Below are 144,179 nucleotides of genomic sequence, written 5' to 3'. Positions count from 1 at the left end.
TGCACTAATGTCGTTATCAATATTCCAGACACTATCAATATTCCAGAACATTCAACGAAAGTGCATGATCTGAAAAGACTGTGATCTGTTCTGCCACCCTTGAATATTTTCAGACAGGTTTCCTTTCTTACTGCACTGTTGGAAGATTTCTTAGGATTATCCTGGGGAATTTGATTGACAAATATGATTTAATTTGTCTAACCAGGGTGAACACTTTACCATCTGCCATAACTTATTTTCTTGAGAGTTGTCATTTTCACAGACTTTGTAAAATAAATTCTTCCCTCTTTTCCTTAGTTTTGGAATGTCTTTACACAATATGTTGAGAGTAATTAATTTGAGTTTTTGCAACCTCTTCTCATTCCCAGTTCCACTGTGAAAAAGCTACTCCCAGCCTATACTGTGTAAATTTTCTCTCATCTTACGACCTGCTTAAAATAAAAAAAGGCTGGATGGAAATTCAAATGAAAAGAGATGGCTTTGATTTGCCAAAGTACCTTAAATATGCAGAAATACACTTGACCCTAGTGGCTCATCTATAATTCTGCTAACTCTATCAGGATAATTACAAGAATCCTCTAATGAAAATCAAATCATGGCATGCATTTGGACCAGAAGGCAGATTTTTAAATGCAGTTAACAAATTGCCCTAAAAGGCATTTACACGTAAAGCGTTTGCTTTTATGTTTTCTATTTCCTGATCATTCTCCCAGTTATAGGGAGGTAAGTAAAGTCACTCGTTCCAGTGCTTTCTATATAGGTCTTTGCGATACACTCTTCAAGATTAGCGTCACTCTTTCCCAATGGGCTCAGCAAACTGAAGTAATCAACTTGTACAGGCTGATCTGTTCTGTGTTCATGAATGACCTCTTTGGTGTGAGTGGGGATGTGTGTGTAGACTACTTAAAACATATGACCATACATGTGATCATTTATTTCATAGCAGTTGGCTTTTTTCCACGGCACATTTCAGACTTTAAGACAAACACTGGATCTGAGATTAATCACAAATCTTCCAGAATCCAATAATGTGCCAGGTTATTTAAAACAGTTTGCCCAGGGGTGGGGTGTGGTGCCCCTGACTTTTTGCTTCCTGATCACTGCTCCACACTCTGGTTGCAGCTACCACGACCTACATACAGAGAGCAGACGGATCATTTAACCCACACTCGACACATCATGCTCAGAAATAACCCATCTGCCAGGGAAAGGTTAAGCTAAGAAAAATGGGGACAAGAGAACTCAGACATATTTATCACCATCCCAAAGGTGGCGTGAACGTCTGCTCGTCTCATGCCAAAGTTTATGAAGAGCAAACAAACACTTAGCCTGTTGACATTTTCTGAAGCGTCATCCAAATTTGGGAAACCACCCAGCCATTTTTTTCTTGCTCTCTAGAGGAAGTGTCTTACTCAGTGAACAAAAGCAGCAACAAATACACCTCATCTTTTTCTGTCTACAGAGCAGCCTTGAGCCTCCCACATGTGCATGGAGCCCATCACCACCAGGTCACCAGTCAAGAGCACTGACCATTACTACACGGTTTTGCTGCCCAACCATTCAAAAACTCTCACGCTGCTGCAATACCTGGTGCCAGCCTGGCATTCCTGAGGCCTCTTCCTGTCCCCGTTTCCTCCTGAAGCAAGGGACAGGATCAGTGCCAGAATGCCCTGGCTCACATATGCGGGCAAGACATCAAATACCTCCATGAGTTTTAAAACCAGGCCCAGGAGCCTGTCTGCATCCCTCGGGCAAAGTCATTATTTTCTTGGCAGAACATGGGCTTTGTCCCCTCCCCTGCTGTCCCGGTCTGATAGCTGGAGAAGAAAGATCCTGTTAATCACATGATGAAGGCGGGCGGGGGGGGGCGGGGGGGGGTCCCTGCACTAAAGAATTGGGGCCAGGGAAAGTAATGAAGCTGGTTAAATATTTTCTGCTTGGCTTTCAATCATGTCAGCTGCCGACCTTGCCTGGATTATTCGGGTCACTCCACTGGGGAGAAAAGGCTAACAGTGAAGGGGAGTTATTGATAACCATAGCAGGTGAACAGGGGTAACAGGTAAGAACATTGTTTGGTTAGATAAGTCAAAAACACAAACTCACAGCCAATCTTCCAGTGCCATCATTTCTCTTCTTCCTGACAAAGAAAATCACCTCTTGGGAGTTTGGCACTACTTCAGTTGTTGCTCTGGTATTTGTGACTTGAAATTAGTTGAATGAAGATGAACAATCTCAGCACAGCTGTCTAGACCTTTTTCAGAGGGCTCTCATTTAGTTTTTGCCCTTTGTCCTCAATACCAGATGCCTTCAAACAGCTTCTGCTGGACTGTGCTTATGCCATGGAGAAGAAATGTGTTCTTGGCTCCTTTGTATTCCTGCAGTGAAGAAAAATCATTGTGCTGTTAAAGGAGCGAGTTTAATTTCCAATAAGTAATTGGCCTGTTGTGAACAGTGGATGGAACCGGCTCCATGGCTGAGTTATCATACAGATTGCTTTGTGGTTATTAAAGTAAACAGCAAACAAAAGGCAACACCAGGGGCTATTTATTGCCACGGATGGGCTATATTAAGCAGTTTCAACCCCCGGCCCTTTTCATTTCGAGCATCAAGACAGTGGAATAAACAGTCGTTTAGTCTTTTCGTCCTTTGAGAGTTGACCTCAGACGGAGCTGCCCCAGTGCGCTGTATTTATCTTCCTCTCCACGGCTGCCTGAGCACAGCTTAATGCGTAAATTGTGGAAGTAATGAATGTGGCTCCTCGGCCAGGCGCTGGGCAAGCGGCTCCGCACACACAGAGCCTCGCAGCTCCGCTGTGCAGGCTCGCCAGGGCTCTCTCTTCTATGACAACGCAGTGCCACTCCCCTTCAGATGTACCACAAACCCGTAGCAAGGCTGCTTCAGCATGCGCTCCTGCTTGCAGGAATCGCCATGCTCCTGTTCTTGGGAGCGCCTGCCTCTGGCATTAAGACTGTGTTCACTCATTCGAGTTCACTCTTTCTCAGTCGCTCAGTCGCTCTTTGTCAGACTTGGGTATGCATGTGAACAGCATCAACCTTGTTGATGACATTGTTTGGCATCAGCATGTATGTGTCATCAATAGGTTTGAGAACGAGTTGCTCCAAGGCAAAAAACGGTTTACAATTTGATCCTGACCATGCTAGTGCCCCCTGCTCCTCCATAAATGATTATGTGGACCCGTGTTCTAGTAGTGAAGTGAGTGGCAACATGAGCTCTACGTGCATTGTTGTAAGTTAATAAGGTTCAGTTCTGTGCTGTTTTCTGTCTACTGTCAGATTAATGAAATATTTAAAAAAATTGGTTGCAGTGCTGCAAAATGGTCTCAAGCATTAAACGAACTGTACAAAGATGGCCATAAATTGTATCGATTGATTTTTCTCTCCTCCTGCTTACATTCTGGGTGACAGACATTAAAAGAGGAAAGGTAATGGACAGTGGCCATGGTTGAATTCAGCTTCAGTGGTGTTTTGTTTGCACAAATCACTTGAAGGTACAATTATCCCTGCAGTGGGTGCTACCTCACAGTTTGATGGCAACGTCAAATGCTATTCCAAGCTCTGTATTTGAACACACCCTACCTGAGGGAGAAACTTTTTACCTTTGTACTGTATACTTGCAAAATATTTTGAATTGAGTTCTAAGTAGAAAGACCATATGGCTTTGTTTATTTGAACTGTGTCGCCTAATGCATGGATTTTGCTTTCATCTGTGAGTTTTCATACAAGATTTTTTTTAACCTTAAACTAACTGCAGTGAGTGAGCTATATTGTGAAACCACAATTACCTTTGAGAAAGGAAAAGCTATTATGTCCTCTGAAATAAATCCTGAAGAACAGGCCTACACAACCAGTACAGGCAAGAATGAACTGAAATGTTTTTTATAAATGCCCTATTTCATTTTCTCTTTCAAGGAAAAGATGTGACTTGTCGCAAAGTCATCATTATACATCTTTATTATGGGCTGTTATGCTTGCCATAGAAATGATGAAACGGTGGGTAGTGACCATACACAACGTGACAATATCACCTTAAACGATGTCAAGATTATGTCTCTGCAGCCAACCGTATGCCACCTTCACTACTGCAAATGACAGACTAACAATGAACGTAAAGAGTAGCTTTTAAATCTCTCCCTTCTTAATCACTTCTTTACTGTTTGCAGAGAACAATGAATTATAAATATTTGTGCCACTGGAAAAAAGGATGAGCAAAGAGAAGAAGAGGGTGAAGAAGAAGAAGAAGAAGTGATTAAACTAATACGGGAACAGGTTGATTCAAACAGCTTGAGGCGACGATAGCTAATCAAAAGCTCTCCCTGGGGAATGGCGGAGCTAGACTGGGTGATGATATTAATTTTCCTTTTATGAATAATTGAAATCGGAGGGGAGGATGGCACAATAGGAGGGGGGCAGTCGATAATCACACCGTAAGGTAATGCAGGAATATGCAGCGCATTAATGCTGTGCATTTCACGCGTGGGAATGACGTATCCTTCGCCATATTGGTCCTGTCATTTCTACAGCCTCTGCATTTCATCTGAGGCCATCAAGGGACCTCCATTGCTATGGAGAGTAATGTGCCCTGGAATCCGTGTTGACAGTGAGTGACTTTCCCCCCTTTTTCATCTTTTTTTCCCCCCCAACTCCAGCTCCATCATAATCCCTCTCTCTTGGTTCAAGTGTGAGCCATTGGGGAGATAGCTGGGGAGGGGGGCAAATTATACTTTGAAATGGAGGCATGTGAGGGAAACTTTCCAAAGAGCCGAAATACAGGGTGATTGTTCTGCAAAGAAAAGTGCTGTGTAAATGTAAAAGGAGCTAAAGGTCAATCTGCATAAATGTTTTTTGTAACGTCTGCACTTTCCTTTTGTTGTCTGACTCTTGAATGGTATATAATACGCAGATTAATGAATGTACACTAAATTGTTATTAAATTGTAAATAAATAAGACCTTAGATAGACAGCTTAGATTAAACAAAACAATCTGATCTTTTTCCAATATGCTTTTAAGCACAGTTAATGCTGGCTATTGATTACAGTGACACAGGCCAATGCTAATCTTGGAACCAAGTTTTTTTTGGTCTTTAAGTAAAATGCAAAGTGGTTTGTATTATTATGGTGCCTGTGTCAAGTTCAGTTTTCTTCCTCGATTTGGCATCAATGACTTTGCAAACACCCAAAGGTCTAAAGCCTCAAGTTCATGACTGTTGCACACTAAGGTATATACGGGTGGCAGTGTAGCATAGTGGAAAGGAGCAAGACTCGTAACCGAAAGGTTGCCAGTTTACTTTACTGGGGCACTGCTGTTGTACCCTTAGGCAAGGTACTTAACCCAGAATTGCCTCAGTACTACTGACACTAGAGGCACAATGCAGCAAAAATTCCCGCCAAAACATACAGATGACTGTCTTCAAAAGTCATTGTTCACCCCGACTGTAATAAAACAGAGCTTTGAGGATTTAAAACAGCTTTAATCAGCAGATTTCACATGGATAGCCCTTTCCAAATTTAAACAGAGTCTCAGGAGGCAATTAGGGGCTAGTAAAACAGTTTCCGGGACGCATGAATATTTCAGCGCTTGTTCCGCGACTCTCTGAAGGAGACTGAAAATCCTTTTCATCTGCTGCTCGCTGGGCCCCACTCTGCTCCTCGCTGCCACGAGCCTCCCATCACTCCCACCCTTACCTGTGAAAGCGCTAAGAAAACGGCTCTAATTGGAAGGAATCCAACCAGGGGAAAGCCGGTGCTGGAGGTTTTCACATCCAGCTTGCGCGAGTCCGGCACAATTAACACACTCCTGCCCCCATCACCAGGGAAACCGCGGAACCAAACCTTACGAAAACATCAAATATACAATCGGGTTTCCTGCATAAAAATGTAAATGTTGCGACAGATCAAAAACCCTGCCTTGCATAATCAATTACTCACATTACTGTGCCCAGTCTAATTTCTACTCTGGGGTCCAGTAATGAACTGGCTCTTTAGCAAGTGGGTTATGTGGTCCTCCTCCACTCCTTTCAGTGAATGCCTGCTCCATCACTGTCAGCGCAAACAGATTGGGTGCCAGCGCCTTAATAAAGACGAGAAACACAACTGCCTGTCTTGTATATGCAGTACCAACAGCAAACGAAAGCTTTAGATTTGTAAATAAACAAAGATCTCTTTGGGGCATCAAGCAGCCAGTATTTCATGTGGGGAGAGGTCATACTTGGAAATCTCTGCCACTATAACTACATAATAAGAATAAGGTATTTGAAGGGTTAAATATCTCTTGCATTATTCACATTCCAGCTTCCATAAACCGTCCCTAACTCCAGATCTGCTAGCTGAGTCCTCTCAGCTTTCACTGCAGTAATCACTGGATCACTCATGCAGCCTTGTGCCAGGTCCATTATTCACAAGCATTCAAGAAGAGACCTGCCTGATTACTGAACAAATTATACCTTTACTGACATTTCATCTTGATTATGTTGTTATAATTTAATCAACAATAATGTACAGTTTGCTAAACACTGGTGACCTGTCACACTTCAGGACTTTATTTCGGCCCAGCAAATAAACACATGAAATTGTAAGGAACGGCATTGCTGGCCAATACCTTAAGACACAGAATGACACAGACAAAAATGCTAATTTTATCTACTCATATCATCTGTAAAATAATTTAAAATATTAATGTTACAGATAAATAAACAATCAAATAAATGTTAAAATATTTGTCTGGTTACGTAGACAATTTAATGACACACTTGCAGGAATCCCACAAAAGCGGTAAAGTTCAATTTTTACCCTTTCATCCACAACACATATCTCATGTGGAGTTGGGGTTAATGAACGGACAATAGAAAAGTTTCATACTTCACTGATCAGACATTCACACACTAGTTTGCTTCCTCTCTCTACCCTCCTAGAGTCCCCTCTGCTATCCACAACTAGGCGTCGCTTACGCTACAGTGGGACCTTGTTGCTCAGAGATTCTGAGTATGTCGGAGACAGTACGCATGAGTGTTTCATCTGTTGGAATGAATTTTCACCTCAGATTAATCTCACACTTACACTTCTGCCTATGCCTCACAGTAAGACAAGGATGAGGAACTAAAGTGGGTAGAGCTACATTGTTGGAGGAGGCACTGGACACACAGAGAATAACAAAATCAGATCAGTGGCCTGAGACAGACGACACACCGTCGTGCACGACACACGAGAACTATGAGTCTTCTTCTGAAATCTATTTCTGTGCCAACTGAGCACAGCTGTGCAAAGGCTCATGGGAGTTTTTTTTCTGTGCAGCTGTGGAATTTTTTGAAATGCAAGTTTTAACTAATGAAGTGTTAGTATCTGTGTGGCTGGTTTAATGGTGTTCTGCTGAGCAAATGGAATGCAAGTGTTCTTCAGCTTCTAAATGTGCAATGCACTCTCTGCCCAGCAGCAGTAGATGGCAGCTATGTGCTCTGTCTTTTTCAAATTTCACAACGCACACCTTGTATCTGTCTCAAGACAAAGAAGATTTTTTTTTAAATCTCTGCAATGAATGCCTATATATAGAGGTAATTATGGATACTTGAGCTTCACTATTGTTTATTCCATTCCTGGAACAGCTTCTATGAATTTTTGATTATGTATTTATGCAAAGAACAATATATGTATTTAGAAACATTTATTAAGAAACACAGAATGCACAATAATAACTAGCCAACATTGATTTGATCATCTGAAAAACAATATAGCTTATAAGTTATAGGAATAAGGAAAAATTATATGAAACCCATTTCACAGAAATAATTACTGTGAAATGAGGTGTGTGCGCAGTGTGTGTGCAGTATTTTACAAAAGAAAGTGTGATGTTTTGCTCTCTAGCTGAAAATGTGCAACAAAATGTGTTTTATGTCAATATATTTTACACTTGTGCAGATGAGTCAAATTTCTGTAGGGACCTATTGTGTGAACCACCATTGCTGATATCTGGCCTTTCATTCACTTGTAGTTAGCCAAAGGAGATGCTTTTGATGCTTTTATTTTCAGGACTATTATGGGGTGGTAGGGCTGTACTGGCACCATCCTGACATTAATCACAATATTAATCTCTCTAATGTCAGGTGTCTTGGAAAGGGTTGGAATGATTTGGCAACAGGTCTAGTTTTTCAGAAATACAGATCAAAACATGAATATATTAAAAAAAGTTCACCCAAATCACCATGGTGACATTACAAAGAAAAGCTGTACTCATTATTGGAAAGGGTGGAGATTTACAATATGGTTTTTCTTCACTCGTTCTCGGTCTCCAACTGCTCTTGTGGAATTTGAACAGGTTGGCACACAACATGGTTCCTCCCTGCAGACTTTGTCAGGTAGTATTACAAACTCTATTTGAGAAGGGGAAAAGCTCAATAGAATCAACAATACACTGGCAAAATCAACAATACATTTGAACCCATTTCAAATGTGAAGGCTGTTCTCTTCAAGTTTTGTTATAGAAAAACATTTTTGTATTAGCTCCAATCTTTATCCATTTCTTATTCATATCTTAACAGCTCACTGTGGATAAATGAGGTTTCATTATCAACTGACAGAGAGACTCTAAATGAAAGCATTTTTCCCTGCGTTATCTACAATGGCTGGTTCTGCATAATCTCGCATGTGATCTTATCAGGAACGTGAGAGAAATTCAAGAGCATCAACATTTTGAGGTCATAAGCGGTTATTTAGTAAATGAAAGTGGTTGATAACGGTAAAATGAGAATAATAAATGCTCAGCGAGTGAGAGGTTTACTTCAGTTTTGTATTTTTGTCTGCAGCCCGTGCTGGAAACCGCGGCGGTTGTTAATTACTGCATTCACAGGTCATTCACTTCTCCACAGTGTGTGGCGTGGAGGTGCAGCGATGCCAAGCTCAGCCTCCATCTTGGTGAGGAAAGGCAACCTGAGCTCGTTCACAGGGCTGGTTTCACACGCGGAGGCTCATTAGCGCCATACCCGCCCTGGCAGGTGACACGGAGGCTGGGGGAGCCGTGCAGAGCCGCACAGCAGCATGTCGTTCTCGTGCTCTCGGCTGCCTTTCTCATCCCAAAAACATCCTTGGCATCAAAAACAGCAATACGTCACGCCTCTTCTTCCTGTCAAAGTTGTGATGTTTAAAAACATGCCAGGTCCTCATGTGATGCAATGTACTTTTATTCGTTGTTTCTATTCCGTGCGCCGCGATAAATTGCCTTTGCTCGTACGCAATCACTTGGGCTTGGATTGCAGACCTGTCCAATGGATGTGTGTTGTGATGCCAGAAGGGGTGAGGCAGAAGTTCCTGCTTCGGTTTGCCTGGTGTCGGTTTGTTCTGCCGTTTCTCTTACGGCCTGGGAGACTTTCCCACCTGGGACATCAGCTGCCTCGCAGACAGTCACCGACACCGCTGAGGCTGGTTTCTAAGCAGCCCAGGTATTGATTGCTGCCTTCATTGGGCCTGTTACATTAGGCACGTTATATAGTGGAGAGGGGGTGCTGCTGTTGTGTTGTACTGTGCTTTTAATCCCCTCTGATGAACTGCTGTTAAGTAGGACAGACCACTCTCCTGCGAGAGTGTTTTCTTTTGGTTGTTTTTGTTTAATGGTCATATCCGTTCTGCTGTGGACATTGTGTTCTTTCTGCTTTGCCATAGTACATTTCAGCACATAGTGCATATCTGTGCATGTTTCTCTCTACTTCTATAGCAAGTAGTTCTTGGAAACCACCCGTGTTGCCATACACATCCCACAGCGTTCATTTTAAGCCACCCAGCCACGAAAATCAAGCCAAACCATGCCTATGTATGGCTGGTTCATAATGACCAACGTCAAAGACACTTGACTTGACCATAACCTACTTGCATATAGTATTTGATAAGTAGTAGTTTCTTGATTTTGATACAGGATGTATTAGTGTTGGTATAAAACGCCAGTGTCAGTATAAAACAAAGACACTTTGATGCTAAAAGAGAGACAAAGGACACAGGAAATCTGTTCTTAGCACACAAGCAGACTGAACTAGAGCCTCCACTTACCAACCCACAGTTGCTCGACACAGAGGTATGTAAAAGAATAAACAGGATGTTTATATGATGATGGAGCATAAACTGCGCTGGAGCAAAACAAAATGCAGCCAATTATGTATGGAGCTTAATAATTTGTCCTTGTGGGAACTGCAGCTGTAGCTTCCGTGGGAACCAGAGATTTATCTTTAAAAGCATAGGAAAATGACCTGCAGTCTACTGTCTGGTAGCTGTTCTTTTAAAACAATAAAAAAAAACAATTGCCCCTGAGCAACATGTGAACAGGCTGGCAAAATTGGTAATACAAAATAAATAAAACATATTAAAAGTAGTGTGTGTAGTGATCTGTCGATATACTGTATGTTTGTCTTCTTTCATATTCAAATAGATAGCAAAACTTCAAGATCTTCTGGCAACATTTTCTATATATCACTAGGGCAGCATATAGAGTTTATCAACATCTAAACAGTCCTAAAGAGAACAACATGTTTGAACACAATATTACCCTGGGCTCATTCTGGCTCTGCCTAACAGTTTGCACGTGTGCAAATACCTACATTTACACTATGTACATGGAGTGATGTTGAGATCTGGTTTTAAAAACAACAACAGTATGACTGATGTAAGGGCAGTATGTTAAGTATGAGTACATCCACAGTATGAGGTATATTCACCTTTCCCTCAATCATTGTTCATTCACACATGGTAGGCTTTTGTGTAACTGGAACTAGACAGTGTAAGGGGGGGATGAATAGTAACTCTAACTCTAACAGTGGAGAGAGTTAATGTTTAGCCAGTAGACACAGATATTTTTTGTATGCCTGGAGCATCTTGCCTAAAATGATAGTCTAGCCCACAGACTTATAGGATTCTCACCCATTAGCCTACAGGATTTTAAGAAGAAGACAAGGACAAAAAGAAATTTCATAATGTCAGAGTTCATTAGTAACTGTAAGAAACATGGAATTTATTAGTTCATGTATAATATGAAAGAGTAATGTAGCTGCATCTTTCTTTGGAAAGGTACTTAGAGTCTGTTCTTTGAGGTAAAGAGCTAAACTCTATTAATGACACATGCGATGATGCATGCAAGGAGCATGTTTCTGTTCAATGGTTCTGCTAAATTCTGACTATGCATCAGGAGGAATATTGTTCATCTTTCGGTCTTTGCGTTTTTTTTTTTCCCCATTGATGCAATAAATGATTTGTGTTGACAATCAAGTGTACTTCTGTATGTTTTATTGCAGTATTGGCATTTATCAGACACTTTTGTCCAGAGAGACTTACATAGGTTACAATTTTTACATGTTATCCATTTATACAGTGGGATATGTTACTGAAGCAATTCTGGTTTAAGTACCTTGTCCAGGGGTACAGCCACAGTGCCTCAGCAGGGAATTGAACCAGCAACCTTTTAGTTATGAGTCTTGCTGCTTACCACTATGCTACACTGCTGCACCACTGCTGCCCCTTCTATATTAGAATTGTTTGTTGGGTCTACATGTAGCAGAGCTGAAGTGATTAGCTCGTGTGAGTCCTGTGTAAAGCCTTAGGTAGCGAGTAGCAGGTAGCCAAGTGGTTGCATCGGCTACGTCACTCCCCCGAGACCTGGTTAAGTAGCGTTGTTGCCGACAGGCTAAGGGCAATTTGCCTTTAGCTCAACTGGCAAAGACACTGGCTGTAAGGGGTTGGCAGCGAGCAGTAAGAAGCTCTGTTCAAAACTCGCTCGCTCGCTGACCCACGTAACATCAAATTAAACACAACGCAAGATACCACCAAAATGACCCTTTTTGGATTTAGTTAATGCAGTGTGCAGCTTTTTGTTCATTATGAACAGATATATTCCTCCACCCTTTTCTTCCCAGCCTGTTTGCTTTTCAATACAGATGTTAACCTGTGTCATCAGTGGGGAGTTGCACCTGTGATGCAGATTTAAACCGTATGTGGCAAGTTCTGTGGCCTGTCAGGTGCTAAAACAAAAATCTGAAACTGGGAATGGGAATGGGAGAAAGTTATGATGCACATAACCATCACACAACGTTCTCTACACCACACTCAATGAGTCCACAGGATGAGACAACAATAGTCTTTTATACTCACACACCAACGCTGCCTGCAGTCAAGAGGGAGGACTGCTCTTTCATAAAGAGGTTAATGGTATAACTAAGGGATGTTAAGCACCGGGATTCAGTTTCTTCAGGCAATTGAGGCAAGCTAATGGCTTTGATCAGGAAGCACTTATTATCAGATTTAATTCTGTGTCTACTCACTGCACTATCACTGCAAATTGTGGGTTGCGTTTTGTGTGTGTGTGTGTGTGTGTGTGTGTGTGCATGTGTGTGTGTGTGTGTGTGTGTGTGTGTGTGTGTGTGTGCATGTGCGTGTGCATGTGCGTGTATGTGAGAAAGAATGAGAGAGCAAGAGAGAGAGAGAGAGAGAGAGAGAGTGAAAGAAAGATAAAGTGTGTGTATGAAATGGATTTTCAGCAAATTCTCATCCACACTGTACAGGGTATTGACCGGTGTCTCATTGCTGTTCAATCTGGTATCGATCCTAAAGTTACAGGTCTCCATGTGATACCGAGCACTGCTCCCTCAGTCTCTCTTCATCAGCCAGAGACTAACAGCTCAGCAGGGAGCCTGGTCCAACCGCCCTACTCTGCGGACTCTTCCTCAGCCCAACCGCCCCACATCACCTCATTAAGCATCTTTTCAATTCAGCCTGGCCCTCAAATGGGCTGTAGCAGATGACTTTTTGTTTGCTGCTGTCTGTCAAAGAAAACGGCTGACGGTACTAAAATTAACATTTCCTTATCATTGGCCACAATGCATTAACATTTTAACAACATTATATATGTATCTGCAGTACGTGTAGTGAACTGATCTGTGGCCAGTCTTCCGCTGCTTATTACCATTTTCTTCTTACAGCTTTTCTGATGTTCTTGCAAAACGGAAATGACCCCAAACACAGAATCTTCTTTTTTTTTCATAATGGTTGACAATCTCCATTTTAACCATTTTATAAAATCAGCAGCGTATATAGAAGTGTGTGTGTGCCTGTGTGTGTGTTTCCCTGTGTGTGTGTATGTGTTTATGTTTGGTAAGCCCATTTCCGAAGTCAGTGTGAGTGTGCCCTCTTTACACCGTCCTTTGAAATTGTACAGTAAACATCTACAGTGCAAATATCAGCTACTCTCCAAGCAACTCGGAATGGAATCTATTTAGTGAATTCACAAAAGAGGCAATTTCAGAGTTCAGACTGCAAAACAATTCATCTTTTCTTTTGTTTTTCAACAGCGAAAAAGTATTACTACCAGAATAGCAAAAAATAGATGCACTCTGTGCCATGGACACATCAGACTGATGCAATCAAAAAGGGCTGTTGCCCCAGGGTGGCCTCCTGACATTAGTTACCACTGCTACTAGTGAAAAGAAAACTTGCAAATCTGTGTATGCGGGCAGAACATTTACTCAGTGCAGATAACTGTGAACAGTTCCACATAAAAGAACAACTTTAAAAACCCCCTTTTTCCCAGCACAGGCTTTGTTACTAGTCTGCTTTTCATTTGGCCATAACAGCGCAGATGAAGCAGCCGAGAACAGAAGGAGAAGCAGACACAGACAGAGACAGAAAAACATATAGAGAGGGAGAGAGAGGGAGAAAAGAAAAGAGAGTGATGTTCTGCAACTCTCCAGATCTCAGATCATGATTAAGGGTAATAATGCGCCTGCGTTTGCGTCCCTGTAGAGAAGCTATTTGTGGTCCCTACTCTGGCATTTCCGCCAGGGTTACCATCTGTCTCCATTGCTTTGACATGTTGTTCAATGTTAATCAGTTTAATTTACCCCCACAGCAGAAGAGTTCCCTCTGGTTCAATACATTCCCCGTGTTTGCTTTGATTCTCTGATGTAATGGAGGGACATGTAGTAGACTGCAGGCAGCCCCTAATGTGATCTGTCTTCTCCATTACAAATACACAGCCTCAGATCTCATTTTCCTCTCTCATTTTCAACCCTGATAAACATACCTTCATTCTCGTCAAAGGAATTGTTCATAGGAGAAGACATCAGAGGGTCAAATTCATTAACATTTCTTCTTATGACCAATGCAGCGCTTGTACACAGGTTTTTTTTTCTACTGGGGACTACATGGAGTGAAATAATAAATTCTTTCAAAAACCACTGACTCTTCTTGTTGTCACACAATGATGTCATTTTCAGTTTGTCATCCAACAGACATTAAAGTTTAAGAGTGCTGTGTCATTTCACACGGAGTTGGTGTGTACGCTGTTTTGACCAGGGCTAGCAGGGGCTCCCACTTGCCCACGCTGCCACTGGATAGATAGCCTAGTATCAAGGGCAGGGAACATCGAAGGGCAGGCGGGGCACAGTGCCGCATACAATCAATATAGCCAACATCAAGATCAATGAATGGCCAAGAGCAAGCAAGTGTTTGTTTTTTATTTTAGGAATTCCCTAATTGAAATATCTGAAAGAAGACAGCTGTATTTCGCAGGAGAAAAAACCCTCTACTGCAAAATCCTAAATGATTCTGTATAGAACATAAACACGTTCAGAAAAAGGCTTTAAAAAAAAATGATCTGCCCCATTTATTGATTTTTCAGATGCAGCACAGCTGGCTCTTGGCTGTCTCTGGCAGATCATGGCTGTTTGCCTGGCTGTCCTAGGTATATACACAGTGAGGAAGCTGTGTGGTAGCGTGGGTTTGGGGCAAGCTGTGGGTGCACTGACTTAACTGAACCTTTCCAGAGCTGAGGGAGGTGGCCTCCTGGGGTGGACTCCGGTCTACAGGGGGAAACCAGAAGGCAACTTTGTGCTGAGCAGACATCTTCTTCTTTTAAATTAGGTCCGCAGCTGTGTTCTGATCCCCATGACAGACACACAACCGAGGTAAAGCACCGAACCTGCAGATGCCTTATGGGAAAGGCTGCACAAATACACTGATTGGAAAGTGTTTGATCTCTCCCCAAACCTCCCAGTGAGGATCACAGTGTAACTGAGTTTTGCTTTAAAAAAACACGACGATGTTCCCTCATTTCCATTTCAATAACGATCAAGGAGAGCATCGTCTTTTGATTTTGTCGACCACTCAACTTCCCCCCTCTCTAATGTGTTGAGGAAATGAGGTTATCTAAAGACATGCCTTATAAGACCAGTGACTACCTGTGTTGAACCCTTCCTCCAGACAGGTCACCATCCTGGAGGAACAGGAGCCGGGATGGGGCCTCTGCACAGGTATGTCAAGCAGATGCTAATGGGCCTGTCGATGTCAGACATTCCCCCAGACATGCGGTGGCAATACCAGAATTTCTGAGAGGTGACAGATTTGGGACCACAGGTTCAAGTTGGAGCCACGTTGTTCCCTGGAACAGCTGTCTCCTACAGGCACAGTCTCTTTGTCAGCGCCCAGCAGAATGGCTCAGACAGTACCATCACAGAGACTGGGGAAGTTCCACTATCCACCTATCCACCTATGCCTATATACAGTAAGTCTATGAGCATAAATCATACTGCTGACTGCTTCAGTAGTGGCTCCAGTTCAGTCTTGCCACCAACGCATGTATGAATTTCATGTTGGGCTCTAATTTTACGTCTTTCTTATGCTTTCTCCAGTTCTGAAATGATATGCAATGATTGGAACCAATACATTAATGAGAGCTCACAGATCTAGAGCTTGCTATATTCTGATTTGTAAACTTGTTTACTTTGTTTAACTTGCCCTGTTATGCTATGCTGTGTATATATCACAGGGATCATCAATAAAAACATGGTCCACAGGCCCAAAAGGTATTTTCACTTTTTCCATTATCTTCTGTAACCCAGCTGTTTTATGGCTTGCAGACTCCTGCCCAGTGCATCCCTCTGCATTTTATTGTAGAGTGCTTTATATTGACAACAAACTGAAATCTGGGTTCAGCTGTATCAAACACATCAATCAACGATTTCAATATCACTGGTGGGCAACTGAATTTTAACTTCAGCAGTGGTCACGTGCACTCCTCAATTAATTCTCATTCCGACAGTGATTATTATGAGAGTGAAATACATTGGGCATGATCCTGGAGGATTTTAATATGTAAATTGCGGACAGCATTACTGTGATTATGACTATGACTTTCTAATTTTAAAAAGCTGCATTCTGCAGTTGTCCTCGTAGGTCAGCTAATCATCTATGTAACAGACAGATTTTTAATGGAGCCCTGACATGGGGGACCGGGTCTCGTGTCTGTCCGCATCTGCCCCACGCCACATACCTTTCACTAGGTTAATGAATAATGCCCAGAACGCCCAGGGAAGAGACGGTGCACAATCAGTCATTTATAAAGCACTCCACTCCATTTAATTTCCCAGCAGGAAAATCTAATCTTGTAAATTTATTCTACAAGTGTGATAGTGTTTTGGTTTTTAGTATTCTTGAAGCGTACTTCATTTCTCTGCTCTTGAATGTAGATTGTCTCTCTCTATCTCTCTGTTTTTTTTTTCCTTTTTTTCAATGGACAATGTTTTTCCTGCCTGGCAGGGACCAGTCACATCATTCAGGAAGGGTAGGATTCAACAGGTTGTCCTAGGGATGCTGACAGAGTGACTCCTATTTAAAAATAACACAATTTCTTTATAATTTCCATTAACCCTGATACGTAGGTCACACTTGGATATCAGTCACTCCTTTTAGGGTGACAGAACATTCAGGCAAATATCCAATGGGTTTATTCCTTCTTTTCCTTCTACTGTAACTACACTACCTGGCAGCTAGTGTAGTTACAGTAATTGCGCCAATGAAAAAAAAGTCCACTTGTGTTTACCCTCTTCACACTACAGCTATCTATGCCTCATGATGCGCGGCTCAGTGAAGACCCGTGTTTCTGACACACTGAATCTCTGTGGTGGAGCTATATTTACTTGGCACGGCCCCAGCCCTCTGCGTATCTCCTTGGCTGCTGTGCAACTGTCAGTGTTCTAATTAAACCCACTTCCATCAGAAGGAAAGGAGAGAATTAATACAGCAGCACAACATTCTCGCTGCGATGTTAACACAATCAGCATGCCAGTCAGACGCTGCCGCTCCCAAACCCTGAAGGAACACAAACAATCTCCTTATTAATAATAAAAATTCATGTCCTGAAAATGTACTTCTGTGTGTGTGCGCGCGCATGTGTGTGTGTGTGTGTGTATGGGTGAGCCAAAACTTCCCATTTCCAAAGTCAGCGTAGCTGTGCCTTCTTTCTGCCATCCTTTGAACTTGTACTGTAAACAACAAGAGTGCAAATACCAGTTACTCTTCAAGCAACTCTGAATAGAATCTATTTAGTGAATTCACAAAATAGGCAATTTCAGGGTTCAGGCTGTGAGACGAGGCATGCTTTATTTCCTTTCAACAGCAGTAGAAGCATTACTACTCAGATACTACTACTACTACTACTACTAATAATAATAATAATGTTACATAGTACCCTCTTCAACTGACCTGAGTCTCCACTCCTCAGATGGCATTTATTTTTTAATGGAAAAATAATATGTAATCACTCCAGTGAGGAAAGTGTGTTTATTTAATTGCATGTTATGACAGTGCACAAGGCAACTAATTCACCAGATTCTAGCACTGTATCGATTGGTTTTGACAACCGACAGCAAAGTGAATTTTCAGATTTTGCATTCCTCTCTGCAATCTTCTGTTGATAAAGAAAGATAGTTGAATAGATTGCCCTTTATCACTGACTATAATGTCAACAACACACACTGCAACATGGTAAGCACAAAAGATGCATATCTTCAATGACCAATGAGTTTCCACAACGAAGGAAAGGGGGCAAATATAAAGACCAAGACGCCGCACGAAAGCCCATGGGGTCCTATTACAGCTGGGATAATGTAGCAACTTATATATATTTTTCCAATGAAGCCTCACTGTACTATTATAACTTCTTCCGCTGTTGCAAGCAGTATGAAAATTCAGCAGAATCATTTATAATCCTCTGTCCATGTGTCACCTAAACTGGGGCAATTCCGGCAAGATGAATAAGAGAGATTTATTACGAGTAAAAAGACAAAGTGAGCGTGCGGAACGCAGAGCACGCTCCCCGCAGAGCAGACGCGCATCCGTGGCCTTCTGTAGCTCCGCCAAAACGACGGGAGCGAGCCACACGGCACCCGGATAACACGCCGCACGCAGCTGTCACGGAAACCCACGCCGCCGCAACATTTACTCAAGTCTTACCCCCGGTTATTGACGACAGCTCTCGAGCCTTGTCTGCGAGCTTGTCAAGCTTTGGAATAAAGAGGAGAGGATCAGGAGCGAAAGCTCAAGAGCAGTTAGAGCAAAAAGGGGAGAAATGAAATAAGCGTCTTCTCCCGGAATAATCGCTTTCACGCGACGAGCCTCGCAAAGTGGCACGATACAGTTTGCGTGGCGATAAGATAAGATGTGACAAGATAATCCTGTGATAAATCTGGATTTATATGCGTGAGCCGTATGTTGACCGTGAAAATCTGGAGGCACGTAATGTCAGCACGGGATATAGATATCACATTTAGATGTCTCCAGTCTAGAAAAGTATAGATAAGTATTGCTGCTTCCTGGTTCTGAATGGACTTAAAGCTCGAGACACGTCGAGTCAGGCTGATTTGCACATGTCCAGCTGCGTTTTTCAAACGGCTCCTGATAACTCTTGTGTGTGGCAATAGCAGACGACATGGCTTTGATGGGCATGCAAAACCTGAGCATGCTACATGACTCCCTTAACCCTTGTCCAGGAATGCTCTCTCCACCTCTCTGCCTCCTACAGCCTGTGCACTTCATCACTGCAGCTAGTTTAGACTTACAAGTCTTTAACAGCACATCTCGGCTAACATACCTCCCCCAGCCCTCCCCATGCTTGTGTATGTGTGTGTGCATGTGAGTTTTTGAGTGTGGGAAAAACAGGGGGATGTGATAGGCAGATGGCTAAGTAGGTAGGTAGGAGATTTTCACAGGTTTGACCCCACAGCATGTTGCACTAATTGGCCAAGACAACCTGCTGGCACTGGTTGGCACACATGTACCAGAGAGGGCAGGGGTGGTCTGCCCATAGTCCATAAGAGTGATCGGTTTGACAGCTCCAAAAGGAACTCAGTTTAAAATCTATATTTATAGCAGTTCACTATGAAACAGGTTGGTATGATAATTCTTTTAGGCTGAGACCACAGATAGTTGCTGGAGAACTGAAAGTGTAAGCAGGGGGCAAGTAAGCAGGAATATACCGTGGATGCTTGTTGTGAAACCATAAGCCAGCGCTATGCTGGACTGAGCAAACCCACTGTGAAAATCTCTGCCTTGAGAACAGACACTCTCAGATCTTTAATCTAAAGCCATCTTCAAAGTGCGTTGTTTCAGTGATCTTGTGTGAAAGATAACTTGACAAAAATTCACTTCAGTTCTCTTCTATTTTCTTTTTCATTTATTCCACAGCCAAAGGAGCGGTATGGAGTTTTTCATCCTCCTTTCTCTCCCAAACCTCCCAGATCATCTCACTCATTTTCTGTCCTAGCATTCTTCTCCAGACACATCCCCTAAAATCAGCTGCGGTATTGGAAAAAAGTGAATAAACACGGGCCTGAACAACAACAACAAGAGGAACAATGACAAAGACCATCGCCCCCCCCCCCCTCCCCAAAAAAAAATTGACAGACATTCCAAAACTGCAGTATAATCCCTGTTCCTGTCGGCAAACACGGCCTATTACAGCATGCCATATTTTCCTGCCATCTGCATCATATGCTTGTGGCCTCAACATGTACGTCCTTAATATTTAATGTGAGCCATTATGGCAGCACATACATGTGCTGTGCAAACACAAACCTACAGGGACCATCTGTCCCACTCAGGCCGTCATGAAAACGATTCTGAGCCCGGCATCAACAGCCTCGAGCCAGTGAGCACAAGCGCAAACACGCCAATTACTCGCAAAACCCCGCTGCAGTTTTTCTCTGAGGAAACAACGCCCGTCCCTTCTCCGCAGCCCGAGAAGTCAGGGAACGAACCAATTTAATTTCAGATGGTCCACCAATTACTCGAGCAAAATTCAAATTCACGCGTGAGGCAGGGAGCCGGAGAGTCGTGTGGCTCGTGCTGTATTAATCAACAGGCAGGTGCTGAGAGGCGAGCGTGAGAAAGAGGCTTAGCTCTGCGTTATTGCAAATGAATTCGCTCCAAAGCCGGTGGCAGCGCGAGCAGAGGAGGAAAGTGAGAGCTCTGCAGAATGCGGGAAAATGATTAATCTCGCCCAACGCCTCGCCTCCTGTGTCTAAAACAGGGGCGCAGCACACTCCCTCTCCTGCCACACTGAACGCTACCTAATGACCCACAATCACCCGGACGGCAGGGCCGGACAGTGCAGTGAGGCCTCGCCCACACAGTTGAGAGGGGAGTCCCGCGCTCACCTGCTTAACCTCGCATCCACAAAGGAGAGGGATACCTGTGGCTGAACGCATTCACGGCCAGCGCTCAGTACGGTAATCCACACGGGCCCGGAAGCTTCCCTTCCCTTCTGCTTGGGAGCTGTAATTCTCAATGCAACAAACCCCAACGGCAGTTACACAGGGGTATGGTTTTGTGACAGCCGCTCGCAGCTCGGATGAAAAATGATGGGACATTATACAGCTAAAAGTACAGAAGAGGACGCGGTGTGACCTTTCGGAGCAGGCTGTCAGATGGGATTGGATTTCGTGCGGTGGAATGATGGCACATCGTGGTCGGGCGGAGACATTTGCAATTCAGCTGCTCGAGTGGAACATAATGGTTCAAATTTCCTTTTTTATTGTTAGATTGCTTTTTCTTTACCCTGACTGGTCCGCATTATTTAACGCACGGTCTGATAAATAACATGGAGGCTGCTGCATGGGGGACGGGGAGGTGGGGGGGGGGGGCATTCAAACATTTACATTTTGGTTTTGGGTCTTATCCTGTTATCTCCGGGTGGTGACACACTGCAGCTTGTTGAAGAGGAAAAAGGCAGCCACACCTCTGCTCCCCTCTCAGGGAAAGCGCTTTCATCTCACTGCAAATGTCATTGATAAGCGCCTTCGCTTATTCGACTTCAACCACAATTCACTAAATGCCAGCTGCACTACAGCAATAAATCTTTGTCTGCCGCGTTGTCTATGAGCAGCCGAGACAGAGTGGAAAAGAAAAAAATCAAGTCCTGGTGACTGATTCATCAAGCAAAGTTTGGGCTGTTTCTATATCACATTGCACGCCCGCTAAAAACAAAGTCATATCTTGCTTGTAGAGCTTATAAGATAAATCTAGATTTGTGGAGACTTTTACTGCTTTAATGCAATAAGACTTTAATACAGCATTGAAACATCAATGTAATTTTACACTCTGATCACACTGTTTGTTCAGTTTATGAGCACAGAAATTTGTGGATCTCTGTCAATGAAGAAAAAAAGAAATCCCAAGGCATGCAAAATCACCGCTGGCTCTCACAGCAAACACATCTCTCCCTCAGTGCCTCACGACACAGAAGAGGCACCACTGCGGATGGGTCTCTTTGTGTATTGTGCGTCAAATTAGGGGTTACAGATGACACAAGCTGCACTGCTGTGAGCTGCCCTGCTTGTTCCAGGTTGTTAACAAAGAATTCGGTTTGTGCGGCAGTGACAACGCAAAATCAATTCTACAATTGAAAAATGGTTAGAGGACGCTTAATTAGCAAGGAGAAAATGACGTGCAAATCCAGTGGGGCAGGCTGTTCACCATTATAACAGCACTTTCCTGTGTACGAGACACATACGCTTGCTATGAACTGAGGGATGTACTTAAATTAGTTATAAATTGGTATCTCTCTGCCACATTCCTCTTATAAGATAGTTTTCCATGTCAGCTTTTTATGTGAGGGCCTCTGAGAAAATTTTCTTTGCATAGCACTGAGTACCTGTTTCATCTTAGGCAGGCCTACTGGTACCACTGGCAACAGCAAAATTCCAGACCATCAAATGTTAAAACAGGTTGTTGTAATGCAAAATAGCTTGATAACTATATGGCTGGTTTGGTAGATGTGTCCAAATGGGCTTTGGGAAGTTGCAATGTTTAGTTTAGTTCTGAGTCATTTTGCTAATAGTCTCTCTCTGGAATAGCGGAGGAATGTTGCAGGTATCTTTTTTGACATATTGTGCTGATAAAAAACACCTGTGTACAGTATGACACTTTATTCTGTTACAGGCAATTCCTTCAAATTTCAGGTTCATAACATTTGGAGCCTATTTACTTGCAATCATACTCTATCTGACAGACAGCAATTTTGCCTCCTCTTCAAAGCTTCATGCCTCTCGAGCTACTCCATGTTATGGAAGTGTCTCTTTGGCAGGCAGCAGTGTCTTCAGAGCAAGTGTTCTCAGTCATGCAGGGGATCAAAGCCCATTCTCCTGTACAGGTGGGAGTCTGTGGGGATTCGGGTTCTCTACTACCAACAACAACACATACAGTAACACAGCAATTCCCTGTATAATTATCACACAGCTCTGTTTCTGAGCTTCTCATTTTTTTTGAGGAGCTTGCTGGCCCAGCTGAGGGGGTGGCAGTCAAACAGAGGCATTACTTTGAATATCACTCTGACTGACACCGGCTTCTCAGTGCCTCAAATTCATTATCACTGAGGGATTGTGACACCTATACATCGTGAGATGCTCTTCGGGAGCTGCCATTCCACTACTGCAGGGAAAAAAAGCATTTATTCATCTCTTCCAAACTGGGGGGGGGGGGGGGGGGGGCTGCAACCTGAGCTTGTGCGTTTCTTTCCCTTATGAATGGCACAGTACATAGACTGTGCCAACCTTCATAAAAACAGATTTCCAAAGTGACTGCAAAAGTCTAGCGTAACATGTGGTAATGGCATGTGGTTTTGCTGTGCTGTCCTGCTGCAGACCCCCTCACTGATAGAGAGCTCCTGAAGGCCCCGGCACTGCGGCGAGGGGTGCGGCCAGCAGGAGTGTGTCAGAGGAGCTGGGTGGGATGAGTTGCCGGGGCTGGAAGGGCCTCACTCTGAGATGCCTCTGATCCCTGCAGGAGCCATTTCCTCAAATATGGAGGGGGGGTCTTCGGGGCCTCCCCGCACTCGTTTGAGCCCTGCGCCTCCTCATCAGCTGATCATAACGGGCATCTCAGAGCTTGTTAAACTCAGCTGGGACGCAGAAAAATAACTTTCACAAAGCAGAGGGCGTCCACACAAATAAGGGCAGCTTATTACCGCACCACTGCACAGGAGCCCCCGGGGGCCTTCACAAAAATGGCTACAACCTGGATTTAAATAATCCTTTGCTGCATCGGCCACCGCTGCACAGGGGCAATTTATATAGGGGAATTAAATCCCCCCTCTGAGTTCCAGCAAAAGCAGGCTATTTTCCAACGTGATGGGCTGCCAGGTGTTGGGGCCAAAGTCGTTGGGAACATTCATTAGTTCTGCATTATGGGTATGGTAATGCTTTAGCTCTCCCTCTCTCTCTCCGCTCTTGTTCCCTTCCTTTTATATTTTGAACAATAAAGAGAAGTTCAAGGTTGATACAGACATCAACAGTTCAGAAGAATGAATAAAGGAGACACTGGTACATCTATCACCATCAAAAGGCTGCTTCATCTTCTGCAAGCTGCACCACTGCTGTCTCTGAGCTGATCGTTAACAACGGCTGGCTAACGGCATTCTCTAAATCCATTTTTAGACCCTCTGACCGGCTTTGTTAATCCCTTTAAATTATGCTACGGGGGGTGGCTAGGTGTTAAAAAGCCTGCAGTCTCTGGATGATGAGGGTAGCATTAAGACCCAATGGCACTGGAACTGTGCCCAGTCCATGGGTACTGTGGGTGTGACATGAGATGACAGCTGGCTTGCGTCATACACTCATGCTCTCCTCAACTCCGAAAGCCCCCCACCTATCTGCCGGTGGCGTAGTGCCCCCCACCCTCACCCCAAGGATAAAATAACAACAACAAACCTTCAGCCTTCCAACATCTGACCTTCAAAGCAAACTTCAAAGACAGTCCTAGAAGAGGAAATATGCCACCCGTCCATTTTAACATTCTAAAAATGTATGTATGTGTGTACAGTAATAGTGCATTCCACTTAGTTGTTATGTGTTACAGTAGCGGGCAAGTACTGTAAACCTTTGGTGGGCAAAATGAGCGAAATGAGCATTTCTGTTCTTTGATAAACCTGCCTTCACTCCGAGAGGCTTTATTTCTAATTTAATCCGGCCTTCAGAAAGTCAGCTTTGAAGTCTGAGCGTGGAGTTGTGGCAGGCGCCTGCAGACACCCTCTTTGTCTTAGACCTCGAGATTCTTCCTGCAGAGATGCTGAGGCTCTTTGTTACCTGCTGAGCAGAGCAGTACACAGACTGCCTCTTTATTTAATGATGATGAGACGGAAAGAGACAGATTTGCTATCGATTACTTTTTTTCAAAGATGTTCGAAATCCCTGTAAAATGGGCCTTTACACCAACAAAACCTCTTTCAGACTCTTGCTTCTCACAGTATTGTGTGGTGATATGCAATCATCTGGATGAATCATACAGCTATCTATGTATAATAATCTGTCTCAGCTCATCCTCCAATTTATGTTCTGTTCCAGATTCTGTGGGATTGCAACATGCATTTTACAATGCAGTAAAAATGTATTCTTCTTTCACAACTGGTCTAATTCTAAGAAAATACATATATAAAAATGCACATATACAAAAAATATACATATAAAAATATACACACATGCACGCCCCTTTCTAATAAACTTTCAAATAAACAGATAAGCGAACATAGCTGACTTCATGAGGTAAACACTGAGTGATGTAATGAGAAAGGGAGGGAAAAGCTGATTGCATTTTTGATGGGGGACTTGGCTGTGACTGCTTTCAGACAGGTTGACCTGAACTGTGAGTGGTAAAAAGATGCAACACTGCGCTATGCTCAAACAACATGTCATGGCTGTGGAAGCAGCATCTGCAAACCCTTTCAAGTCCCGTCAGCCCCCCCCCCTTCCCCCACCCCCCCGCTCCACTCCCTCTCCCTCACTTTTAATTCAATTACTTTTCATTTTCATCCCAACTGAAGGCAACAAAGAAGGAGAGAAGTTTTTTTTTGGTCTGGCTGTTTGAGATTAGAACCCACACACTACGTAAAGCTGTGGGCCTAAATGCCCTGTCCCAAACACTTCAGAGGATATGAGGAGAAATGATTGGCGAAAAACACCTCTAAAAGCAGAACAATGATCTGAGCAGTACACATTTGCAAAGAAGACTAACATTAGATACTTTACAAAATGTCATTTTTAATAAACATGTATATGTGTATACACACACACACGGCCATCATGGCTATCTATCGGTTTTTAAAAATGACCGGAATTTTTAGCTAGTATTATCTTGTCTATGCGCTTTTTGTATTGAGAATGGCATTTGTGTGCTATTTTAGGAAGTGAATATATGTGGAAGTGTTACAGAAACCAATAAAGTGAATGTCATATGTGTTAAGATGTTGAAAATTTAACCTTGTACCACATACATACCCTGTATGCATATATAACTGTACAGTGGCTGCATGTTGTGATGACTACCTTCGTACAATGGCTAAAACTGGCACGAGGACTGACAGTCCCTGATGAACCCTGTTATCAGACTGTACTCACCATAGCAACCCTCTGTGTCAAAACTCCAGGGACGACCGGGGTTAAATCTATACAGAACAACCCACATGACTTACAGCATTGATTTTTTACTTTAAATAAATTGAGGTCATTAAGAGTGGAGGATGCAAAAAAGGCAGATATTCTTTTGAAGAGGTCAACAACAGTATCTATATCAGCTCTCAGCTCTATCAGTGTTATTTAAGGATAAAAGAGAATTTGATTAGTGTAAACTTACTGTAGCAGCAATAAAATCCATAAATAGCTATAGAAACAAACAAGGGCCAATATTCTGGTTCTTATGTAAACAAGGGCAGCTGGGGAAGACTGAAAATTAGACTCCAGGGAACATGCAAAAAAGGGAAAAAAAAATCAGTTTGCCGAAAAGAACAAAAAGACAAAACAAGTCATTAGGAACCAGAGTGGAGTGAAGTGAGTGTGTGTATAGGTGGGGAGGTAAAATGGAAAGGTATGGTTCACAGCACTCCTCTGGGGGGTGGGGTGAGGTGGGGGGGAACTGGGATTACCATAGCCTTTCTCTCTCAGCCAGGCGCCAGGCAGCTTCAGAACTGACGGACAGAAATCAATAGCATGAAAATCTCATTTCAACAACCCACAGGCTCCATTCACACCATAGTATGCTGACTAGCAGGCAGGCACAGCCCTGGGAACCTGTACTATATTAATTAAAATTAAATCAACATCCTCAGCAATGACAAACAAACAACAAGCTGAAAGCAAAACCAGCATACAGGTTTTGGCAGGATCCTCCACAAACATAGGCAGAAAAAAACCACTTGCAGAAAAGACCAATATTTTTTTTAGTCTACATGTAATTTTATGGTTTGGAAGAAGAGAGAGTGCTGGCCCACAAAATTTGAAAAAAAAAAATACTCATTCACATTTTAGCTGGTGTCCAACCAGACTCTGCTCTGGGACATGTATTTTTTTCTCCATGTTTGCATTTCCCTTCAGCCAGATCTTTAGAAAGCACGGTATCATCACTTCACTTGTTGCGCCGATGGTACACAAATACATCTTCAAACTCATCCTCACCTCATCTAGAGGTGCATTCAATCTAACCATTATGGTGCTTTGTCCTGAACTGAGCTGTAGGCTAAGACATAACCATGTCTGGAACTTCTTACATGAAAGCACTACTATCTTAAATATTTTCTGTAACACTTTATATTAGGCTGACTTTATAATATGCACATTGTTACAGCAGCAACCACATAGTAACTAATGATGGAACAGGAGTTTTTCAGAGTTAGGGTTAATATGCAAACCTTAAAACCCTGTCCCTCATTAGAAACTAGGTAGACATCAAAGTATGTTATAATGTGCTGTTACAGTTAGGTCACCTTCATATTAATTGTAATAGGCTTTTTTGAATCTCCAAAGACTCATTTACAAAGAGTGAAATGCTGAACACTGTTCAATGGACTAGCCTGAGAGATTGCTGTGGCATTATTTGATAATTCAGAAGGATGTACAGGCCTCTGAGCTCCTGAAATTGGGATCATATGCAGTGGTAAGGGTTCTGAACCACAAGGCAGGGCATTCACATTCCACTAGGGACACCACCTCTGTATCCTTGCACAAGGTTGTTTCGCCAAATTGCGATTTTGATGGCTGCAATAAAAGGAAAAAAAATCTGTGCTATGAGCAGTCAACAGTCTTTGAAAGTCACCCTGAATAATAAAAAAAACATCTTCAAAATGAATAAATAATGATAATAATAAATCAGGTTTGCCCTGCATGTAGCATTGGATTGCTGCATTTCATTCCAGGGGAATGGATTTCTGTTTGTGTACTGCACCGTCTTAGCCTTCACAGCTTTTCACGGCTCTAGTGGGTCAAAAATATCCAACGGTGATGTGATGATTGATATATAGGGGTCACAGGGACCAGTCCTGACAGAGTGCACCTGATCCTGCACTTTTTGGTTTCTATTAAATTAAATCCGTTCAGTAAATGGAAATATGTGAAATGGGTTTCGCCGTCTTTACATTATTGAGAATTTAATTAGCATTTTTTTTACTTTTCCTTTTTTTTTTTTACGTTTAACTGTCTGTCGAACACCCTTGATGAGGGAAAGATTATAAATGGATAAATTATGTTTCCTTTTGGATCTTAAAAAGTGTTAAGACCATAGCAATTCTGTTTACCCATCATGGCTAAGGTTATTTTCTTATTATATGCCCAGTACACCAACTGAGATCTCGTCTGCTCCATTATAACGAGGAAGATGAACATGATGCAGAATCAGCTCTGCTCAGGGTCATTTTGGTGCATGGCTTCCCATAAGCCTTTTTATCCACATTGTGAGAAACATGAAATAGGAACAGCTCTGCCAATGCAAACAATGGTAACAAAATGTGTAACAGTGGGTGTACATTGCCCGGATTTCTACCAAAAGACCAGGACAAATGCCAAAATAGGGCTGTTGTGCCTTGCTCATCTATATTTTCCACCTGAAGTGTAGAGACGTCTGGAACGATTTGACACATTAAATTGCCGTTGGTCAGGGTCAATTGACAGCTGAGCGATGGAAGCACAATTTTCCCCACAAAACAGCCGCCAAACTGCATTTGTTGTCTTATATCGACCTTGCCGTTTGCGTTCGAGATAAACTTAATGGAATGTTCATTTAAATAGTTCAACTATCAGCGTTTAAAGATACCACAGTTCCCCGTGAAACGTCTGCATTGTTGAAGGCACTTCAATTCCAGCTTCTGCGTACATTTTATTCTATCCAGTTAAAATGCACCTGCCAGCAAGACATTTTATTAACAACGACAGGCTTTTGGACCCAGGAGAGGGAGGGACACGTTGGTTGATTTGCTGGAAGAGAAAAATTGGCACAGAATGAAAGCAGCAAACAAAGTTATTCGAACAGAAACACCAAAACAACTGCTGTCTACAGACTGTAGAAACATTTGTAACAACGGGTAAACTGTTATTATATTTTCCTCATGCTAGCACCACTGCGCAGCCTAATTGACGATGGTCTAACTAGCATGTTGTTTTCAAAATGAATAAACTGTATGGTTCTGTCTAGATTGGGTTTCTAGAAATGTTTATAAAAACAACACGGAGACAATTAGTTTAAGTGTAGCTATTATAAAGCAGGACATTCATTTAAAAGACGACCGTTGACCCATTCATGTACATACCCATGAGAGCAGTGTTGCTTTTCTGTTGCTAAGTCAACCTGAATTCAACTTAAAAAGCAAAAAGACTATTCTTGTTCATTCGACATCCTATCCTTTCAACATCCAACTTTTTATCCCATTTATTATTATTATTTATTAGCTGTACAAGCTTTAAATGCCACAAAACATAATGTTCATGTTCACTGTGCAATAAGGGATCTGTGCAATTAATGCTCAGGGTTCTTCACTCTGCAACAAGGGATCTGTGCAATCTTTCTGATCTGTGCAATTTTTCAGATATCGCTGGGTGTTTTTACTTGTGTTCTACCATTTTTACTGTTTATATAGTCTTACTTTTAAATTATTTTTATAGATCATTTTACTAGCTTTTTTATTGACCTTCTGCACTGTTGAGGATTGCACTCAAATTTCATTGTACATGTTACAATGACAATAAAGAAATTCTGATTCTGATTCTGATTTTTTAGGTGAAAACAAAACCAGCGTAATTATGTTTGGTGTGTTCGAATGAAATTCATTCACACTCTATACTCCAAAGCAGCTGGCCTTGCTGTTGTCTAAGACATGCGTGCCTTTCCATCAAAAGTACTGCAAATGTACCATTTTTACCACCCAAAACAATGTCGTAACCCTGAGAAATGGTTATGACTTGATGACTCTTTCACCAATAGTTATGATTCGGTGACTCATTCATCATTTGCGGAATTCAAGAAAAGTATATTCGCGAATATACTTTTCTTTGATTTTCTTTACACATTGGCAGTAATAATCCTTTCTTTGTAGTTTGAATTCTGTTCTTATCTATTAGTCAGTGATCAAACGAGAAGTTACCTTGGATTGTCTGTGCGTGTGAGAGCCGAACACAATATACAAAGGAGGACAGAAATGATGGAATAAAATTTACAGAATAAAGCATGTCATGTGGGGTGTTACACATATAAGGGTATCAGACATATTACTGATATATTTGGAATAAAAAATGATTTACTTTACCATTGAAAACACAGAATGTTGAATGAAGTTTTAATCTTTGTAATATCCTTTTTTATTTTTATTAACTTTACAAATCCAGATTTTTAAAAATCTTCAGTCCAAATTTGAGCATTGCTCAAACGTTCCCTTAGTGAAAAATAATCTTTCAGTTCAGTATGGAGTGTGGTGTATCGGATATCACCCAGTTCAGGAACCATTTGAGTGGAGGGGACAGGGGCAGGATGAGGCATTTCAGGGTCTACTGTCCAAACTCAAGCACACCACCAGCTACATCTGAGGAACTGTATTGAACCACAGTCAGTTTCATGCATTGGTCATATTTCCAGCACTTGCTTCATCAGTGGACCCAACATGTTTCACCAGAACGTTACTAAAATAAATTAAAACTGGCTATCACTAAGAAGTCCCTTATCTTGAAATGTTTGTGTCACAGTCATTCACCCTGCTGGGCAGCCACACCCCTCTGGGATTTTGAAGGCTTCAGACAATTGCTGCCGAGGAGAGAGGTTTTGAAAAAAAAAAAAATCACACTTGAATGACCAGTGACTGGAGAGTGACTTTTCGGGAGCTTGACGTTTACTACTAGTCCGCCAAGTCCTCTGGACCCTTTTTCATCTTATCATGTTGATCTGGTCTCCTGCGCGGTCCTCTGATCCGGGAACATTTGGGGACAAGAGTCTGCCCAGCAGAACCTCTCCAAAACCCAAAGACATGCGGCCAAGTATTTCACAGGGGGCTCTCTGCAGAGAGTCTGTCGAAGTGAAGCCATCATCAAAGCCATCAGCGAGGCGACCTGGTTTGTATTTTCAGCCACTGCACGTTTGGTTCTTTCATATTCTGTCCAGACACCTGAACGCTGACAGAAGTGGAATAACAGGCAGACTTCAGATGAACTATTCCTCGGATCGGGCTCTCGTGGTGCTCCTCGCTCCTGCCTGCCACCTGGTGGCGTGGTAACGTCTGGCTACCCACCTCAGTGTCCCTCCCTGCTTGCTGGGCCTAAACTCTACATGTGGTGGTTCGATGACACTCAAACTGGGAGGGAGTGACTGGGCTGGGGGCATAGGAGGGTGGTGGTCTCATCATAAGCAGTCCCTGCACAGTGCCACCTGGCCCTTTCTGAAGTCCCGGCAGGGGCAGAGGCGCCGATACTTGGTGTTGAACCCGGCGCAGCTGAAGAGAAGCGGCTCCTTCTGCAGGCCGCACTCCCTCCGCACCACTGAGAAGGCCGGGAACACGTGGTTCATCTCCGCCTCGATGCCTTCGCACTGCACCTCCAACCTTGGGAGAAGAGTACACAAGACGCCACAGTCAATCAATGGCGCGCTCGCAGATCTTGGGTAAATCATTTATCTGAACAACTTGAACCATCACATGAACCCGCTTTGGCAAAGATGTGTGTACGCACTGCAGGTCTGAGTTTGACCTGGCTCTGGCTCTGTCCCCCAGCCTTGGAGGGTTATCGACCGGTCTGATAACATACAGTGGTGCGACATGAGAAAGGGAGGGGCTCACCGGCTGAGGGCCTCCTTGTTGTTGATGAAGCGGAAGAAGGCGGGCTCACAGACCAGACCACCGCGCTGGCACGCCTCCACGCACGACTGGCCCTCCTCCGACACCAGCAGCTGCAGGGCGCTGAGCGGTGGCCAGGAGGGCGGGGCGGTGACGTTGGGGGCCCAGCCCAGATTGGTGGAGTTGGGCAGGATGACGAAGTGACCTGAGGGCCATATCTTGGAGGCATTCGCTGGGGGGAACGAAGGATCGGGGGCACAGAAGTCCTGTGAAAAACAGCACACAATGAACTTCTCTGATACAAATAACCGTGATTCACACATTACCCATTAAGTAATGGGTAAGTTAAAAATAAACACAAAGGTGCAAATGTGTATCAAATGCACACAATAAAAACTAAGTTGTGTAATTACATGTTACTGAAACATGTAGCTGTTGGTATCAAGCACAACAAAATTCTTCTACCCCTTCTCCAATCTAACTTATGTGTGCGCCATAACAAGTACTCTACAGCAGGGCTTAATCACATTTAAACATGAAACTCTGGTGATTAAATGACTCCTCAGCAAAGCCGTTCATACTCCTGCTGCAATAATAACATTTTCAGACACACTTGCTGTGCCCCCTGGCCCTGTTTATTAAACAGGCTTAAGCGGAAATTCATTTATTCTCCCGCCAAACGGCGATAACAGGCCTCAAATCTCCTCTGCCAAGCCACTCATCAGGAAGGCAGGACGGTGAGATAACAGTCGCTTTATGAGCTGAACCCTGGTAATCTGCTGAGGAGGGAAGATGAACTGAGATCAGAGAGGATCGGCGGTGACAGTGCCCGGGACAGGGGCCGGCCCTGCTCGAGAGGCTGGGCACGTACTCGTCACTCAAGCAGCCTCTGACATGCTGCACAAAACACAATCTCGGCCTGACGCGGCTCCGACCAAAAAAATTGGACATGGATTCGCCACGGCGACCCGCAGCCCCCTCCGCCTCAGTCACTCCCATGATTCAGCTGGGGCTCTCGGTCAATAATGTGAAAATGTATACAAATCAATCACACGTCATGATTGATTATGAAATCGAAGGCAGAGTGGGTGTTTTATAGGGGATGTAAGGCACAGTAGATTACAGTGAATAATGTAAGACAGGAGAGGTTAAAGGTTGTGAAAGCTGTTGACCAGTGTGTGTGTGTATGTCTGTGTGTGCATATCTGCATGTGCTGATGTTGAGAGAGTTTAACCAGTGTGGTTGTAGTGCTCATGTGTTTTCTAGTCTTAGGATGGGCAGACATAAGTTGACCACTGTTCGAAAATGTATGTGGCTCAGTATCTGGGTTGCAGTTGCTGAGACGAAGAGCCATTAAGTTTTATGGTATGCAGGACAGGGGAGAGAAAGGGCCTACCTGGTGCTGAATGTAGGCATGAACCCTCTCCAGCATCCCCTCACAGGTATACTCATAGGGCAAGTAGGGCTCTACCTGCAGACATAAACACATGCAATATTACTCAAGTCCTAGGCTGGCGTCCTTTAAGGACCCACAGCTGAATGTCATTCACTCAGCCTAATACGTTATTCTTTGTTCAGCTTTATCCAGATATAAGCTGACCAAATATTGAATTTTGTGTATAAACAAAAACAAGATTAGGAGTATCTTACTACTCAACAATTTTGGAGGATGTGAGGGGGCAGGAAGGAGGAATTGGATTTATAAGGTACATAAATACAGACCACATCCTTATGGAGAAGCCGCAGTCATACAGTTGCTGGATAATAGTGGTTAGCTGTTTCAAGTAATTCCAACTCTTAAGCGTTTTTCTTGGAAGTGATGGCATTACAAGGCAGGCGTATGTAGGTACATATTACCCTGTTGCTTTTCACATTTAACCATTTTTTTCATTTCCTGCTCTTCATTGTTCACTCTAATTGCAATCAAAAGGCATTTCTGCCACTAATCAAAACAGACAAATCCAGTAATTGTGAAGAGTGTCTGGCTTAATTGCCTTTGCTTTGCCACAGATTGAAATCACTGATTCAATGCATCACATTTTATTCCCTTTAAATCGCTGCAAATCATTTTTAACCTCAATTGAATCCGCTTCCAAAAAAAGGCTCTTGATTCAACTAAAGATAAGATCCACTTTCACCCTCTGAATTCTAATCAGAATCAGAAAAAAAAAACACACACACAACTGCATAGATTTAATGGTGCTGTATTTGTAAACACGTTTGTCTTTGGCTGACATTCAGAATGAATGCAAAATCATCACTAATGAAAACGTTAATGAGTCTAGACTAATTCCAGTAATTATTTTAGATCATCAAATGAAAAATGACTCACACAAAGCAACAGCCTAAATTGAAAATACCGCACATAAAAAGGCACTCAAACCAACTAACCTTAAAAATGAGGAAGATTTACCTGTTCTATAGGGGGCCATTTGTTAACATAAACTGGAGTTCAAGGCTGCAACTCAGATTCTGGAATTAAATATGTATGGAACCTGTCTACGTGGACACCTTAATAAATTCAGTCCATTTTCCAGCCAAACTTCAGTGGAATTAGCTAAATTATACATAATTCACCCTTTCAGCTTTTGATTAAAACTTTTTAAAGCTCAGAACACTGCACAGTTAGAGAGAAGTTAAAGTGCGTAGCATTTCAAATGAGATGAAGCCTCCACGGCCTTAATGCATCCCTTTAAAGGTGAAATATGCATGCCGACCACATTATCTGCATAATCAGAAGAACTTTCACATGCTTTATACTCGCAACCAATTTAGTCACAAAGATGGGTGTTTTAGAAAAATATTCAGCTGCAAGTAATTATGAGATAATGGTTGATAACCACAGAAGGCGCATGACTCTGGAGCTGAGGTGAACAGAGTCATCGCTGGATCTGAATGGAAATAGCTTCTACTGTCATTCATTCCCATTCATAGCGCCATTAGTCCACATAAACCTAGCTGTGTAGCTTCCTCCTGTTGTACAGGACAATCAGGGCAGGAAGATTGGGAGCATATTGTGTAAGAGGTCAAATCAACTGATCAAACACCTGGAGAGGTTTCTATGCATGCCAGCTCCAGAGCACTAAACCCAATTGTGACATGAAACATATTTTCATGGGCAGTTTTAAAATTACTTGAACAAAAATGCCTTTTATGCCAGACAAATATAAAGGTTATAAGTATGGGCCTATGATTAAAGAAACTAAGCCTCAACAGAAAATAAAAATGCTTCTGTGCATATACACACACCATGGAAAGCTAATGTACAGTGCTCCCAGCACAATCGGCACTACTCCTACTGCTACTACTGTTTGACTTCTCCTGGTGAAACTAACTCACTGGTACTTTCCCAAGCTATTTAAATTAAGCATTACTTTCTAAAGAAAGCCTTTTACTTTGACTTGGCAGAATGATCAAGGTAATGCTCAGTATATAGGCTAATACTTCCTATTAACTGTCACAGCCAATTAACTATAATGTGCAACTCACAATTACTAAATGTATGAACTTGCTACAACATTAATGTATATGTTTGAAATAGTTACCAGAGGTATAACATATTTATGCTTTAATTAAATATTAAATTAGCTAGGAAAGTAGATAGGAAATATTTATGTAAATATTTGCCCCATTTACTACATTGTTCAAACATGTACTAAGTGTTTGAAATATTTAATACATGAAAAGCATGAAATACTTACCACTAATAATATTTACTACATTTCCACTTTAAAACTACAATAGTGTGACAATAGCTTGAGGGGAGGCATGTTTCAGGTAATAATTTTGACATTGTAATCCTTTCAGCTCATGTTTTAGGTATTTTTTTTATTTGTATTGATGCTGTTATGGTGGCAGAATATGTTATGTATGTCTGGCTTTTACAGGATATCTCCAGGTGGATGCCTCATCAGGCATTTAACCTTATCTTCAAACTGAAAGAGGCAGAGCGTTTGAAGCATCGCAGGTGACGTTGTGGGTGAGGTATTTGATGAAGCGCGTGGTACATTTCCCTGGTGCCAGAACAGTCGTGTACAGTGTTGTGGCCGGAACGGATGGAGGGATGAAGGCCCTGTGATTGCAGAGGGAAAAGCGGGGGGGGGGGGGGGGGGGGGGGATTCTCGGTTCCAGCCCAGGTCATCACTGACGAGGGTGAGCAGCTGGAGAATAGAAACATGACGGCTGTCGGGGAGTGGAGATTGGCTCGGTCCGCACGACTGAGCACGTGCCGGTCTGCGGACCGAACACCAGGCCTCGGCGTGGGTGCCGCCGACGGGGGGGGGGGGGGGGGTTTACAGGGGAACAGCACATCAACTATCTCTCTTGTGTGACAGTTGAGACTAACCGCCGGGCACTGAGCTGTGTCATGTATGACAGGACAACAGCACGCGGCGGTGCCAGGAAGCAAAGATATCAGTTTTCTCCAGCTTCCGATCTCGACGAAACGCAGGCCCCTTCAGCATCGTGCCGCACTGTAATGCGCACTTCATGACACAAACAAGGTTTGCGACACCGGTAAAGGCTGCCACTCCACCGCTTTTAGTCCACGAGACATGAAGCTGATGGTCTGGGGCTTTGTAACAGTCTGTTTCCTTTTGTTCACCTTTAAGAGAATAACCCCCTCACACACACGCATACACACACACACACACACACACACACACACACGTATCACAGACAGCTTGAATATGAGCTCTGAATGCAGCTGGGGGAAAGCAAGCAGGGTAATCAAAATGTAAGAGAGGCAGTGGAAAAAGGCATTTAATCTGCCTGCCCGACCTCTGCTGCTTAGACCTCTGTTTCATTAGCTCTACACTTTCTTTCAGGCTTGCTGCCGTCTCTGCTGTCATTCCCCATTAAGAAAAATCTGCAACGGTTAATTCCCCTCTCTCCTCATTCCCAATGCGCGGGCACAGCCCGACACTGCAACCCCCTCCAAACTTAATGTTTCAATTCTGTGACAGCATCACAGCTAGATGCTTTTTTTTTTGCCCTGGCTGCAGCAACACTCAAATCAATGTCTATTTGCTTCACCTGGCAGGTAGCACGCTGCAGCCTCGGGGCCTAGGATCAATTGATCATAAATGCCTAGTGGGAGGGTAACAGATTGAGCGCAGCATGGTTAATTAATATCTTCCTCCCTCCCTAAAATGGGACAATGTGAATCACGTTTAGCAATCAGAGGTGTTCTGGATGGATGCCATTTTAACACAGGCAGATGCTCTGATGACTAACAGGGCTTTCATAGCTCCTCATCACCACTGTTCTTCTAGGCTAGAGCAGTGAGGACATGTGGGCCTCGAGCTAGCAAGATCACCCTCCTCCCCTTCTCTCTCTCCTCTTTAGTACACACAGTTCCAACATTTTAATTGAAGGTGTATGTGTATATTGTGAATATACATCTTTTCTTGTAGGGTGTTTGTGTTCATGTTATTGAGCACAAAGCATGACCAGTGCACCTTGGTCCTCATGATCTCTCGAACTGCAGCGTCAAACTCCTGGGAGTTGTTGAAGTCCACGGTCATGACGTGGGGCCTACCGATGTACTGCTCTGCATAGGGATGTTGGGAGGACACCTGTCAAAGAAGGAACACAGTATCTGAACACCAGAGAGTTCCAACAGTCAATCAGTGTTCTGACTCTGGTGTCCACAAGCTTGCAATGGATAATAATTGTTTAATAATCTGGTTTACCAGCAGACAACTGTTAAGCATGGGTAGCATGGGTCTCACTTGCAGGGAGGGTAGCAGCAATACCCAGAGAGGACCCAGAGAGCATTGAGCTGCCTTTTAGCCCAGAGGTATTTGTGGTGACCTTAAGCATATAAGGTCAATTATTCCAAACTGGCTAAGAATATTTTCAGAATATCACTTTGACATTCACACAGCTTAAAGTCTTATTTGGAAATTGGATTTTGAAAAAGACGGTTCTACAGTCATGCTACATTTAGGGATACTGAGTATGCCAACTACAAGAAATGCTATTATGCAAGTGATCAGGGTCACTCAATCAGCTATTAGACTAAGGTATTGTGAACACACCTCCCTGGATGTAGGCTTTCCTCTGAAGAACTCGTGATTGAGTGAGCTGTGGGGTGGGTGGAACTTTGGCTGCAGGAAGATACACCCATTGGCTATAGCTTCCAAAGGGGCGGGGCCTTCATAGGGGAAACCAAATCCAATGAAGAGCTAAGAAGAGATTAAATAAAGAGAGGAAAGGATTTTCAATTGCTTTGTTAATGATGATAATAAGATGGTACAGGTGTTGGCACACTACCGAGCTACCATACCTTTGCCTTACGAAGAAGTTGCTGAAGTTCCTGTTGGGGCAGCAGGCCATGGTTCTTGACGAAGGCAGGCACCTCGGGAGGGCGCTGTGTCTCGTAGTAAACCGTGCCATGGACCTCCATATATCTGTGCAAGATCTGCAGGAACCTCTCTTTACCCTGCAGCATGGTCAGGCAGTGTAGTAAGGCAGTAAGGGGAAACACAGGAGGTGGTTTTGTGAGCTAAATGTCATCACTGACTTGAATAAGAGAGGGGCACCCAGTCAGAACAGGTTTTTGTATAATATGAGAGTGAAGCTTTCTGTCCTACTAAGGACACATAAAGATGAGCTGGTCCTGACTTCCTGCCAGAGCTAAAGTTGAAGATGAATGCTATGCGCGCCCCCAGGCATGTTTTACCATCTCCTGGAAGTAAGGCGACCTTGTACCAAGGGAGACATGAGAGACTAGTCAAACAAGGCCCTGAAGGCAAGAGCAGAGAATGCCTACTGTAGGTTTGTGCGGGACGAGGCAGTATTTCTACTTGCCTTGGCATCAGTTCACTCTGCATTTTAATGTGCTCAATTAAAATGTATTTTCTGAAACATCTGCACAGTTCTAGGCAGAGCAAACGGGGTAACGTGGCAAATGGGTGAATTGAAATTTCTGTCCGTTGAGAGAATACAAAAACACAGTCAGTGAATGTTAAGCAGAGAGGGAGAGCGGAAAGTCTCACGATGCTCGATGTGAGGGGGGAGCGGACGCTCTTCTATCCAGTATTTCATTTTGAGTTAATCCTACCAAAGCAAGAAAGCAAAACAAAATGCAATACCGATAGCAACCTTCTGTACCTACGGGGGCCACAATAACAGTACAAAAAATTATTGAGACCTCCTGGCCTGGCGCCTTTCTCAGGGCAGGCCTTTGTCGCTGTTGCTCCCCCCTGTGCAGCGGTACAGTGTGTGCAGAGTGCTAATGCTGGCCATGTGGCCTAGGAGGAAAGGGAGGACCAGGAGCAGAGCCCCTGGAAAAAGACTGCATGTGAACAAGGTCTCGCTATTGACTTCCACTGTGCTGTTAAGCAGCTTATTCTCACTCCATTGTGTGGCCTGTGGCTGTAATTGGAGGCTGTGGGATCGATAGCTTCCGCTGAGAGGATTTTCAGAGCCAATTAGGAGATTATCTCCTGCGCTAAGTGCAGAAGACAGAGGGAATTAAGGCAGAAGAAATGTTGCCCAGGAGAGGCAGGGCAAGCGCAAGGTTCCACCTTGGGCGCAGCAACGACCTGGCTCCTCATCGCAGGGATAAATTAACACACTAATAAGCTGACCTCTTCTCATTTCCACCAATCAATTCTAACAGCTTCAGTACATTATGATAGCATGCAAGCCCCCTCAAACATTCATAAGGACACAACTGAAGGCCAAACTGAGCGCAGAAAGTAAGCTCAAATACATTATGGGTTTTAGAAATGTGTGTAAGAAAACTTTAGAATTTCAGAACCTTAGAACCTTAGAATTAGAATCTTGTAGAGTAGATAATGCAGATTCCTCCCTCAGTTTTGAGGGTAAATTCCATTGCCTTGTTCAAAATGTCAAACGGAAAGTGGCCTCACTGCACATCACACAAGAGAACGCAAAGCTGAGACTGCCGCAATATTTAATTTTGGAAGATGCCCTGTCCTATCGCCTGTAGTACCTCTGCTGTGGGTAAAACAGAGCGGTCGTCAAACCCGCCCTGTGCTCACAGACTGCTAGTTGTGTAATTAAAAAAACCTTCGCAGAATCTCACCGGAATGGAGCAAACAGGTTTTTCCTCGCAGCTCTGAATGATACACCTGTGCGGCACCACAGCACATCAGAGCAGGGCCTGCCTGTCATTTCCTGGCAAGACAGCCCCGGAGACTTAGGCAGGCATGACCACAACCAGGCTCCTGGCAGCTCGGAGTCACTCAGACTTAATGCGGGGGATTGTTCCATAAACCATCCCCGTAGGGCCCTTTAGTCTCACCTCAGGAGGACAGTAAACACCTTAGTGAGAGGTAAACACCTCTCTCTTTCTCCCTCAGTCTCTGCCGTTTTGTCTGTAAACTGCAGGGGAGACATGGTGAAGATGGGTGTGTGCCAAATTGCAGGGAGAGAGGAAAGGCCTCAGCAGAAGCCCTGCAGAGGGAAATCTGTTGCATCGGTTATAATGGAATTCACAGAGGCTCCGCCTTCTGCCAGACACAGGTGCCAAATTGCCTCATTTCTCCTGATAGGTGTTAAACTGCTGAAGCAGGTTTTTGATGATGCACTAGCGTCCTCATTGAAAATGCATAAATCAGGTTCGGGAGAAGAGACAAGCTTCAATTACGGGTCTGAGGTTGACAATCAGGAAATCAATCCAAGTGCCTCATAAAAGCTAACATGCCACTCCTTGGGTTTTTGCAAGGTGTAAAATTACACAAGTGAAAGCATGTCTATTGATCTGAAATTCAAATTGCAGAAAGTGATGGAGGGTCTGCTGCACTCAAAATGATGTACAAATATTGCGGTGAAAACCTTTGATGGAAATACATTTTCTTTTTGAAGGGAAAGTGTTCTGATGTGGGCATTGGAAACCCCCCAGCTTTCAGTAGCGGCTTAGCCTCTCTATCAAACCCCAGACTGTATGATAACTTGCCAATCTTGTTGCTAAATTCCTGTTACATGGCAAGGTAGCTCTGGCAATCTCTACCAATTGTCTATTAATCCACACACTGAAGTAGAGGACACCAGTGATCTATTTCACAGCGGCTCCAAATTAGCCTAAATGCCTCTAAGCAGAACTCCAAGAAAGAACTCTCGTTTTCGAGAAAGATACTTACCTGAAGCTGGAGAGAGCCAATCGGGATAGATGGACGCAGGAATAAAGAAGAGAAAAAGGAATAGAACAAATGATGGTGAGACAAAATGTTCCGTTTCCTCCTTCTGCTCTTACAAGTCAACTCCAGCGAACAGCGCTTTGCACACAAACACGTGAACTTTAGAATTAAAGATTACATGCCTGTGAAATGGTCTGTTCTCAGTGATGTGAAAACAGATGGCATTTGCATGGCATCTAACACATTTTTTTTTAAAGTCGGAGTCAGACTGTGCCCTAAACTGTTCAGAGAGGTAGGGAATTACAAGAACAAAGACAACGGATGAAAGAAACAGTTTCAAGTGAGCTTGACGATGTGAAATCAGCTCTGTACATCAAAGATGCAGAGTGAATGTCGCTCTCTGGGATTTGAAGGGTAAATCTGCGCTGAATAAAAACGTTAAAAAAACTTTCCATCTTTCCAAATGTATTCACTTGTGAAAACAAACGCTGCTCTAGGCATACACTGGAAGGTTGTTTCTTTACATGAAGTGTTTTTGTACGACGGAAGTGCCGTATTACCGTATAATGACATATACATTGTAATTAGACTCTCAAAAGGGAATACAATGTCCAATTCTGTTTGGTTCTTTTAAATCACACAGCTTACAACCAAGAAGATTTCACTGCTCACTGTTTTGGTGCTTTTCACAGAGATATACACAGTGACAAGCTGCAGAGTAGTTTACACTCTTGGGTTGTCTCCATTGACCTCTCACCTTCCACATGCTGGCCTCTTTGCCGTACACAACAGCCATGTTGTTGACCTTGTTCCTCTGGATGTTCAGCTTCTCTGTCTCGTTCAGTTCCTCCGAAACAAAGCCCATGAAGGAGTTGTCTGGTGTGTGAGCTTATAAGGGCACAGGAACAGTAAACAGATTTTTTTTTTTTACTTTTCATCATTTACTTCATTATGTGGTAGATGCAAGATTTTGGGAATGAGAATGAGAATACTGTTTTGCATTATAATGAGATCTGTCTAGTGCACAAGGTGACATATGAGGGAAAATAAAATTCAAGAGCTGGGCTAAAAAAGGAAGTGAAACCACAAGAGCTGACCGATTATCGGTACAGCCTCTCTCACTGAGCCTTTCTCTCTAACTCTGTCTCTTTCTCTCTCTGTCTCTCACTGCAGGGCGTCTGGGAGAGATGAGGCCCCGCTGCGTCCTTCTCTCTCTCTCTCTCGCTCATCCAGGAAACAGCGTGGCCCCGCTGACACCGGGGGCTGCCCGCTGCCACTCTCCTCGGCTCTGTCCCTCCACACCCCATGGCAGCTGCAGCGACAGGGTCTAAATCCTGCCCCTGGTGCCCCTTGCCATATGCTGCTCCTCTGCGCCTCCTCTCCCATCTTTGACAGAGCCGAAAACACAATCGCATCAACAGGCCCATTTGTTTTCCTTTGTTGTCCCTTCACTTTCGCTCCTCAGAACAAGGGGGACAAATCGGGCTTGACAGCCGCATAAAGCACGGCTCCCCCATTGCACGTCGGTTGCCGCGGGACGCTTCTTGCTTCAGGCTCGGCCAAGCACACCGTTCGGTGGAAGGATACATATGTCTACCCTGAGACTGATGAGAGTTTGCACTGTCACGACTCAGCGATCACAAAGTGGTCCATTTGAGTCCGTGTTGTTGCAGAATGCTATGATGCAGCCGAGCGGCGTGACTCATGAGTGCTGTGGTGGGATTCACTGCAGGTGAACCCCCCTGACTGCACATATGAAATGAATGAGCATAGTAAGATGGGGAAAGCCATGTGGCAAAGCATCAGAAACTCCCATAGAGGGCATACTCACGGAACATGGTCATGTACTGCCGGGAGTTGAGGTTCCAGTACCCCCAGTTGGTCCTGTAACCGTGCAGTGTGGCGTACTCCTCATGGTTGTAGGCAGGCTCCGTGCCAAACGTGTCAATGACGCGGATGTGACACCTGCGTGAATGAAGAAAACATATTAACAATGCAACTTTTATCATTTACTTGCTACAAAAACAGGAATTCATACCAAGGAGCAAGTTCAATTCAATTTCAGTATAATTTTTGATCTATTGAAAACACGTAAAAACTTTTTTTTTTTTTTTTGCAAAAAGTTCCTTTCCTCTCTTTTTTGTCCTTTGGATGCATTTCAAGCCCTATTTGAAAAAATGTGCTTGAAGATTACAGTGTGGATAAGATACGATCTGTTTTCAAGAAGCAAAAATAATCACTGGGAGAAAGTTAAATGTCTGAGCAATATCTGCAGTAGATGAGTTTTCTTTTTTGGCCTCATATCGTTCAATTCATCCTGTCAAAAGAGTCGATGAAGTGGTACACAGAAAAAGAACTGGAGGTCAATAGCAAGTCTTCAAGTGGCTCAGATAATACCCTTCATCTTCAGAGCCGAACAGCAGAAATGAGGGAAAAGTCTCCCTCTGACACCATTGTGCACATTTTAGCTTCTTAGGCATTTTTATACTCCCTAGGCAGAGACACAGAGGTGAGCAAGCATTCCAAATGACAGCTCATTCACACTACACTCACACTACATTTTGGTCATACAGCATAATACACTATACAAGCATATCTTTTATGTTATCAAATCATGGGATCAGACATAAGTACATAATTCACACAACATTTTCATTAACACTCCAGCAATTTTGTGTCCAGACATCCTCTAAATGTCTGTTTTATCCCTGCTATTCCCAGACCTACCCCCTTCCACAAAACTGCCTTTGTTGCTGGTAGCAGCCTGAACTCTGCTCAAGACCCTGTTTCTAACCTTTCGTCCCCTTAGATCCAAAGCTAATGCCCACTGTCAGAGTTTCACTTAGGCTTCCCAATGAGAGCCCTCTTTAAAGCCATGCTCATCTTCATCACTGGCTCCAGATGGGCAGAATTCTTTTTTTTCCCCTCATGCTTTTACTTCAAGAATAATTGCATTGCAATTGCAAGTGTATTCAGGGACTTTGAACTCTTTGTAGATCACTTTGGTTATGGTACTGTTTTTAAGGAATTCCAGCAACCGGATTTATTTTGATTTATTGTGATGACAAACACTTATGTTCTCTTTTGAGAGTGTATTTACAAAAATAAAATGAAATGATAACACTGTGTTGTGCACTATGCTTGACAAAGTACAATATTTATAAATATAAAAGTGCGACATTATGTCCATTTTGTCCCACCTACTTGTATAAGATTGCACTCTCCCAGCCGTGCTGACAAAGGGCGTGCATTTTTCAAGAAAGTGGAACACCCCAGTGCCTCTTATCAATATATTCATACCACACGTTTTGGGAATGATGTAGTAATGAGAGAAATTGCGCCTGTATTTCAATAAGGTAAAAGGTAAGTGTGCGTTCAGTGAATTCTTTGACTTTCAGTAAAAAGAAACTGTAAATTGGGCTAAATTGCAGGGCTAAATGCTTATGCTTAAATTTAAAGACAAGTACATGGTGTGACGGGACCAGAGGTGAGGCATGGGGTTGTGCACTATAATGACAGACCAAACACACGAAAAAGGACCATAGGACCTCTACTGTGACAGGTATGCACTGCCCACAGCACCAGCAGAAAACAAAAAATGAAATCCTAACTCTGTTAGGAGCCAACCTGCACCTCCCCCAGTCCCTCTCTATTACTGGCCAGCTAAGCTGGTTCCCAGCGCAGCAAACAAATCCAAATCAGCAGGCAGAGCATAGTCAAATACAATCCAGGATCAAACACTAATGCAATTTCTCACACAAAGTGATTCGGTACACAGATTCAATAGTCCAAACACTACTCAGCCTCTCCATACTTTTCCCTCAACAGTACTTCACACCTGTTGAGAGACTGGGGAGCCTTAAATAAGCAAGAAGAGAGTTCACTGGCAACAGGTCCGTGGGCTGTGGGCTGGCTGGAAGATGTGGCCTGGTTCCAGGCCACCAGGGAATGGAACCGCTCTGCAGGCACAGAGCACCCTTCCACCACCCATCCACTGGTCCCATTACAATGGTTAGGTTTGCATTCTGAATTATACAGTTAAATGTACCTAAATTCAGAAACACATTTTGCACACTGCTTTGCTTTTTCCACTATAACCATTTCATGTGTTATTTACATTGCAGAAATAGATAGTTTGACTTTTTCATAAAGGAAATGAAGGTCAGTAAAAAAGCTGATGCAGTACATTCCAGAGGACTGGATTTTCTCTCTCCACAGATCATCAGACCTGATCCAGGAAACACCAGGGTAGTCCTGTCTGCCCTGTCACGTCCTGTAATGTATAGAATGGTAATTAGTCCCCAGGAATGACTAATCCTGGCTCACTGTGGACTTTGTGATTGATTCATGCAGGCTGGAAACAGTTATCAGGGCACTCCTAAACACCAATCCTGATATCATATTGGCAATGATTTTCTCACTCCCCATTCCTGCTCATTCAGAATCCTCACAACAAGTAATCTGGATACTGTTTCCCTTCAGGATTTACACCAATGTCTCTTAAGGGGGATGATGTAAGGCACCATAACATTGTAACTGTAGAATTTACAGTGGTTCTGCATTTTTGGTGCTTTTTTTTAACGTTTTCACTACTATAAATCTTTTAATGTATGGTGCTTCTGCAATTCCTGGCTGTCTGTTACAGCAGTACCCGGAACCATCCATCAAATTTTATTTTCACTGGATGCCTGGAATGATGATGTAACTGGGTGACGTAACCTCTGGTTGTAAGTCCACCCTTGATTCTACTTGTCAAATAAAAGATAATGTAACATGCTCACAATGCAAAGAAATAATAGTGGTATACAGTATACCAATGTTTTATTGTTAAGGTAACAGTTAAATAAATTTCCATGTATTTTTTAAATCTGTTATGATAAGCAGATATCTTTTTTTTTTGTCCAAAGCAAAGCTATACCAGTACTGAAACTACAGCGCAAACAAAGTTAAAACTGGATTTCAAAATGTACATTATAATCTTACGTAAGGTTAAATTTCATACAGTTTGCTGATGTTATATAATGAATATGTATAGCTTTTACAAGAGAATAGAAATGTGTTTGTGTGTCAGAAATGTGACACAATGAGGTGAGGTGTTGTCATAATGGGATAGGAATGCACACAATAATTGCATTTAGCAGAGACAAAGACATTCAGTTGTGAAGCATTTTTTTGCTGAGTACCATAAATTCGGCATTAGGATATAATTAATTAAGATATCATGTGAATTATTTAAAAGACAGGCTTACAGTGTTCCTCTTCATCACAAAGACCCCTTCTATCAGCAACCTGCATTCCTTCAGCATCTCACATCCAAGCACTGACCAGACCTAATTTTCTGCAGTGCATACCCAGCTACTGACAACTCTCAGCATGCTTATACAGGTATTCAACTCAAATGGCAACAACTATTATCTAGATATTTAGTGGTTATGGTATACTGATATTTGTACTGCACTTGCATACCGCAAGGACTCTGAATTACCTCAAAGCTTTTAACCCCCCGACATTTTGTATTGATCTGGCATAAGCCTGTCATGGCCCAACATCTTAATTACAGCATCACTAGATTTTCCCATGGCTGACCCATTTCCTTGAGCTCTGGTCTACAATACAGTATAATACAGTATTCAACACAGTACAATTCTACAACACATTCATCCCAAGAGGGGCAATTCAGTTATGTTGCCACAAGACAGGGCACACATACATTTTTACACACTGATATAGACAGTATAACAACACACACTCACATTCATAATATTTTAGTTTAGTTTCTGTTCTCTTTTAGGTGGTACCTATCGGTATCTATGGTATCTATTCTATCGCTGTTGACTCCAGTGGCTGTCATGAACAACCGACCTGTTATAGTAATTTAAATCTTGTCACAACAGCTGAAAGACTGAATTCATAAAGTACAATTTACTCCTGATGCCAATACAATACTTTAATTCAGAGTTCCAAATTTACTGAAGTAATATGTGATTTTCAGTTCACTTGAAGAAATACCTCTGTCACATTTTGAATAGGTAACTAGTGTGCACAGAATAAGTAAGTAGGTGTAAGTAGGTGTTGAATTGGTAATGTGTGTAGTATTTTATGTTTAAAGGTAATAAATCAATTTGTACATTCACCTTTGTAGAGTGGACCAAAAGCACAGAACAGCAATGTTCAATGTTAAATTAGCATTTCCTCCTTTTTTGCAATTATATATCATGTTCTAAAAGCAACTGTTAATGCCTGCTTTTCTGAAACATGACACTGGATGCTGACTTTAGAAAATTTGACAAAAAACTTAATCAACAGTTTTGGAAATGAATGTCCCTTTCCAACCCCCCCCCCAACTGTTCATCCCAGTGAGACAAATACACAGAGGGAACTGCATGTGTATCAATGGCAAAGAGTCAGTGATGCTAATTCCAATTAAAAAGCCACTCATTGGAAAATGTGACACATTGCAACATGCTATTGAATTCCATGTACATTTTTTTTGCAATCTCTTAACACCTCGTATTGCACTGTGCAACATTTTAGTCAATCTGTTGCTCTCTGTGATGCATTATGACATCATCTTTTGTGTAGCAGATTGCCTCTACACAATATCAAGAAGACAAAACACCAAGCAATCAGATAACCACTATTACTTTTGGAGAAATTGGGTACTGAATATATATATATATATATATATATATATATATATATATATATATATATATATATATATATATATATATATGTTTTGCCATAAATTTGATTAATTCATCACTAACTGTGATGTGCTTATGCTGGCAATACATCTGTTCCATTTTCAGTTTGTGGGATGAACTAGGATGATATTCAGCATCAGGGGCTCAGGGGCTCATATTAAGAAAATCTGTGTTTAAAAGCATATGTTGAGTGTTGTGTGACACAATATTGATTGATATCCATATTAAGTGGTAACAAAACTGTATTTAACTAGTTAATTCTGTATCTGTAAACAGAACCTGAAAATAATTGCAATGAATGTGGGGAAATGTGCCAGATTAAAGATCATAACATTTGCATATAGATATGTTTAACTTCCTATATATCAATGGAAAAACATTTGTATTCCCTTGATTCACATGTGGTAAGGGATTCAATAAGATTGAATTGACCTCAATAGCTAGCCCTTTCTCCTCCTTGTCAGGGGGATCTGGGAGTCTGGAGGATGTCACTGACTCAACAGAAATGAAAGCAACTGGACTACTGTACAAGTGTAAATCATTTCAACAAAGGCAGAAACAAAAAGTGAATTGTGGCAACACAGTCCACAGGTAGTCCTCCACTGCTCTGTCAACAGCTTTTTCAGTGGCTAAATAGAAATGCAGGTGAAAGTGAAGTTGCTGTCTGTGAAAACAGCATATAATGAGCAAAAGTGTCTCAACATGGTCTGTCCTCTCACCTACCAACATCACAAAAACCTCATTCTCTTTATAAGCAAGACCCTTACTACAAGTTCCTGCAAGTTATTTCATTCTTCTGTGTGACGAAACACATTCTAATGTCAGAATGAACTCTACTTTTAAATAATTCCCTATAAATTTTTTTATGTATTTCCCCTTTATGCAAACCTGTTTTGGAACTGTTGACTGTGCATGAGGTTCACCACGACAACCGCTGCATTCGCGCAAGGACGCTGAAGCAAGGCAAATGGAATCCTCTGATACATTCGGACACAGCCGACAGTTTTTTTTCCACACTACAAGGCCCACAGTGCACTGCAGCGAAGTGGGCACCAGTTGAAGAATGAAATGCTACTCCACTGACGTCATCTGAGCAACTCAGAGGGGCCCGACGAAGTGCAGGCTGCCACACAAAGCAGACACCGACCCACTTACAAAGCCAATTTTTTCTGCTACTGTGGACTCACAGCCACTGTTGACAGATGTCACAGTCAGTTTTGAAACCAGGCCTGTAGGATTCAGCCTGCACTCAAGAAGAGCACCTTGCCAACTTAGCCACTCGGGAGTCCATCTATGGTGTAATTTTAAATATGTCACTGAAATCCCCTCTCATCTTCCTGTTATTAGAGGAGGACATCAAAACATCATGAAATTAAAGTTGTCAAGAATGAAATCAAGTGAGTACTCTTCCTGTTTTGGGATGGTAAAAATAATTGGGCATCAGCACTGAGGGCAGGTCTACTAAAGTAAGAAACTACTTCTTACTTTAGTCTACTAATTAAGCCTGCATTTTATGTTTCAACTCCTGAATAATAATAATTCATATATCCACTAAAATAAATATGATGATAAAGAGTGAAGTGTGAGCAATAAAAACAGAAAAAGGGGTTGTTAAACTTTGCTCACAGTATTGCTTATATAATTACTTACAATGCTAATGTCTGTATAGTGTGAATGCAAGCTGTGTTGGCCAGTGGTGGTCATGGTTGTTTGTCATCTGACTAGATTTAATTGACATTGTCCTCTTTACCTCTCATTATAGTTAAGGTGGCAAAAAAGTCAAACAAATATAAACAGGCATGGCAACGTATTGTTTTACCCTTTGATTCTCAAATGATTCTCATTTTCACTTTAACCTGAATCCAGTTACGAAAAAACACTGATTGCATGAATAGATGCTAATGCTAACCCTGGCAAACACAGATGCCATTGTGTGATACCATACAGTGTAGATAAAAGTGCATGCTTGTCTATACTGTGCTTTTTGATCAATTTTAATGAATAAAATAATTGGGGAGCTGGAGGCAGAGATTATACAAATGTTTTCATTTGAAGCTTAATTAAATATTCTACATACGGCAGTACTCCATAATACCTGTCTTGTAATAAATCTGTTTACTATCCTCGCTTAGGTGCTGCTGGGAAGAACATGAGGCACATCTATCAGGGAATGTAAATTTTCCCTCTACTTGCATAAAAACTAGCATTTTACTAGCACCAACTGAAAGAACATACATATGGGAGGTTGGAGGAATAATCAGTATCAATTGATGTGTTTCCCAACCCTAAACAATGTGGATTGCGCGGCAGTGTTATCTTTTTGTCCTAAAGCGTTTTCATTTACAGTTCAGTGCACAGTAAGTTGATAAAAAGTCACATTTTTCCATGGTGATTAAAATGACAGTAACAACTGCAAAAGATATGGAGCTTACTGAACAAACGCTTTGAGATGATACGGGGGTTTCTATGAAATTGGCCTCAAGCCTCCCTAAAAAAAATATATTCATCACTTATACAAATAAACAAACAAAAGGTTATTAATGTCATAAGCAGAGCCAGTGCCACCTATTTTCAGTAGTAGACATCTGGTCTCTGAGGTTATGCCCTTAATGAACTGACTTTTCATGCTACTGACAAAATTTTGCCCCAACAAAAAAACAAAAACAAAACAAAAAAACACACTTAATTCTCTTACAGCTGTAACAAACTTCACATAAGTGTACCACTAACATTATACCAAAATTTATATAAATATTTTTTTAAATTTCACTGACAAACATGCAAGAAAATCAAGCAGTGTATCACCACACAACCACCACATAAATCTATTGATTAGATGCAGTTAAACAGCTAGCTAGCTAAATCGGTGAGTTCACTACGGACGCTAGATTAATGCAGTCTAATGCACTTACACACACAGCACGATATTCTGCTCTAATACAGCAATTGTTGTCCAGTTACTTGTCATTGGTACATTGGATGCTATAATGTTCTACCAGACAGTTGAGTTTCCTATTTTAGCAATTGTGACATTGCATATTAGACTTTGTACAGTCTAAAATACTAACAGTCATTAGTTTTCATTAGTAGTTCATCACATTTTAACATTACAATGCCATACGAATGCTAATAAAAACACTATCCCATGTAGACAAAGTTTGTTGACCAACTAACAGTCTAGTTCACTTTAAACTAATTCAACATTTGAATGAAATAAATTAAGCATATCAGTTTCAATGCTCAAATTAATTTGGATTATTTGATCTCATTTTAAACAAAATTTAGATTGTAGATACACAGATGTTCTGATGCTAGAAAAAATACACTAGTGTTATCATTTGTTAGCGCTGAACAAATTCAGACAAGTGATTTGCTGGGCGTTTACCTCACTCCTTTCAGACAGGTATCTCACAATCTGATTCTGAAATACCTCTGTGTACTGGAAAAAGTCTTGAATATCCATCAGTGTATATTTTGAGCATTCATTCTGTTAATTCAGTGCAAGGAAAGTGAAAAGCTAAACAAGCTGTCCTTCACGCTGTTTGTTCAGGGATGGGAGCTGATTTTGTCTGAACGTGTGTTAGGCTATTGAAGATAATTTGATGCAATTTATAGCATTGAAAAAACTTTGTAAGCATTCAGAAGATATTCTGAAAGCACAGGATAACATGATGAAACCTGGAAAGCAACCATATAAATAGATATGAGCTCAGCGGGAAAGGGTTCCCCAGCTGTCAGCTTGTGGAGGGAATTTTTTTTTTTATATTTACGCCTGCCTTCGGTTTACATTTCGGCCACACAGAACTTTGCATTCAGTAATATTAAACTCAATTTGCCAGTTCTATGCTCATTTCTGGATCTTATTTTAGTAACTTCTCTGTCTCCTCCAGGTTTCACATCGCACTAATGGTACTAATTGCTACTCTGGTCCTCAAACATTTCTGCATAGTTATATTTGGACATTTTAAACTGCCAGATTAAATCACGCCACAGTTAGCCACAGTATTTAATCGAAAAAGAGGCATGGAAAGCACACACCAGCCAAACATGAGTTGCCGTACCCTGAGTACTTATTTCAATTTACAAAGAAGCACTGACACAGACTAATGCCATTAACTGCATTTATTTGAGCAATAAAAACTACTGTATAAGTACAGTTTAGCCATGAAAAAAACCATAGAAGAACAAATATCTTTTTTAATTGCTTCCATTAGTCTGCTGAAAAGCATGTAATAGAAGGTGGGAGTGTTAAGCTCATCTAACACTATTCTGTGTGCTTTCTTTGTGTTCTGTTTATGTAAACAAAAACACTTTAAAGTTTAAAGTACTATGGGGGTACATGCTCTTTAATAGAGTACAAATACATATGAAATACTGATACATACGATTTTAAAGTGATATTAGAATTACTATGAATACTGTTACCACTGCCAAAAAATGTGTAATAACAAAACTACGACCATGTTAGAATATGGTAATGCAATTTTGTACTTGGGATTGTGTCAGACAACACATACACATGCAGGTGTGCACACAAAAATGCAGGTGTATGTATACACACACACACACCCACACACTCACACACTCACACACACACATCTCACATTCATGCCTTGACAACAACTGCCTGGCTTTCACAAACCACAACAAATTCAGTCACCCTGTCAGATCCATGGAATTAACACTGCTGAAAAGACTGCCATCAACGATTTTCAGGCTTGATCTCCTTTCATAAAGAAAGGGATGATCTGATGCTAAGCACAAAAATCTCTGGGAAGGCTCTGCTAGAATCTGCTCCTCTGACCTAGCCTGTGCCCTCCACCAACCTCCCCCCCCCCTCCCCCCTCTTTTCCAGACAGACTGCACATCTTAGTTTTCACTTCTGTTCCTATTAAATGTCTTCCAGAAACATAATAAAGGCTAGTTCAAACAGGCCAGACTACAGTCCACCAGAATATGCTTCTGATCTGTCGTGTGAGTCTGCTTGTGACTGGGCATCAGTTAAAGCTGCCATAAGAAAAGATGCCTAAATTACTGAACCAATCAGACAGCGGAAGGGCATGACTTACAGATTGTTTGTGCTTCCCTGTGAAATAAACATTGTCGCAAAACCAGTACGGGTAGCATTTTCAGGATTCACTATCCAAAAATAAAGAAGAGCAACCCTGAACCATTCTAAAAATGAGCTGACGAAACTGCAAATTTGCAGGGCTTATGCACTGACACTGAAAGAATGTGTGTAATTTTATGGATAAATGGACCCACAATTCAGCTCAATTTGAAAGATCTCACACACCGCTGTTCCCTCGCTACTATCAGCATTCCATCTGCATTACATTTTGTGAGTGTCAGACATGGATAAAATTTGACATTACCTTGTTTTTTTGCTGTTGACTACGAAGACTAGAGCCGCAAAGTTGCCTTCCTGTCACTTATGATTCCTATGCATTTCTTTTGCTCAAACTCAGGTTCAGACAAAGGGTCAGGAAAGGAAATTCCATGTGGCCTGATGTGTCTTGTACTATACTGTAAAGGATATTACTTGATTGGTGTGTAGAGGCCTTTGCAGTCAGAGTTATTTTCCTCAGCCTCTTTCATCATCTCACTTGGCTCATTTCATGTTCATTGCTGTGAACAGTATGTAACCTGCGTTTCACATCACTATGATCTATGTTAATATGGTGATGAAATATGGATGAGAGATATTACTGAATATTTAAGCGCAGCAAAATTAATTATCTCTCTGAAGAAATTGAAAACATGTCTCATTTATATACATGCTCGCTGCAAGTGGAAGCTCCGTGAAGCTCCGCTGCATGAGCTAAAAGATGGAGCTCATAAACATTGCACAGGGCTGTGCAATGAAAGTGACAGAAGCATCTTCTGATGCTTCTCAGCACTTAATGGCTGACAAGCTGAACGAATGAATGGAGTATTTAGATCGACTGAGAGATCTTCATGGCCACGGAGTATCTAAAAATGGAGCCTTTATCTGACCTGACACGATATGGCAAACCAAGGAGAGGCACGGAGTTAGTTGAGAGAAGACATAAAACATTGATGATAGATGTTACTTTAAGTTTACCCTGTCTCAGCACGCTGGATTTCCTGCAAACAGATAAGCCATCCCCTGGGTGGAAGAAAAATCAGCTTTAAACTGCACAGCACTTTAAGCCACTGGCGGAATATCTTATTAAGATCAAAGCGAGGCCCGGTCTAGGTTAAATCGCTATTCAGCCGGGGCCTGGTCTCCAGCACAGAGTCCCTACAAGCACTGCTGGGTCTTCTCCCAGGACCATTCTCCTCTGCAACAAATAGACACATTATAAATCATGTCCTGGGACACAGCTGGAGTGTCCAGCAGCCCCATTCCAGCCGGCGGACCCTCTGTCCCGCCGTCCCGATCGCTCCCTCTGGGAGTGAGCAGAGGCTGCCGGGGAGGAGATAACAGGGGGAGAGCCCTGCCTCTACTAGTTTTATCAGGGCCGTAAATTCAGTGTGGAGGAATCAATACTGGCGGGCCGTTATCAGATAGGTTTGATTTAGGGCTGCCTTCTATCGCTATTCAGCATCTTTAACAGGCTGTGCACCTCGTGCGGAAATTAAAAGTATTGGAAGCGCACCACGCTAAGGCATTATTAATGAAGTAGCATCGGGCATACACATAAAACAAAAGTAATTAAACAACCTTGAAGGTCCAGCGCACACTGATGTTGATTAATGACATCTTTCAGCATCTGGGACTGTGTGGGGTGTCGTGTGTGTGTGCATGTGTGTGTGTGTGTGTAGGTGTGTGTGTGTGTGTCTGTCTGCCTGTCTGTGTCTGGGCATTCATGTGTATTGTATATGTATGCATGCATGCATGTGGATCTATGTGTGTGTTTGTGTGTGCCTATGTCTATTATTTCAAACACAGCCCGAAGTTGGAAATGATGTGTATGTGTATGTGTGTGTGTGTGTGTGTGTGTGTGTGTGTGTGTGTGTGTGTGTATGTGTATGTGTATGTGTATGTGTGTGTGTGTGTGTGTGTGTGTGTGTGTGTATGTGTGTGTGTGTGTGTGTGTGTGTGTGTGTGTGTGTGTGTGTGTATGTGTGTGTGTGTGTGTGTGTGTGTGTGTGTGTATGTGTATGTGTGTGTGTGTGTGTGTGTGTGTGTGTGTGTGTGTGTGTGTGTGTCTGCCAGTGTGTGCTTGTGTATGTGTGGCAGCTGTTCCCATGGTCTTGTCTCTTCTCCTAAACAGAAGTGCTCTGGGGGGCCCTCGGGTATGAGACTTATCAGCACAGTGTCCAACCGACAGACAGAGGCAGTTTCAACAACTGATTATATAACAAGATCATGATCATTAGCAGAGCAAAGCAATATACTGTTATGTACACACATGGGTTGATACTAGGGCTGTCAGTCGATACTGTGCTATGTATTGGTAGTGTTTGATATATTGGGTTGTAATTTAAAAATCGGATCTTCAATATCCTGCTACACTGTTACAAGTCAGATCCAAGTTAAATGCATAGCATTATTATCCATTGTGATTTTGATGTGTGTTACCATGTCCTTGAGCCAAAAGGCAAAAGACAAATGTATTGAATCTAGAGTTTCGAAAAACAAAATAAATAATCATGTCTACCAAGTTGTTTTGAAAACAAAACATTTGATAGTTCATAGTTAAGCTATGGCAGAATCAAAGCTGACAACAACATACAGCTGTGATCAGTAACTATGACAATTTCAAATCTAGAGACACTGAAGTCATGCCCTTGAAAAGCAATCGACCCGGATTGTGTCAGTAAAGTCTCAGCTGTAAAAATGAATAGTGTGTAAACCATGTGATTCTGCCTTAATAAGAGCATCTGCTAAGCAAATGAACAATGTAATGAAATCTACCTGATTAATCACTACAGTCTCCTGGTAATATACAAATATGTACGCATTACTGTTATGTCAGTTCACACCTTCCAGACAAATGGGCAGAAACTGTGTAACAATAATAATAATAATCACGGTGTATGACTATGAGCACTTTTCAGCAGAAAAACAAAAAAACATAACTTTTTTTCTTTTCCAAGGAAGGCTATAAAGTTGGAGCTCCAACCCACTCAGCAGCCCTTTGCAGAACACAATTGGCTTTTAAAAATACATGCCGTGGGTTGGGTATGTTCTGTTTTCTGATGTCAATACAAAGCAAGCTATCCGCCACTTCCAGAGTGAACTCTCCTCTCTCTGCAGCATTCAAATCAATACCGGTATTCTCGCTGCAGCGCTGAAACAAGAATTACAATATTAATCTTTTGACAGGGGTGTTACATATGTCACAAGTCACACCACATAAATCCACTCTCTCCAGATGTCCAATGAGCTGTTTGTCATTGAGGGGAAAGCTGGTGCAACATGTAATGATGTAACCGCTTTAATGTAAAGCTCCGCAGGGTGGATTTAAAAGGATGACTAGGCCACATCATATTCTGCTGTTAACATGCACTACCATGCATGTGCTTATCTTCCCCTCCCTTGCCCTGTCCTTCATAGGACAGGCCAATAAAGAGAAAGGGAATGTTTTACAGATGTGTAGGGGATTAACAACCTGCCTGAATTATGGCCAAGGAGACATCAAATCCCATTCATCCTATAATCAACTCATAATGGTCCCATAAACCCAGGCAATAAACAAGAGCTGAATTAGATGGCACACACACACATGCATCATCACTAGTGTCTTGCAGACATGGGGTGTCACATGGGAGATTTTTACTGACTTGTGCTTCTTTAGGGAGAGGCCCATGTGCTGCTTCATCTGTTGCAATCCATGGTAGTCTGTGTAGATGAGGTCGAAGGGCAGCGGTCCTGTCAGCGGGCAGCTGCCTCTCCCTGGGGGCACACCGAGAAACCTGCAACGTGAAATCACAGGCATAAGACAAATAAATTAAAGAGTGAAGCCCTGTAAATCAGCAGGCAGCACCCTGGTAAGAGGAATGCACCACAACGCAATGCATCACAAACCACATGCTTTCGGGCAAACACAATTCACTCAACGCACTTGTTGATGTCACCTGTGTGCCTGAGGGGTCCCTTACTTAAACATCAGACGCAGGCCAGTAAATAATAGAAATATATGGAGGGGGCTCAGACACACGCTGCCTCTGCTGTACATCAAAAGGAAAAGAGTGCAAAGTGAGCAAATGCGGCTGCTTTAAAAGATGTGAGGAGGTTTGGCATGACAAGGAATTTGATTTTCAAAGCCCGGCTGGTGTTCTCCCTTTTCTGGTACTTGCATTAATGAAGCAGCATGCAGAGGTCTGGGTGAGTTCATTTAGGAAGAGGAAACTCTTCTACTTCACCATCGCGGTACAACCTCTTTCCATAGCTCTTCATAACTGGGCCCTTGGTCATCTCAAAAAAAAAAAAACGCCATTGAAAAGCAATAAAATGGAACAGGAAATGGTGTTGCACCTCAACTGAGGCTGCCTGTAAGTGAAATGGGAATGTAAGGCACCAGTCTATGTGTCTGAGTTGATCCCATATGTCCATCCAGACCCTTTAGTACTGGTTGTCCTAAGTCAGCCTAATTACACATCAAGTTGCAAAATGGCCCATTTGTCAGCTGCTAGTGGAAATGTATGCTGGATTACAGAGCAACACAAGCCTATTAAACACTAGTCACAAATGAAAGGAGACCACTTAGCCCATGTTACTCTGGTGCTACAAGCTTATCAGTCTTGGGATAACAGCAGGTTGTTTTGTTGAAGGATAGGGGGCTCAGTAACGTGCTCCAGGCTGCCACAGCTACTGTGGAGCAAAATGAGCCTTACGTGTACCTTGGCACTCCCTGAATGTACTCAATTTCCATTTGATCTAGCTCAGTTTTCAACCGCGACTCTTCAAAGACCCTTTGTACTTAAATAAACTTCGGAAGACCTTAATTAGATTTCACACACCATTGATTCATTACTGAATAACCATGGCCACATTGTTATTCTGCCATAGAGTAGAAACTGAGAGATCATATGAAATTGCTACTGGCCTATATCTGAAAGCGGCACAGAAGCCTTTCACAAAAACATTAGTTTCATAGAGTCATACACTGTGCCATTGCCTTCAGGAATGCAGATATATGACTAAGTAACTAAATAAATGAGCCCACTTCTCTGCTGATCTGAAGTGAACCTACGGCGATGGCTGACACCTGCTGGCCTTTGCCCCTTTCTGGGGTCATAGGGAGCGCAGCGACAGAAAGTATACAGCCTGATGACAAAGGGTCAGAGATGAGCAAAGCCTACACAGAGGCAGGGCCTTATTACAGAAACATTCACATGGCAAATCCTACTGTCTGCTCCCTAGGATGACAAATCCCACCCAGCCCCTCACGCTCCCCCCAGAGTTTGATCAGCCAGTATTGTATAGCAGGAGGACACAGTATGATTGTAGCTATGGTTTAGTGCTGATAATAGTCTGAAGGAGCTGGCTGTGATTCTTGTGGTGATCTAGCATGCACACACAGAAAATTTTGCCATGACTTTGGTAGATCTGGCACAGGTTTTTATTTGCATATCAGCTGCCTTTGAGTAAGCCATGAGTCAATTTCGAGCAATTCAGAAATTTTCACCAGAATTGCACTCAGTGTTAGATTTCAGTGACCAAGCCGTCAAGGAGGACTGCCAAAAAATTGTGAAAAAATGACCATTAAACAGCTATGTTCCAGCAAAAGGCAGCAACAGAGTTGTGGAAGAAGAACACAAATATTTATTTGATCCATCTGGAGAGCTCTAGTTAACAGCAGAAGCGCAGGAAGTGGAAAGAAACTGCCAGAAAAGTTGTTAGAAAAGGCAGGTAACTTTGAAATTGTTCTGTTCATCAAAACCTAGGATTACACTAGTTTAGCATTCAGAACATGACAGTTTACATTTCATTCATTTATACAGTCAGACACATTGGTATAAGTACCTTGCCAAAGGGTACAACAGCAGCACCCCACTTGGGAATCCAAACAGTAACCTTTGGGTTATAACACCTGCTCATTAACATAGTACCACACTGCTGCCCTGGCACGAATAAAGCAAACTCTTTAGTTCATAGCAGTAAGCTCATTAATATCCTGAGTTGCTTACACATTCTCCAACTCCGCAAATGACATATCTCACCCCTGGCATCAACAATTCCTCAGCAACCACCTCACACAGTGTGTCAGACACTCGCAAAATACAATACACTTGCATTGCGGTTTTCAAAAGTCATACTGTGCACTCAGGGGCACAAGGCTCCCTGATGCAGAGCTGACCTGGCATTTAATGGCCATTCAGAAAAAGTAAAAAATAGCAAAAAATAAATAAATAAATAAACCCAAACTGCTGTGGTGCATTGATTACCCACAGCCCCTGGAGTGAACACTCCTGAAAGGATTCTCCCTTTCACTTCTGTTTTCCATCATCAAGTTACATTTAACTTTAACATATCAGTTTCTTTTACTGTAAGCGCTGCACTCCAGAGGAGCCTTGGTTGTATCCGCTTTTACTCTGGTAGGGCAATATGTTGACTGTTTTTCCATTCCAATTGATTTAAAGCTTGGCGTTTTGGCTCTGAGTCTAAAAGGCCCTTTATATACTGTGGAATAGCTTTCCCGTGTTTTAGTTTTCTCTTGTGAAGAAAGTACCCAAACTCATGTTCCGCTTCTATGACAATTTTCAGCCAAAATTCATCACAACACAAATGTTTCTTTTCAACATTGCAGTTCAGCAATGTTGTTTCTGGAAAGTCATTTTCTCTCATGAGAGTTTAAATACAGTTATTACGAAAATCATGAGATTTCAGATCTGGGATTACACAGAAGAGGCCCATCCTCTCTTGGGCATTTGAAATGAAGATTCTAAACAACAACCATCTCATTCTATTATTGTCCAGTAAAAAGCCAGTGACAGTAGAGGTGAAAAAGCACTGTGTCTCACACTCAACACAGAGTACCTGCTACTCCAACTAACAAGGCAACATTTCAGCTATACTGAATCTTGTTGTGAGAATCCATCATATTGTACTAATTAAAATACCGGACGTACCGTGATTTTACAGATGAGTCTGGAACACAGAACATCCATAAGCCTGTTCTTTTTACAAGAGGCTGACATCTCTGAGGTAGTCAGTTAAACCCCATCCTCTTGAAAAAATGCTTCTGGGCTTTTGTCTGTCAGATGAAGTGTCGTTCGTCTGCGCCTGACCAGTATCCGCCTGACACTCAGGCGAGAGGAGCTGGAGGCCAGTGACAAGGAGCTCTGATTCAGCAGGGGAATGACAACGATTCCGCCCCACACTAGCAGCCACGGGCATTACCATTTCAAACCTGCTCTCTCTGTAGGCGGGCAATCACACCTGCCACACCCGCTGCGATCCTAGCAGACAGGCCCCTGATCACAGGCCCTGGCCTCCTGCTGTTCCCCCCACAATCGGCGTGCCTCTGCACAGCCAGGTAATGCAAGACATGAGAAATGGCAGCCCGCATGCCTTTTTTTTTTTTTGCCTTTTCAGCGTTCAGAGGAAAAAAACATCTTTTCCAAAAAAAAAAAAAAAAAAATACACTGAAAACTTAGAGCTTTTTGTTTTATAGTGTTTTGTACAAGAATTGATAACAATTATGATCATAGAATAGATTGCACTATAACACACACACAGTAGGTGTACCCTACTGCAAACATGTCAGTGCCACAGAAAAACACAAATCTCTCCTGAGACCACTCACGAAACTACACCATCATGCATGATGATAATAACAAGCACAAGCTTTAACATGGCAGACATCATTCTTCAGTACACCGCTTGACCTACGCATCCCACTAAAGCCTCTCAGTTAAGTCTGTTTAGCATATGCACAGAGGAGATTATGAGGAGGAGTAATTAACTTAGCACCAAAAAAAAAAAAAAAGCACCCGTGCGGTTAGCCCTGTCTGGAGCAGAGGGCAGACCCTGACAGCATTATTCTGCTGCGCTGCTACTTCTCATTATATCGCTTAATATGAGATCCAGTGCTGAATTTACACTCTGACACAGCCACAACCAGGCTCTCCCCAATGTATTCCCTGACTCTCTAAGCCTCTGGACCGTTTCTGCTCCGTTATTGGATTTACTGGCCCTCAGACCCCAAAACTCATGGCTTCTCTTGATAGCTGCTCTCTCTGAGACCCTGTTAATAGAGCCCTTTCTCCTTGCTTTTTCCCTTTGCATCCCAGGGTGGGTTCACTTATGCCACTGCTGTATCATGGTGGCTCAGACTGTGATTAAGCATCCAGACTCTCCAGCAGGACCATCCTCCCTGTCCTCTTTCCCCTTTTCACTGCATGAAATTGGAGGCCAGCAATGACCTAGTTCTGGGTGCTGGATGCCTGTTACATTTGCCAGAACTGGCCTCTCACTAGGACACTGGCAAGACAATAAGGTCACAAAGAGCACATCTATCTGTATGCAGTGCCAGACATTCAATAGTACACTTGAAAATCCCTTAGGATTGGAATGGACTTAATAAAACTGCATTACTCACAGAAGAAATATGTAAAAGTGATATATTGCTTTTTTCTCTGTGTGACAGCCAGTGTGTATCAGATTATCACTTTGAAAGCTGTTGTTTGATTTAGGATATTAGAAATGTACCTAAAGTACGGAGACAAGATAACATAAACAGAGGCTTTAGAATGATCCCTCTCTCTAAAGTGGGAATTTAATCATGGTATTGTTTGCAAAGACTGCTGTCTGCCACATACCCACACCGATCCTGTGCTCTCCTCCCTATCAGCCCAATAAAAGCGTGAACACTGGAACATCCACTCATCCTAATGGTGGTAATGCTAAGAGTTTCCCTAATGCTGGCAATCACTCACAAAGAAAGATATCTCTAGAGCAGGAAAACATCAGGGAATGCTTCAAATAGTGATTTTAATTTAAGAGGCTTGTTTTTGCTCATTTTGGCAGTCTCGCAACAAACACCGCTGCAATGTGACTAACACTCCGAAAATCTGTGTGGAAACAAAAGAAAATGAGGAGCTTGATTAATTTACTCGAATGGATTCGCTCAGAACATCGCCTCATTATTACTGTAAGAGAATTCCTCAGATATGAAATTGCATTAGTTAGCCCCTAATTGAGTCTGTTTTCTGGCACTGAAATGCACACAGCCCAAAGCCCAGTGCTCAATTTGTTCTCTCAAAGAAGCCCACTGTCCTATATCATTAAATGGCTTTTAACCCAATGATGTGTCCTCCTAAATCATATTATTTACCTTTTGCAGTGATTGTAGTACGCTGGGAAATATTGTTAGACTTATTCATTTTTTTTTCATCTCCCTGAGATGGGTGACACTCTGATCTCTGTGAGGAAACGAGCAATTATTTACACAGCAGAGAATGAATGCTATTGACACTGACACAGGGCACAGACGAGATAGCCAGACCATTATCCTTCCTTCTTGTATCTCTACTCCAGCACTGCATTCTAATATCAGCTCAACCTGCAGGTAAATACATGCATCATTCACATATTGAAAAATAACATTACATGCACATACAACATCCTTTTTTCTTGCCCACTCAAAGAATTGCAGTGAAAGTGATGCAACCATGACAATCTCAAGTGCCCGATGATTCATACAGGATGGATGCAAAGAAACCCCTACCACCCGCACGGAAAATGACTACTCCTTGTCTCTTCTACATTCCATTCTTTAGGCAGTGTCAGTCCTGCGAGGACTTCTTTATTATTTACAGTGTTCCAACACTGTGGCCGCAAATATACACCGGGATTATAAATTGAAATCCATCAATATCTTAAACCATTTCTGAAAAACTCACACTTTACTTGTATTTATTCACGTTGCAATTCTAGTTCACTCTTCTGCAAAACACAGAGCTCTAATTTTCAACGCAGTTTTCATGATGAAATCTCCTGTGTTCATTTGGCAAACATATGGCTGCAAATACTGATACTATAACTACCAATTGCCATCATTCACACTTTACCTGTACAAACTCACATTGCTTACCTGTTAAATTATCTGTCAGAGCTTTAGCTTGAACAAAAGAAGGCATAGGCAAACACTTCAATGTTGAAGAACAATGCATCCAATGGGGCATAGAAGGGGAGCAGAAGAGGCAGGGACAGAGGAAGAGTTCAACCAAGAAGACAGTAAATCTTTTCTAATGACATTTGTGCAACGCTGCTTTGTAATTTCATCAACCATGGGTTGAGAATGAGGGAGGCCGGGCAGCAGGTGCAGCTCTATTTGAGTCATTTCACTGTAGCCTTTATAATTTGGACATTTAGAATTGAGAACTGCTCAGGAAACACTATTCAGTGCACTGCTGTGCTGTCTGCTGTACTCTTATGTGTACTATCATACAATATGCAATACAGCGTATAGGTGAATCCAAAAAAAGTAACCCACTGTGTGAAACTGGAAACTGTATCCCCATATGTCAACATATTTATATTTGTGTACAGAGCTGACAGAAGATTCTGTGCTGGTAGCAGCCTTATCACTGTACAGCCAGTGACTGCAATAGTGGACACGGTGTTGGCAAACAACACGATTAGAATGAGAGGTATTCAAAAATGAACCGTATAGTTCAATGAAATGTACCTCAATACACACAATGTTAGAGTCTCCACCATTGAACACATCCTAAAGAGGGACGGAATGAGAAAATGGAATAAATCCAGATGGTAGTGTTTTCTATTTATCACTGCAGTGTGAAATTGGTGTTCGTTGGGAGCTATTCATACGATGATACGTGTGTATCATTTGATGCAAACACTACATTTTGCAGGTAGTGTTGACCTGGTTTTGAAGCCAGTGTTTCATTTTGCATGGGATTAGTGAGGGTTTGCTGTGTTAGCTGTTATGAGCATTGCGTTAATAGTTTTGAGAAGCTGAGATATTGTTTCTTTAAATGAGCGTAGACGATTGAGACAAACTGTAATGCTACGGTGCCAGGGCAAACTCAGCCAAAGAGTGTACTGGAGAGGTAGTAAAAGAAGGATCAGCACAAAGGAGTGAAGGAGGAGGGATGGCTGGCGAGTGAGGTAGGGAAGGATCAGGTTGTCCCAGCTTCCCCAGTGCCTCCAGGCTGCTTGCAGTGGAGTGGTTCTCTGCAGAGGGCTGTGTGTGTGGCAGTGATGAAGCACAGCGGCCCCAGTGCCAGATGAGAGGACGGCTCTCTGAACTGCTGCAGCGGCCCCCATCAGGGCTGGCAGTGGCTGTCACCCTAGTGACTGTGGTGCGGCCACAGGCGGGGGGGGGGGGGGGGTGGGGGGGGGGAAGGCAGACGGAGGAGGAAGGGGCGATGGACCGTGACTGAGTTGGGGCTCCGGCTGTGTGTGTGTGTGTGTGTGTGTGTGTGTGTGTGTGCTTGTGAGTCTGTGTGTCTAAGCGCCTGCAAGCCCATATGTTTGTACCTGCATCTGTATATCTGTATATGTGTGTGCATGTGCGGGCACGACAGTCTGTGTGTGTGCGTACCTATGTTTGTATATGTGTGTATGTGTGTGTATGTTTGTGTATGAGTGTGCATGCATATATATGTGTGTGTGTGCGCGCGTGCATGCGTGCGAGTGGGCATGCATGCGTGTGTGTGTGTCCGTATGTGTATGTGTGTGTGTGTGTGTGTGTGTGTGTGTGTGTGCGTGTGCCTGCATGTGTGTGTGTGTGTGTGTGTGTGTGTGTGTGTGTGTGTGTTTGAGCATTCGTGTAAGCTGATGGTGGTGGCTGTATGACAGCTCTGTCAGGGTGGGGGCCTTACTGCCTGCTCCCCAGGAGATGCGACAAGGACTCTCAACTGGAGGCAGAGCCCCTGAGATAAGTGACTGCCCACGCTTCATTGCCCTTGTCACATACAATATGACATGTTGCCTTTGATACCCCAGCAAACTTAAATGGAATTACACACAGATGTGCCGTTTATATAATGGGCTACATTACCTTAAACACATCATATACACAGGTACAAAAACATCACTTTATACTATTTTGTCCTTAGAAGAGAACCCTCGTTTCTATTGCACAGTACATGCAGCGCCTTCAGCCCCTGTCATTTTCTAAAAGGCGTAGCCTGAGGAATGTTACTGCAAGACTCATTTGTGATTATCAGTCACACGTTTAAATCAGCCCGGATAAACAGGCGCGGCAGTGCCGGCATCTGGCTTCTACTGGGGCGAGCTGTTAGCAGAGCGGCTGGAAACACAAGACTAGCCTCTCTCACTGCGCCCGCCGCTGCCGCACCCGCCCGCCTCCCGCTCTGTGATTAACAGCACCTGCAGGAGCCTGCGCGGGGCGAACGAGGCTCATTTGCCTCTGCGCATCATGCAACACAAGGCAAAAAAAAAAAGCATGTCGAACAGCTTGGAAAAAAAAAATAAACAGGCAGCCTTCCAGCATCGAACTCCGCCAAAACGGGGAGACGTGCTCTGTGCTGTGAGAGCGCAGAGATGAGCCGGCCTCCTGTAGTCCCCAGGTAGCCCTTGTCTGGGGCAATTTCCAGGCCACGGCGGAGGAAGCCAGACTTGCACTAACATGCTGACGTCGGCACATGTGTCACACTGATTGGCCAGTTATTTACACAGAGGGCCACCGTGGGAGTCTGCATCTCTGCAGAGAGTGAGCAGGAGACAGCAGTTCCTAATCTGGCCCGGAGCAGCACCACGGAGAGGGCCACAGCTTCAGGGCCAAAGCTGGGCCCAGAGAATCATGGGAAGGTATGCACCAGGGTGGGCCTCTGTAATCAGGTCTCTGCCAACACAGCATGCTGTGAAAGAGAAATCTTTCTCTTTTTCTGTATTTTTTTTCCCTCCCAAGTTATACTAGGCCATTAATAAAAGACCTGACACATGGGTAAAGAGAAGTGTTTTGGATTGCATCTGGTTTTTCCCTGCATATGCATATATCCATAATGATCTCACTAACTTTGTTTCCCTTTGGCAAAATGCTTTTCTCACTGTCAGCAAATCAGCAGAACTGCAGTCAAATTCAGCTCAATCATGATGAATAAGGTTTCACATTAGTTTGCAAGTCTTTTTATAGTGAGAATATTTACACTACAGATTTTATACATGGCATTTTATACACTGAGGAATTGCACTATAGTGGCTATGCTGATCATCAATTTGTAATGAACAGATTTGCTGTTGTCTGATGCTAGGTGCGTGCATTCAGTTAGAATCAGTTCAGAGATGAGGACAGCGTCTGAAAAGTACGGGGACCAGATAGCACATCCTCACGATCCAAGGCCTGTCTTGTCACAGCCAGAAATGTCATCTTTAAAGATCAGGGATGACAGCTTTTTTGACAAAGAGTACGAAAAACTAGCACCATCTGATTAGTTCGGGTCACTGACACTCGCCTCAGATTTATTGACACGCGTCTGTTCTGCTTCTGTCTGCTTGAGTTCTTTTGCCTGTTGAGGCAATGATGGCCGACGTGCTCCGGAACACACCGACAATCTGATATACAATGGTAGCGAGGTAGTGGATTGCACCTGCGAAATGCATGCACGCATGCACACCCAACACAAATCCAGCCACACACTCATCCCCCTGCTTACCAAATTTTCTCAGCATTTCGAACTGTGGACACAATTCCGATGAAGCACGGTGGTAATAATAGCAAAAGCAAGTCAGCATGAGACTGTAAGTGCACCGGCTGATCACAAATCTAAACAGTAGGCACTTAGATTATTTATGAAAACAAAACAAAACAACACAAAAAAATGGACTCAGCTTCAGGAAATGTCTGTTTCTTTCCCTTTTATGCTTCTTCCTAGCTTGCAATAACAAACACACAGGGATGCAAAGACATGTTTGTGCAGACAGACTCCAAAAACGAGTGAAACACACTCTCCTTCAGCAGATCAAGTGCAGAAATGAGTCTCATTACAGCACGCCTGCACAAAACAGTACAAACAATTGTCATTACTTTCTACTTGTCTGCATCTCACATAATACAATTACATCCTCAGTTTGCTGCATGTGCAAGAGCAAGATTTATTACTTATTGAAAGAAACTGATCTCCCACTCAACTTAATTTCAAGCTTGGCTGCTCCAAAATGGGTCAATTTGTTCTTATTGAGATATAGAAATTTCCGCTCAAAATGACATTAGTTTGACCTCATTTTGATTGTGAGTTTCTTTCAAGTGAAGGGAAAGGGACGTTGACAGTGTCAATTAAAGACACTTCAGTGAAAAACACTCGGAAAAGAACACATCTACCTTGAAAAACAGAACAGACAACTCTTCTGGAAATATGCTGACAGAATACTGTAGTTTCCCTGGAGCTACAGCATACTACTTATTGAACTTTATGGCAGTGAGAATTCAAGGTAGAGCTCTACTGTTATGGCCAGCTTCCTGAGTTCACACAGTGGACAAACTGCTGTACCCTTGAACATGACACGCTAACTTTTTATTTGCTTTGGAACAAAAGGAGTTTGCAAATTGAATCAATGAATAAATAAAATGTTCATAATTGTACCTTGCAAGGCTCACAAAACCTGTATGTGCCTTTTCTCTGAACTTTAATTGGGTATGTAAATTGGGTAGAACACGAGGTGCTCGCTGATAGACGGCATTTACAGCGCTGCTCGGCTGAACACAAGCAGCAGTAAAATCCGCCTGTTCCAGAGTGTACCAGAGAGGATATGGCAGCTGGGACTGGCACTATTGCGCCAGAATCCAAGGGTGGACAACAGTCCAAGCACACCTCAGGATCCCTGTGGTGGCGGTGCAAGGCCTTCAAAGAAACACACTCAGAGAAAACGCGAGCACACATTCTATTAACCCAGGAAAATAGATGAAAAAGAGTTTTCCTTGAATCCTCTCCAATCACCTAGAATACGGCGAGTTGGCCACGGCAGTCTTGGTTTTCCTGGGGCCCGTTTTGCAGTTTGCGGTGTGGAATTCGCAGCTCATTATGAGCCTGACGAGCGAGCAGGCTCTGCGATGGCAGAGGGGGGTTGTGGGGGTGATCAGCTGCACCCGCTTGCGAGCCAGGCGCAGCTCTGCACACCGCTGCATTGTGACAATGCGGAGTGTTTCCTCCGTGTGATCTGTCACTCCCAGTCTCCAGTGGTGACAGTGCGTGTTAACGTCTCTCCCTGGGGGGAGGGGGGAAGGGGGAAGGCTAGCGTTGCCGTCTCGGCGCCGCTGTCGCTGAATCTAACGACTTCTCGGTCCCGTCAGCGTTCGTTCCTTCTCAAAGTGCCGAGCGACAATTTCAGTGTCAATTTGCAAATGGAGCTTGGGACATCAAGTGAATCAATTAAAAAAGGCAGGGACATTTACCCCCTCCAGCTGCATCTGTGTCATTCATTGTGGTTTGTCTTGTTTACAAAATGAAGTCTCAGTTGCGCTCAGATCTGCCGGGCCACACCTCCAGGTCTGACCTCCTTTGATATAAAACTGAGAGGAACACAGAACAATTACGGCGCAATGAATTACATCACAATGTTTGACACGACCAGGCACACATAATGATGCGTGTGCGTCAGCGCCATCGCGTAATGTTTTGTTTTCTCGCTCTAAATCGCGATTCCTTTATTGGGATCCAGGTGGAACCAGCGGGCAAAACAGGAAGAGATGTCGTCAGCAGGAGCCGATGCGCAGCTCGCTTTACCAAACCCAAACGCAATCCTCCCTCCCTTTTTATGCTTCCCGCTGTGTTCCAGTCAACTTCCAGAATGCTGAAATCAGCCAAACGTAAGTAGCACAGCTTTAGAGCGCATTTTTATGTAACTGCTTCATAAGAGGTACATGTCCCTCTCCACCTATGGCTCTGCAGTTTCAGCTATAGTCATGTGTAGAACTGCAGGGTGCTTCAGCGTTATGATGTTGGTGGTGGCGGTTCTGGTGTTGGTGGCAGAGGCGTGTCTTTTCTTTTGCCTTGAAGCGTTTCATTTTCAGTCATTGCACTAGATAAAGTAACACCCTGCTGAACACTCTCCGCGGTGTGGGGGCACGCTCTGTATGGCTACCCCGCTGTAATCTCCGCCCGGTCTGAGCTCCCACCCTCCCAACTTCACACCGCCTCCGAGGAGGCCGGGCCCTGCGGTGGTGCAGGGACACGCACAGAGGAAGGAGGCTCAGGGAACGGCGGAGCAGCACTGAAGCGTTCTCCCGGGTCACCCCCGAAAACGTGCTTCGTGCATCCTCACTCTGCCGGCTGACCCTGTCAAGTCAAATGTCATTCTAAAACATTTGACAAAAGTGCCGGGGAAAGCTACACTTTCATAGCAGGGATCCGTGAAAAGTCAGGACACATTTCATATGCAGGGGTGCCAAGAGCCACAGCAGCAGAGGTTGTGGATGAAAATCTGTAAAATGGTAGGAAGTCACTGACATCGGTTTGCAGTTTAGAATAAATCAGAAAAATTCTGGAGCATGTTTCTGCTACCACAGGCACTTTTCTGTGGGTTACAAGACAGCGAATTACAACACAGTACATGCCACCCGCTTCATTTCCTTTTCATTTGCAAAAAAAAAAAACTTGAATGTAGCAGTGCTTTTAATCCTATAATTACGCCTTCGCTGGTGCCCCACATCTATTTGTTGCAAAATGTAGACAAAATGTCTTGTGCAGGCATTTTGTGAGAGCAAATGTAAAATTCAAATATCAGCCAGCTGCTTCCTAATTCACAATGCAGATATGCTGTCCTTTGAAAATTGTATTAGACACAGTGCGCTGACAGGTGCTTTTACATATCCGTCATACAGCAACCGAAAAAGTAAATAATTAATTTCAAGTTACTTTGAAGACCTTCACACATCTCTGCAAATCAGCTCTCTGTCACATAAAGAGAAGTTTCCTGATGATGGGACTGCAGAGCAATATCAGCCCATTTCAGCGGCGGCTCAAACTGTTGTTACAGCACAAAGCCGAAAAACAATAACGCCAAAGTGACAAATGCTTGCAGCGGAAAGCAGGCAACTCTAAAAAACAACATTAACCTTGTTCCGGAGGCCCAATAAGGCTTTCAAACTCTGTATTGGGGCACGCAAGGAGGGCGAAATGCGGTTTGGTGGAGTTGCCTCTCACAGCGTGTAGGCTTTGATGAGAGCACGGAGAGGAGGCACATGGAGGCAAAGCACTTAGATCTCTCTGCTGGTACCAATTTACAGACAATTATGTAATTTTAATGGATGGCCATGTCAGCATGCGCTTCGGAATCCGACGCACCGAGGGGTTACATAATAAGCAGGCCACTGGCTCCTCTAAGAAGGTCAGTGTGGCCCGGCCTCTGTTTTGGGTTTAATGTGGAGCGACACGGCCAGCGGCGCCTTGGGCAGCTCCGGGGCCAGCGCCCCTTAAACCTCCCTCTCCCCAGCGGGGGCTTAAATATTAATGGTAGTGTTTCCCAGAAATAAAAAGCTCTACCCCCTCAAACGTGTGTCTCTGATAAAGAAGCAGTTTTTCCCTGACTCATAAAATCTTTGACAGAAGGGGTGAAACGGCGAGCGCCGCTTGCCTGCTGGGGTGCTGGGGGGGAGGGGGCGGGGGTGAGTGGGGTGAGTGGGGGGAGTGGAGGGGGGGTAAGTGGGGAGTGAGAGGGCTGTGTCTGCCCTGCTGCGGGGGAGAGGCAGTTAATCAGAGTTTCTACCATTCCATCCTTTCCTGTGCTGGATAAATCAGAGTTGGGAAAAAAAAACAAAGTAATTCCAATTCAGAGTGTGAAATGAGATTAATGAGGGAGAATTGCTCGACTGCAGTTGGAATCCAGGGCCGTGAAAGACGACAAGTTAAATGGATTACAGTGAGGCGAGCAGGCAGGGGGGGAGCACACTGACGGTGCTGTGCTTGAGTAATGTGAGTGTGCCATACGTGTCAGATTAACTGGGAATTATACATCCTCTCGCTCTGCTTGGACAACTCCTAGTTAGCCTCCAGCAGGAGCGGCGTTGCGTAGGTGGTGTGTACTGTGTCGCCATTGTGTCCCACTTCCTGTCTGCTTTCTCACTTGTAGCCAGGGAGTCACCTCCTGAAGATCTGGCGAGAGCGACGGACAGAAACGGCAGGCTGGGTAAGTAACCGCCGCGCACCGTCAGAGGCTAACAGGCATTGCCTAGCAACCGCCATCTCCACTTCCTCCCCATGAGTCTTGATTTGCCATTCACGAGCACCGGCTAATTACCTGTCTCTCCCGGGAAACAGGGAGATCACCTATCTGAAGTGACAGCCTTCTGTGACGCTTGACTTGAACTCAGCCCCACACCGCTCCAGGCTTTTCCTGCGCAAGACATGTGATGTTCCTGCCAAATATGATGTCAGAAGCACTAAATCTCCCTCTCAATTAACCTCCCTCCCCTCCACAGCAAGTCTCTGTCTGGCTAACTGGCTTGTGTTTGTAGTCTCTAAACTATAAACTTTATCCAGGGGGAGGGGCAGGAGGCATTTTTTAACTCACATTTGTCCTTTAGAACAGAATTGCAACAACTTCAATTTTCACAAACACAGACCACTTCGCCTTGAAGAGCAATGGCAACAGGAAAATTCTCAATGCTGTTTACAAGGACGCTGTTCTTCTTTAAATGTTAGTTACACATGTCGTTAAATCATTGTAAAAACCTTACAGTTAAATATTGTCTTCGCCTTAAATACAAGGACAGAATTGTTTGTTTAACCACCATGATTATTCTGTTAATGGGCACACAGCTCTTGAATGCAAATGAGGAATGCTTTGGCCTTAGCTTCAGTATCAAAAAGTACAGGCCTTTCTTTCAACATTTACACAGCATCATTCACTTACTTCATTGCCAAAAAGTCATACTTGTATAGCATTCACTTTGCATTTTTCTCATACCATGATTAATGTTGCATGGCTAACTGGGTCTTACTTCTCTGCTCTCTGGATTGGGACAAATTAAGATGAATCGTTTTGAAACCACACTAGATGACATCTTCTCCTACCACAGACTGGATTACCTGGGAAGATTTTTAACCATCCGCCCACATAATCATCCAGTTAAATGTGATGGTTACATGGTCTGCATTTCATGTCCAACAGATATGGACGGTGAACACAAATGAGAAATTATTTTTTGTTATGAATGAGGTTTCATAAATAGCAAAGAGCATGAACATATTCCTTATTGAAATTCACACATTCACTGTTCGCAGTTTTGCATATTCATGCCAGGTATTACTCCCTGTTCCCGCTTCACTCTCCTAGGCTGCAGAAAGCTGTGCCAGCATCTATGCTCTTACATTTATTTTACATATTACACGTGTTAATTGCACGTGGGTGGACAAAGCGGTAGTTCAAACGTGTGGGACTAGTGTTTCTTGTTCTGACTACCAAATTAAGATGTTCCAAAGCATATTTTAATGCAGATAATACAGAGATGGCATGTTTGGTGGGTTGTGAACAGATACATGGGGGTATCCTAGAAAGGAAGTTTTTCTCAAAAGTTATTGCTTGTGAGATAGCTGCAATCAATTACTTTATTCACCAACATATGTCCCATTCAATTCCATTTTACAGTTCTCATAATTCAGTAATTAATGTACGTCCACACACATTATAACACATTATAAAGGTATGCATTGCTGAAGCTAAGAGGGTGGTCTTAGTGTTCCTGCTAAGTCCCACTCCCTTAAGGAGGTGAAAAACAGCGACTCCTAGTGAAACCTGATTTTTCTCGAGTGAAGTGTGGGTGGACCTTAAAATTTATGTGTAAGAGTCATCTGGACTTTTAGCGATAGTCCTCTGGGGTAGTTGTATTTTTAGTAGCTCAAAGGACTATCACTAAAACAATGCTTTGTCCAGACCCGTTATTACAGAAATACTCATTTTAATCACTTGTTTATTGCATTATAACATGAAATATGTTTTTCTGGCATGAACAAATCCCACTTAAATCCTGCACATAAGCCTCTATCTGTACAATACAGTATTCACAAATTTCCCCATCCACAGAAATCTTTTGAACATATCCTCTGATAATGGCAGGGGTCATCTGTATATCAAATACACAGGGTTTCAAATACAAATTTTATACACGTTTTCTTAAATGAAAATCTATTGTGGATTGTTGCAGGTGTTATTAGGACTCTCATTGATTGAAAGTGCTTAATTCATGCCTTTTTCCCCTTTATGCAACCCCATTTTGAAATTGCCAATTGTACAATACATTTAAAGGCTCATTTTGCTGCAAAAACCTTGTGCAGAAGTGCTGTGGCGAGCCAAATGAAACCCTCTGATACACTCAGATGCAGCCAACGGCTATTTTCCACACTATAAGTCACTCAGTACATTACAGTAGGTTCCTATTAGAGAGTAGGTGCTCCTCTGTTGACATCAACTGAGTGACCCTCAGGCACCTGACAAGCACAAGGTGCCTGAGAACAGTGAGACCAGCACAACATGGCTGACCCCTTTCCCTGGCAGGACAAAGCTGATTTCTTCTGCCATTTTAGGATGCCCATCATCAAATGCATCTAATTTTTAACTGACCTTTGTTATAATGAAAGCCCTGAGATTCCAGAGAAGTGACTTTTCTACATACTTTTCTGAAAAATCTGATGGAAACCTCTGCCATTACAATCTCCTAGCAGCTGACTGGATGAACATGCCCACTCCGAAGCTGAAAACTTCCTCTTTTGGGGAAAAAAAAAAATTCAAATGAGTGATACAGGAGGCAATTTCACACAGCACAAAGGGAGAAAAGAAGTGACAGATTAGGCACAATTATGCAACACAAAGCAACTGCTGTATTCCCCTAATCTCCTTTTGCATCGTAATGTATGAAAAGCTAGAAAAAATGAACCATCTTCACATCATGAGCACTGGGAGACCCTTTATAGCAAGCATCTGAAAAGAACAAGCCTGGCGTGTTCTCCAGCTTTATTCCTCCTATGAATAATCTCTAGCCACTTTATAGGGGAATGCAATTTGAATAGATACAACCCAGGGGGATTCTGCAGAAAAGCAGTCCACATAACAATCTGTCAGTTAGCAATGAATAGAAGAGAAAGATTGAGAGAAACGCTTTCTCTCTGTTCATTATTGGTTCTGCAGAAGAATTTATGAGTATCCGGCACTGCTCTGTTACTGGCCTATTTAAACAGACAGGATTGTAAATAAAAAAGATGGATTGTTTCCTTATTTTGTCGGTGTGCGGAGCAAGTATTGCCCGAGTATGATAAATCTAATTGGCTCCAAATTGCACCTCATTTTCATTATGTAATTCTATTATCTCTCAAGCAGCATGCGGCCAATTCAGCAGCAGCCACAAGGCGCATTCAGTTTCCAAATGACTGGGTGTGACTCTGGGGGGTTTTGTGCCCCATGGCCTCTGTACAACACCTTTCTCCAGGGTACAGTACACGCCCCTCTCGTGAGACGTTATGCCTCTGCCTCAAGCCCACTTAACAGGCTGAGTAGGCCATGATGGATGGTCACCACAGAGAGCCCAATCAAACATTCAACTTTAAAGTGTACTGGCTAATCACAGACGTCAAGATGCCATACAGAACAAAAAATAAAACAATATGGTCAAAACTCCTCGCATCAGTAGGTGCTTTTACACACTCTCTTCTCTGTCTCCATCCCTCTCTCTCATTCTCTCTCTAACACACGCACACCATATCAGGAAGGTCTAGCAGGGGTTATCACTAATGGGTGGCAGAGACTCGGGCGTAGTGCTGAAAATGCTGAAACTACAGGGTAAACTAACACACTATAACTAACCTTTCTACTGTAATGGGTCCAGTGGGTCCATTATGAACTACACTGGAACAAATTTACAGCTAAAAATGGGATGCAATTCATGCATCCAAATTATTTTGCCCCAGAAGAACAGAGCTGTACAAAAAAACAGCTGTTGGGCAAAGATTAAAATGTATTTATCAGTCGAAGTCAGGGATGGACCTAAAAACAACACAAGTCAGCGGTCTACCCTGATAGCCAAACAGGTTTGTAATACCGAGCCTCTAATAAAGCCTGCTCTTCTCCCAGGGCTGTTTCCCGTGGGCTCTGTGAAGCAGAGTAACAGACAGGGTAAAAGGCAGTAATGCACAGCATTTTGTCGCTCGGTGATCTTCATTCCCATGTTCCCTGATGAAGTGTGTCCTCGTGTCCTTAGTGGTTACTAAAGAGACAGAAACAAGGAGCTTTCAGGATCCCCTGGGGGGGTTCCCTATTATGTTAGCACCCAGAAATAGCATTATTCAGCTATAATACATGTGTTCATCCACTCCCTTCAATATTTCCTAACTGCTGCAATATCTAGCCATTAACCCTCACACTGACATTACATGGACCTAGAGAACTCCAAATCGCTGAGGCCAGATTCCACTATAGTGTTACCTTAGCAACACACGACGTAGCCTAAACTGAGGAATGAATATATTTATAATCACCAATATGGCTGCTGAAAAGCAAATAAGCTGGGATAACAAAATGTCCTCCCCTTGGAAAACATGAAACACGCAGTTGCCAGCAGTATAGGAGGCCTCGGGAAACTGTTGCTGCGATGCTTGACACACACACACTTGGATTTGGTGGAATAGTTTTAAAACCCCTGGGTTGTTTGCGGTCCAGAATGCACTGCTGCCTATTGAGAAGTGGCAAGCCCTGAGAGCAAGGTCATCTGAGAGGTCTTTGCCTGGCTGTCTGTGTTGCAAGGTTAGCCTCATTGCTGGAGTCTCAGATAATCACCCCCTCAGTGGCCAATTACAGACAGCCACAGCCGTCTCGGCAGCCAATCGCTGTCTTCATCCTTCAAAGCTGGTTTGATGGGTCTATTGTATATGCTTTTACACCTTTCAACACCTGAAATTGTTAAACATACCTTACTTTACTTAAGGATCTATTTGCAGTGATTACACAGGCTAGGATATAGTATAGCTGCACAGGGTAAACCCTCATCTCTCTGTTGCTGTCACCCAGGGAGTGTGGAAGAGATTACTCAGCCTTTGTGTTGAACCACACTGTTTGGGGGTCTCTCCAGAGCTGGCCTGATGAGAGTCTTGGATCAATAAAGCACCAGGCAGTTACAGAATCAAGAATGGGATGAAGCAGCCTGCTTGTGGTCTTTCTCATGCTCCTTTCTTTACAAAAGAGTCCAAACCCAGTAAAGGCAGTGCCCCTGTGGAGGTGGGCATTGATATGAATTATTAAATAGACAGATAAGCGGGCAGAGACAGTCCTATTTCAGCTGAGGTTTCAATCCAATGATGAATGACTGGACTCAGAGGCACAGTTTCTTCTAGGTATAGAGCTTTTTGTAAAGTGATTTTTATTCCACACAGGCGAGACCCTCTCTCTTTTCCATTTTAAATGTGGGGTGGGGGGGGGTTTGACAGTTTTAGTTTTGGTTTCCTCATTAGTTTGCGCCCCCCCTACAGAGAAGTCCCACTCCCTTGGACATTCAATAACACATTTTTACCCAGAGTGCTTTGCTTTTCTCAGCTCTGTTCTTGAGTGATGGAAAAGCAATGATTGCTACATTCTCCAGCAACTCCTCAAACCTTTGACCCTAACAGAAAAGCAGATTCTCCCGCCTAGCTCCAATCCATTTAATTATCCCTTACCCACATTCAGAGAACACAGAGGAGAGATTTGACATACTGTGTAAAGCAAAAAAAAGATCAATGTAAGATTAAGTCCCTGGACATTTATGTCTTTACCCACGAATTGATTATTTTCTTCTCTCTGTCCACACAGTCACATCATGTATTATACTTTAGCCTACGCAAAAATCAATATCTCTATTTTGAAAATGAAAAATCCCTACGTTAAATGGGTCCCACCTCTCAGTGGTCCTCTTTGGCAGGCACTATTGTAAATTTGTCCTAAAAGGTCATCCCATTTAACCAGCAGAGACCTGGCCAACTTTGTCTCAGTACAGTGGTGCTTTTCCTCACTGTGGCTGGACAGCATCGATCTGGAGATAGAGCTTGTAGTGCAATAGGGCCTAACATGTCCAGCCGAACCATTTAGTGTCATTTGCCTGTCTGTAGATGTGTTAACTGACAAAAATCAATGCCGCTTCCATTGCATATTGGACATGGGAAAAAAAAAAGACAGAAAAAATAATTGCATTTCAGCCTGACAGCAAAAGTGCTTTAAATATCAGATTGGTTGAGCCAACACACCAATCTTCAACTCAGCTGGATTTAGAGTCATGGGAAAATGTGAAGAGGGAACAGATTGCTGCCCTCAGTGAACTCTGCTCCACCAGCATTGGCAGTGAAGGATCCTTCCTGATCCTGCAGAAAAAAGGCACTTTGCCAGAGTGTGGAACCTGCACAGAAAACCTGAGAGCAAACTAGCATTAGTACAAACAGGCATCGACCTGTGCATGAACACTGTCTCATGAACCCTATGAGTTGAAGTCTTTTCTCACCCATGCCATCTCTCTGGAAATGAAGCAGACGTAGCCTGGAGGGGCTCTTTTTAGCTCACAATATGAGCTTGCTGTGTCTGACTCCATTTTCAATGCCTCCTTATTACACGCTAGAACTCACTGGCAACTAAAAAAGGAAAGAAAGGCAAAAAAAGAAATGGCCAAGAAGCTCATTCCATATCGTGCTTGACTGGGCTATTCCTTCAAACAGAAAGAACCGTTTATTTACCCCATAGTAGTTTACCCAGAAGCAGCTGTTGTCATTATCAATGGCTAATAATCCTACAGGATAAAAACATCTCCCAGCACGGTGTAACAGTAATTCTGGATCTGTGGTCTGCAGCCCTCTGCTTGCTCTAAAACAGAAATTTCTTGTGCTCATGGTCTCTGCCACACAAACACACATGCATAAACAACTACGCGCACGTACGCACACACACACACACACACACTCACACACACACACACACACAAGCATACCCTGAGGTGGGCACACAATGCACTGTGCCATTATGTTGGTCTGACAACTTGTGAGCTCCATCATTCCCCACGACAGGGAAATTAAAAGCATCCATACATCACAGCTGTGAATATTAGAGTAAAAAATCTAAATGTACGGAACTGCACGGCTGATTTCCTCTCTTTATTTAACAAACCATCTCTTACTGAGAGCAAGGAGATTGATTTAGCCTTCTCCTTCCTGTGACTGCGCGCTCTGTGCATTTTGAGATGAACTAGAGCTGGCTCCTGCTGAATTTGCTGACAGAGATACAAAGATAAAGCAATTGTGGATTTATTTTTCAATACGTCTCATGAAACTTGCATTGAATATAGATTTATATAGTGAATTACTGCAATATGAAAGAAGAAAATGAAAAGCCCACTTTCAAAAGGCCCACGTGCACATCATCAGTCCTCTCTCCTTCAGCACAAGGCCAGAGAGAGCAGGGGCATGTACACCTGACCAGGCCTGAGCCACTAAGACATAATTATGTCTTTCCACAAACAACTGTACTTCTCTATAAATGAAGGAGGAATATACCCTTACTTATGGCCACACATTCATTCATCTACAGTCTATCCCTAAGGCACATTCAGGCTGCCTCTGAGATTCGCCTTAGTTGCAAACTATTCTTTCCACGAAAAGATCCATTTAAGTCAACTTTAAATTCTGAGGACAAAAAGGCTGTCACATACTTGTTCTTTATATCATGCTGACTCTACCGTTACTCCTGGTGTTGCACTCAATATGTGCAACTGTCCGGCGCCTCCCAATAGGTGCTGATATATCGCCACAACTCCCCGCCTCCGAAAGGCAGGGGTCAGCGCAATTTGTCTTATAAGAATGGAGTGTCAGCCACGACGCGGTATGAATAACTAATACAATCAAGTTTCCACACAGTTTTTCATCTGCATCCATAAAACTCGCCATGAAGGCTGTGCCACTTAACAGTGAGTAATGGTGGCACTTTCTCACTGGTGGCTGGCCATACGACGGCTGCAGCGAGCCTGCGCCGTGATTCATCTCATGCTCCTGCAAATAGACACTTGAAAAACCAGAGACGACGCTATTAATAACTCATGCATGGGTGGACCTGTTACATCTCCATGACTAGGATCCGGGCTCATGGGTCTGACTTTATGATATACAATTCTTTTCAGCTTTTATATCCCACTGTTGGACACTTTCTGTCACTATTTCACTGGCAGGGTGGTTTCATGTCCTTCAGGACCGAGTTCCTTCTCCATCTATAAGGCAAAACTTCTGATGCTATGTAGTTGTATGAGAACAGACAAAAATATCTTAATTAAAAAATTACCAATACTTATTTAACACTGCAGTTCTACCACAAGATGTAAAGGCACTTCCTTCCTTCTAGAAGCTTTTAGGGCAATGAATAAAACACAAACAATGCCCTTAAAGCAGGAAAGATGACAGAAAATTATACAACCCTTTAAATGCCATATTAATCAATAGACTAATACATAACTTGTGTCAAAGAAAGTAAAATACGCATTTGTTCTAACAGTAGAACAAAAAAACCAAAAGACCCTCCCTAAACACCGTGGACTGTTTGCAAACACAAAGAAGTAATATCCAATTAGTATTCATGGACAAAACAGAAGGTTGCCAAACCAAACAAGAAATACTCCCAGGAGCAATCAAAGATGAGGTCCTTTCCATGTGTGGGGATAGGAAGGCAGAGGTAGAGCTGAAAACCGCCCACACAAACACTGCTGTGTTAGCCAGTAAACTGAGGTTCACATGGCCTCTGACCCCTCTGTTCAGAACAATGTTTTTGAGCCGTATTCTTGGCATCGCTAACAGTATAAACATCACAGCTGATTGGCTCCTCTTTCTGCAAAGCTCCGCAACAGTGAATCTCTGCAAGCAGAAAAGCTGCCTCTTCTCTTCGACTCTCAAAAAGTAGCAAAAAAAAAAAAAAAAAAGGTATAAAATACTGTAACTACCACCTTTAGCTGCCCAAACTGCACCATTTGTAATTTTTTTTTTCTTTTTTGCCTTATGGGAAAGCGAGAGACGGTTTACCCTTAGGTGGTTACCTAAAATTGAATTACGAAATAATTTTCGACTCAGCACTTTTTTGTTTATTGCACTGGGAAAACTGTCAATGCAGCACAGCCAATTCCATTCAATTTGATTGAGAGCCATTTTGAAATGGTGAAAAACGTAGTTTGGTGCGGAACACACAGAAGACAATCAGAGGTCTAAAAGTACTGTTTGCCATCTAAAAAAATCAAAGAGGTAGAATCTTTTTATTCATCTGTTCACTCTTTCAGCTGTTTTTAAACATTGTGAGCTGTCAAGTAATAATATGCACAGAAAATATTGATAAATTAAATGAGAAGTATTTCGTTTAAAATGTGCAGTCTAGTACTTGTCTGGCAGACATTTTCACATCAATACACATCATTATTATAATGATTACTATGCAGTAATGAACTTTAGAATGCTGTAGAGCATTTTCTTTTTCAAATGAACTGCTCAAAGAGCACTTTGTCATTGGCATTGTTTTCAATGTTAAACACCAAAAGAAGCCCTTCCATGCCAGTTCGCATGATGTTAAATTTGAAACAATCATTACTATATACTTATGAGTGTCATGCTGTGACATATTTTAATTTTGTGTTAGCAAGCACAATAGAGACTGATATCATATATTTGTATGTATGTATGTACTGTATGTATATTGGTACTGTAATGTTTCTACACTCAATGCCTTGTGTTGAGTACAGAATTGCACCTCCAAGAAGTCAGCACAATAGACACTGGGGAAGACGCTGCAAAAAACTCCTCCGCAGCAAACTTAATCAGTCCTATTTACTGCATTTTGTTTTATTATTGGAACTGGGCAAAACGGAAAAATGTTTCATTATAGGTAAACAAGAATATAAATTCATAACAAAGGTATTATGTCAATGAAAAATATGTACCAAATCTCATCGGAGATCCATGCTGACTGATTTCACAAAAGTAAACCTTTTGATGCAATATTCATTTGTTACTTTGAAGGGGCAGGCAATTGATTTTTATGTTAATTGGCTATGGAAGAGTGGTGACTACAGTGGCCCCAGGCCAGTTTTATTAAGACTATAATGTCAATCGAATACATTTTGAATGAGATCAGTCTAGTTCCCACAAAACGCTCAGCTACAGATATTGTCTGCAGTCTGTACATGGTGTTGTTCGGTTTCACTGTTCACTGAAGCTCCTGTTCACTGAAGCTCCTGTTCACTGAAGCTATTGATTGAGCCCTCTCCCCTCCAATATTACCACTGCTGAAGCTGAGAGATTTCCATGCCAGTGCTCCAGGCCATTGAGAAAATGTTCACATTTTTACTGGAGGACGGAATAGCCCCCTTAATTCACCCTTCATAAAGTACTGGATTAACAGATTTTAATCAGAAATGAGGGGAAAATTGTCCGTGACCTATTGAAGAGACAAAGAATTTCAGCCAGCTGGATCCACAGATCAGGGAGATGTCAAAAACCTTAAAGATGAGCTCAAAGCCAGCACGTCAGCAATTCTACCAGCACAATGAGCTAACTCTGATGAGAGCAGGTGCCTCTTGGCTTGTCATTTTGCCAATATATATAATGATAATAATAACAATAACAATAACAATAATAATCATCATCATCATCATCATAATCATAATAAAACAGTCAATAGCAAATCTGAAGATGCACTACAAATCACAGGAGAACAGACACATGAAGTAACAGTCTATTTGTGTTATAAAGTACTGGACCCTGCAGAGCGATGCATGCTTTAAGGGAATACATGGAAAGAGCACCTATTGTTTTCTACAGCAGGTGAGACACTGTTGTGTCAGTGTCTTTGCCTGTGCACCGATGTAGGATGCATTACACTTGGTGCAGATGGCTTCCAGATACCCAAGAGTGCATGAAATACATAATAACTGTTCTACCTAGAGAATTTTGAGTGCACTCCTGTGGAGAAGATTTACCACATACTGATAAATCACATTTTCCAGGACAGGATGGCTTATGCATGTTGATAGCACTTCTATAAATAATTGATGCCTTTGCGAATACATGGACTGTTACAACCCTCACTGATAATAGGTCAAAACAACGGCAGTCAAGGGTTAAATGTGCCACAGTTATGACCTAAGGTAAAAAAAAAAAGCCTCACCCTTGTAGTTCCTTGACGGAGATGGAGATCTTGAGGTTATGTCCCAAGACGTAGAGGGCGGTCAAAATGTCTGCCCACTGCACCATCTCTCCCAGCGGCCCACCCTTCAGAACCTTGGGGCTGAACACGTCCCCCGACTCCTCCGTCAGGAAGCCCACATGGACTAAGATCTGCAAGAGGGGAAAGCCATCAGACACTCATCAAACACGGTTTCCTGCAGACTGCGGTAGAACTACCTCACAAGTTTTACTCAGGGGGCTTCTTAAAAAGGGAGCTCTGTAAACACCATCACCTTGTTAACAGTGGATTTCCAACAGCCATTCAGTGTAGTGCAGGCACCATGAAAACCGGGCCAGTGCACTGCGTTTCAACATAAGCAAGCTGCTGTCTCTCAGCATGATAAATAATCAGCCTCATGCAGCTGGGCAGTTAATTTGACTTTTAGGGCTTTCCTTGCAAGAACTTTGCACCAGTCGGATTACTCCAGAGGTGGGTGCCAGCTGTTGCCGAGGCCCAAAAGACTGAACTCTTCTTAAAGTGATTAAATGCTTCTTCCTGCTGCTCAGCTGGAAGCACCTCATTAGGTTCCCGGAGCTTTCTTTCTGCTGTCCTCTGTGTATGTGATGCCTGAGTCACTGGGTAATTGTGTGCTAAAAGTCACATCAGCCTCATCCACTGGCACACGAGTAACACATCGTCACATCTCTGCACAATCCACTGAACTGGATGCATCATTGACACAGAGGAGATGAGAAACTAAATTGCAAAAAAAAAAAAAAAAAAAAGCTCTACAGAATTGGTGATACACCAATTCTGTAGAGAATGGAAACAAAGACAAAGAGACTGACAGAGATAGACAGATACAGGGAGAGAAAAGTGTCTATTTTTGTGTTTTTGTCAGGGGTAAATTACTGTATGTTTCTTTTATCAAATGTACCTCTTTTACACAGTGACTGCAGTTTTCAGCTTCTCTGCCCAGCATAGTTATCAGACCTGAACTTGGTCCAGACCGGCTTTGGGAGGCAACGTGAACTTGAGTGTGGCTTGAAGTCAAACTCTTGTGAACGGGACCGGAATTAACATCCTTCTGATTCAATAAACCTGCTCTATTAACTTCTCTCTAATAAAAAAAGATAAAATAAATTTAATTACAATGGGTGGCAGATGGCAAAGGGGGAAAAATTCAGGGGCAGTGCACTATCCAGCCCTGTGGTTAGAGGCAAGCCAGGAGGGGAGTGTCATTACTGAAGAGTAGTCACACAATTTTCGGCAATTAAAAGTCTTGTTTGCACGGTATCAAAAGCCTTCCAAGAAAAGAATTGAACAGGCCATGTCTTGATTTATCTACACCACAACACTTGTCACAGGCAGAGACACAGCACTGTAAGGCAATTCTGCTCAGCTGAATTTATAAAAAGACTTGGCTTCGGACCATGTTTCACCCAGCTTGTTTTCCATAAGTACAGCAGTGCAAATTACCAAAGCACCCTACGCAATTCATGATTCCAGCCGGCTCTTGCTCATTGTAGAGGTTTGAACTGATTGATTAGGGCAGGATGCAATGAAATAAGAGCGCACGCCGTGCTTTGGGGAGGGGAAACACACATAAAAAATAACATATTGAGAACTGAGTAGAGAGAAGGTCTTTTGAGGACATTATTTTGGATCTCTTCATCTTAATAGATCAACTGCATGTCCACAGAGCAGGCAGGCAGTGGCAAGGGCCACATCTAGCACAAAACTGACCCAGAAAAAGGGACTAAAGAAAATAACAGGGCTTGGCTCCCTCTGCACGATGGTTACGAGTGATTCAAAGCATCAGCACCAGGACCTGGAACAAATACAGTTCAATTTCCCATACCCTTCCGTGTGATCTTCAGTGAGACTGAAATAAAAGGGTAAGTAGGACAAAAAACAGTCAGTATGCAGCCTATGTTCAATCAAAGAACTCTGTCTGAATCCTTCTTTGACTGCAGTGCTTCATTTACAGAGCTGAGGGGGGTTTTCAAATACTAGAGAGGTCTCTGTAGTGCTCTCACTGGGGTCCACCCCCATCCCCACATCCTATCTTCCCTAGTACATACAACATGAGAAGATTTGACCTCCATATTTTTTCCTCACTGACCACTTACTGTCAGCCTCACCACTACCCCCAAAACTCCCTGGGGAAAGAGATCACAAACAAGCCGGTTAAATGGCATGAAGCACAGGTTACTCCAACACGGTCTGTGAGGAGGAGAGCAAGGAGCATGAGGGCGTTCAGGTCAGTTTGATAAAAGGATCAAACTGTATACTGGGCTCAGCACCAGCTCCACCATGAAGAAAACAAGACATGAAAAATTAAGGTCACGAGTTAACTAATGGATGCTTTTCAAGAGCAGCTTCCCCTGGTTCCTGATATATTCAGCTTTTTTACTGGTGTTGTGGGGCAGATATGGAAATACAATACTGTCGACCTTCTCAGAATGTCAGAATGCATTTTCTCTGTTTGTTGGGCTGTAACATGGTGGTAAGCACAAAGCATATCAATTGAGCAGAGTATCTGCCGCTCACCTGCTTGGAAAAACACCACAACATCGTGCAGGGAAAGAGTAGAGTAATAATTCATCCTTCAAGTCACAAAGTGCAGTTTGCAGGGCCTTGATCTTGTGTGATGGGTATCGGACTGAGTGAGGGCAGCCTTGGCAGCTCTGACAGGAGGTGGGGGCCCTCGTTGCGGAGAGGTATCTGTGACAGCCCGTCACGGGCGGAGGCTCACCGGCTCCGGCTCCGCTCGCCGCTAACAGCGCCGGGAATGAGACAGTGCCCGGCCGCCTGGCACGGAGGGCACGGTCGCGGGGCGTGAGGGGAGGCTGTGGCATCTGTTATCTCCTAATGGCGCGTGTGCCTGGGCCGGGGGAAACTGCTGTCCCTCTGCTTACCCCAGCTGCTGGGGACAGATGTCTTGAGAGAGAACGGCGTAACCTGGAAGTGGCCTCTGCCCCCACCCCTGCAACCACCCCCACCCCTCCTGTCCTGCATGCAGGTGTAGCGCTGGCAGGAGACAGTGTCCGTACGGGTTCATCTGGGAGCAGAGGGACGCGGCAGGAAACTTCAACAAGGCAGTCCGAATTCAGGGCCCCTGCGATCGGTCAACGTATCTTGAGCTGTTGAACCTGCCCGTTTGGCTTCTCCTCTTCACCATCCTCAAATTCACACAACATAACGTGTCCATTAGGTCTCTTGGACTGTGCTGATTACTGTTGTTTCACTGACGTTTTTTTTTTTGGTTCATGACATTCACTATATGGACAAAAGTATTCGGATGCCTGACCATTACATTGTAATGACATTGTATTCAAATGCATATACTTTAATATGGAGTTGGTCCCCCTTTTGCAGCAATAACACCTCACACTCTTCTTGGAAGGCTTTCCACAAGATTTTGGAGTGTTTCTGTGGAAATTTGTGCCCATTCATTCTGTAGAGCATTTATGAGGTCAGGCACTGATGTTAGACGAGAAGGCCTGGCTCGCAATCTCCGTTCCAGTTCATCCAAAAGGTGCTTGATGGGGTTGAGGTCAGGGCTCTGTGCGGGCCAGTCAAGTGCTTCCACACCGAACTCATCAAACCATGTCTTTACAGTCCTTGCTTTGTGCACTGGGGCACAGTCATGTTGGAATAGAAAAGGGCCTTCTCCAAACTGTTGCCACAAAGTTGGAAGCATAGCATTGTCCAAAATGTCTTGGTATGCTGAAGCATTAAGATTGCCCTTCACTGGAGATAAGGGGCCTAGCCCAAACCCTGAAAAACAGGTCTGGCCAAATACTTTTGTCCATATAGTGTAGGTAGCTAAAGAGCAATGATGAGAGACTACAGTGGCTGGGCCCTAACTGTGTAACATGAATGACAGGAAAATTGGTGCAGGTATGAAGGAATGACAGCCCGTGCTTAGCAATCAGCAATCGGTCCAACAGACAGAGAACCCAGAGGGGAAGAAATATCTCTCCAACAGTATCTCATCATTTGTGGAAAACCTTATGTTCAACACAAAAAGGCTGGCATTCTCAGATCAAGGTGAAATTTTAGTCACTGATTCTGTTTTCCACACACTTCCCACAAAGCAGTTTCCTTCTTTTGAAACCCTTAGAAGTTTTGACAACCTTCAGCTCAATCTCAGCTACGTAATGTTCTCATTTTAGGAAGGTAATAGCAATACTTTTTAAAGTTAAAAAGTTTTGTTATTCCTAGGAAGGATAGGGACTATCTGTTAAATGAACTACTTAATACTAAAGCCTCTTAGGGTCAGGTCTGTGTGTGTGTGTGTATGTGGAGGAGGCACCTCAGACTTTCACAGAGATTCTAGATAATCTTCATTACGAGACGCTCTCTCTCCATCCAACTCCACAATCCACAGGGAGAAAATAATTCAGACATAGGATTTGATGTCCTCCATGGAGGGAGGGGAACGAAAGGTGCACAATCGTGCCATGTTGGCAACAAGCAGAAGCAGAATAATATATTTCTCTATTATAGGAACACAGAGACACATCTCTCTCCGTCTCTCCTGGGAACCAGCTCCTGTTAGGGGAGCTGCTGCTGACAGGTAAAGAATGGGGTCCCTGCACCTCAAGAGGGCACAGATGCTCCTGTATGCTGTGGAAAGCATTGCCAAGTTTCTCCCCATCCAGAGGCGCATGCACGGCAAGAAATAAGCCAACAATAAAACAGCACTGCACTTCAGATGTTTGCAAGAGCCGGATTTCAAACCGGTGTGGAATATCAAGTTGCGTCACAGCCAATAGCAAGGATCTGAGGGCACACTCTGTTGAAAGCGCAATTTATTTTCCTCTGCTTGGATGTGTACAGGTCAGGGACGGCACGGTTTTATCTTAGTCCTCCAGGTTATTTATTAATTGTGAAATGCTGAGGGATACAGGAACACTGGAGCACCAGCTCTTGGGGAACAGGTTTGAGGGCAGACAGAGTAAAGTGCTGAAAATGAGCCAAATGAAAAACCTGTATTTATCCGTCCCGTAGTGCAGTTGCTGGGACTGTCATTCAATGGGCCCAATGCGTCTGCTCTGTGCTGCCAGCGTATGTGTTTGGGCTCCCAGTGTGTGCGTGCTCCGTGCTGTCATTGTGCGTGTGTTTGTGCTGCCATAGCGCGTGTCTGTGCTACCAGTGTGTGTGTGTTTGTGCTGCCAATGTGCCTGTCTGTTTTTGCTGCCAGTGTACGTGTTAGTACTGCCAGCGTGTGTGTGTGCTCTGTGTTCCCAGAGTGCGTGTCTGTGCTACCAGCATGTGCATGTTCACGCTACCGGTCTGCATGTATCTGCATTGCCAGTGTGCGTGTCTGTTTGTGCTGCCAGCGCGTGTGTGTGTGTCTGTGCTGCCAGTGTGTGTGCTCTGTCGCTTCTACATGTTAATAATGCAGCGAGCTTGCATAGTCAGGGATGGAGACTAATGATCTACCGAGAGAAGAATACTGTTCTGCCCTGATAGACCTGGAGACAGAGTGGTGTCACAGATGGAGGAGCGGGGACTGGGGCAGACTCTGGCTGGATGCTGGACCCTAATGAGGACATACAGCTTCGTGGAGCCCAGAACATCCATTCTGTTCATGTGTATGAAATGGCCTTTATTGTGAATCCTCCTTTTTGGAAAAAACAAACAAACAAACAAAAGACACTTGCAGTTGGTGCCAGTGGAGGTTCAGAAATTAGCATGAATTTTTTTGATCAGCATTGACTTCAGCGTTATTTTAAATCCACACCTAACACTGCACCAGCACAAGCACCTTAATAAAAGGCAATCTGGTTTATGAAGGAATGAATGATGGGAATCAGTGCAAGCAACGTTGGTATGTCTGTATGCCGCCTGTAAATGTCAGTGCACTAAAATTGCCGCAAAAATCCATAAATCTCAGGCCAGCCGTACCTGGTGGTGGTTCATCCCTCTCAGGCCCACTCATTTCTGCCATTTACAACAATGACGCTCACACAAAGAGGCTGTAACAGTTAATCTGGAAAAATGTCACTCAGACGACGTATTTCAAAGTGACAGGCAGGAATTACACAGTCCGCTATCAGCTGCTGTCCCACTGCGTAATTGCACCAGCCCTTGTTTCCACACGGCCAATGCCGATGCTTTTCGGCAAATATTACCTGCCTTGTGCCTTTCCCTAATTAAGGATTACACACAGTTCTGAACAGATGCACGCAAACGAAAACAAACATCTGTTTCAAAGCAAAGAAAACTTCAAAATTCAACATTTTTTAAGGTGACAGACAGTTACAGAAACCAGGGGTGGCTTCCTTAGTTTGGGGAAGTCGGCAGCAACACACGGAGGAGAGAATTCAGGGAACCGACATCCTTGGCATTGCCGCTGGGTCACGCCCTCGTCATTCCCGCCGAGCAGCGCCCTCTCGGGGCCCGCGAGGATCGAAGCGCGGCGCTCACCTTCTTCTGATCCCGCCAGCGCCTGCGCAGCTTGTGGTCGAGCCGATGGGCAGCCGTCCCCCACTGCGAGGCCAGCCTGCGGATGCGCCTCTTCATGAAGCTCAGGGACTCCTTGCCCGTGCCCACCTGCTCCAGCAGGGAGCTGATGTCCGTGCGGAAGGCCGCCTGTGGAAGAGCAGGTCAAAGGAGAGGCTCAGGAGGCCGGGGTCACAGAGCACACTAAACAGGACACAGAGGAGATGCATGGATTTCAATGCACTGCAGAAAAAAAGCCCAGGGAAGAGCTCAGCAGGCTTTGCTCTGAGGGTCTCTGGCGGAGTCATGCAGAGTCTACAGGAACACACCAGCGGAGTACATGTCACCTGCCATGCCTGCAGAGGCCCCCGGGACACAAACAGTTTGCATAAGCACACAAATTAATAGTTCCGTAATCAGGTCAACCAGGAGGCAGAGAGCTCAGCCAGACTACCCAGGGATTTTTCTATCATTACTCCTTGGTTCTACACAGTTGGCTGATTCCTCTAAAAAACGATTCCAGCCTCTTAAATATGTGGATCACACTATTACATTGGGAAGCATGCCAAGCATTAATCAACTGTGTTACAGAACTGCTAGGGAGACGTACACAAACACACTCGCTCGCAAGCACACACACAGACATGTTAATTTGCAGTGTCCTCTTTTTACAAGGTAGGCATTGGATTGGAAAATAACTGAGGTGATGTGATGAATACCATTATAACCAGAGCGCACCTGGCGAGAATAACATGGTTAACATTAGTGAATACTTTTCTGTAAATAGAATCAGAGATTCGGCTGCACAAGAAATTAGAAGCCGAAGTAGAATTAGTAAGCATCGGTGCCTTATGCAAAGAGCTCCGAGTGCCAGGAGGGGAACTAGCAGTTAAACAGGTTCTGAAATGTACTGCAGAAAAACAATTAGATGAAGTATACCAGGTCAAGTGGAGTGCAGCTGTATGTCTATCCTAGCATTTTCTAATACAAAGCTTCCGCTACTGATGTAATTAATGCTAAATGTACATTTTAGAGCTTAAAATGACAACACAATGATGTCCTCAGGCTGTTTTTTACGATGCACCTTCACTTTCCATCATGCTCAACAACAGACTTGCCTGTCTCTTGCCCGTGGTCTTGGGGGTAGGGGGCTTGGTGTGGTTCCTCCAGGTCTGAGGAGGGCAGAACCACTCCACCTCGCTCAGGTAGATAAGGAAGGAGCAATCCGAGCCGTCCACGCCATAGAAAGCATAACAGGGGTCAGAGGTCCAGCGTGCTCGCATCCACTAAAAGGATTCAAGGAAACAATAGTCAGGGCGCTCATGCACAAATAAAACTGTGCTGACGTCAAACGTTACAGCAAGATTTAATAGATCATAGCAGACATTTTCAGTGATGTCATCAATCTGTTTGATGAATTTGTTGATCTAAAATGGGGCACCATCACCACAGATTCTTAATACATGGACCAGATATAGTCAGCTTGGTGTATTCTACAAAATTCTGTCTACACCATTGTTGAAGCTACATGTGCTCTGATTCGCTGGCTTGTTGTAAACATTCTTGATGGGGCGTGGTCTAAAACAGAACATCCTATAGTAAACAAACACATGTAAACTGAAGACTCACATCCACTTTGCTGGGGCAGTCTGGGTAACGGGGATCCTTGGGGACCTCACACTGGCCTGATGATCCATCTCTGACTGCTGAAAAAACACAAGCCACAGTAAGGTATACATATTTAAAGGGGGAAAGCAACATACTATTAGTGCACACACACTAGTGTGTCTGCATTAACACTTCTCTCATGTTCTTTTCAGTGCCTGGCTTGCTATGTTGACGTGTCTGTGAGATCCATGTCTCCTAAAAAGTGTTAGGTAAAAAGCATTTGGTAATCTGAAAAAGAAATATATCAGATAGGCCATGGACTAGGCGCAGCGTATTGAACAGATGAACTAACTATCCAACTAAATCACTATCTTACTCACAAACAGTCCACAATATGAAGACTGGTGCTCCTACCCTGTTAGGGATCACTTTAGGTCAGAAACGGGACCATGACAGTGCACTGTGCACACTTAGGGCAGGGTGACGTATTCCCCCCACCGCTGCCCTACACCACTTGGACTTGGGCGGAGTACGATGTTCCTGTTCATTGAGATGTAAATCATTGCATTAATTGCGCCATTGGGTTAGCTAACCGTCTCTATAGAGGTACAGGGCTGCCTGCTGCATTTGTTTAACAGGAAGAACAAGAGATTGATGACGGCGCTCCTGCAAGATTAAAACTCCTCTTCGGCAGCCTCAATTTGCCTAATTAAAGGACGGGTGGCGCTTTTTAATCCCAGGGGCTGCTGAGCTCAAGTAAGAGTGATCACAGACAAAAAGCGCATTCCGTTTAATCGCAGTAATGACGGCAGCGACGCCGAAACACGTTGCGGCTAACGAGATGAACCGCAGCGAGGAGATGAAATGCCGGCAGGCCCGCAATCGGTGCACGTCCAGCCGCACATGAAAACAAGACATCGACAATTCACAGAATCCACCAGGATCTTTTCAATTCATCTGTGATTGCAGAATATCATCCTCCATGCATTATTTCTCAGCACACATGAAAAGGAACATTCGTTTCTTTATATATTAGGGCTAATAATTACTTAGTGGGATAGACAGACTAAAGCTCAGGCTCCCTTGACATTTCTGCATGTCTGGAAGCAAATGCTGCTGCAACAGTTTTGCAATCCAAAGAATTATTTCTGATTTGATTAAAAACACAGCGCGGGCACCAGAGACACGCGCCACGACTTTGAAAGCGATGAAATGTACTGTAAACGAAATTAGAAAGACGGCTAAATCCACTCTGCCTCCTGTGCGCTGGTGCACCATGGTAATTTTGCACAACAATTTGCTTTTACAGCGGTACGGCCCAACATTAATACTGCATATCAGTCCCTTGTATTCAGCAGCTCCTATAAAATGCATTATGCTTTATTGCAAGCTTTATTCGTCATCTGCTCTAACAGCCCTTGTTTTCTGTTCTTACAAACATACAAAAAAAAATCTAAATTTCAACTTGGGGTTTGTGTGTAAATAATGGGTAAAATGGGCTTCTTGCAGCTGTAAATATAATTACATATTCAACAAATTAGTAAAACAGTAATCTTCTTGGCACTGCAATACTAATATAACATAATATATTAAGTATTAAAACATTAAGTATAAAAAAATCCATCAGCACATAATATACAACATTTCATTAAGGAGGATAAGTGGGAGTTGCATCTCCTTGATACATAACATAAATTCTCATTTTTGATATATCTGTTATGTTATGAAGCTTGCTAAGGCAAAAGTAATGGAAAACAAAGGCATACACAAAGAGGGTCAACATTCAATATGACCAGCAAGAAGGAGGTAATTGGGGATTTCATTGTCCATCTGAAATGAAATGAAATTTTCATGCTTGCTTAATTTCGCTTGAATTCCCCATCATATTTTGCCAGATTCAGCTGTACAAACCCTATATGGGCAAGGCCAGATAAAGCCACACTCAGACCTAAAGAAATAATCAACAATAGCAGCACAGCAATGGTGGACTTAGGCTGGACTCAAGCCTGCATTCAATTCTCCTTTGCCTTTAACTTTGACTTCTCTTTTCTTGACATACACAGTTCAGTGATCAGTAAAATTAATGAGAAAAATATGCATTGCATGGAAAACAGTGACACACATTTGTTAGTCAAAGTTAAAGTCAAATGTTCAGTTAATCCAGGGGTAAGTCTAATGGCAACACAGTCTGATTAAATTAACAGGGCACAGTGCTTGTGGTGTGACACTTGAATTCCTGATGCATCGGGTGATGAATGCACATAACAAAACCAGCCCGAATCTATGGCATTGCCGAGTTTAAAAGTTGGTTGCATTTGTTAAAGCAGATACTGAGATACTGAGACGGGCTGGGGTCATCTGAATGCCTTCCTGTGCTGTTTTCCATCAGGAGGGTCCTGGGGTGCGAGTACAGAGCAGTGTGATGTACTCTACCTCTGCCGGCTGCCATACTGTGCTGCAGGATCTGCTCCACACGCACCGCCATGTTGGAAACGTTCTGGGCGATGGCCTGGATCCGCTCCACCAGCCCCGCCGGCTGGAACCTGCGAACACAGAGACGCAGGGGCTGAAAATCACCTGCCCAAACTCGGGCGCCTTCCCCAGCTCCCTTCTCCTCCACACATTCACACAATCACCTCCGGAGTTCCACTGACAACACTGATTCAAGGTCCTGTGCTTTGAGTACAAGCAAGAGTTCGGAGAATTAACTACTGTAACAGTGAAATTACTTTCGGGGAGGAAATGTTCTTCTGTAATCTAAGCAAAAAAAAAAAAACCCTGAATGCTTCAACACCATTAATGAGAGCAATGTTGAAAAACAAGCTTCTTCTTATTAAACTTTTTTTTTCCCCCTCCAAAGATGGAATAGCTTTAACTAGCAGGAGAAATGCTAATTGTGTGGCACTTGGTTGGAGCGTGAAATAGAAAAGCTTTATACCACTGATACAATTTACTCGTTGGGATGAAAAAGTTACTCAGCACATTGCGGCTGGTCCCAGAGAGATATGGAGCTGAGAGGACTGGGGTTGTTAGCAAAAGTGTTTTATTACAGAACTAAGAGGGAATGGCTTGGAAGTGGTGTTGCAAGGCAAGCGTGAAACTCGACGCAACAGAAAAACAGCCCTGAGTGGAATTACTCATACCTCCAAACTGCGCAGAGTGAGCTGCAGGAGGGGTAGAGAGGGGGGGGGGACAGAGGTGACTCTACCATGCGGGGGCGGACCAGAATTGGGTTAGCGCACCAGAACTGGATTAGCACCAACTACAAGTAGATTAGCCAGTGCAGACAAACACCATTCCTCGGCATGGGCAGCAGTGCCAGCTCTGTGGGCAACCAAGGAGTGAATGGACCGCAATCTTCCTGCATCAACCACATGTCAAGAGCAATCAGGCAGTGAGAGGGCCTCCTGGCATGGGTAAAACGCAGAGTGGACCAGTGTTTGTCTACAGACCACCTACTATGATAGGGGCAGGGTTAGCAAAGTACTCTGAATCCAATAATGGATCTCAAGCTGTGTCATATACAACTTACAGTCCGTGCTGAAAAAGTTATTGTTTTTATTACCACTGTATTTATTTTATTATTTCTAGCAGGGCTCTTGCAATCTGTTCCTCAAGTGCAACATCATGGTACTTCAAGGCTCCCATTGTAAAGCAATACCCGCATGAGTGCACAGCACTGCAGGGTTACTGCTGGACTGCGGGACCATAATGTACGGCTCCGTTGTAAAAGGACCTTTCCCAGATGTACTGCTTTACAACTGAGAATCGACAGGCTAACAAAACCCGCCCGCTTACAGTTATCGCGCACCACTAAGGTTCCCAGAGCCAAAGCCTTACAAGCTGCCTTTGTACTCCGAGCACAATAAAACCTGGACGTGCCCCAGTGAATGACAAGGACAATCACTCTGTCATCTCAAGCAGATCACACGCTTGTCTCCTGCTGATGGATCCAAATCCATCACTTTCAGTGACAGTTAAGATATGGCAGTACTAAAGATAGTTGCATACCCTTCAGACAAAACCTCTGGTGTCTGCCATTAGCAGCCAACAGTGAAATTTTAAGCCCTCAAGCTAGCACAAATTCCACAATCTCATTCCTTGACAAATATAAAACTATTTTGAAACGAGGAGGATTAAATGTCCTCTGGTGAATGAGAAACTTGAACAACAAAGCTGCTGCTAACACTCCTTAAATAGGTATTCAAGATATTCCCCTTTAGTCGTTGCAATGACCTTCCTAAATGCCAGCTGTCAGCTTGCGTGCTCTCAGGGGAGTCCCCTGGTCTCTCTGCTTACTGTTGGATTTACCCTCTGCACCTTTCCCCTGACTCCTGTCACCTCCTTAACACTCCCCTCTCTCCCCCAGCTTGTCACCAAAAGACATCACCCGCAGAGAGAGAGGGACAAAGAGAGAGAGATGGAGAGAATGAGAACGAGAGAGGGGAAGAAGGAGAGAGAAGGAGAGTGGCAGATATATACAGAGAGAGAGAAAGAGGGAGAGATGGAGACAGAGAGGGAGAGCAAGATAGGAAAAGCGAGAGAGAGAGTGTGTTTGTTCAACACAGGAAATTTACATATCACATTGTTTCTCCACCTTCCATTTCACTGCAGCTGAATAGAAGAAAAAAAGCATATCTAACAACTGGCAGAGAGGAAAATAGGAAAGGAGGTGTGCGTTCAATGCAAGCCTTTTATACACTTCCTACAGACAGGCACTTATGTTTCAGATTCGTACAGGCATGCCTGCATTGTTCAGAAGCCTGCGGTACCAGTGCTTTAATCTTGCCTTTGCCACTATTTATTTACAATCAATTTAACAGAATATTCACATCTTGTTCAGGCTATTTATTGTTCCCTCCTTGCTACACACCTTGACCTTGCGGTGAGTTGGTCACATATAGTTTTAAGTGATTTGTCTGCTGTTTCTTCAGTACCTTAGAACAAATATAAAGAGAGAGGAGAGTGTGTTGCTTAGGAGACCAAAAAGTACGCTCTGTTGTTTCACCTTCTTGAACACATCAGCAATTCCAGCAACAGTTTATCTACTCATTTAATCGGAAATCCGAGAATTCGTGCAATCTTTTAGTAAGCAACCTAAAACATTTATTGCAATGTGCTAAAATAGACATGAATAAATGCAGTGCACTTCCATTTCGCAGCTGTAAATGCGTGTGAGGCATGAGGTTACCCTCACAGCCTTCTTTTGTCCACATTATCACATAACTGTAAATCCCAAAACAATGCGAAATTTGTAAACATGCTCCACGAGCTATTTAGTGTGCCTTCCCAGCCTTGATAAGTCATTATTTGTTATTAGCGCTTTTCTGTGTCCAAACGCAGCGAGAATGTAAAGACCGTTAATGTTTTTTTTTTTTGTGTTAGCAGCCCCAGGCAGCACACTTTCTCCACGTCTGGCTGCATGGTCCACAGGAGGGGGGGGGGGGGGGGAGAGATTCAATAAAGCCGAAGCTCTCTCCAAACTCATCATCCTTTAACACCGCCTGCCCTACGGGCAAATCACGGACAAAGACTTCAGACATCAAATCCCATTCCCACTTACAAGCAACTATGTCAGACGCAATGAGAGTCACAGGCATGGGCTCATTCCTCGGTGCAGCCCAGGCACTGTCAGGGAGTATAAGCATGGCCAGCTGATACTCTCCTCCACCCCCGACCGTCACCCCAACACACACACACACACACACACACACACACACTCTTCCCATCATCCATGTTACTGCTCCATGTATACCTTATAAGTAGGAACCAACGGTAAAAAGGAGCAGTGAGTTATTGGAAGAAAAAAAAAAAACGAAATCACTGAGCCACTGGGCCAAAGAGAGATGTCATTTTGCCCCTGTGGCGGTGGCGTTGTAAACTTACTCTCCCCACTAAGGGAAACATTAACTGGAGGCAGGATGCGGCGGCTCTGTTCTGGTCGTCTGCCCAGACCGGCTGTACTTGGCGTAACCTTGGCTGAACCGTCGAGGCCCTGCGATTCGGCGGCTCAGCATCCCGCACCTGCTCTCCAGCTTGCGAGGAAAACAAACTGGGCTGTTCCGGGGGGCAACGCTGCAGCATCAGCGGGAGACGCGTCTCGGAGACATGCCTCTCACGGACTCCCAGTCCATCCGCCTCCAGCCGATGCCAAGGAGCACCCCCATCTCCCGCTTCCCGGGGAGATAATTCCCAGGACTCGTTTAAGGTGCCGCTAAGTGCCGTTGTAATTGCACTGACCCCTAAGACGGTAATTGTAATTGGAGGAGAACACTGCAAGACACATGTTTCAGTTAACACGTGCTTCAAATCATAATTGATTTCACCATCAATCATGCCAAGTTCACCACACATGGTGTTACATGGCTCGCATGGACAAATAAAACAGAAATTTCTTTCACCTGCTGTTTATGCCTCATTTCTGCAGGCCACAGCGGTTACTGTATAAATCATAAACCATACAATACTATAATATATTGAAAATGTATTTCACAGAATGAGCTTTTTATAGCTCATTCAGTATATTGAAAATATGTAAATTATTATGTAAATTATACAAAAGTTTTGGTATATTGCAATACATTTCTGCTTTCTATTAATATATTTTAAATTTTAAATATTGTGTGTTTTTAAATATGATGTGTTGCTCACAAGTAGTTTGCTGTTTGGCCTTTATTTCTCTGGAGAGTCTCTGGAGAGTCTTTAAATGCAATTAAAGGGCAATTAAAGTCAACAAAGAATGAGTACCACTGAGGACCAGTGGTAGCCCATGAACAAAAAAAAATCCTTTAAACTTATAATTGTCCTGTACCTCCTCTTTTGGTATTATGAAGCTTTCTTTTGTCTCAGTAGCTGATTCCATTTCTACTTAATTTTGTCAAAAACTGTCATGTACACAAATGTTACATATTTTGCATTAAAAAAATGTCCCAAAGTGTAATTCTATTTTACATTAAACAAAGCTATTTGAGTCATACAATTACATTTTTCAAAATCTGTCTCTGAAGGGAACCATGGGAAAAAAGCTGATAATGCCACAATAAACAATCTGACAGGAATGCTGAACGAGATTAATAACAGAACGCTATTAAATCGTAAAGGGTTCTAAGAAAAAATGGTTGACGAAAATGTAATTAAAACATTTCAAGGCTTTGAAAATAATCTCCCAACTGAATATCTATACCCAACTACATACACCACACATGAGAGGGCTACTGTGGTATCATTACGTTTGAGCTCTTAATAATAAGTACATAAAGAAAAGTTTTTGAGTCACCAATCGCCAATTCTCTTTGTTAAAATTTGAATAATTTAATGTAACCATCGTCTTTGATGTAATTAAAATGATTTCATGTGAAGTTCAGAACGGCAATGCTATCACATTGAGACACAACACAACACAACACTAGTAAAGATAGCCATCGGATGTTGTGGTAGGTGATGTGGGTGAATCTACTGACATTTTCAATTTTGCTATTCACAAAAATACTATCACAAGTTCCCGTCCTCCTCTATTTCTTGCTCATGGTCTGCCACTGCTGGAGGCATAGTCAGCCATCAGGCAGCCACGTCAGGAGGCTGTCTCCCACTGCCATAGCTTTTTATCGGACACGCCAGGGCAAGCTCAAGGCACAAACAGCAGGTAGTCCTCCTCCCACCCTACTATTAGCATCTGTGCCCACAATCACTTATTCGTCTCAAAATAAGGGAAAAAAGCTGTAAATACAGGCCATGATATTAGTGCACTAACGTGAGTGTTATGATTATTGTGATTACAATGATGATGCTTCTTGTTATTATGATGATGAAGATGATGATTATTATTATTAATATAGTTCTAAGAAACAGAAATACATTTAAATTGAACAAGAGAGAACAAAGTCCGTGCTAAAAAGCCCATGAGAGTTGAGCCCAAACAGCCCAGTTGCGTAAGGTGCCTTCTGTAACAACATTCTGCAAATGGATTTTCTCATACTGGGTAATATTGCGTTGGAAAATAAGGAGGAACTGAAAGCATATCTGTAAACAAGCTCAACATTCACTCGAGCAATTTCAGAGGATCACAGCTCAAAATTTTCAAGTAATGAAATTGATTTAATTCTTTTCATTTTGGTGTGAAAATGCATGTGGGAGCATAGTACAAGGTTGTATTGGTTGCAGAAACAAATTGGTTAGTTACCATGAATAAGATTTTATTAGAGATATCGTAACATCAAAGACGCACTACTATATAGGGAGATACACATTATACCTGAGACAGGCTTTCTACTTTCAACATACTGTATGTGTAGCATCTCTGAGCAAATTTTGTTTTCACACTCAAGACAGCTGTGTTTATGCCACATATGCTTTTGTTTCTCGAAAATTCAACACATTTTTGCCTTTCATCTACACGAAAATATTGTTTGTACATGGTTTAAGTTTTCTCAAACATAACTATGATTTTTCTCAAGCTCTACCAGAAGCAAAACATTAAAAGGAAGAATGCATGCATCCTATTAAAGAGTATCCAATGTCTGTGTCTCCTGCGAGAGCTACTGTAGTTCCTTCTCCCGCGAGCATTGCTGACAGCCCGAGCTACGTGACTACCATACTGCTTCATGCAAAAACGCATATGAAAACAAGGCGCTAATAGCTTGGCTGTCACAATGTGGAGTGAGGATAGCTTGGGTGCAGTGTATCAGTGTTGTTAGTTTTTTTTAACTTCATCATTTTTTTTAATTGATGACAATTTGCCATTGCCGAGATGATTTCCACAAGGCACTATCAAAGTAAAGTGTTTATTCTTTTTAGTGCTTGTCACTCCGTAAAAGAATGGGATTTATTTAAAAACTTGCTTCAATTTTCTCTTGTTTTGTGGAATTTAATATTGTCCTAGAATCCCCAGTTGTTTGCAGAATATCCTAGCGCCTGATACACTGAACTGTATAAAAGTGACGGAAAGGAAATGGCTAATTATTTATAATGAGATAAAAAGAGTCTGACTTATTTTATTTTTTGTATGATTAAACTAAAGGGGTGAAAACCACCAGGGTTATAAGCGAAAGTCTTTTTTAATAAACAGGAACTCAGATTTGAATTAGATAATTGCTTTACGTGTGAAGTACTTCCAGACAAAACACTTATTCAGATGATAAATTCAAAAGTTTGCTTTACAATATCTGCAATGTACTTATCAAAGTACAATTTAAAAGTATGATTAAAATTGTAATTTACAAAGACAAATTTTCAAGCATTAAATGATTTGCTAATTATTTTGCAATTGTTTTAACGACAATCTGATGGCAATCATTTACGAACTGACCTTGCTTAGACTGAATTTTTTTCCTCAATCATCAATTATCATTTTCTCTGATAATTATTGACAAATGAACCTAAGGCAGTCTGGCTGTATGGAGACAGAGGCACTGTGACAGAGAGCATGACTTGGAGTCTCCTACAAGCAGTTACAGGGTGAAGCTGCCTGAGGTTGCTGTTTCAGACATCTCTGACAGTTAGGCATCCATTCCCAACACAGGATGCGGTTCATCCTATTGAGCGGGTCACTGAACCCCAAAGAGCTCCAGATCCATCCATGGGCCCATCTTATTACATATCCAGAAGATGAGCCGAGCTGTGCCAAAGTAACTGGCGGACAGGCAGATCTAAGCACAGGTGCCTCAGTGAGAAGCCCTCTGACGCGCTCTGACGCCCTTCCTGTGGGATGTAAAAATTGACCCCCCAATCTGAGGGCAGGACACACATAACTCAAGGGGAGTCTATCTGGGGGGGGGGGGGGGGGGGGGCGTCTGGAGGATGAACCTGGAAAAGGGTCTTACAGCTCTTAATGTTATTGAATGGCAGTTAATTATGTATCCCAAGCCCAGCTCCTCCTCCCTTCCCTTCGTCCTTCATTCCCTTTGAAAAATGCCCCCTGCCATTGTGGGAAGGAGCAATCACGAAATGAGCGATCATCTCAGGTTGACAGAGCAGGCCGGGCTCAGGAAACAGGGCCAAGTGCTAAATTGTACATTGATGCCGGATTGAAAGGGCTGCCGGGCCCGGGAACAAAGAGAGGAGAAGCGCAGGTTGTGTGGGGGAGACCCAATCTAAAAGTTTCAAGATTGTATCTAATTCTCCTTGTTCTAATTGGACAGAAGTCAGCCAGTTGCCCTGACAGCCAGGGCATTTAAAGTCACAGCTTGTCGCTGCTCTTCCCTGATTGGGAAACCTCGCTGACTGACAAAAGGGAGCAAAACAGCACGCACATCACGAAGACGGCTCCATCGCCGCAGCCGATACAGCCAAGACAGCACCTGTGAGCACGATAGTACAATCTGAATGAGAGTGGCAACCCCTCGCTGTTTCTAATTAGGCCATGTGTCCGTCTCTTTGTCAGGGCGCCTACCTGCTGATGGCCGAGCTGAGCTCCTCCAGCCTGCGGGAGTCGCTGGCGTTGCCCAGCTTGGACAGGGTGTCAATCCTCTTCAGAATGACTTCCAGCATGTCGCTGATCTTGCGCAGGACCCCGCGGGATTCCAGGCCCCCCAGCACTGCGGAAGACACAGAGAGAGAAAGCCGTGTAGGTACCCTGCGTGTTGGGACACATCCAGCGGAAATTCGCATGCCACCGTCTTCCGCCTCTGACCCACTTTCCGCATGTTATCAGCAACAGACTGAGCAAGTCTGCTCTCTTGTCTCAGCCACAGATCTTTTTGTGAAGCACTGGCCTAAAATTGCATCCGCGTCTTTTCAGCTCCCAGACACGCCACTGTCTGAGCATCTTTTTAACCTTCAATACACAGCTAAAAGCACCAGGCTGATATTATGAAAAGAGAGAGGGAGGAAACTATGTTGACATTCTTTTCCCATTCCCCTCTCAGAACCAATTATCCGTGACCCTGAAATCGTGACTGACCCAAAACAATGTTATTACTTTCAGTGAGTAAATTATAGAGGTCCAGGTGACTACAGCGCGGGGTCAGCAAAGTTTCTCTACTGCAACAGTTTGAAATTCCACTCCATCAATTTCTGCAGTGAGATTGTACCCGAATTAAGTAGCTCTCCACCACTCTAATAACTAGACGCTATACATGAAACACTATGCTTGCGTCAATCCAAAAGACAGCTACCAAAATACAGAACATGACAGCATTGTACATGAGAATGGATCTTTGTGGTGAGTTACATTAGATACTGCTTATATTATATTGATCCTACTTTATTCAACCTTGGGTCTTCTCATAACTCGGTGTCTTCTCCTCTGCAGAGAACAATGGCAGAGACAGCTGGTGTCACCAGCTGTCTCCTAGCCTGGGCCTGGCCGTGTCCTTTCTGTGCCTTCAGGATCACAGCAATAAAGGCCGTGCTGCTCTGCACTGGCCCCCACACTACGCCGGCTCCTGATTGGCTCAGATGACCACAATAACTGATTATCATGCTGACTCATGCCGATGTCCATTAAAAAAAAAAAGACATAATAAATTCCCGCGGTGCAGTTATTTACTGGGGCTGAGCAGACAGAGGGGTGATTGTGCCCGGTTTCCTGCTCAGCTTGATGCATCTGCAAATTACGCCTCCTGTCATTAACCTCGGCTCTAAGATTAAGTCAATTAAATCGAGTAGCTCCGCGGCTTTCAAAAGGTTATGAATCATATCTCTGGAAGGATATAACGAGAACATGCGAGGGAGCGGAGAAGAAAGTGTTGTTTCCATGTGCACTTTTGTCGCTCACATACACAGCCGAAAATAACACGGTTGGCAATCCTGCCCCCCCCTGGGTATACACGTCAGCGTTGCAAATTAAGTTCGATAAAGACACAAACAGGGAAGTACAGTAGGAGGTGTGAAATTAAATCCTATGGATGAGTGGGTTTCGACTTGCACCTGGCCTATGCACACGTGTCTCTGTGAGCTCTGTACCACGGTTGAAATGTAGGGTTAAAGTACTGTGGGAGGCACAGGTCAGGCAAGGAGACAGGGTCAAGGTGAGGCGAGGTGAGGCGAGGGAACTTTGAGCGGAGGGTATGCGGGCGGTGTGAGCGCAGCGGCCGTCACACTGACAGCTGGCTCTGTGATATCCACAGCCACAGGCTCGCCATTGGGATTCAGCCGAGGGGACCAGGTAGGAAATGTTAATGGCTTATCTGCTGTGTTTCAGAATAAAAAATAAATTACCATTCATTTGCATTTGTTATCGTGGCTCTTCAGTTCCGAGTGCCGCTTTGTATCGGCTCACCTGTGGCTCCCAGCGGCACCCCTCTCTCTCTCTCTCCCCTGAAATGCCTCGGCTCAGCGCTCTCACCCACCCCTGACCCCTGACCGCAAGGACGCCATGGAGATAAAAGAGGGAGGTCAAGCAGCTCTCTAATGCATTTCAGTCCCTGGGTCACAAGCGCAGATCTGCAACCACACCAGACTCTTGAACAAACAAGCTTTTGGCATGGGGAGCCAATGCCAAATTCACAATTAATGGGACCTTCCAAAACTGGAATTACTGTACGGGAAAAGTGAAATTTGTCAATAAATAATGCGAGGCAAATGCTATATTGAGTTTTGAATATTTTTCTCAGTATTAATCCATCTATTTGTCTCAATGAGGCTAAATTTGCTACATCACATGGAGTGTTATTCCCTGCCCTAAACCATGCTTCAGAGCTCTGTTACCCGATTCATGAGTCTCGCAGGAAATGACACCCCCCCCCAAAAAACCCTAAATATCAAACCTAGCCCAGAATGGAGCACATCCCACCACGACACCTTCACCTATTTCTTTTTGTCGTAAATTCCAATCTTGCACACTTTTCTGAGAATACCACATCCTAATGCATCATACAACAAAGAGATTCTCTGATCAGAGAGCTGACAGTTCCGTCTTTGAGAGCGCTTGATGATAATGTCTTTTTTTTATTGGCGGGCTTATTGTATCCTTATTGGCTGGTTTATAAAGGGACCATTTACCGAAAGCTTGTCTCTTTAACGACTTCATTTTGGAAGTGCCATCGCAGAATTGATTTTATTAACAATTTCTAATTAAAAAGCAATTTGTAGTAGTGCCAGCTGCCTCGTTCACTGCAGAAACCTGGGCTGACTGAGGAGAGATGGATGCAGAGTGCAGGAGCTGGAAGGGGGACAAGGAGGGAGAGCTCATCTGAGCGAGGCTGCCCAGAGGACAACATTAACATTGCTTATTAAAATGTTTCACTATTCAATACCGGTCCTTATCACAGCTTTGTCAACTGAGACTTGGATTTATTTCTTAAATTAAGGTAATGCCTGCCCAAACACCTACAGCAAGATACGTAATACTTCACACAAGGGAGATGCTGTGAGGTACTGCACCGCTGCTTGAGCCAGAGAACGATAAAAACTCTAACAGCAGATTGGGATCTAGCTCGCAAGCATTAGTTTAATTGCAAGACGAAACAAACAATATTAAATAACGTATTGGATAAAATATAGCAAACGTTCAAGAACGGAAAAAAATTGCCACTAAACTGAAAGCGCTAAAAAATAAAAAAAGAATGACATCAAAAGGCATTCAGGGTAAAAACAAATCTGAAAAAAAAAGCAATAACTGTGATGAATTTTCATGACAAAAAAAAAAATCCTGAAGAATCCTGAGGGGCTTGAGTGGGAAGAGCAGATGCCCTCCCCCCACCGCAGCAGCCTGCTTTGCGGCTGACTGAGAGCCTGCCGTACAGGACTGAACTTCACTTCAAGTAACTCTTCATTGGAGTAAGTGATCGCAGATTATATGCATTACCATTAGTACTCCCAGGAGCCCTCCAGCATCTCGTCAGGAACAAGCGTGTGTTGTTCCACAATGGATATTGACTTGGCTGGATATTCAATAACGTAATGTTTCATAAACAGACAGCGGTCGGGGGGAGTGGCGCAGCGAGCCGGGAGTGACTTAGTCTTTGTGTGACCTCTGAACCCCACCTCTTGTTTGCCAGGCTGAAATGGGAGCAGGTGATGATGTCACCGGGGTAGTTAGTTAGTTAGTTAGAATGGCTCCAGCGAGAGGACAGGAGCAGCCTGCTTCCTCTGGCTGCGTTGCACCATTTCACGCCGTGTTTAGCCTGGATTCTCCGTCCGCGTGGAGCAGCATAAATTGCGATGCACATCATGCCCGGGCCCAATCTCTGTATTGTCCTGAATATTTGTGTGGATGCGCATCTCATTTCTTAGGGAGGCCTGCATTCGGTGTCATGCGGGTTGGGCTTCCCGGCACAGGCCCACAGCACTGTGGGACCCGCATTGGTAATCCTGCCGCGTCCTGCCTCGCCATCCTGATGATGTACTTATTAGCCGCATGAAAATCCCACGTTTGTTAAGCTGCGGACGCATGTTTGGACTGATAAAGCGAATTCATTACTTTGCAGAGCAACCGAATCTATATCTGCCAAGTGATGGAGAAGGGAGGGGGGGAGCGGATGAGTGCTCAGGGGATTGTGTTGGGGTGGCGAGCCGGGCAGAAAAGGCAGTCACTCAAGTGAAGATAAAGGATGAAACACATTGTTCTCTCACAACGCTATCACCCATGCCACACTTTTACCGCATAAACTTAATTATGATATGATTAACATACTTTTTTCTTGTTGTGTTTTTTGCCACTCCAAGCCTTTTAGGCTGTAAATATCCGTGTCATGCTTTTCACTGTGAAAGGCCTTCCCCAGTGCAAGGCGGGATACTCAAGTTCTCCATTAACCGTTAAAGGGCCATTTGCTCGGTCCTCTCTGAGAACCAGGCGCGTGAGAGCCCCTCTTCACATCCCAAGGCGAGAGTTCTTCCCCAGATCAGGCTTTTCCATTCAGACTGGAGTGTGGCTCTGCAGTTATGCTTTTACGGGAGAAGAGTGTAAAGGACAGACCAGCTGTAAAGCACTCCATTACAGAGGAAGAGGACCACTCCAATCCTCAGTGTTTTCCCTTGTCTCCATATTTTTTGGCAGTCACTTACTTTATTTTTTTTTTTGTTTTTTGTAAATCAGCATGTACTGAGACACATTCTTCATGAAGTCATACTCATTGTGAACCAGCGGCAGCTAAAATCCGCCACTGTCCCATCCTGAACAACTCGGTCCAGAGAAGTCAGCAGCACGCAGTACCCCAGATCCGAGCTTCTGTTCATCTATCGGTGCGCTGGTTTTCCATGTAGCGATACTGCTACTGCAAATGAAGCACTGAACAGTAGTGACTCACCGCGAAGTGGAGCAGACAGAGCAGGGAGAGGAACTGAGTTTTGCCATTTCGATTGACCAGGGGCTGTTTGCATATTCATGAGCTGAAACATATTTTCAGTTTGACAATGGCAGACAGCGCTGCGGAGCACGGATGGAGAGAGAGCGGAATTGACTTCACCGTCACTCCATAAGCAATGAACTAGAGGGAGCAGTAATATCATTGCACGAACATGCACACGCACAGATACATACACTCACACACACACACACACACGCACACACACACACACACACACACACACACGCACACACACACACACACACGCACACACACACACACATGCACACACACACACACACACACACACACACACGCACACACACACACACACACACACACACGCACACACACACACACATGCAAGCTCTGCACACCTACCGTACATCTACATACGTACACACATGCAAACCTACTGTATACACACACACACACACACACACACACACACACACACACACACAGGTCATGTGCACACACTAACACACAAACGTGCATTAACCAGCCCACATAGACAAACATAAGCACATATGCCCAAATAAAACGTTCCTTCATATTTCTTCAAATGTCTTCAACAAACAGCAGCTTTTAAAAGTACAAAAGGTTTCGCTGAGTTCTGTTACCCACACCCACACTTTTGCAATTAAGACAGGGAATATAAGGTGACAAGCTGGTTTAATTTTCTCAGGAATTTCAGTTATGCAGTATGTCAGGTAACAGGGACAAGGCATAATATAAATGCCATCTTGGAGAGGAGCTAATACAGATTGCTGCATATTAAGTCTTATTGGATTTGCGCATATAAAAGAACACAATAATACCACAAAATCCTGCAAGGAAGGAAGGAAGAAAACTGTATATTTTGCATTAGCCTACGTATACAGTACATTGAGTACATTGAGCTTAAGTGTGCAAAACTGACAGAGGCAGAAGCGACATATGGCTATTTCTAGCACTCCATCAAACCTCAACAATTCTAGCCTCTCTCCACTTGGTTTAATGCAGGATCAATGCAGATCACAACATGTCCATTCAATAAAGCGGCAGCCCAGCGGCCCCTGTCAATATGACCGCATTAGAGAAACACCATGGACAAGAGAGGTAAGCAGACAGAAATCATCCCCTGTATGAGACGGGCTCATTTACCAGCAGGCATAAAACACGCTGACACGTCCATGGAAGATTCAGAGTTTGCATGTGATCCATTCGTTTACGGCAGTCACGACTGTTGCGTTGTTCTTCCACATTGGGATCACGCACGCCAAACGGCTTTGGGCGAGGTACGTGAGACGGGTTGCATGACCACTGAGTGGATGCCAGCCCTAGTAGGGTAGGCCAAAATCTCCCCGAGCAATGAAACTGAAATTGCACCAAACTGCGCATGCAGCACCTCCCGTTGCGCAATGGCTTGCACACACTGCACTTTTAAATTGCGTTTTGCTTACCACATGCGCTTACCCAGAGCGGCTTACATAGCAGGTTAAAGGCACGACAGCAGCACCCCAACTGGGATTCTAACCAGCAGCCTTCGGGCTACGAGGTGTTTACCACAACAGCACACTTCTGCCCCAATTCCACTGCACTCTGGAGATTGACAGTAACCAAGTCCATATTCTCTGCAGCTGCTTCAATGTCAATTCAATTCAATAGTTTTTTTCAATTTCTTAATATATTCCCATGTTGTTTACATTGTTGAGCTCTGGAATGTGTGGAGGTCATAGCTCCAAATCTCATTAGGATTCCTTTCAGTAATTCAATTAGTATTACTCTGTGTGAAGAATTAGATGCAGTTTGATTAATACAGTGTGTGATCCTCATTTATTCTCTGATAAAAAGTCAAATGACTGAATAAAATCCTGGCAAAAGGCTGCCTCCTTCCAAGGTGCGGGGCTTTTCATAAAGTAGCTCATTAAGATGCTAAAAAAATCACGCTGATTTACTCCAGAAGGCTTTTTACTAATTAAGAGAAAATAATACACACTCAAGAACACTTCAGAACAGTGTAAAATACAATGAAGGAAACAACACGGCGTATTAACACAAGAGCACTGCGTGTAGAGAACATGTGCAACCTTACAATGAACAAAATGAGTTTGGAGCTGAACTGAATTAGCTTAGACCACACGCCTGTGTCTTAAATAAAAAAGCCATTACACCTCCTTTTCTTATGCTTGGCTTTCCTTACTCAACTGGGATGTTATTTACAGTCTCAAATCCAATGGATGTGAGGGGCAATGTATCACCGCAACATCATGTAGTCATCATTCTCCTGTCAGGCAAATAGATTTACGCAACTCTTAATGCACTCAGCCCATTGCTATTCGTCTAAGAAAAAAAAAATTCATTAGCAGTTACGACTGATTGAGTTTCTGTGTTCCCTACTAGACCCAGACAGAACTGGGAGAACAGAGTCTATTAGGAATGACAACCTTTGTCACTTATCCTTTGTGCATAATATTCGTTTCAAAGCACCTGACAGTAAAGAAAAAAGGGAATTCTTCTTGCAGGAATTTATCTCACAGTGCCTCTCTCTCTCTCTGCCACTTCAATTAAAGCCTCCCCCACCCCCATCTTTCTCCACTTTGGATCCGCTAAAACCTGAACTTTGATTCCTTTTTCTCTAGAGCTTCTATTCTCGGCGCATATCAGACCCTCTCACTTTCAAGGCACGCTCTTTGTTTTTCTGCACACAATGTCAGCACCTGAAACCTGACACCATGAGATCCTTTGCTGTTCTTAGCCAGGGCAGTCAAATAAGTCAAATAAAAATTAGTTACTCTTCAGGACTGAAGGCAAAACACTTTTTTTTGCACAGCTGACAACCTTATCCTGTGCAATCAATACAGCATGCATTACTATGTATTATCTGCAGGGTATTGCCTACATTGAATTTGAAAGTTCAACCTCTGGGTTAGAAAACAAACGCCCTAACCTCTATGCCAGATGAGTAAATATGTACCCGCTGATTATTCCACAGTGGAAAGTTTTTCAGATACAAAATGTATTATTTTTATGTTAGTCATGATTTAGTATCAAGTATTTGTAGTACAAGAGTAAGAGGCACTCCAGGCAAACATACATCTCATGACAAACGCAGTTCAGCGTTTCTTTTTCAAGAACAGAGCCATACTACTACCAATAATGATAATAATAGTAATAATGATAACGTATACATTTATTGGTCAGATTTTTCAACTAAAGGTGACTTAGGCTATATTGCATTATATAATACATTTATATCATTGGAGTGACAAGAACAACATTAACATATTATAGGGCAATCTGCAAACAGCACTATAATAAACACATACAGCAGTAAGAGTAAAGCCTCTCTTGAGTTATCACACAGTTGCAAATCAGATGTGTCAGAAAACACCACGACATGCAGAAGATTGAGGAGTGATGAGCATCCTCATTGTAGCTGTATTTCCACATGGTGCCGTATTTCAACGCCGCTGACAGTTAGGGTGGTGCAGGTCCAGAGCGGGGGCCACTGCAGCTGGAGCACATGAACCCGGGTGAATGCTAAAGGAACCTGGCTCACCTCATATAATACCCCATCGATATCCCTTCTGATCTCTCTTTCTTTGTCTCTCTCTCTCCCTCCCAAGCACAACCTCCTCTCCCCTCCCTATTGCTCTCTCTCTCTCCTCCTCTCTCTAGTAGGGTTGAATAAACAGGTGTTGTTGATGAGGCCAGATGAAATTAACTTTAACGGCCTAATGTCTTTTTATTACAAGGTCCTGCAGGCATGGTCAGTGTTTTATTTCCATTTTTCAGCAAGAACGGGGGGGCGGGGGGGCACTCTTGACATGTGGGTACTGGAGGAACCTCTGTTACACAGTTCTTTTTCTTTGGAGTTGCTGAACTCTGCTAGGCCGTGGGTGGCCTTCATGAGAGCTGGCATCACCAAGCGGCTCATCTCAGTGACACTGGCTGTGGGAGTTGGACTTAGAAACCGGTATCATATGAGTGCTTGTACTGAAGACTTTTTGGCATGTATTCCTCCTTACAGGCTGGAAGGAGCACTGGGAGCACCAGCCAACGCAGAGCCAAAATGTAGGGAGAGGGCTTGTTATTTTTTATTACAAAGTGACATGAGATCTGACCAGTTTTGCAAATGTTAGTGGTGTTGATTTCTCTGTGTACAAGCTGGTTGTAGAAAGACATCTACGGTTCAGGTTTTGAAAATGTGAATTCTCAGTAGTTCTTCTTACTGATTTATTGTTAGTAATGTCATATCCTGAATAATTTAAGAATACCAGTGAAGCACATTTGGTTGTCTCCCTCCATTTTTATTTCATGGTTTTGTTTTGTTTTGAATTTTGATTGGTCATGAGAGGATGATGCTTTGTTTCTGTTCTTTTTAGTTTACTCGTTTGATTTTTTTGCTCAAGTACACAATTTCCCAGTTGGCCTAAAATAAATTGGTAAAATTAGGTTGATATACAAGCCAAAAGTCTCCTTCTCCCTTTTGCTCACTTTCTCTCTCCCTCCCTCCTTCTCTCCGCTTTGCTTGCTCTCTCTCTCTCTCTCATAGGCCCATGCTGTGTGTAATCATGTAATCACGGTACTCTGTGTCAGCCAGTGGAGCTGCCAACAAGCTCCGCACGCTCTCTCCCAGCCTAGTGGATGCCCCGTGGCATGCTGACCCTCAGTCACTGGCCCATATTCCTGTGCTAATGTGGTGAGAGACCCACCCTGTGAGACCGCTACAGCGCCTCGGCACAACGCCCCAGGCTCTGGTTTACATCCCCCACATGACCAGGCAAGGACAAAGAACTGCAAGCCCGGGTCAGTTAAACAGGAGGACGGCTGCTCCGGCTAATAATAAGCCTTTTAATAAATAACCATAATCATCTAATTACATGGTGCATTATAAATCAGACAGATGGAAAATTAAAAAAAAAAGATTTATCTAAAATATCATCCTCACTTTATTGTTTTTGCTTTGTTTTATTTGTTGTGCTTTGAATTTTTAACCAAAGAAGGGCCCTCTCGGTGTATTTTGCACAGGAAATAATCCCATCAATGTCAGTGTCGATTAGCATGGTAGGGGTTCACGCTGGCACGGAAAAGCAGCGGGGAGAGGCTACCCACAGTTTTCCCGGTGAGGAAAATGCAAAGTGACGTGCCCTGTGTCGCCTGCATCTGCATCTGACCCGCTACTGTGGAGAGAGAAGGCAGTTCCTCCGAAAACAAAATAAACTGTGACAATGGCCTTTAAATCCTGTAGCTCAGCGATCCCACTGCATTCAGCATTCGGCCAGCATATAAATATATTTACAAAAATACAGGCTAATAAGGAATCAAAAGGGAAACACGGTCATTTCTATTTTTTTTTGTCTACAGAATATTCTATTGATTTAGGAATGTGGAAGGGGACTCTTTTTTCGGATGGAGGCTTCCTCCAAATCGCATTAGCGCTTCAGTCACGTTGACCTTTCGACTCTCCATCATCATTCTTTATTTATTAGCCCCCGTGTCTTTTTCTCCTCTCTCTCCGTGTCTGTCTCAATAATTCACCCTTTGGTGGATATATTATCATCTGTCAGAGGGAGGGAGCCTCTGCTAAAAGCTTTGGCACAGCTCTTGCATTAGGCTCAATGGTACACTTCATTGCCCTGTTATATTAATTCATTCTCTTATTTGTAAGGAAAGCGGATGATTGCCCTGTGAACTGCACATGCCCCGAAATCCACATTATCCATTACCCGGGAAAATGGTTAAAAAAAAATCGCACTCAGACGACAGGGCACACAGAGGAGAAAAGTGTTGAGTCAGAGTCTGGGGCTGACAGACGACACACAGGCTTTCCGTGTGATGCGAGGACTGCCTGTGTGGAATTGTAGGGGGGCTATTGTGACGCGCTGCCATCTCCACCCACACACATTCGACAGTCGAAAGCAGAGGAAACTTCCGACAAGCGAATTCTGTCATTAGATGTTCAATTTCCTGTAAACACCGCAAAACCGGCTTCCATCACTCAAGCTGCCTTTGCAAATGCAGAGCTCGCTCTCCCACCAAAATATAACACCACATTCCTTTTCATAAGATGACATCCGAACAGCACACTCTCACTACAGTACGTGGTGAACCAAAAAGTATTATTGTGTATTATTTCGAGCTGGAGAGAACTGCTCTACATGCATCTGCTGCAGTTTAAATGTTTGCGGCAACAGGCCTGATGATCTTCATCTACATGAACAGTAAGTGCATTGAAGCTTAGCAATAACGACCAGTGTTAAGAATGTTAGTTGTTTTAAGTAATCAAGATACTATATTGCACTGTAACACAATAAATGGTGTAACATAATACTGAAGAACATCGCACCAGACAAAGTAGATCCACACTGGATTACTCATTATATTACTCATATTGCATTCCCATCATGATGGCAATTTAGAATCAGTGTGCATACACACAAGCAGCCAGTTTAAAACCACAGCAACATTTCAAAACAGCATAATAAGATGTCTGCGAAACATCACATGTACTTGAATCCAAGCAATTAAATGCACAGTAGGTCTACATAGCAACATATTTTAGGCATTGAGGTTTCCAGTGTACAATTACAGAGATTCACTTTATGCACTGTAGATCAGGGGTGTCAAACTCAAATTCACAGTGGGCCAACATTAAAAACTGGGATGAAGTCGCGGGCCAAACTCAATATTTATTGAAAAATTGACTGCAATTGTGCATGTTTTCCCTTCTCTCCAGATATGTAATGTTGAACCTTTTCATATGGAAACAAACTTTAGTTTTGCGTAAACATTGAATCTGGAACAAGCAAAGCTTAATATTATAAACACATGAGAAATTAAATTTGAAATAAAACACACATCAGTGGTATTCGTTTCTTATTATGTCTCTCTCTATCTGTAGCCTTTCGAGTTCCTTTTTAATATAAATCTTTTTTCACAGGCCAACAACAAAACAACCAAAAATAATAATAATTTCCTTCAATGAAAATGCAATGTTTCAGCCTTTACAGCAGCCTCGCTTTGTGATTTTGCTTTTGTGAACATAGTCTGCCGTGAAACCGGACTTTTTTTCATCTCCTCTACCTTCTGGAGCTTGTGCTTTACGTCCAGGTCCTTGTACTTGTCGTGGTGTTTCGTTTCATAGTGTCATCTTATGTTATATTCTTTCGTTACAGCCATGGTGGCTCCGCACACAAGACAAACAGGTCTGTCCTCTGCATTCGTGAACAGATAATCTGCCTCCCACCTGTCTTGAAAGCTCCTGTTTTCCATCTTTCGTTTGGCCATTTTTGGGGAGGGGTGGATTAAGTTTGTCCGAGGTGACTGGTAGCATGGATGCTAATGATTGTCAACAGAAAAGGAGGGGGCGCTTGGCGGTCTCGACTGGCACGCCAACGCACTAACAAAGCATTCTGGGATTTGTAGTATTAGCGGTGTATGCGCTATATACTGGCGGGCCAGCTCTAATACACATTTGATATGATCCCGCGGGCCAAATATAATTACACCTGAGTTTGACACCTGTGCTGTAGATGGTCACATTTCTATTCAAGACAGATCTTGGGCATAAATTGCATAGAACATGAATATTTTAATCTCAACTAATTTGATTTTGTTGACATGTCTTACTGTATGACTATCAATACCAAATCAGAGACCATGCACACACATGCAAGACTCATTTTTAATATTAAATGATATTGTTACATTATTATTGTTACACCATAACTGAATGGAATATAAAAATATCATACCTTCATACCAATCATACCTTCCATGTAGCATTAGCGGCCTCATTGACCTGCTTTATGGAGAACTCTGAACCTGGAGTGTCAACCCTTCTGTTTTACCAGGTGGCGATTCCCATGTTCACAGCGATTCAGCACGATTTCAGGCTTGGGAGAGAGCCTCGACTGGCTTCATATGACGGGAGCCTGTTCTTGAAATTTGACTTGGAATCTTTAGCTGTGATTTCTAAAAATATCACCAGTCATAAATGGGAGATTTGCTTTGGCGAGGCAACATGCAAGAGAATCACTGTCTCTTTCTTTCGTCTCTTATAATGAAACTGTTCTTTTTCACCTGCATTAGCATCACAGTGTTGTTTTCTTTCTGCACTATAATGCATAGTGACTCTGGGCAGCTGTGGATTTCAGTGGCTTCTATACTCGTTCACACCACATGCACCATGATCCATCTTTTCTCTAAGAATCCTGTACTCGCAAAGGATCAAACATAGATTGATAGATGCTTATTTTCTCTTATGTATAGTTAATGAATTTGCAACGCAAACAGCCACTTCTCTCTCTGATGCTGTGGTGAGTTATGTTGCCTGGGCTTCAGTTGGGCTTCTGTGATATGACTTCACCAGTGCAACCCAAAAACACATACAATTATGCAATACAACATAATGTTGTTGTACGTATGTGTTAATGAGGGAATGGCATGCTAATGTATCCGTCAGTAAACTGAAAATGCAAACGATAGGCAGCTTGGCCCAATTAGTCACAATGACGGGTTATTGTAGATGAGGCACAAATGTGTTGCATATTCATAACAACTTTTTTTTAATATTTGTCACATTATAAATGAACCTCCTACTGAGTACACAGAAACCACTATTGAGATGTGTTGACCACTACACACAGAAGTCCTACATAAAAGTAACATATGGATTATTTATGTACGGTATTTTAATAAAATAGTGCAATAAATATTAAACATGTTGCAAACACATTATACAGCCATGTTACCAAGCTACCAACAAATGTCATAATATTATATACACACATAAAGTAAAATAACATGTAAGTAGCATGTTACTCTGTACAGCGAGAATGACTGAATGGAATGTAAGCCACAAAGCTGATTAAGTACTGAATTAAACCCACTGGAACCACTTTCAGCTAGCAGTTGCCTACACCTCCCCCACCTATTATCTATTGCCATTACAGAGCACACTTTTTGAAGAGAGGAGAGCCGATCACTAGCCAAATCTGAAAGGTGTGAGATGGCTACATTTGGCTGGCCTTCTCCTGGAGCAATTTGATAGTCACATCAGTTATGATATATCTTTGACAGCAGAGGAGTTGGAATGTTGTCTGATCACGTTGCAGCTTGCTCTCGCTCTACCTGAGACACAATCACACAATCACGCCTGGGTTTCCCCCGTAATGATCGCACCCGCCGTACAAGCCCCCCTAATCAGCTCTCCACCAGCTCTGGCTCCACTTCCTAATTGAGCTTTGCAACTTTGATAAAGAACAGGAATGGTAGAGCAATATCACATTCCACCACCCCCCCCACCCCCATGTTAATCTCAAAGGTGTGATAGAGGGAAGAAATGATTTATCTATTTATCTTTCCCACACAGTGTATTTTTCTTTTGAAATATTAATAACTGTGACTTCGCCATGCCGAAGCTATTTATAGCGAGGCTGCTGCAGGTTTCTTGAGGGGAAACAGCAGTGGGTTGTTGTGTCTCCTCTTTTACGAGTGTCTCCGGGCGTTTGTGCCTTCCTCAGCCCCAGTGCCTCTGGCTCCAGCTGCCTGCGAGAAAGAGAGGTAAAGCTTCCTCTCTCAGTCCCCATAGGAACGAAACCCCACCTCACCCCCCCCCCCCCGAGAGCTCTTTTTTGCGCAAGCGCTGCACTAATCCTCTTTCAAGGCCACTCAATGACACAGCTTATGAGGTGCCAGGCCTTCTGCCAGGCTGTCACTTTTAACACCCCTGTCATGGTGGAAAATGAAATGATACAAATCCAGCAGCAGGTGCACGGGGGTCAGCTCAGCTGTGAGCGCTAAAAACCTGACCCCCTAGACCTGTTCTCAGCTGGCCCTGCCTCTGTCCAACGCCCATGCACTGGATTAGGGCTACACATTTTACCGCTCTTCACCAATGGGGGATGGACTTTCTCAATACGGTCTGCTAATCAACAGTTTCATTAGCCTCTGATTACCTTAGGCTTATGGCCTAACAGATATTTTGGGACATCTGACTGTGTAAAATGGGGGTTTTGCTATCTCACCACCTAATAGCATGATAGGCATCTCATCTACAAAAAGCCTGGTGTATCACCAGGTGGAAGTCATTGAGACAGTTTTTAAGCTGTACCATTCTCATTATAATGCATTACTGAACTCCTGGCCATCAGACAGACTACTTCATGACCTAGAGAGTTTGCCTTCTGAACACAGAGTAGACTGAGTTGTTCAGACTGCTGTGTGTGCTCCTGACCTGCATGTGAGAAGGAGCAGCATGCAGGGAGTCTTCTGAAGAGCGGCAAACAGAAGCCCCTGGGTTCCCCTCTGAAAGGTCAGAGAAACAAAGCCAAACCAGCCAAGTCGACACACTGCTTCAGAACACAGCGTAGCACTTAACGCCATACGCTGCACAGTTATAATCTCCTCTCTCCTCTCACTCCAACCCCCCTCAGCAATGGCCCGCTCCCTCCCATCACAGACCAAGTGAGAGCCACTACATCAATCTAACTCTCTCCAGCATCCGTACTCAAGACGAGTGCCTCTCTCTCGGGGGCCCATGGGAGGCACGCCACCCAATCAGCACTGAGATGCAGAACGTTTTTGTGTGTCACAAGGGGGGAAATGGCTGTCTGGCAGGGTCGAATTGACAACAGGAGGACAAATGAGCAGTTTTTGTAACAGAAGGAGCTTAACAACCTTGGATAAAATGAGGAACAACAATCTTTTTTTTTTTTTTTTGCCGCGTTACTTCATATCGTTCAGTGAGAAAACATTTTATAGCTGAGTGGTGCAAGTTGTGGAAGTGGCCACTGACAGACGGGTTGAGAACCTCTCCTCCACATTTTGGACTGAAGATGGAATACTCTAACACATCATCCAGTAAGAGTTACTGTTATTTTAACCCGAAGTTCAAGTTAACCGATTCCATCCATGTCAAATCAGCCAAATAAAATACCATGACACATACAGTATCTGTTTAAGAAACAACACGGAACAAAGGTAACAAAACATTTACGTGGCCCCTGAACTTAAGCATTATTGCTCTGAATGCCATGCTGGACCTTTGTGCACATGTGTGGTCATCTCAGAAGAACAATTCCCATTTCCGGTAATATGCAGAACAGCAGCGGAGCCGGTGAAACCGCTTCCTTCATTAGGACCAGTGCTTTCTCGTCAGACAATGCCAGTCTGCACATTTGGTCTGGTCAACCTCTGAAAACAAAGTTTAAAAGCACACTGAGAGAAATCGCTTCCGTCCAACATACGTCCACATCCAGCTTTGCTCCTCAGAGGCAAGGGAGCCATGACCAACAGAGCCATGCCCATTACAAATAAAATCTAATAAACATCAAAGAGATTTTACACTGCGTGCTCTTAAAAGGCAAGCGGTCTTTAAGAGCTGCTCTTAAAAAGTAAATGGTCTTTAAGAGAAATGTTAATGCCATTATAAAAGGGAAAAATCGATACAATGTAATTGCCAAGTTGAGTCACTCCATTTTTTTTTCCTTCTGCATTTCAAACTCTGATGACATCCTTGTCGAGAAGTCTGCTTGTCAAGACTGTGGCATTGTGTGATGGTTACGACTGCGTGGCCTTACTCAGCCTGTCTTTGGCATTATCTTCAGAGGCTAATGTTCTCTCTCCTGTGCCTCCTTTTGGGAGCACAACAGCGGGTGACATGAGGGTGGCAGTCCTTCTGCATGAATTCACAGTTTAGCACCCTGCTGCGAGAACATTCTTCTGATAAAAGCGTGCGCACACAGTACACAGCTGATTGCCTTTAATACCCTGACTTGACTTGAGGACATGCATCAGACGATAGAAATTAGCAGGGTGTTGCGATATTTGATAGCTGCCAAATCCCACACGTTCCTCCAAAAATACCTTTATAGGCAATTACACTGGCGCGTGATGAAAGCAGAGAGTGACCGTGAATGTTTACCTTGGCAAGAACACAGCAGAGCCTCAGAAAATGCACACAGCGTAAGCTGTGATAGCTGAGGTCAGAGCGAGCATGTGTGTGTGTGTGTGTGTGTTTCCGTGTGTGTGTTGGTAATGGTGGTGCAGCTGTCTGTGTCACAGCGAGGGGGCTTTGCTCAGTCAGTTGTGGGTGTCTCTGCGGGGTGAGCCACATATCTTTGCACAAAGATCCTCTGCCCTTCATAAAGCAGCACACAGACATTCTGCTTCCACTGGCAACCTTTAACTGTAGCGTTCAAACAATTCATCACTGCAACATCCTGAAAAGCCAACTCATCTCCTGTTCCCCGAGTAAAGTCGATGGATACCTAGTCTATTTTTGTGTCTGTTGCCTGGAGAGCTTTTCATTGCTTTAAAGAACCGACTCCAGGTTTCTTTACTTCAGCATCAACTGTCATCTAGAGACTCTGCTCCCTGTGTCTTCAGAAACAATGAAAGATTCAATAGGGATTAAAGGGGAAAAAGCCCTCAGAAAGCTCATGACTCATCACCCCTTCATTTTACCCTTAGGGTTTCAGACGTGTACTGTACAAATGAGGCTTTTCTCATATTCCCACATTTATACGAGAATTCTTCTCTACACTGAATATGCATTACTGTCCAGCAGTAGTGTTTTCACCATGTAGGCACTTAGAACCGTGCACTGACTACTTTATGAGATGTCAGCGCAGAAGACGAAATTCTTCAGTGCGCATTCCATTAAAGGAGAGCACCAGATCTTTAGGTGAGCAAGGACTGGGTCCTGCCCAAAACCCTCTCGCGCAGCCTCGAGGGAGGCAATGTCACTTCCTGTCTGCCCAGTGGCAAATGATGAAATAGTGACTGGGCCGTGCCATATATCACAGAGATAAAGGGCACTCCTTGGAGCTCTGCTCAGGGAATCTATCTTGCAAAGACTCTAATCCTGTGGCGTTGTTTTTTTTTTTTTTTCGTTCTTTCTCTCTCCCTCTCCCATTCACTCCGGTCAGTGCAACAGAAGGAACACACAACACAGGCCTACACCTCCACAGTAGTGCACAGACTACAACTGCGAAGACTTCTGCAGGAATAGGGCCTCTGCTTGAGTGAGTGGGTGCCTTCAGACCCCGAAATAGAGCCCCTTTGTTTGTACAGCTCTGTTGCTTTTAAGATAGCTGCTGAAGTTCAAAAGCTTTTTTTTTCCACCGTTGCTTTTTTTTGTCAAGGAAATTAATTCTGCTGCCTCTCAGCGATCATTAATGTCACTTTCAAACAAAAGGAGGAACATCCTCCGGCAGTCAGGCCCGGTAGTAAATGTATTCCACGCCGACAACGGGAAAGCTAAATCGCGCTCGCAAACCGTATGCCCTGCAATTATTCAGTCTTACTTCGGGCTCTTGATAAATGTATTCATCACCAGGAGAAAAAGAGTGAGGGGCTAATCTGAGTTTTTCGCTCGGTAAGTTCCCGGTGTTATCGGCAGAGCTTGTAAGGCGCTGACGAGATGGCCCGTTCCTTCACCGACACAACGCTGCAACAGAGCGTCTCAGCGGCTGTCAACTTAAAAGGGGTCTAAAGTCTGCAAATACTATTAGTGAGACGATTTAAGCACTAACTTGTGAATACGGTATCAGGGCTCACAATAAACAGCTTAGTGTGAAAGGGAAGATCCGGCAACCTGGGCACCAAAGCTTAACGGGTGTTTTCCGGTAATCACCGCGACTGAGTAACCTTGCAGTGAATGCGAACCAGGGATCATGCATCTCTGTGAAGACAATTCAGACATCAAATGCTGCTTATTCAAAAATACTGTTCCTGTAATGACTCAATTCTTTAAAGTGACAGCGAATCTTTCGCTCATTAATACTGTACAGTACATTAAATTTACGAGCCAGAGCGGCACAACTGAGCTTTAGAAAAACATTTTCAAGCTGTGAACTACAAATGGAATTAGAGGAACTGCCTGCTTCTTGAGAAAAAGTGTAAGAGGTGTATTTATTTTCTCTTATGATATAAAGCCTCATTAAACTCAAACATGGACTTGAGAACACAAACAAAAAATATGACTATGGCTTTGCGTATAGTTCAATTTAGACAGCACCGGGCATTAGTGATTTGTAACATTGTCTAAGGAGAATACTGTAGCACCACTGTGACTGACAAAATCCTTCACCAAAGGGCTTGGTACATACAGTAGTTGAACACTGCACAGTGCACTAGTGGCTGATGGCCTAGTGTCCAGTGCAGATATTGCCAAACTTTTCTGTGTGAATGGAAGAGTCTGTGATTTCAAGGCTTCCTTCCAAGGCAACTTCTGGTTTGTCCTTGAAGGAGCTGTGACACTGAAAGACAGCCCAATGTCCAATAAAATCTGTTTTATCTATGTACTTATTTGTTTTAATCTATTTCATATTAAAAATTAAAGACAATTCTGAGATATGCACTTGGGCTTATGAGAGACAGGAAAGATGACATTGCAGAGATGACAATGCAGAGACCTCCTGAGCCCTTTCCATACAGTTCAGCAACAATAGCCTCAGTCCCTGAGCATCTTTTTCATTTCCATGGCTTTTTCTATGCAACTACTTCTGCAGGTGCAACGTCTTCAAACACTGTAGCAGTCCTACTCTGTATGCCAGTGTATGTTTTTTTTTTCATCTGTAAATAGTCAGTGGACAGATAAAAAATGTAGGGCCCCTTGTTTTCCATGACCATGCAATTAGAGACAAAACTGCAAAAGTGGTCTTTGGGATCGGAATTTCTTTTCATATGGAACTGGGACATTTCACAATGGACAAAAACAGTTTTTCTATGCAAGCAGCAATGCGATATCAGTTAGCATTCAACGGGAAACACTACTTCCTGGTTTTGCCTAATTAACTGTTATAGTGTGGCCTCAACCACAATATCTCAAATGACTGCTCTTGCCTGATTTACTACGCACGCTGGACTACAATGCTCCAACACTGCACTTGTGTTGCCTCTGTCTTAAGCTGTACTAAAGCAAAAATAATGTGTATTCAACATAAGTATACAATCTACAGAAAAGTAAGATGTTCCTCTTAAAGCTAATACTTTTGTTGCCATTTATGGAACAGGGAGAATTTTCAATTTAATTCATGTTTAGGGATTGTTTTGTCTGCATAGCAGATGAGATCTGCTGACATCTTTTTAGATGCAAATACTGATTCATGCTCAGCTAATTCATGAGCTAGCAAGCTATACTTTTCGTTCTTTCCCTGTTCTGCTTCTGGTTGTTCAGAGCCATGATGGTGTGGTTTGCATGGCTTGGTTTGTCTGTCTGGAGAGTACCATGAACAACATCAGCGAACATCAAAAGGGACAACCTGGGTGAGTGCCTATGTGATTCCTGCCAGCTGATTAAGCATGATTCTTGGTCTCAAGGTCCAACTGTCTGCCACACTATGCTGAGCAAACAGCAGATGTTACCTTCTATGACCAGTTTTAAAAGGTCTACACTGTGCATGGGTGAATAGCCAAGAAACAGGAAATTGTCTATTTTGATATTAAAATAAATACTTTTTGGATTATGTTTTGATCTTCAATATGTTGTTTCAAATTTTATTTGGAGTAGATTGTGATTTTTTTTTTTTTTTGCTTTTGTTTGAAAACAATCTGTAGCCAGTGTCTATTCCAAATAGCATTTGCAGTAAGCCTCTGGTTATTGATCCACAAAAACTAGAATCAAGCTGTTAAAAACAGCCCTCAATGACCAAAACTTATTTTAAACAATCTCTTACTAAATTGTTCTTTTCTACCTTGTTCCTAAGTTTTGATCTCACATTTGTTTCAAAAATGTCATTTTTCCATTTGCATTTTGAAGTTCCCACCCACATCAGAATTAGACGATTGCACACTGTTTGCCAGCTGTGATAAAACCATGAAAATCAGCCCTGAGACTGAAAATGGAAACACATAATTGACCTTTCTGTGACAATGGAAAACACTGGGCCCTTAGGATTGACGTGTTTGTACAATTATGCCGAGTTGAGAATGTCTCTTGGTTCATTCAAACTGTGGCTTACAAAAATAACTTCTTGAATAAATAAAAAAAAAAAAACTCATGTAAAGACACGTGCCATGTAAAGCCGCCCAAAATTGTGCAAACTGTCAGATGAGGCAATCATCTTTGTGTGGTTTATCATCACACCTTATGACTAATAAGAGAGAGTTACAGTAAGTTTATTTTCTGCATATATTGGTTGCCAAACTACATGGCTCACAGTTTTTACCTCAATAATTCAAGAAATTAAATATTTTGGCAGCCATACTCAAATTAAGTTCCATTGAGCTCTACTTTAGACATTTTCTGGCTGAAATGGCTGAGAAATTTCATTCACCTGCATAGCTTTCCATTCAATACTGCCAAACTATACAGCAAAGCTTGTTACTTTATTCAGCTGTGAGACATGCTCCCTGGCAGTTGCCAAGTGAATACAGTCACAGTCAATCAGCCGTACCCTCCTTAAAAAGCAGCGCGTAGCACACTTCCCCCATGAGCTGCCTGAGGAAGGCCACTTTCACAATGTACTGCGCAAAGCTGAAGTACAGACAGATGCCATATTGAGGGAACATGGTGGCATAAAGCTCTGCAGTATAAGTAAATATGAAGGACTATTCTATTAATACGAAAACAACTGTATACTGCATTTCTTTAGAAGGCAAACATTTTTCCTCTTATCTTCTCCCCATCTTCAGTATAATCATGCTCTTCGTCATTCAATTCAATTATGAATTTGAATTAAATCCTATTAAACATCCCTGTCATTTCCATGCCAGTTCTCACCTTTCTATAATTAACATCTTATAACTATGCATAAACAATGCTGTCTAACTATAAAGCTACAAAATGATGGTGGGCTTTGATATCATATTGATATAGGAACATACCGGGATTCAGAACAAAGAAACAAAGTTATGTGTATGTTTACTAGTATATTTACTATTTTTTTCAAAGCTCACTTCATTATAGTACATTTCAAGGTAAGTAGTAGAAGTGGTCATTTTTCAAAGTAGTCATTTTTTGTCAGTAAATACAAGAAAAAATTTAAGCTGAACACTTTTAATTTTGAAGTTAAACCTATGACTCAACAGCACTCCTGACCTTCACAGACAGGAATACAAAAACATTATTTTAATCATATTTTCCATTTGCATTAAGTTGCTATAACAACAACAACTGACAGATTCTAAAACTAATTTGACCTCAGCCACCCTCTAGCAGCATACAGTATCTACTGCCTTAATATACCTCAATCACTCTAAGCTTATAAAAAGTGTGACGCCTGCAGTTTGTATTGCAAATCTCAAATCCTATTGGGCATGAGGACTGTCACTCCTGTTGAGGTTCAGCTGTCTCTGAACATGCGGAATGTATTTGTGTTTTCTGGGAAGCACAGCTGTTCCATCTTGAGTGCATGGTTGTGAAAGAAAAGGATGTTGCCAGGGGTATAATGAAGAAAATTTGTCAGTGTTTGGAAGATAGGAAGTCATGGTTCCATTTCTTAAAGTCATCTAAAAGATTTGTGATTTGAGTACTAAAGCAATGTCTCACAGTTCAGTGTTACAGATGCATGGTGCACTGTGTTCAAATTGCAAAAAAAATCTCCTAACTGGTGAACAGAATATTTGTCTTCCATAAGTATGTTTGTAAAAAATGTACCATATTAACCTGAATATTGTTTTTTTTTCCAAAGTACAAGCATTAAAAATGGAACTCCCCTATATTTGTAGATGAAGCTGGTAACATTAATGTTAAATGGGGAAGGGTGGGGCCATTGGGCAAACCCACACCAATGGATAGAGACTGCATTCAGCAGACATGACTTCTTTCTTTTTTTTTCTACCCTTGTTCATCCTGATGTCTGAATCGCCAATTGAGAATTAATCATTTTCACATGATTCTGGTTTTTAAAAAAAGCCTTCGGTGGTTTGGAAGACGTGTGAAGATCCTTTCACGTTAGTGCCTTTCCCACATCCAGAAAAGGTGGAATTACCCTCTGCAGCACCATAATAGAGGGCTTTCCCTGGCATTTAGTTGGTCTGTAGATTTCAGATTGAAATTGCCAGACCTGCATAATTTGTTGTTACCCAGATATGATGAACTGAGCGTGGTGCATTATTGTAGAGTGAAATCTTTTTGTTTAGGGTGCTTCACCTTTTATGCTTCACTTTCTTGCAAAAATTCTCTCTGCCATTTTCAGTAAAGTTTATTTTAAATGTCACAGGAAGTAGTATGTCAGTTCTTCTTTTACTTTGGGTTTAATGATGATTGTAACTCTTTCTTCTTTGGCGGCTCCGCCTTGTACACAGGCCTCACATGCCAGGGCATATCTCAGCCCAACTTCTCACACAGATGTTAGCCCAAACAATTTCCTGCATATGAATGTAGTGGATATACTCAGGGTCTGTAAGCCAGTTTGAATGGGATGTTAAATTGTAAGCTTTCTAAACAAATGTGGAACAAGAATACATTTCTTCCTAATGATTAGATGCAGTAGATTGGAGGTGCCAATGGATCATCGCAAGGGGGACGCATAAGTGGATAACCACATTGTCTAAGTGTAAGATGATAGGCCGTACGCTCTACAAATGAAACAAATACGTTTACCCTTTAAGGAGTTCGTTTCAAACATGAAAAAGAAAGATTTCTACAGGGGGCTTTCTCCTGTCCTTGAAGATGCGTCACACCAGCAAAGCCAGCACAGAGAAAGCTCTTAATTCCTCGCTCCAGACCACATGGGAAAAAGTGAACAGTGCGCAAGGCCTTAAACAGAGCAAATGGATCTAGGACTGAGGCATAATTCTGTTATTGCGTCTAAAGCAAGTCCCATTAGAAAAACAAACTGCTGGGCAAATACTCTTCTTTGGGGAGTTCTTTTTATCAAGCCAACCTCTCCTCTTTTTGTTTGAAAGCAATAGATTTTTTTTCCCTCATTCTTCTGCTATGTGCTCTCTCTCTCTCTCTTATACACACCCATTTAGACTGGGAGAATGCTGTATTTCTAAAACATCAGGCCTTACCGCTGTGACTTGGAAACAAGAGATTCTGTGAACCTTTAAGGCTCATAATCCATGGAGACAAAACAAGATACAACACCGAGAGAAGGAATTAAACTAATACCCAGCGTCACCTTGCTTGATATCAATGCCACCAGCCCATTCATCCCGAGGAGAGATTCCCTTATCTTCCCTCAGAATAAATATGCTTACCCAGAACAAAGAATGGATTCTAATGTCTGCACTGTAGGGATAATAATATCAATGGATTATAGGTTATAGAGGCTTGCTTAATGCATTCCCTGTGTAATTTCCCAGTCCTTTCCAACACCAAACTGTCCAAAAAAGTATAAAAAAACAACATCCAAACAAGAGTGCATAGCAGGCTAGAAGCTCCGGCATGTAAACAGACAACAAACAATACATTTCAAAATCTGTAAGAGCGTGAGAACTTTGGATTATGATTACCCCACTAAACCAATGTAGAGAAATGATGAGGATGACTTGTTGCACCTTGCATCGACCAACAAATAAATAATAAAGAAGACAGAAAGTAGGTATGCAGCTGATCTGGTAATATGAAACCCAAAGGAGCACCTAAAGATAAGCAGCTTTACACAACCGATGTCTTCTTTGATGGCAGTCATCATTACTTTTGTGGCATTGTATGGCTAATACGTTATTCGAAGCATGTTTTAAAAAGCTAATTAAGTAAGTAAAGTAAAGTACATTTCCAGGCTTATGGAAGGTACAAAACACCAACATTAGTCTTCAAAATTGAAACTTTGTTCAGCTCCTTCATGAAGCTCAGTCTGCACCACTGTATATTATGCCCCAAATTCAAGTCTGCTTTTCAAGGACTGTGAAAGTTCAATGGAAAAAGAGGCTTGCGCATAATATTGGCTTTAGTAAATTCAGCGGAATACTTAATGGACTCAATTTGCAAAATCCCCTCCCAGTTTTAGAGCTTTCATCCAATTTATACATATGCATATGAAGAACTGCATATGTAACAATGGCAAAAGCACACTGTACCGGTGTCCCAGGGAAACGGTTGCTAATTCTGAATTTCGCTTGCATTCCCGCTTAGTAAATCCCACGCACATGTTTGCAGGCTTTTACCGCCCGCAATGTACAGCCGATCCTTCAGAGCCGCTCCTCTCTGGCTGCCCTCCTCCATTAAATCCATTTCCATATGATGAACTGTACTCGGATCATCAAACAAGCAATTCAGGTCACTTAATTTAATCAATTCAATCAATGCAATAATCAATTCAGGTTTGCAGTGGCAAATTAGTCATCTAAACGTTCTGATACAGTATTGGCTTATTTCAGAATTTTAGTTCAATACATGGTGTACGCGCTGTGCATGTCATGACTATATTGTACATTCAGGTAGAATATCTAAAGATATGAGGTTTGTGTTAAGCATGTTAAACAAATTTCCAATACATTCTGCTTACCAGCAGATTAATAAATCAGTACGTATAAATATACATTTATACATACATATTTATGTGTCTATATGTGTATATGTAACAAAATATTTTTAAAAATGCAAGCATAAAGCATTCTAAAGGCTCCTGCCAACATCATAATAGTTTACTTTGATAATGTAATGATTACACTAAGAGCTGCTTATATAGCATATTCTGAACTTCAGCAGTAACTGCTGAGCTGTTTGGGGACCTAAAAAGATTGTGTTTAGCTGAACCTATGAAGTCCCAGGAGAAAGCATGTTGCCATTACACAAGGTGCCTCTGCACACTAGCTATGGAGCAAATTCACCTTTCAAGCTGCCACCTCCACGTTCCTGACCTCATGCTTTCTCCTCTAACCGAATCAGAACTCTGTGTACGTGTGTGTGTGTGTGTGTGTGTGTGCACTTGTGTGTGTGTTTCTGTGCATATGTACGCATTTGCATGCATGTTTGTACACGTACATGAGTGTGTCTGCGTGGCAAAAACCAAAAAGAGCCACTTGTTCTAAAAGCTGATTACAGTGTCAAACAGATGGAGTTGGATCCCTGTCAGTGCGACATTGGGGTTGGAAGTGCCTATCTCGTCCCAGGTCCTGGTGCCACTCCATTAAACCTCCAATTCCTGCCAATTCATCACACACATACGAAAAGTTTACCCTGCAGGACCCTCAGAGGACAGGCACCATGCAGTGCTTAATGAGCTCGGCCCAGATGCCTCCCCAGACTGCAGCGCATGATTGGTTAATTAATCAAGCATTCCTCCCCCACTTTCTCTCTTCTCCCGGTGCTGGGGCTGGTAGGCAGCGACATGGATTACATTACAAGGAGATTATCCTTCATTTATGGATTTAGTCCACAGTTAGAGGACGGACCATCCTGTTTTTTGGACTGGGTAGCAAGACACAGACACAGCCGCTCGCCAGGGATTTCCATGCTTTCACACCATTCAGAGAGAGATGAGACACGCTTGCTTGCTCTGTGGAAGGCTTAGACCCACGACACCTCCACTGCCCAATGTAATAATGAGCTTTCTCCTGTGATCAAATGACCCTCAAAAGCCGAACGAAATCCAAGGCACGGAACCACAACACAGGGCACCTGAATGCACTATGATCCACAGGGAAGATGGTGAACAGTACAAAACCAAACCGTGACGAGGGCAAAGGGAGTTTCATCAATGTAAATACTGTCACGGGTGCACAGTGTCAGATAGCCAAACGTGACATTAATAAGGTTCAATAAGCTCTTAGGACCAACTATTACTTCAAATGGTCAGTTATGTGATACAGTAGGTGGACATACACTAAAGCAAGGCTGGTCGCACTCTTCAGGTAGAAAGGCTCTGCGACTTTCCCCAGCAACAGCATGGAGAACCCACACAGTCCCACTAATATAAATTCTCCGCTACCCATGACACGGACTATATTTTCACATCACTCAGCTGGGGGGAGGAGCAGCACTTTACCCCTTGGTTCCAGGGCCGGGGCGCACAGCATGACGGGATCCACAATTACTCTCCTTTCATTCGCTGGCTGCTCGTAATGAAAAGCGAGGGGCGCGCCGGGCAGTCTCACCCTCTGCCCGTGGCGAACCCAGAGCACAGAGCCACTACCTTCTGTTCTGATGGTGAAGGGAGAGTCCCCCAGTCGCTTGGCTGAGAACTGGCCCCCCAGGGACGTCATTAGAAAGCACAGGCTGAAGAAACCGATCCCCACCACGAAAATCCTGGAGGGAGGAGGCAGCGCAGGAACAGAGAGGGAAGGGCAGGGAAAAGAGGAGGAGGGAAAAAAGAGAGTCAGAGACAGAGAAGCAAAGTACCGGACACAAAGAGAGGCAATCAGAAATGTAAAGCAAAGGAAAGCATGGAGTGCAATTCTAAAGATCTTACTTCCCATCTGGCACCTCTCATACAGATGAGAGCAATACAAGCTCCTAAATTAAGGACAAAAGGCCTGAGCGCAAAAAAAAAACAAAAAAACAACTTGCATCTCAAACCACTGTGTATCGTTCCACACACTGGAAGAGAGAGGAATTTAATGTGCCAACTAACGGAGCTCCTGCAAGTTTGTTTCTCACCCAGACGGTGGCATATCCCCACAGGACATAGAGGAATGAAGGGACTGCACAAGCAAGGGTACAGGCACCCCCACCCCGCCATTCTATTCTTATCAGGTATTCCACTTCAATGCTTTTACCAAAGCCTCCACATAGCAGCGGAACAGTTTGCATGCGCAAACATATGTAAATGACTGTTTCCCCTCTATTTTTTGTGCATCTCATTGTGCAATAATGGCCTGTTTATCACAGTACCAGCTAATGCCTGCGTTTCTGCTTTACAGAGCTATGGAAGCAGAAAACCGAAGCCCACAATGGACAAAAAAACGCATCTGAATTATTCATGTGTTTCTGCCCTTAAATGAGTTGGACCAGACATTGCTGGCATGTTGAGTTCCTCATGGATCTGAAGGATCCCCAGCAATCCTGACCTTTCCCCTGAGGCCAACATGCAAAGACTTCACAGGGAGCTTAATTACTCCCCACTCCTGTGTCACCACGCTGGAAGTGCTATATCATTAATTATGGGGGATGGTTCAGGAACAATGAAACTGAAGCTCTGTTGAAATGGCTAGAAAACATAAGAAAGGTTCTGTTGGTAGATGGTTTCACAGATGGACAGCAGGGAGTGAGAGGCAAGGCTCTAGGCATGGGGTGGCTCTGCTGGACGTGGCACCCCATAGCAAGGGGCAAGGTTATACTTAAATCTGACTACCCTTGGAATAACTACACTGGCTTTGTGAGTTGCTGAGAGAAACATGTCCACTAAATGAAAAGATAAAGATAAAAAACACACTATCTACCATATTGAAGCAAGCACAAACGACTGCTTAAGCTGTTTTTCATTTGTTTCGAAACAAAATAATATCATTTAAAACTTAAGTTTGGCATCCATCTGTTCACCTTTTACTGCAGATTGTCTTTAATGTTCAACCTCTACAACCTATTTCAATATCTGGATTATTGTTCTATTAATCTAGGTTCAAGGACGTATCTAGGATTACCACCTACAACCATCTGGTCACAAGATCAGAGGAGTAATCAGGTCCCTGCAATACTGCCGAGTATGTGGGCAATGATTATAACCCACCCATTCAGACCTCACATGGGTTCCTAGAACATGGGCATGCACAATGCCTACAGTAACACCTGACCAGTCTAAACCCTCTGAAACCATCAGACAGCATAATGTTGCCTGTAGAGCTCATTGTTTGGCAGCACAGAAAGCCTATGAAAGCAAAGATGCTCATATAGAGCTTCATTAATGTGCATGCGGGGATGTAGTGATGTGGCTCATAAGAATAAATGCTATGCACTTTGTGTACAATAAAGCAATTAATGTTGGACGCTCATATTTTAGTATAGGCTTTCATCTTAATGTTCAAGCTATATTTCTGGCTGTCCTGGACATATGTTCTTGTTGTTCTGCTTGCTGCTGTGATTTTCACTTAATACACTGTACCTTAAAATAAGGCCAGTGTAAGCTGCCTTAGAGGAGAGAGTTTGCTAATTACATACATGAATAAATAATAAAAGCAGGAGATCAACTGTAAGCACGAAAGTGAAAGCAACACATTAAGGCTCACCTACTCCATCTGACAAATGACCCCTTAATTCAATACCACACTAAATACTAAATGCTATTCATAACTCTCTCAAGGTAAAAAGGGCCGATGTTGCATCGTGGCAATTCAGCCTGTACATTCCAAGACAAGACGGTTTGAACCCTTTTCCTTTTCCTTCTTTGTTTAGTTGTTCTCAAAGCCATGTAGGCATGAGACGGGATTACTCCAGCTGCCCGGCTCGTCTGTAATTAAAAGGCTTAAGGTAAATGCTTTTGTATTGTTATTGGATCAGAGAGAAAGATCTGATATCTTCTAATTGGCTTCCAAGGTACGCATTATCAGATTTTGCCTTGGGTCGATGGCGGAGTATTGGTGCCACATGGTGGTGTGTTCCCCAAGAACTCTGCGGCAGTTTCACTATGTTCGGTCCAGTCTATCCCCTTAGGGAAGAAGCGCACAGTAAGAGAGGTATATTTGGAAGGGTTTTTTAATTGCACCTCTCTTCACAGCACCACTGTGAGAAATTAAGTCACCTGCAACTGGACATTTCTCCCCACCACAGTCTTCCCTATTGTTGCCTGGACTCTCATCCACGCAAAAGGGAGTCGCTACGGTGATGCGGTCGCCTGCTCTTTCCTCTGTGGTCTTACACATCGCAGAGCTGGGTTTGGCGTGCACCCCGGAGAAGGTTGCGGTTGCTGGACTGTAATGAGACCGCGCTACCGCCGAAGAACATCTGTCAACTCTGGTCCCAACGCGCGGGACGCTCCTCACATGAAGTGGGGTATTAAACTTGATGATGAAGAATGATGAATGCCGAGACATATGCCGGGGACAGTTCTGCCTCAGTGCCCTCAGTGTCTCCGCGGTGTAACGGGAGACGCTGGCGGTGCACGCCAGCTGAGCAGCTCGAAAGCAGCTGACGGTTGAATGACTGATGGGCGAGCTCGCGTTCAGCGGTCCAGCAGCAATTCACCACTGAAACGTCACCGCAGAGCCAGCTGTAACTGCACGTCTGCGAAATACTGCCTTTTGATGTCTCACCGTCTTCTGCTTCATCTGAGAACCTACCACACACAGTGAACACTGCATTTGTTATCAGCAGCTTCACACTTTAATGCTCACAGTTTTTCAACTAGTGGATAATATCTGTGTTATAAAAACTCCAAGCAAATAAGGCATTCTCTGTCTCCTCCTTGGTGTGTTTTCTAATGAGAGATCACTTGGTGCAGCTTGCAGTGCTGTGTGCAACACTAATTTAGTGTCTGTGAACTACCCTAATCCAACAAAATGACATCAGAATTTTGTGAATCTGGCTACACAGAGTAGCTCATGCCAAATCTTTAGATAGATTTAAAATCAAACCCAGCTTTATATCACTTGATGGCTCAGCAGCAACCACGTCAAGGCACACAGTACAGATGGCAATAAATCAGTATACGTGTATTTCTGCCAGCAATGATGCAATCCCTTCAATGAGGAATTACTGTTTACATTTTACATTTTTGTCATTTGGTTGTTGCTCTTACCAATACTAACTTACAAAGAGTGAGTGAAAGGTGTATCTAATAATGAATGAAAAATAATGAATTATTATAGCATTACATGTTGACAAGCTAAAATAAGTAGATGAAATGTCAATACTAGTATTATACCTAACTACTTATATTGGTTAGACCTTGTTCACTTGATTTTACACAATGTGTCACTTATTTATATTTTCATTTTGACTGGTTAATTCAGGTAAAGCAACAAAGTTCCACCTGACATAGGGTCAGCAACCCAGAAGTCCGCTCTGCTCTTCAACTATTACATTAGGCAACAGAGAGCACAAAAGTCGTTGAAATTGGAGTGTGGATTTCCTTTGGCCAGTTAATCTCTACACCCGCACATCTCAAATAAATCTAATCCCTCTCCTGACATGTTAATCATTTGTGCATATGCTTACATCTCCTAAAGGTCATGAATAATCAGTGCTCCGCTGCAGTGTCTTTGTGTGTAACGAACAATCGTTTTGTCACCAAGAGGGAGTGTTTTGCTCTTCAATTTAGGAAAATTGATTTATGAAATTCAGTGGCATCACCAGTGAAGCTGAGTTCAGGCAGTGTGTTGCAGAACGTTAATTGTGCCCATACTGAGTTCAGCCGCCAGCACCTTGCTGAATCGGTGAATAGACAGAAACCACATCCCTTTTAGTATTTATTTTGTCATATCCTCAACTGATATGTCGGCATTTGTCATGTTACTGTTGTTGAATTGAAATAGTTACCTGAATATCCAAACGCTTAACCAGAACGTAGGCTATAGTATGACAAATCTTGCCGATGTACGATATACAGAAAAGTATAATCACTCATCATAATGAGCAACGTTCAAGAAAATATCTTACTATACATAACCTTCATATATACGCAACACTATTCGTCACAACCTTTATATTTGACCTTACCCTACCATCCTTACATGTCAAAGTAACTTACAACACAGCATTAATGGACTGTATTTCGTATAGGCAGAACGTAAGGGAGAAAAGGAAGGTGAACCAAAAAAATGTCTCTTCGTCTTACCTGAACGGTTTGAACGTCACAAGGCATCTTCTCACCATTATTTTACCGTCTGTGTTCAGAGCAATCATTTTCCAGAACAGGCGACCAAACCGTCGACCCCCGACATCGTGAATGTTAGATCCTCGTGCGCGCCGGGGTGCTAAAAGGCAGCATATCGCTCTCCTGGTTGTTTTAACGTTTTTTAACAGTTGTCAGCGCATTCGAAATAACCAGACTCCGCGTAAAAATCGCGGAGGAAATCACATCCATAAGTTGTATTTCGCCACCAATCCTCATCTGTCGCTTAGTTTTACTGACTAGTCACTTCATGAGGTTAGTAAGGCTTGACATTCATTCGAGATCGGAGACGTCCATCCGACTCTTTCCCTGTTTCTTCCCGCTTTGAATATCAAGTCTACGGGGAACATAGGTGGTAGGTAGGTTATTCTTTCTAACTGAAGCGATCATTGAAACCACAAATTAAGGCTTGCTTTTGAGAAGAAAAAGAAAATTGCCATAAAATAAAGTATAAAACAAAAAACGAACCGTCACCTCTGTTGTTCTGTTCTCCCTTATCCTCTACTTTTTCCAATCTTAGTTAGCCTAGCTCGGCAATAGAAAGCAAGCAAAGGCTTGTTATTCCCTTGCCTGAAAAGAGCACAGAGATGTCGAGCTTTCCTGCAGGAACTGATCGAGAAAGCTTCAACCCCTTCTCTAAAATATATGTGCGTTGGTTTCTTACGGGTGGTTTGAGAAATTGCATTGAATTTTCAGTTTCTCCAAGCAAACATTTAATCATCTGCGCAGCGCCATCTACCGCTTCACAACAAGCTGTAGCCCATTAAGCGGTTTTCCCAACGAAATAAAATTCAGTTTTTTATTTCCAGATATGTTACAGATGAATGGAGATAAACGAGCTTCCTCCTTCATATGCACACTGCAATTTACAAGAATGTCACAGTGTACCAGAATTAGACTTTTCCAGCTAAAATTAATATCTTTCTTCCAACGCAGTCTTTTACTCTATTCTCCTACCTTGTATAGTGTATAATGACATCAGTATTCAGGCCTACAAATACTGTTCTAAATGTATTTAATGTTTTGGGTAATACATGGCTTTCAACAGCACATTACAAAATAGTAATTACTGTTATGATCGATACAGCACACCGACCGTACACACAGCTGTGCCCGTACTGTTAGTTTAGTTAATGACTTTCTCCACACAGGTAAGAGGCGCCTTCAGCACCATGGCCAGATCCCGCCGCACACTGTCTACGGGGAAGCATGAGCGGCACTCAGTGGACACTGCAGGAACTTTCGATATTATTTTCACGCGGTAGTTCAGAAATTATAGATCTGCATACAAAATGGATGACATTTCTATTAAAGATACGCACTTATATTCATGAATTTTGATCACTTGGGCATTCGTATTTATTATTTTTTTTTTACCCCAGTAGCTAAGACTTATTTCTTGTGAAATGTTTGAAGAACAAGCACGACGTGCAGTAGTCTTTCGAAGTAATTTGAGGAATATGATTGACCGTGCAGCGAAAAAAAATAGCTGTTTTTCTGCTGTACTGTGTAAACTACGGAGGCCCCGAAATTACTCAAATAAAAAGTGGGCTGTCTAAAAACAAACACCTGACGTGCATGATGTCATCTGTTTTATTTTATTTTATTTATTTATTTTTTTGCATGTTATCATTTTTAAAGTTAATGAGACATTTGTAGGTGGGGCATGTTGTTTGTCCAGGTTTATTCAGCTGGATGTTAAAAAAAAAAAAAAGTTGCAGTAAATTTAAACTGCCCTTCAAATTCTTCGACTTAGCAGACTCTTCAACGTATCTTTACATCCACAGCTCTTGAGAAAGGAAAAAAGGATAGTGATATTTTTAGAATGCTCGAGGTCTGTAACAGAGCGACAGCACAGAATGCCTGCTGCGCTGTTCATGGCAATTCTTGATGCCGCTTCCTCTTAATCGGGTTCTTATTTGTCTGGTGTGCCATGCCTCATCTTGGCAATGCTTCCCATTATTGTGTGAAGATTTTAATTTTTTTTAAGAGTAATTTTAGGAAGAGTATTTGCACTAATCCTCACAAATAAGCATTTTCAGATTCCAATCAGTTTGCAATGCTCAGTCCTCTGTGAGTTCACTTGATTTCATGATGTTCTCAAATTAGGTGAGCATGCAGGAGCCATAAGTATGCGTGTATTTTAATTGCATTTGATATATAATCCACAAAAGAGATCATGCTGGCAAAAAAACTTGAAGAATTTGTCCTAACCGCTGTGTGACCTGAGAGTGAGGACTGAGTGAGTGGCAGGGTATTTGCATCTCACATTAGGCATGGGTCTGCCACTGGTATGGGAGTCTGGAGGGAGGTGAAATACTGTTACAGTTACATTCCTTTGCTCAGTATTCCACCCCCATTGGAGAATATCTTCTTTGCTCCACTGTGAATCTTAGACAGGGATAAGAAGGCAGTTATCAGGCTCTACCACAATAAATGTCTGTATGTGTGTTTGTGTGTGTCTGTGTGTGTGCATGCATACTCACATGTTTGTTACATAAAATGACAGTACAGTATGGAATTCTATTAAATTGTGTTGCTTGTTCCCCTAGCTAACTAAGGTAAAGACCAAGGTCCTTAACCAAGAGAACCAATAATACTCTTTTGCCTGACACCAGGGGGTGATGTCACTTTAGAGGATTCACATGTACTTCTGAGCTCTGCAACACTCTCCTTCTTCCATGCACCCACAGCTCCTAGGTATTTCATTGGAATCAGCCTGCAGTATTCAGGTCACCGCACCAATGCAACTGTGGCAGCAACTTCAGACTGGAGCTTTCAAACCATAACTCCCACAGCACAACAAGAGGTTTTGATTCACATTTGCTCACTGAGTGAAGGTCCCCAATAATTCTCCACCGATGGAACCAGTCACATTCTAATCCCAATCTGTAGGGGGACTACACATAACCCACATATATTGCATCACGGGATTGTGCCATGGTGATGAGTTTGATTATCTGCAGGTGGCAAGTGTGTGATTGATCAATCCTCAAGTGAAAATACAGAAGGCCAATTTCACTGTGTGAGTTCTCTGCTGCAAACAAATCATGCCTCCTGTCACTGTGACAGCTAGTTTCATGCTGAATTCTGAAGCATAACCATGCATTTTTGCCTCTCCTGCAAGCTTTAAGCGAACCCAATCTTGCTGAACTATGGAGAATGACAAGAAATTGAACACCTGGCCTCAGACCCATTGCCAGTCAGATCACATTCAGAAGAGATGACAAACTTCCAAATGATTCATTTAGGAAAAAAAAAAATCTCAAGTGCAACAGAGCAAAAATCAATTGAATGCAAGATCTAGAGTGTTGAAGATGACACTGTGGCTTTGACACAAAATTCGAATCTGTCATCTGCGAAGCACTGACGTGTCATCTTAACTGACAAAGTTGCCGTGGGTGCCTTATGACCTGGCAATTTCCCCTTTTTGCACGAGTCCTGTGCGTGCAAGGTGTCTTTGGGGAGCTGAAATCCCTCTTGGCCCGCTGCCGAAAGCACACACAGTATAAAAGTAAACATTCCGAGTTTAATGCTCGGCTCTGAGGCTGAACGCCGCCTGTGGGTCTGGGAATGAGATTCTTCACACCTCACGTTCAGGCTGCGGCAATCACACACACACACACACACACACACACACACACACACACACACCATGAATTTATTCAGTCACTCGGCTGCAGAGCGGCTTTGTCTCCCACTGTCAACAAAATGGTCCCGCAAGCTGTCAAATAGCAGGTGTGTCCCTCACCTCTGCGCACAGCTCGGCAGAAGAGAATTTCACCGCGTTATGGGACACTCCTGATTCTCTTTCTCTCGCTCAACTGTGTGACCACACTGAAAACATTTTTTTTTTTCCTATTGGCATCCACTGCATTTATGATGCCAGCCAGGACTGGAGTGGACCCAATGGCACCCCACCCTTTGAACATGACTCTACCATTGTGAGGAGATTGATGCCATCACAACACAAGTGAAACTAGCAGCGTCCTGTGTAGAGCAGTGAATAGGAAGAGAGGGAGAAACATGACTTCATGGAGGCTGTGTTTCAATCCCTCGTGTTTTCAAAGATTATAATTCGATTCTGGACCGTAAAGAATCATCTGTCACGAGTGCAGGTCCTTTTAAAGAAAACAAAGCCGGCAGGCCGGCTCACGGCTAATCTCACAGTAGATTTCATAGTGTTGTCCTTTGTGTGAAATCATTATGAACTCGTGAGCTGTGCTACTGAATTAGCAGTCAGGAGATAAGGCACCTGGACAAGGGTGATAAACTGGCTTTGAAAAAAGATGGTTGTTTGTGTGGTGAAGATGAAAACAAATTGATTTGTGCATTGTTGGAGTGTCAGTCTTCTTTTCATTTAATTTTTTATTTAAACAAAGGGCACGAACATGACCACATCAAAATTTAATTTAAAGCCTGGTCTTTTGTAATCTATGCATATAACCTCAAAGCTGCCAAACCGAGAAAACAGAAAACAGTCTAAGCACAGTGACGACCACATCAGCCATCACTATTCTGCTACAAGGACCACTGCTACAAATATCATTAATTCAACGGAATTTTCTTATCCGTATGCTTGTATGTTATGACTGTAATTTTAACCTATGATTATAAGACAGTCTGGGTGGTTGCTCAGAGCATTGAGTCTAAAATGCAGCAGCCCCTGGTCTGTGGTCTGAGGAAATAGAGAACAGACTCTGAGAGGGACAGAGAAGCTGTCTCCATACAAAACCCTGCTCACCCTCACTGACAAGTTAAAAAAGGTCCTTGTAAAAAAGAAAACAGATCCAATTTAAATTTCACCAGCACCAACTTTGTATTTTTTCAGACTATCAATTTAGCATGCTTTCTTTTTTCTTTTCTTATTTGAATGGGTGATAATTGGATTCCTCTGTTTGATTAAAAAAACAGAGCAAACACACAAAAACAATTCATTAATGCAAAATTGTAATTGGAAAGCCAACTGTAAATTACTCATCATTAAGCTTTCCAAATGACATTAATCCCTGCTACCTGTCCAATAGCACAACTGTTGAGTCTTATTGTATCGACTCCTGTGCATACTGATGAGGCACAAAGCAATTAGTGTTCTTTATGCATAAGATGGACTTTGCAGTAATTCATTTTGATTATATGACAGCTTCAGAACACTTCCGTTTCTGGTTCTTGCCATCAGATTTTATTCAATGTTGCATCATAATCAGAATAATAATGCTCATTACAACAGCATCTCTCTTCCACTGAAACATTAGACTTTCCTCACTGATGCAAAAGAGAGAGTCAGTATGGATTTTCATCACATCTGTGAAAAATCTCAGATTCTCTTCGTCTTTTTCCCCTCAGACACAGATCAGAGCTCTGTACAACTCTCGCCTGCATGTACCGCTAAATATTGTAGCTTCAGTGGCAGCAGCAGAAATGCTGTCTTAAGTTTCACAGTGCTTCTTGCAATATTCACAAGTGTTTGGAGATACTTTAATCCTCCACAGCCTCCTTAAATACCTGAACATTAGTGTGTTTCTGCTGAGAGAGCACAAAAGTACATATGTAAAATGTAAGTTATAGCGTAGCATAACATAATGTTATATCATACAAAATGTACAAATTTTGAGTGTGGGTTGAATATTTTTCTTTGTGCTTCTCCTCGTGGTTTCTCTGTCTTTCTCCATTCTTTTTCTCAATCTCTGTCTCTATCTCTCTTTCGCTCTCTCTCTCTATCTCTCTTTCGCTCTCTCTATCTCTCTCTCTCTCTCTCTCTCTCTCTCTCTCTCTCTCCCTCTCTCTGTCTCTCTCCACCTCCTACCCTGTGACATGCTGCTCTGGCGTGTCACAGTGGTACATCCACACACTGCTGATGTGATGGCTGACAGCTCTATGTTAGAGTGGGGTTGCGGTGGAAAGTGTCCCTGCTGGGAGGGAGAGGAGCTCAGAGTGTGAGTGGCAGGCCCACAGGCCACAGCCTGACAGAGGGGCTGGAGCAGGCGGAGAGAGGGCTTAGTCCCTTGGGGAATACTAGAGGAAGTGAAGCTGGGGCGTTGCGCTGCTGTCAGGAATCCGGACGTGACCTCCTTGCACTACTCCCCCATACAAATATCATTCTATCTCCCTCCAGCCCGCAACCTGCAGACTCCCTGCTGAAATGATCAACTCTGCGAGATCGGACAGCTCTCAGTGAAGCGACAGGCACAGGTGGACGGCTCTTAATCTTTGCTTCTGTCTTCATCTGAATTCGTTCACACTCACAGTTCAAAGACATGATTAGCGGCCCCCCGCTAGATGTGAAATGTTAATAGCTCTACATGCACTTACCTTTGAGGGTCAATGCATTTGCCTAACAATGCACATTTTTGCTTTAGGAGCCTATAACCTCCTTCCAGCAAATGATGGATCTTTTGGTTTCCATTAAATTCACATAGGATAACAAGACATTATTGAATATGTTCTCCAATTATCCACAGATTTCAATTGGCTACACATCTGGTAATTAATGAGCTTCATAGTTGTGTGACGTCATCATAGATCCCTGGCCACAGTACTGTCAGGCACTTTGAAGATGAAAAGGAAATGTTCTGTTCTTTTTAATTATTTCCACATTTCTGCTGAGCATCTCCAAAGCCCCAGGCTGGGGGTAGCAGTGTCCAGCCTGAACATGAGAACCAGCATATCCCTATTCTCTGGAGTTGGGAGCAGATAGGAACATCTGGACACCTTGGTAAAAAAAAAATCAAACCCCTAATCTGATTGAATCATCTAATTGCTGCGCCATCGTGTGGAATTTTGTACAGTCTCTCTGTAGACGAGAGACGGGCTCCTGAGATTTCAGAGTGAGCGGAATCAGAGCTGAAAATGAGCTTCTTATCTCAGTCAGATGAGGTCTCATCTCTCACGCTGGGCAAACACCCGCCTGCTTCAGAGACAGAGCCCTCACACTGCTCCACTACTACTGTGCTGACATTCTTTCCTCAGTCTCTATTCCTTTTGCATCCCTATGGGAAGGTGCAGGAATATCTGCTATATGCAGTGGTTTTCTTAAGCTATTATTTTAAGTTATTTTTACCTTGTTTCTCCAGGGAATAGCTGTTGCAGAGGAGCAAAAAAGCAATCGAACACAAATTGATCTCCCATCTCTTTCACTTCACAGGTGGTTAACGAAGGCAATGAGAAATCACTACAACAGTCTATAAGATGCTGCTGTGCTGTGGGCCATACCCAAACAAAGTATGGGGCCACCAGCCAAAACTACTAAAATCTCCTCTAATGAAGGGCATCTGGGGTTGAGGAGAGAGGTTATCTGGGGTTTAGGAGGGAGGTTATCATAAATGCTCAACAGAAAAAAGTGCTCAGTTAAATGAGCAACAGTATAGTAATATTTTCATGTGACAAACATTAGCCATAAGAAGCTTGTACCCCTGCTGCTGAATTAATATACAGATATTTCCATTTCTGACAAGTGAGTACACTAGTCATCCTTCATGGCGCCAAAAGTGAACCTTGCTGAGGCACGTCCATGCTGACTAATTCCTCTCTCCAGACCTTTCTCTGGTAACCAGGTACACACAATGCACTAAGATTCTCTGTGTTAGTCTGCAGTGCACTGTGCTTTTGTACTGTACCTGGCAGCTTTTACCCTGCGGTCTTTCCAGCAAGTTCAGTACCCCATATGAGAAAACGCTGTTAACCGCACCTCTGCTGGTAATCCCCTGCAGTGGGGCCGTGTGTCTCTAAACAGGACCAGCGGTGCTGATGCTGGAGCAAGAACCAGTGTGTGGGGCCTGGAGGGGCTCACATGATTAAAGCCATGAATCATCTGGGGAAAGTGGCCTCTGGCATCACCTTGGTATGGCTGCAAAGGTAGGAGAGCTGACAGACCCAATACCAGTTCCTTGCATTGATTGGGCAGAAAAGGTGTAGATGTAAATGCTTCCTTTACATTTCAGACACACAGTGAAGGACACATTCCATAGTGAGACTGAATCTCACTGATGAGTCACAGGAGAATAGGCATTTACGCAGTTACTGTGCTTGCCGTTTTAAGATTTTAATTCAGGTTAAACCAGTAGCCACAGTTTGCTTCAGTTGCTTTATTTAAACAGGTAGTCACTGGTTTAACTGAAGCAATTTTTGTGTGCATATATCACAGTGTGGAGAAAGTGGTGAAAAATTCTTTCACACATACACATGCACTGTCACGCACTTATACCACACACAAATGCATGCCCACACATATATGCGCACACAGTTCTCACATGCAGACATACAGAGCCCAGTGCCATGGTGATTAACCTGCTTTTATATCATCCCAGTGGGACAAGGGAGCATGTGGAGCATTTATAAAGTGACAGAAATAGGGCCTATACATTGTGGGTCACTCCACTCCACTTCATCATTTATTTAGTCATGGGCAGATTTCATCAGCCATTTGTCACACTGAACATTATTGCATGTGACACTCAGTGGTGGCTAATGTCTGGCAGAATGGTCCCAGAATACTTATGGTAGCTGTAATTGCCTGTTACAATGAAGTCATCCATTGGGGATGGAGGATAACATTAACCCGTGGAAGGATGATCTGGATGGGGCAACCCATACTGAAAAATATGCAAGCCACACATCCATGGATCACATGCAAACTAGTGCAGCAGGCCACCAAATCAGAGTCTGGCATTATTCTGACAGATTTCATCATGGACCCAGTATGCACAATAAGTTAAACTGAAAAAAAAATGGTTTTCAGCTGTTGACTATTGACAGGGGTATAAGGCATATTGCTTCTGTTTATCCCATCCAATGCGAAAAAGCTGTGAGGATAATAGCAAGGACATTCAGCATCCTTCCAACATCTAAATGGACTTGTCATTCAATTTGAGAGCATTATTATTATTGGGCAACAAATACCCTTGAAAAAGGTAGGCACTCAGTGACACTGCTCCCGGACCTTCACAGCTCATGGTAAACCAATCCATGTGGAGCAGGCACACCCTAATGATCAGGCGTACTGATATGGTGTGCCATGGCTGGCATCACTGTCGGCCGTGCCAGCTCATTCACACTGTGCCAATGTGCCTTTCACACATGACTGCCAGCAGAGAGTCCTTTCCATTAGTGTCCATCAGTTGTCAAGATAGGGCTGGAAAAAAATGCACCTAGTACACTTTAAAGTTTAGTAGCACTCACTTCTTACCTTTGCAATGCCCTCTGAAGCTTAACATTTTTGGTATAAATAATTTCTCTGTGTTTGTCCTTTTGGCTCTCCTTGTTGTACAAATGCTGTACCATACACAGCCATTTTAATACTCACACAGGCCCCTCTTCAACAGGGTGTTTACTGATATTCAGTTTTGTCTTCTCACCAGTTTTAATCCTGTGTATAACCAGAGACTGCAAGCACTGGCCATCTCTGGAGGTCCTTTGTGAATCACACAGATTCTAAGCCTGGCAACGGTATCCTCACAGCTGTATACTGCCCATTATAATGCGATCTAGGATCACCAAGGATGTTTTTTACATTGCTGAGCACATTGGTCTGTATGTCTGTTTAGCTCTTTATTTGAAATTCTGACAGGATAGTTCCCTCCTCTCAGTACCGCACAACAACCTCTGTCAATGGCTGCTACCATGTGAAATCCTACACTGAGAGATAACCACTAGCACAGACAAGGACACTGAAATACTAGGGTTTCATACTGAAGTGTTATCCTTGAGGCTATACCAAGGAACCATTGATTCCTAAGGATCATGTGGAGAGCAGAGATGCACCCTGCCTATCTCTATCTCCACCTGCATTTAAAGACCCATTAAACATTCTGACTTAATGGCTCTGGCATTTTAGACAATTTGAGACCCTCTCCAAGAAAGGACAGTGCAACAGACCATAGCAGTGAACTAATTGAAGTCCACTGACACCATTAGCAACTGCCATTTGTGTGATAGCATGTAATATAACAAGAGCAGGGAGGAGAGCAGGTTCGAATGCAAATGACTTGCAGCAGAGGAACATTTCATTTCTCATCAAGAGCACTTGCACACACCAGGCAGGGGGCATGTCTAAATGATTTTACCCATAGTCTCTTGACATGATAAATATTATCTTGTGGTATACCATGCCATCTCCTTTAATAATGAAAGAGCAAATATTTTGTGCAAATATAAACAAAAGCTAATTATATATGCATAAAATACATATTAAACATCTTTTATTTATACAGGGAGTAGACAAAATAATGGAAATACAGAGTATATATATATATATATATATATATCACCTAATAAGGAATTGGACTGCTCTTTGCCTTCAGAACACCTTCAGCCATTCTTAGAATTCTGATGTGAAGGTTTGAACTGATTCTAATGGGATATTGTGCCATTCCTCAAGAAGGAACCCCTCCAGTTCCTTGAGAGATGAAGGAGGTGGAAATCTACTCCACAATCTGTGTTCCATAAAGGTTCAATGATGTCTATATCTGGTGACTGGGGAGACCATGGATGGTGTTTGACTTCAACTTGGTGCTCATGAAACCAATCTCGAATCGATTTTGTAGTGTGCATAGGGGGATTTATCATCTTGGATAAAGGAGCATCTTAAGAAAAAAATGTTTGCATGTGTATTCCTTGGCTGTAATTCTATTATGCAGAATAATAGTTAGACCCAATAACTCCTGTTAGATGGTTGTCCATACCAACCACTATGTTTAACAGCTGGGAACAGGCAACGTGGGTTGAAGACTTCCTTTAGCTTTCTCAAAATATAAATCCACCCAGATGAAGGAAAAAGAAAATATAACTCATCAGACCATATCACCTTCTCTCACTGCTCAGAGGTCCAGGTTAGTGATCATTACACCACGTTATGCATTGTTTCGCCTTAGTCTTGGTTACAAGCAGTTTCTGAATGGCAGCTCTATCATAAATATCAGCTTCGTTAAGTACACAATGTACACATATGGTTGAGGGTGGGTCACAGTGATGTAGATTCAGTAATTTTGGTCATTTTTGAGGCTGTTTTGTGGTATTTAGTGACTATCCTGTTTAGTCCATCTCTCCCCGTCAGTGAACTTTGAGTTGTGACCACTGCTCCTGTTTCATGATGCAGTTCTTCATAGAGTATGCTGTTGTGATTATTAGTATTGTTCCATTGCCACATTAAATAATTTTGACGTTTCTGTGACTGGCACACCTGCAATTCAGGCACCAACCATTTGACCTTTCAAAATATAATAGGTTTAGCATTTTGCTTTAGAAACTCACATATTAAAGTGTTGATTTTAAAATGTATTTTAGATAGGTAATTATTACTGACAGTAAGATGAAACACATGTATAGAATCTTATATCGTATATATCTTTTAATAATTTACTCTAAATTGCAGGTCCTTTTTCATTTGGTGTTTCACATATTTGTCTGCCTCATGCTTGTCTATCTATGTATGTAAGATTAACAAGAATAAAATATAACATGCAACATTCTGGCCTAAAATTTAAATTACAAAATTGTGATACGGTGATGCATTGTACTTATTTTCTGAGATCCTGTTGCAGTCCCCTCAGCTGTCAATAGTGAGACGAGCAGGTCCAATAATGGGCTGCCATTTCACCGGGCCCAGCTGATGTGATGGTGCAAAACCTGCCAGTTAGAGGAAAGCTTCCTCCAGCAATCCTGCCTGCTAATTTATCATTTATTAGCAATCAATACCGCATCACGCTGAGAACCACTGCAAAGACTCCGCACTGCTGCTGAGGTTGAGCAGAATAATTACACCCCCTGCTGAAAAGTGCTGCCATGCCCTGGACGGTACGAAATTATTTTACAGAATAAAGTGCTGAAGACACCCTCTTTCTGGAAAGCAACCTTTTCAGTCCTCTTTGGAAAAACAGAAGCGATCAGAGATGATCATATATAAATGACTGGTGTTGGAAATTAGCTTCAGTTATAAACACATGTACACTATGTACACATGTATTTCATAGTCATGACTATACACATATATATATATATATATATATATATATATATATATATATATATATATATATATATATATATATATATATATATATATATATATATATTTATACATGAATGCTTCTTGTCACTGGTAACTCAACAGGGGTTTTGGCCCTGCAGCTGATGGGTTGAGCACTAACAGAAACTGCTTGTAGCATAATAGGAGATGTGGACAGATAATGAAAGAGGTAATTACTCCAGCTCACAACTCGGACTGTTTAAGAATTACATTATTGATTGTTTGGCCTTCAAACAAGGGAAGAGCAATGGATTGGAAAACTAGGAGGGAAAATAAACTCTTGCCCTTTTTACCTCATATGTGCGAACACAAATCAAGGCCCTTGCATATGCTCATGTGCAACAGTGTGCCAAGCAAAGCATTTCAAGTGACACTACAAAGGTTAGAGGTGGAATGTGGCTTTATTCAAACCCAATAATCCATGCCAACTGGGATCTGATTAATCCTGGGGTCTAATCAACTCCTCATGGAAGACGGTTGGTTCATGCCCCGATGAGGACTGGTAAACTCTATGCTTTCTAGCAGGTATTCAGTTATTGGGCAGATTGATTCTGGTCTTATTTGATGAGGGGAAGTTCACAGATAAAAATGGTGGAGAATCTCAAGGGACAGGAAGAGCAGATGGATTAGAAAGGGTCCCACATTGTCAAATCCCAGCACAGCATTGTGCAAACTGCACATCTTGGGCTTTCACTGCTGGTGATTAAGTGGCTTCTGCTAACGACCCGGTCCCTGCAACATCGTTCTCTAACATCGATCCCGTCTCAAACAATAGCTTGTAGAAATTAGGATTTCTTTTGTTTTCTCATTTCTTTTTTCCCTTGTCAGTGTCTACACTTGTAGATATCCAATACAAACCCCAAGTCAGGCCATCAGAGAGGGCTACTGCACACAGTACCTGAGTCTCCAAGATAAATCTCACATTGTGCTGTAATAGGTAGCCCCCGCTGCCTAAACAACAGGGGGACTCCTC

At 42.9% G+C, this 144,179-nt stretch overlaps 1 protein-coding gene across 1 annotated transcript; it reads right to left on the bottom strand.

Annotated features, from left to right (window-relative positions):
• Positions 1-30,041: 30,041 nt before the first annotated feature.
• LOC118787847 (alpha-1,6-mannosylglycoprotein 6-beta-N-acetylglucosaminyltransferase B) lies at positions 30,042-131,532 on the bottom strand. The gene is made up of 18 exons (XM_036543568.1): positions 131,128-131,532; positions 126,553-126,665; positions 99,694-99,838; positions 91,740-91,849; positions 89,328-89,404; positions 88,817-88,984; positions 87,684-87,848; positions 81,243-81,412; positions 55,955-56,086; positions 42,325-42,458; positions 41,251-41,381; positions 40,497-40,502; positions 37,673-37,828; positions 37,425-37,571; positions 36,843-36,959; positions 32,780-32,854; positions 31,387-31,649; positions 30,042-31,152 (listed from the first exon to the last, which is right to left on the bottom strand). The coding sequence occupies exons 1-18, from the start codon at positions 131,193-131,195 to the stop codon at positions 30,954-30,956; spliced, it is 2,376 nt and encodes a 791-aa protein (XP_036399461.1). The 5' UTR covers positions 131,196-131,532; the 3' UTR covers positions 30,042-30,953.
• Between the last annotated feature and the right edge of the window lie 12,647 nt (positions 131,533-144,179).

This window comes from Megalops cyprinoides, chromosome 1 (assembly GCF_013368585.1).
Source record: "Megalops cyprinoides isolate fMegCyp1 chromosome 1, fMegCyp1.pri, whole genome shotgun sequence".
Taxonomy (NCBI): Eukaryota; Metazoa; Chordata; class Actinopteri; order Elopiformes; family Megalopidae; genus Megalops; species Megalops cyprinoides.
Note: the sequence above shows the minus strand (reverse complement) of the source record. Positions and strands in the feature narration are given on the sequence as shown.

Bases quoted from the DNA above. Each gene is read 5' to 3' on its own strand.
- LOC118787847 (XM_036543568.1), bottom strand. From the start codon at position 131,195: ATGATTGCTCTGAACACAGACGGTAAAATAATGGTGAGAAGATGCCTT. The intron at 88,985-89,327 runs GTGAGTCTTCAG...GAATCCTTTTAG, and splicing joins ACTGCCCCAGCAAAGTGGAT to TGGATGCGAGCACGCTGGAC. The intron at 81,413-87,683 runs GTGAGCGCCGCG...CCCCTCTTGCAG, and splicing joins GCTGGCGGGATCAGAAGAAG to ATCTTAGTCCATGTGGGCTT.